Source organism: Balaenoptera ricei, chromosome 20 (genome assembly GCF_028023285.1).
Source record: "Balaenoptera ricei isolate mBalRic1 chromosome 20, mBalRic1.hap2, whole genome shotgun sequence".
Classification (NCBI taxonomy): Eukaryota; Metazoa; Chordata; class Mammalia; order Artiodactyla; family Balaenopteridae; genus Balaenoptera; species Balaenoptera ricei.
The window spans coordinates 16,018,900-16,128,286 of record NC_082658.1 but is presented as its reverse complement, the minus strand read 5'-3'; the positions used below and the strand labels follow the sequence as shown (position 1 = coordinate 16,128,286).

The window sequence follows — 109,387 nt, the reverse complement described above, 5'->3', positions numbered from 1 at the left end:
TCCATGCAGCTTCTCTGTGAAAGAGCTGGCTGGAACTCAGCTCCAACTCTGTCTGGTGTTCTTCCTTTTAAACTCTTCTCATTTGAGACATTCCAGTGTCATTTTAAGGAGTTACTTTTTTGATCATTCGCTAAAATGACAGAGCTTGCCTCACTTGCTTTTCGAGTTGTAGGGGAAGGTACTCTTGGTTCTCCTGCTCTCTTGATAGTCCTTCACCTTGCCCTTTTTCCTACCCTCCTCTGCCTGGAACTTGCTCTCCCCCTCCCCTTCAGACATTGTTATCTTTGGAAATACGTGTGTGCACAGGGCCCAACCTGGCTGTGTTCGAAGCAAGGTGACTCTTGGTTGAATGGAGTTTTTCCACAGTGCTTGAATTTGTCCAAGGCTTTGGAAGGCTGGGCAACTAACAAAAAGTAAACTGCCATCCTTTGCCCTTCCAGCAGGTCTGTGTTCCATTAATACAGGATGAATTAAGAATAAGGAAGAAAGAAAGGCAGAAACGCCACTTGAAGTACTTGCCTAGCCCCTGGAAAAGTTCAAGGCTCTTGTTCATTATCTGAATTTTTCCCAAGTGATTTGCCTGTAGTCCTTAAGTCATCTTCAGACATCTGATCAAGGCGGCATCAAAGGAAAATAAAAAGTTGGGTATCTGCGTTGAAGTCAGTGTCCTGGCTCATAGAAGTCCGTGGAGAATGTGATTTTTTCTCCGGTGCTGGGTGATCAAAATGGGAGGCTTTTTCTGTGCAGGAAGCCCTCCTAGCTGCGGGAGCTACTGCGCCCTTTCACATTTCCCATTCCTCAGCAGACACTGAGGGGCAGGCCTGTTTTCTCCGTTCTTGCCCTTACCCTCCGAGCCCCCTAAGTACCCAGGAGGGCCTTGTTTTTAATCAAAGGTTGAAATGGAACCTCCCCCCGGGGGCACCGAGAGAGTCCCTTTGGGGCAGCATCCTGGTGGGGGTGGGGACTCAGCCTTGATCCCAGAGGACCTCTTGTCCCTGGAGACGTCCTGCCAACCAGGTACGTGGAGGTGAAGCGCTGTCCGCTTTCCAAGGCGGCTTGGATTTGGGGAGTGGGAGGGTGAGTTTGGAGAGTGGCGGGGCGTGGGAGCCAGCCAACACGGGTGGGCACAGCCAACTCACTAACTGGGCGTCTCCGGGGAAGTTCGGGCGGGGTTCGCCGGCTCACGGGCTTTCTTCCTCTAAAATCCATCCTGGGCAGAGCAACCCCACTTCTCACCCAGACTCGTGGAGACCAGGGATTAGGCTGGCGCGGGGTTCGACGAGGCGGATCGGGGAAGCGCCCGGCCCCGGTGGCGAGGCCCCTCTAGCTCCGGTCCGCGACCCAGGGCGCCGGCCCAACCTCCTCGGCTGGGGCCGGTCCCGCGGGGCGAGGGCCGATTTTACGGAGGCGGCAGTGGGGGCTCCGGAGCTCCGGACCTGTCCGACCTCTCCTCGCGTCGCTGCCGGTCCGCCGGCGCCGCCCGTCCGCCCGCCCTCCCTCAGCCGCCCGGCAAGGCGGCGGCCTCCTCAGCCGGCGCGGGGTCCCCTGGTTAACCCCTGCCCGCCAGCCCGGCCGCTGATTGGAGGAGGCGGGGCGCCGGGGCAGCGGGGACCCCCCCACCTTCCTCGTCCCCTCCCCCTCCTCCCCCACTGTCGGCTCTTCCCCCACCCCCATTGGACCCCCCCCTGCCTCCCAGCCGTGCAAATCTCGCGAGGAAACACGCGGTTTCACTAGTGTGTTTACACCGATCACTACTAATCCGGACCGAACCGATCCGGATTAAGGGGCCGGAGGCGGGTCCTGGGCACCAGCGGTTCCGACCCCCCCGCCCTCCACGCCGCACCCGAGTGGCCCCTAGCCGAGTGGGCCCCCACCTCCCGGCCGGGCCTGGGCCCTTCTGTGCCTCCCTTGGCCTTTGTCCGGCGCCAGGAGACCGGTCCCGCGCCCCCCGCGGCCGCCCGGGCCCGGGCCCGCGTCGGGCGCCTGGCTCTGTACGCGAGCCCGGGGATCTGCGGCCTCCGAGGCCCCCCTCCCCCGCCCGCTCTTTCGTGGAGCCCGGCGCCGGCGGCGGCTGCCCGGGCGGGGGGTTGCGGTGCTCAGGAGAGGCCCCGGCTCCGCCCCGGGCCTGCCCAGGGGGAGAGCAGAGCGGTCCTCAGCCGGGTCGGGTCGGGGCCCCTCCCGGGAGGAGCGTGGAGCGGCGGCAGCGGCGGCGGCAGGTGAGAGGCTGAGCCCCGAGCGGGGGAGGGCGCCGGGCCTGAGGCATTAACCGTCCGGGCGACCCCCTCGGCTGAGGAGGCTGCGGCCCGGGCCCACACAGGGGCCGGCGCCGGGCCGCAGCTCCTCGGCTCTGAGGCGGGAGGGGCTTTCCGAGGGCTGCGGGTCGCTGAGGGGCCGGGCCGAAGATGGGGGAGGCCCAGGCGGCCCCGGCCTGGGAGTGGGGCCGGCGGCCGGCGGGGAGAGGGGGGCGCCCGGGCAGCTGGAGGCCCCGGCAGCTTCCCGGGCGCCCCCGAGAGCTGGCCCGCCCTCCCTCCGTGACAGGTGGGCCTGGAGTTGGGGAAAGTTTGGAGCCGGCGGGAGGCGAGGGGCGCCGGGACCAGGCCCCATCGGTCCTGCTTCCTGGCTGTGGGCTACAGGGAGGATCCCAGTCTAAGGCCCTGCTGGAATGGAACAGAGTGGATCTTTCCTTAACATGAGTTGACATTAAATGGAATAACCGCTGGGGCGTCATTTTCCGGGCCGGGCCTGAGGATGGAGGTTTAGGAAACGTGCCGAGAGACCCTGGGTCTTGAAGGGAGGTTGCAACCTCTGCCATTCCGGCCTCGATTAGGGCAGGGCGAGACGCGAGGAAGGCCACTTAGGGAAACACTCTCTCAATCTCTTTTCTTCTTCTTTTTTTCTTTCCTTTTTCTTTTTTAAGATGCCTTTGTACCCTTCCGAGAATTTCCTAATTCCCTCTGTAACCTGCACTTGCCTGTGTGGGTGAAACTTTAATTTGCCACCCTTTCATTCCCCTTTGCCCCAGGCTCTCAATCCAGGAAGGGAAATGAAACTGGAGGACTTTGTAGGGGTTGTTACTGGAAATTGTGGAGGTGTTAGATTGCAGAGGAGCATGGTTCATTCATGTTTTCAGTGAACTTTTAAATCATGCCAATCATTCCAATAACTATTTAATAATATGTTCAGAGGGGTTCTATGTAATGGTATATGCACCTCTTCTACTTCTAATATTGGGGAGGTTTCCAATGGGTTCTGCAAGAGTTGATCTCTTGCAAACGATGGAGGTATTTGCTGAGAGTAGCCTGTGCATTAATTGGTCGTGGAAGGAGTTTAAAAATGGTGTCCTCCTGCCCCTCCCTGCTTGGAAGGAGTGCTAAAAGCAGATGTCTAGAGAAACCTACTGCTCCAGGGAGTGGCAGAGAAAGATTTTGTAAAGGGATGGTTATGGAGCTATACTAATTTCCTGAGTGAATGCCGGTTGATGGTTTTACCATGGGTTCTCTATTAAATTTGAAGTAATTCCTTTTTTCATGAGCTACTATCTGCTCCTCAGAGCAAGGAGGCATATAATAGCATTATTTTAAGTTATTAGTAGCTTCTGATTCATGCTGTATTTTTTTTTTTTTTTTTTGGCTGCATTGGGTCTTCGTTGCTGCGTGTGGGCTTTCTCTAGTTGTGGTGAGCGGGGGGTTACTCACTGCGGTGGCTCATCTTGTTGCGGAGCACGGGCTCTGGGCGCGCGGGCTTCAGTAGTTGTGGCACACAGGCTCAGTAGTTGTGGCTCGCGGGCTCTAGAGTGCAGGCTCAGTAGTTGTGGCGCACGGGCTTAGTTGCTCCGCGGCATGTGGGATCTTCACGGACCAGGGCTCGAACCCGTGTCCCCTGTATTGGCAGGCGGATTCTCAACCACTGCTCAGAAGAGGACTTTTGAGCCACTTTATAATTTTAAATGTATTACTGTTTGATGCAGCACATTGTAGTTTATTACTTGTATGCCATATTTATTTGAGGTTTACCTGTACGTGACCATCCGGTGAAATAATTACTCTGAGTTTTGTTATATTTAAAAATCGGTTCCTCATGTTTTAGCTTTTATGGTCTCACAGGTACTTTTTCTTTTTCAGTAGAAATGATGGAAGAATTGCATAGCCTGGACCCCCGACGGCAGGAATTATTAGAGGCCAGGTTTACTGGAGTTGGTGTTAGTAAGGTGAGTAAAATGATGATAACAAACACTGCTTAGAGTCTAATGTAAACACATTTAAAAACTAAGAGCAATTTGGGTGGATCATACAGATACACTGAAGGGGAGACGATTTGGCTTACGATTCCAATGAACTTTTAAGTCCTACCAGTTGTTCCAGTCATTTAACAGTATGCTTGAAGGTACTCTCTATGGGAGGATATACTTCTTTTTACCCTCTAATATGGGAGAGGTTTCCCATGGGTCTGTTGCAAGGATATTAACAGGATGTGTATATAGATTCTATGCCACATTTTGTCAAAGCTCAGCCACTCAGAAAAAACTGTTAATGAAAAGGTATTGGCATAGCTTCATTACGCTGGACTTTCTGGATAGTTATATGTATGTAGAGTTTTGAAAAATCTGCCTCTGCTAAGTCTGTCAGTTCTCCAAATCTGCAGTTCAGCAGATTCCTCCTGGTTGTACCCCCAGACTGCTTTTTCTCTCCTTCTGTTTTTCCTTCTTGTTCATTCTTTATTTTGTTCCAGGAGCATAAAATAAGATCAGGCCTCATTAATGAGCGGGTGTTAAGTTAAGCAGTGTTATGGCTTCCTATGCATTCTTATATACCTGCTACCTCACCCCTCTGCTCTCATAGGATGGCTTTAGTACAAAATGTAAAACAGATTTATGATTTTAATACAATATATGAAATATATTTGTGATGTTTTATTTAAAATCTTCACCAATCCAAGATGTTGCTTCCTTGGGCTTGAGACTCGAGAATTTTTGATCTTTGACTTCATGTGATACATTCCTTCCTGTGCTTTTCAAGAAATCTTATTTCTCATGGTGACTTAGATCTTAGTCTCATGCTTTGGTCAGTAGCTTCTTAATTTTTATTTATTTATTTATTTAGGCTGTGTTGGGTCTTTGTTGCTGCACGCGGGCTTTCTCTAGTTGCCGCGAGCGAGGGTAACTCTTCATCGCGGTGCGCGGGCTTCTCATTGCAGTGGCTTCTCTTGTTGCGGAGCACGGGCTCTAGGCGTGCGGGCTGCAGTAGTTATGGCACTTGGGTTCAGTAGTTGTGGCTCGTGGGGTCTAGAGAGCAAACTCAGTAGTTGTGGCGCATGGGCTTAGTTGCTCCGTGGCATGTGGGATCTTCCCGAACCAGGGCTCGAACCCATGTCCCCTGCATTAGCAAGCGGGTTCTTAACCACTGTGCCACCAGGGAAGCCCCAGTAGCTTCTTAAAGGAGGAGGTGTTTGTCAGGGTTTAGTTGGAAAAACTGGCTGCTTTGAGGAGTCTCATAATTTTGGTGAGTTGGAATAGCCTGATAGTTTTTGTTCATTCAACAGCCAATGAGTACCTGCTGCATACTAGGCATTGTGCAGGGTGTTAGGGATGACGCCTCAGTACAGTGCTTCCAGGCCCCCCCGCAGTGTGGAGAGGGCAAGTGCTATAGACAGAGAGCTGATGCTGTGATGAGAGCTGTATTAGAGCTGTGGTGAGGTGCGGGAACACAGGATTTGTCACACATTTTGTAATTCTTGGTTTCTTGGCTTCTTTAATTAAGTAACTGACTTTTGTGGCACTTTGGAGCAGCTATACTCCTGACTGTTACTGTATATTAAAGTTACGTGTGTAAATGTAAATTCTCTGATCTAGGTGAAGTAGCTTCAACTGTAAGTGAGCAGTATATTTGAGTATTAAATTGATTTCTGATTCAATTGATTACCTAATAATAACCTTTGTTGTGTCTTTTAACTGGGGAATTCAGCAAAAGGCTCCTATCCAAATCTGTCTGTTCATATGGTCACCTACTGAGTAAAAGTGAGTTTGTATTCAAATTGTATACGGTTTAAACTCATTGGGCTTCCTTGTTAGGATGCTTTTCTTTCCTTCTGTTTTTAGGTTCATGGTAGCTGTATCCAAGCATACTTTCCATGGGGTAGAGCGTAAGTTATGGGAATGAGTAACATTGTGAATTTTGCTGCCCAGGCCCGACCTAAAATCATGTAACTAAGGTGTCAGAAAACTTTATCTGTTTAATAGGAAGTTCTCCCTTTGATACATAGAAAGAAGTTCCTTTATATCCAAAAGCTTTTATGCCATTAATTGTATGTTATTTTTGAAGTTTCCAATCATGGTAAGTATATTGATTAAAATAAATTTGTTATTCATGGACTAGCAGGAGAGTATTTTTACCCATAGCAAAGAAACTTGGGAAGAAAAAAAAAAAAAAGGCAAGTAAATTATCCTGTGTTTTGTGGAGTTAGGAAGAGGAAAAAGAAAATCTCCATTTTGCAGGACTTTTGCCTGCAAGACATTGTATCTCTCAGACCACTGATTTGAAACAGGAGTGGGGAGGTGGCCACAGTACTGGGAGAAAAGGTGCTTTTGGATAAACTCCTCCTTCTAGCTTGAAATTCCTCATTATGGGTCATAATTTCTCAATGAGGATGTCACTGTGTTGATGACAGCTTTCATTTTTGCAGAGATCATGAGCACTTTCAGCCCTTGCTCCAAATGGGAGAGCAGAGTGACTTTCCTGTGATAGTGCCATCTAGCGGGACTGGTGCAGCCTCATGGGCTGTCTCTTGAGTTTCTGCTAACTATTCATAACATTTTCAGTACTTTTTGATGTCCATAGAAGGAAGAAAGTCAGTGCCACTGTGGATTCTTTCCTAGTGGACAGGGTGTTTTAAGTAGCTGCAGTCTTTGAACTTCCTGGTTATTGTAGATATTCTGTCATGTTGCCTTGAGTGTTTTGTACCTGCAAATTGGATATACATCACAAAACTTAGGCTAAAAGAAAATGGCCAAGCCACCGCATTTATCACTTTCAGTATTTAAGTTGCTCTTTACTTATATTTAGGTTATTGGCAAATTAAAAATTTTCCTGTACATTGCATTTATATGCATTAATTTTATATAATTTTATGTATAATATTTAACTTATAATGATTGGTAAAACAAAGGCATTTGTTTTGCGCTTTGGGATGCACCATGTGGTTTTGTTTAAGAGATTGATGCTTTCTGTCATCAGTGAGTTGATAATAGAGGAAGGTAACCTGATGTGCACTAAGCTATAGCTGACTTTCCTCTAGTCTAGCTGCCACTTTTTAGGAGGACCTGTAGCCATACTCTTAGCATTTTTGAGGTGATAGATTAATTGGATTATGAACCTACTTCTTCATTTCTTGTTGACTTGACATGTGAGCTATCCTTCTTTAAGTTCTCTTCCTTTAAGTGCTAGATAATCCACTTCCAGTAATGTGAAATTGACTGCACCTTGTATTCATATGTTTTCAATGAGGACTTAATGCAGTTTATATTCCCTACTCTCTCCCCTTTTGACAACTTAAATACAGGTAGTCTTGTCTCTGTGATTCTGGAGACTGTAAAGCAGGTGGATTTCCACCCTTACATGCACTGTTAACTGTACTTAGTTGAATTTTAATGCTAAGATAGTAACAAATACTCTTATAGTACTTTCTGTGTGCCAGATACTGTCCTGAGTACAATAAAAGCAATAAGTGAATTTAGATCTTTCATAACAGGGATACTAGTCTTAATAAACATTCCTTCTCTTTTTATAAGACATACTAACTAATGCCCACTGCATTGCTCCCACCAGTTGATTTATAGACTTACCAAGGGTCACTTTATGACAACTTGCACTTGTATTGTAATTATATAGTTCAATACAAAATTGTGTTAACCATTGACATATGATTGTAAAATGAAAGAATTGTCGATTCGGTGAAAACTAAGTTAATTGCCTTGGAAGGACTGAATATAAAATGAGTCAATAAGGAGATAAGTATAAAAATTTATAAAAAAAAATTTTTTTTAATCTGGAAGAATTCTTCATTTAGATCCTTGGCAAGTATCTTTAAAGTTCTTGCTTCACTTTTAAAGAAATTGAAACTGGAAATTGTAGATGATGCATTATGGGTGTGGTTTGTGTAAGACAGTGTGAAACTATAGTCAGTGGATCTATAACTCAAAAGGCCTATATCAAAAGCTTGGCAACAGAATAAACATTTATATGTTTTAAGTTCAAAGAAAACGTTTAAGGTGTTATTTTTTAGGATTCCCCACTATCACTTATTTCTTTGATTAATGTCATTGGTTTCAGTTGTATTGAATGAAATGGATTATGCAGTGTGTTGATGGTATTGACAAGAAGAGCAAAATGAGAAGCCATGAAAAGTGGGACTATCTCTTTTGGCACAGTAAGAACCTTCACTTTATAGAGCTTGAAGCAAGATCATGTAATTATAGGTAGTACCACATAGTAGATTATTGATGTCTTCTTAAAGAAAAATGATCTCTTTTCCTATCTTTTATAAATTTGTGAGTCTGATATGTGAACATTTTAAATGATCACATTTGATTCCTGAAAAGACCTTTAACCAGCCAATACCTTTCTCCTGTCATTTAGTGAATTGCATCAATTAGAAGGTGTCAGTTATCAATATCTAGTGTTAGCTATTTCACATACCAGTGCCAGTAATTTTAAACAGTGTGTTTAGGTGTTTATATTTAGTACATAGTTAGATGGTCAGTAAGCATAAGTGTTGAAAAATAGTTTATGTTTATACCGGTTAGTTTTAAGGAACTGTTGATAAATTTATTATTATGTTTGCTTTTATGTTACCTTCTCCTTTTCATTACAGATCTTCCTCGACTTACAGTGGGGTTATGTCTTGGTAAACTCATTGTAAGTTGAAAATATCAGAAGTTGAAAATGCATTTAACATACCTAACCTACCGAACACGGTAACGTAGCCTAGCCTACCTTAAACGTGCTCAGAACACTTACATTAACCTACTATTGGGCAAAATCATCTAACACAAAGTGTATTTTATAATAAAGTATTGAATATCTCATGTCATTTATTGAATACCATACTGAAAGTGAAGAGCAGAATGATTGTCTAGGTACAGAATGGTTGTAAGTGTCTTGGTTCTTTTACCCTCGTGACTGCGTGGCTCACTGGGAGCTGTGCTGATGCCGCCGCCCAGCGTCATGAGAGAGTGTTGTGTCACGTATTACTAGCCTGGGAAAAGATCACAATTCAAAATGTGGAGTATGGTTTTAACTGAATGTATATCATTTTTGCACCATCATAAGGTTGAAAAATCATTAAGTGGAACAATTATAAGTCGGGGACCATCTGTACTTTAGTATTTATTTAATTCTACCCTCATTTCACATGTAGTCAAGTATCAACTCATTTCTCTTCTTTCTCTAGTATTTGTCTGCCCCACTGCTACTGCCTTAATCCAGACCTTCCTCATTCATAACTGTAATAGCTAGTTTCTCCTAATCCCATTCATCTTTTTGTAAACTGCCACCAGTTATATTTCTAAAAATACCAATATTATTGTTTTACTCCCTTGCTTTAAAGGCTCCACATTGTCTACTGGATAGAGTTAAAACTCCCTAGCCAAACTTTTTAACTTCATGGATCATTGTCTACTCCCCCACTGCTGGGCGCTGCTGCCTCAAACCATGACTGATCTTCTAACCTGTAATGTTAGTAAACAGGGTTATGCTGTCTCCTCTACCGTTCCTTTTTATTTGTCAAATGAACTTCCAGTTTACTTTTCAAAGCATAATCCAGATATCCCTTCTGTATAGCTTTTCCAGATAGCTGCACCATCTACTTGCATTATCTTATTAGCACCTGATAACCTACTTTTATTATAACACATTTGTTTTCCCCATTAGTCTCCTTGAGAACGTGGGTGATAACCTTTATTTCTGACTATTCAAGTGCTCAGCACATTGTATACACTGAATAAATCTTTGTTGAATTGGAAAAGAGTATTGAGAAGATGAAAATAGAGTTAATTGTCACCCATATAGGCATGTTTCTTCTTTTAATCTAGCTCCAAACTCTTGTCTAAGTTTGCATTTAAAGCAATGACATATATTTGGGCTTAAATCTTCCTTATGTTTCTTTTAAAATCTTTCTTATGCTTCTTTTACCTTCTTTTGAAATTTTTTTTTTATTTATTGAGTAATTATCTGCTATGAGAGACAAACATTCTCATACTATTTTCCCCCCTACCTTCAAATTTTTGTCAGTTATATTATTATTTATTTTTAATATTCCATTTTTCCACCTTCTAGTTTGAAAGTTATGCGCTCTTTTATTGGTTACCACAGAAATTACAATATGTATCCTTAATTTATCAAAGATTAATGTTAAATCAATACCTTTGCCCTCCTTTTTGTCAATATAAGGGCCTTGAACATTTAACTCCATTATTCCTCTCCCACCTCACATGCTGTTGTTCTGTATTTAATTGTATATGTATATATATTTAACTAGTAGGCTTTTAGAGCAGTTTTGTATTTATAGAAAATTGATCAGTTAATACAGAGAGTTGTCATATACTACCATCCCATCCCTCCAGTTTCCCCTATTATTAACATGTTGCGTAAGTGTGGTAGACTTGTTACAATTGATAAACCGGTATTGATACATTATTATTAATGAAAGTCCATAGTTTAACATTAGAATTTACTCTTCGTGTTGTACAGTTCTATGGCTTTTGGTAAATGAAAAAAAGTCATGTATTCACCATTTGTATATATATTTTTAAGAGTCCACAGATTATTATTGCATCTGTTTTATAGTTACGTTTATTTTGCCTAACCTACATGTTCACCTATGTGTTTACCACTTTCTTTGTCATTCATTCCTTTTCACATCTCTGCCCTTCTCTCTGGAATATTTTTTCTTTTGCCTGAAATATATCCTTTGGAATTTCTCTAGTGTGGGTCTACCAGTGATTGTCTCTCCATTTTGTCTGCTTTAAAATGTCTGTTTTTGGTTTTATTCTTGAATGGTGGTATTTTTGCTAGTTTTAAAATTCTAAGTTGGTTGTTATTTTCTTTCAGTACATTGTTTACTATTGTCCACTGACTTCCATTATACTCTTTATTTTTAGTCTCATTGCCATTCTGTTGAAGGTAATCTCTCTTTTCTTTGCCCATTTTCGAGATTTTCTCTTTGTCTTTGATCTTGTGCACTATAATGTAGGGATGAGAGATATGTCTAGATGGGATTACTTTTTATCTTTATTATTTTCCTGAGCTTTATTTACATCTGAATATTTTTGGGGAAGCTGAGAATACACTTAAAAGAAATAGATTTTAGTTTTTAGAGCAGTTTTAGGCTCACAGCAAAATTGAGTGGAAGGTACAGAGATTTCCCAGATACCTCCTGGCCCTGCACATTTGTTATAACTGATGAACCTATATTGACATATTATCACCCAAAGTCCATAATGTACATTAGGGTTCACGCTTGGTGTTGTACATTCTATGGGTTTGGTCAAATGTATAATGATATATATTTGTTATACTATCATACAGAGTAGTTTTACTGCCCTAAAATCCTCTGTGCTCCAGCTATTCATCCCTCCCTCCCCTAACCCTAGGCAACTACGGATCTTTTTACCGTCTCCATAGTTTTGTCTTTTCTGGCATGTCATTGTAGTTGGAATCATACCATATGTAGCCTTTTCAGATTGGCTTCTTTTTTTTTTTTTTTTTTTAATTAATTAATTAATTAATTTATTTTTGGCTGTGTTGGGTCTTCGCTTCTGTGCGAGGGCTTTCTCTAGTTGTGGCGAGCGGGGGCCACTCTTCATCGCGGTGCACGGGCCTCTCACTATCGCGGCCTCTCTCGTAGCGGAGCACAAGCTCCAGACGCGCAGGCTCAGTAGTTGTGGCTCACAGGCCCAGCTGCTCCGCGGCATGTGGGATCTTCCCAGACCAGGGCTCGAACCCGTGTCCCCTGCATTGGCAGGCAGACTCTCAACGACTGCACCACCAGGGAAGCCCAATATTTATTTATTTATTTGGCTGCACCAGGTCTTAGTTGCAGCACACAGGATCTTCATTGCCACACGCGGGATCTTCACTGCAGCATGCGGGATCTAGTTCCCTGACCAGGGATCGAACCTGGGCCCCCTGTGTTGGGCGCGTGAGTCTTAGCCACTGGACCACCAGGGAAGTCCCTGCTTCTTTTACTTAGTAATGCTCATTTAAGTTTTCTCTGTGTCTTTTCATGGGTTGTTACCTCTTTTTTTAAAATTTTTTTTTTTAAAGCACTGAATAGTATTTCATTGTCTGGATGTACCACAGTTTATTTATCTGTCCATTCACCTACTAAAGAATGTCTTGGTTTCTTCCAAGTTTTAGCAGTTATGAATAAAGCTGCTATAAACATCTGTATGCAGATTTTTATGAATGGTTGGATTATTTTGATTTATTCTGCTTGGAATTTATTGGATTTCTTAAATCTGTGGGTTGCTGGTTTTCATCAGTTCTAGAATATTCTCAGCCATTGTCTCTTCATATATTGCTTCTGCCTTCCACTCTGTCTTCTCTTTCTTGCACTCCATTTAAACATATGTTAGACCTTCTTACTGTATATTCTCTGCCTCTTACCCTATCTTCTGGATTGCTGGTCTTTATTTCCCAGGGCTGAATACTGAGTAGGTTGTTCTGAAATTTCCTTGCACTTTTGTATTTCTTCTGATACCTCCACTTCTTTATTTTCTCTTTAAATTTGTCTAATCTCCATATTTCTATCCATTGAGTTTTCATGAGGGCTGGTGTATTCCTAGGTGGCTGTTACCCTGAAAGGGTAGCCCCGTGCTCTTTGTTTAAAGTGTAGGGTAGATTTCCCAGAATCCCCTCATTGGGCAGGTCCTGGGCTTTGACTTTCTTCTTTCTCCACACACTCAGGCCTCAAAGTACAGCTAGCTCAGTTTCAAAGCTTTTTCTTTAGAATTAAACCAGCAAATGCCCTCAAATAGAAATACTATTTTTTGAGTGCTGATCTTACCTTTCTGAATTCTTGTCTTATGGATTTTGGTGCAGTAATACCTTATTTCTCTTTTTCGCAGTCAGTAATATAAAATTGGTTGACACTTAACAAAGTGTGCATGAACTCTTGTGCCACAGTGGTTAGAGAATCAATCCATAACCATATCTAGTTTTCCTCCTTGTGATTTTTACTTTTCATCTGCTTCCTTTCTTCCTGTATGTGGTCAGTATTGTCATTGCGCCTGGCTGTTAGTCATTTATGTTACTTCTTATTTTCTGTTTACTTTTAGTTAAAGATTAAATTGAAATGTTTCTTAAATTTTTTTTTTTTAAAGCAAGGAGAAGGAAAGCAAGTAAGGTATTATCAATGATTTTTTTTAACGTTTTCTGAATGCTTTTAAGCCTTTATTTTTTACTTTATTTATTTATTTATCTTTAAATTTATTTATTTATTTTTGGCTGCGCTGGGTCTTTGTTGCTGTGGGCTTTCTCTCGAGATGCCACAAGCAGGGGCTGGCTACTCTTCATTGTGGTGTGCGGGCTTCTCATTGCGGTGGCTTCTCTTGTTGCAGAGCAGGGCTCTAGGCATGTGGGTTTCAGTAGTTGTGGCACACGGGCTCAGTAGTTGTGGCTCGCAGGCTCTAGAGCGCAGGCTCAGTAGTTGTGGTACACGGGCTTAGTTGCTCCGCAGCATGGGGGATCTTCCCGGACCAGGGATCGAACCCGTGTCCCCTGCATTGGCAGGCAGATTCTTAACCACTGTGCCATCAGGGAGGTCCAATCAATGATTTCTTATTTCAAACTTGAGTCTAGAGATGGTTTGGCTTGGTTAGTCTTGTTCTTCCTCTTTACCTTGTCTGGGTCTCAAATTGCTAGGTACCTCTTTTTTTTTCAGTGCTAATGTTTATAAAGTTACATCCTAAAAATGTTTCTAATAAATAGTTTTAAACAAGATCTGTTGCGATGTTTTTGTTTTTGTTTTTGCTAGGTCTCTCTCGATGGTAGGTTTCACTTGGTCCTAACTACTACTGTGTGTAATGGGATGGATTAGTTTAGAATCTGCTTCCTAGTATGTTAGCCATGTTTAAACACTTCTTAGGCTGTTCTTTTTGACGTTTTACAGTCCAGTTTCCCTTTTTCCCTAATCCAGAAAGAGACTTGGCTTTTTCTAGTCCCAAATATACCTTGTTTAGATTTTAGGCATATTTAAAAAAAAAAAAAAATTCCTGGAGTATTTGGTGACTTTGCCCTGCAGAAGGGTTGCCCTTCCCATCTCTCTGTTCTTTTTGGTTCATTTGAGGCTAGGCTTTGACTTAGTGTGGCGCCACAAAGTTTCTATTGTAGGGTCATTTCTCCTAGCACCTGCTTGCCCCCTGGTCAGCTTTTTTTGCCCTTAGAGACTTTCATGGGGAATCTTGTTTCATAATTTGGACTGCTCTTGCTTTCTACCCAAGGAACACTCCTTTGCAGGTTAGAGCAGTCTGAAGGATCTGGAGTACTAGTAAAAGCTCTTCTCTTTTGGTTGATTAGTTTTGCCTGTTTTCCAAGGTTCTCATGACTAAGTCAGGCTCTTTGCTTTCTTCCCACTTTTCATACACTAGTTTTGTAGAATCTTATCTTTACTGTTTAACAATAGAACATAGTTATACTGTATTAGCCATCAGATACAAGCGGTATCATTCCCCTCACAGATATACCTTGTGCTGAGGAATGTTCATAGTCAAATGCTCACAGTAAGAGAATTTTGGTTGTTTTTTTGTTTGTTTTTTTACTTTTTGGCCGCACCATGCGGCATGTGGGATCTTAGTTCCCCAACCAGGGATCGAACCCTTCCCCCCTGCAGTGGAAGCAGGGAGTCTTAACCGCTGGACCACCAGGGAAGTCCCTGGTTCAGTTTTTTTTTTAAAACATGGATTTAATTTATTAATTAATTAATTTATTTTTGACTGTGTTGGGTCTTCGTTTCTGTGCGAGGGCTTTCTCTAGTTGTGGCAAGTGGGGGCCACTCTTCATCGTGGTGCGCGGGCCTCTCACTAGCACGGCTTCTCTTGTTGCGGAGCACAGGCTCCAGATGCGCAGGCTCAGTAGTTGTGGCTCACGGGCCTAGCTGCTCCGCGGCATGTGGGATCTTCCCAGACCAGGGCTCGAACCCGTGTCCCCTGCATTAGCAGGCAGATTCTCAACCACTGCGCCACCAGGGAAGCCCCTGGTTCAGTTTTTGATAATTTTAGAAACCTAATTGGTAATTTCCTGTGCAATTTGGAATACAGAGCTAAGAATGGAATTTCGTTATAGTCATATCTTACTCTTTTAACTTGACCTCCCTCTCCCCCCTTTTAACTGCATATACTGCAAAGTGTACTGGAATAGGAATAATCTAGCTTTGATTTCTAGTACCTTCTAAGAAGTTAATTAACTATATGACTTGGAAGTCAGTTCAGTTCTGGGTGGTTCCAGTTTAAGAAAATTATTTTTGATGATCTGCACCAAAAGAGGGAGCCATATTTGAGAAAGGGGAAAACAAAACTAAAAAATTCCATTTAGACGTTAATACTATCAAAGAACGAGTAGTGGCGTTAAAATACAAAACCCTCAGGAACAAAGGCTAGAAAAAAATCTTGCCAAAATTCTTCATTATGTGTATATAGACTTCTGGGAATTTGGATTGCAAATACCAAAGGAACAAAAAAAGCACTTTGTTCTGCCCATTAAGTATACTCTGAGACAGTGGCAAGGAAAACAGAGGTGGAGCGTTTTTCTAAAAGTATTCTTTAAAAAAGGGTGATGTCTGTTTCCTAATTCTAACTAGATGAGGGAGATAAAGAGGTTGGTCATCAAACTTCACTTTTTTTTTTTAAACTGAAGTATAGTTGATTTATGATGTTGTGTTAGTCTCTCGTGCACAGCAAAGTGATTCAGTTATATCTATCTATCTATCTATCTATCTATCTATGTATATTCTTTTTCATATTCTTTTCCATCGTGGTTTGTTACAGGATATTGAATATAGTTGCCTGTGCTATACAATAAGACCTTCTTTATCCGTTCTATATATAATAGTTTGCATCTATTAATCCCAGACTCCCAGTCCAACTGTCCCCTGCCTCCCCTCCCCCTTGGCAACCACAAGTCTGTGAGTCTGTTTCTTTTTCGTAGGTAAGTTTATTTGTGCCATATTTTAGATTCCATATATAAGTGATATTATATGGTATTTGTCCTTGTCTGTCTGGCTTACCTCACTTAGTATGATAATCTCCAGTTCTATCCATGTTTCTGCAACTGACATTATTTCATTCTTTTTTTATGGCTGAGTGATATTCCATTGTATATACGTACAACTTCTTTATCCATTCATCTGTTGATGGACACTTAGGTTGCTTCCATGTCTTGGCTGTTGTACATAGTGCTGCTATGAACATTAGATGCATGTATCGTTTTGAATTAGAATCTTCGTCTTTTCCGGATATATGCCCAGGAGTGGAATTGCAGGATCAAATGGCAACTCTTTAGTTTTTTGAGGAACCTCCATACTGTTATCCATAGTGGCTGCACCAATTTACATTCACACCAACAGTGTAGGAGGGTTCTCTTTTCTCCACATCCTCTCCAGCATTTGTTATTTGTAGGCTTTTTAATGATGGCCACTCTGACTGGTGTGAGTGGTACCTCATTGTAGTTTGGATTTGCATTTCTCTAATAGTTAGCGTTGTTGAGCATCTTTTCCATATGCCTGTTTGCCATCCGTATGTCTTTGGAAGAATGTCTGTTTAGGTCTTCTGCCCATTTTTTGATTGGGTTGTTTTTTTGTTATTGAGTTGTATGAGCTGTTTGTATATTTTGGCAATTAAGTCTTTGTCAGTTGCATCGTTTGCAAATATTTTCTCCCAGTCCATAGGTTTTCTTTAAGTTTTATTTATGGTTTCCTTTGCTGAACTTCACTCTTTTCAAAATTGTAGTAAATATACATGACATAAAATTTACTATTCTAAGCATTTTTGAGTGTACAGTGCATTCACTTTGTTGTACAACCATCACCACCGTCCCTCTCAAGAACTTTTTCATCTTGCAAAAATGAAACTGTACTCATTAAACAATAAATCCACATTTACGCCTCCCCTTAGTCCCTGGCAACCACCATTCTACTTTGTTTCCATGAATTTGACTACTCTAGAAATGTCATATAAGTGGACTCATACGGTGTTTGTCTTTTTGTGACTGGCTTATTTTACTTAGCATAATATTCTCAAGGTTCATCCATGTTGTAGCATGTGTCGGAATTTCCTTTCTTTTCAAGGCTGAATAATATTATATGTACCACATTTTATTTATCCATGTATCTGTCAGTGGTCACTTGGGTTGCTTCTGTGTTTTGGCTACTGTGAGTAATGCTGCTATGAACATGAGTGTACAGATATCTGTTCGAGTCCCTGCTTTCAGTTATTTTGGGTGTATATGCATAAGTGGAATGATTGGATTTTATTAAACTCACTCTTTTGTTGAAGCTTGACCTCCTCTAATCCCGTATCATTGACAAAGCGCAGTCAGAAAATGGTGATTGTTTTTCTTTAGTCCACATTTAGCAAAAGCCCTAGAAGTCTTGAAAATTTTGTTAGCATCTGCCCAACTAGTAATACTACTCAAATGGCAGTTATTTTTCCAAACGGTATTATTGGCCCAGGATGTTGACAAACTAAGTAACTTGGTGAGTTACATAGCGTTGTTGGAGCATCTTTTCACGTGCCTATTGGCCATCTGTATGTCTTCGGAGAAATGTCTATTTCAACGCCTTTTATTTTAACCAAAGCATAGTTTAGTTTTAAAATGGTAACAGTAAGTGGCTATCCAAATTTGCTATACTAGAATTTTATTTTAACCAGTACTACCTCAAGTATTAAGTCCTGTGAAGACTGTTAATGTTGCCTACATGAAGATAACAAGGTGATGGTATCTATTGTAATAGATGTGACCTGTGTGACTGATAACTTTGCTTTTATAAAGAGTATGTGACTTTTATCACATAGTCTGCTGCCAGGGTTCATGTTGATTTAATTTCTGTTTTGTCTGTCTCCAGAGGAATACTAAGGATTAATTGTGGAATTAAAATGTAATCTGAAGGACCAGCTAATCTCAGGAGATGGTGCCTCTAGTTCAGGATATATTCTGTTATATTAATTAACTTCAGCAGGCAGATTTAATGTTCAAATTTGACAGAAGCTACTAGCATCAAACCAAAACTAACTTGTCCAATCTCCATTATATTAACAATTGACTAGCTAGAATCAAGGCACAAAATATTCCATCAGCTTCTAATGAAAAGCTGTTTGACCTGCTGTGTGATAATCTGGATGAGATGAAGGAGAAGAACCATAATAGCTATATTGAAATTTTAATGCCCAAATTTTTCAGCAGTTGAGTTCTGCTAACTCTTATTGAGTCTGTACTATGTATAGGTGTTACAGAGGATTAAAAAAAAATCAACCAGATGCACTGCATACTCTTGAGGCACTTATAATCAGGCAGGCATGGACCCATATATCTATGGCACACAGCTGATGGTGGATATGGAGATGTGAAGGTATTATGAACCTAAAAGAAGGGGGCACAAGTACATATGTAAATTTACTCCCCTCCATTAAAAACAATATGGAGATGTGAAGGTATTATGAGCCTAAAAGGAGAGAGCGTAGTAATTAATTTGCTCGGGGGTCAGTTTGTGGAAGGATGAGACTTTTTGTTTCACAGTAAGATCATTATAGCTAAACAACCTAAGAAAAATTCTGATAAAATATTATTATGAATAAGTCACAGAATGATAGTGTAGAATAGCTTGGTTTTATTTTTTTTTTAATATTTATTTACTTATTTGCCTGCACCTGGTCTTAGTTGCAGCACACGGGGTCTTCGTTGCCACGTGCGGGATCTTTAGTTGCAGCACGAGAACTCTAAGTTGTGGCATGTGGGATCTAGTTCCCTGACCAGGGATCGAACCCGGGCCCCTGCATTGGGAGCGCGGAGTCTTAGCCACTGGACCACCAGGGAAGTCCCCTAGAATAGCTTGGTTTTAAAGCTTAGCAAAACTGCTTAGGGTCTAAGGCAGAGTTTTGTTTTGTTTTGTTTTGTTTTTAAGAATTAATTTTGATTAGGTGATATATTTACATAGTACCAAATGCAGAAGATCTCAAAGATACACAATGAAACGTCTCTGCTACGCTTTTCTTTTTTTTTTTTTTTTTTGGCCACACCATGCGGCATGTGGGATCTTAGTTCCCCTACCAGGGATCGAACCTGTGCCCCCTGCATTGAGAGCATGGAGTCTTGACCACTTGACTGCCAGGGAAGTCCCTGCTATGCTTTTCCTATGTCCATCTGGTTCCCTTCCCTGGAGACAACTATTAGCAGTTTCTTGTATTTTATTTATGTGTGTGTGTGTATATCATATATATCACACATGATATGTATACGTTATATATATGTGTGCGTGTGCAAATACATATGTATATTCACCCCTCCATTTTTAAAAAATACAAAGACAAGTATGTTATATACATTATTGTGTATTTTCCTTTTTGTGTTTAAAATATTTTAGAAATTGTTTTATATTAGTACACATAGAGCTTCCTTGGCTTTTTTTCCCCAAGGCTGTTTAATATTCCATTGTGCAGCTGAACCATAATTTAACCAGTTTCCTGTGGATGGACACTTAGATGGACAACACTAAGTTTTATTGACATAAGCAGTGCTATAGTGAATAGCTTTGTAATACACAGTGTCATTTCACACATGTTTACTGGATAAATCCCTAGAAGTGGAATTGCTGGATAAAAGGATATGAGCGTTTGTAATTTTGGTAGTTATAGCCATATTCCTCTCCATAGAGAAGAGGAATATAGCTGTATTCCTCCATCAATGAATGAGAACATTTGTTTCCCCATAGTTGAGTATGTTAAGGGAGTTAGTTAAGGGAGTCTGTGGACAGATGCTAGTGTTCCTGAACCTTGTAAAATGATAGGTAAAAACTTATATGTATGTATTTATGGCCGTGTCTTTTTCCGGGGGGACAGGTCCTCAGTTTTCACTACATTCTTAAAAAGTTCAGTGATTCAAAATAGGGTTAAAGGACTTCCCTGGTGACACAGTGGTTAAGAATCCGCCTGCCAATGCAGGGGACACGGGTTCGAGCCCTGGTCTGGGAAGATCCCACATGCCACGGAGCAACTAAGTCCATGCGCCACAACTACTGAGCCTGTGCGCCTAGAGCCCGTGCTCTGCAACGAAGAGTAGCCCCCACTTGCTGCAACTAGAGAAAGCCCGCGTGCAGCAACAAAGACCCAACACAGCCAAAAATAAAAAAATAAATAAAATTAAATCTTTTTTAAAAAAATAGTGTTAAAAACCACTATCTGGCAGTTAGTTGTTTCAAATTAGAACACATCGCTTTGAATCGTATTTCTCTTTTACAGAAGTATTTGAGCAGAAGCATGTAAGTAATTATTAGAGATGTTGTGTGGAAAGTTATTGTGTAGGAGAATGGACTAAATCTAATTCCCAATCTTTTATTATTCTTCCCTTCACTCCCTGGGAGGCCATGTTTTAAAAAGCCTGTTTTCTATTAAACTGAATTTATTAAGCAATACCTTATTTCCCCAGTTTTATTAATTAGAGCTTTAGAGCAGTATGAGGTGAGTTTTACTACATAGAGTTAATCCTTTCATCTATACTGAGTTGATGAAATTTTAGCTAAAGTCAAGTCAGTTTATCATTTTAAATAGGCTGTGTAGGTGAAAAATAGTTCAGGACCCCCACTGTTATCTTTAGGACTTATTAGGGATCTAAGGAACAAATCTCTATACCAGATAACCTCCAAGGCCCTTTTGAGTTCTGTGTGTCAACAGTATATATTCTGAGGTTTTGATGAGGACCCATATTAAGTTCTAATGCAAGTACTATTACAAATAAACTTTCACCATAACAGATTCCACAGGGCTTTCATATTTTGGGATAATGGAATTAATCTGTAATTACAGTATGCATATTATTGAAAGTCACAATTCTGTTAAGTCCTGGAGAAAAAAACAGGAGCTATCTAAAATGAATTAGAAAGTTAAAAGATTTAATTTATTTAGAGATAGTTGGTGGTGTTATTTAAAGCCCTCTCTTTTTTGATGCTGTATTATTATTTGCTGGCTTGTTTTGAAAGGGCATTTTTCTAGGGATGATTTAGAATATTTCATGTGGGGAAAAGTGAGGTGAATCTATATGCCATACTAGATACTGGAGCAAAAGTTAAAAGGTCTTGCCTGTTAATAGCACTCAGGACAGTTTTTTTAAAAAAATTGTTACATATTCTGGAATAGAACCTGAGGAGCTGTTTGTTGTACAGAATTATTTGTTGTAGATAACTTATTTTATCTAGTTCTCCAAAGTTTTTTTTATTTATTTCTGAATAGAAATTTAGAACAAAATTTTTGTTATGGGCTGTCCTTATAGAACTTTTTTTTTTTTTTTTTTTTTAAGAAATTCACGTTCTTTTATTTATTTATTTATGACTGTGTTGAGTCTTCGTTTCTGTGTGAGGGCTTTCTCTAGTTGCGGCAAGTGGGGACCACTCTTCATCGTGGTGCGCGGGCCTCTCACCATCGCGGCCTCTCTTGTTGCGGAGCACAGGCTCCAGACGCGCAGGCTCAGTAATTGTGGCTCACGGGCCCAGTTGCTCCGTGGCATGTGGGATCTTCCCAGACCAGGGCTCGAACCCGTGTCCCCTGCATTGGCAGGCAGATTCTCAACCACTGCGCCACCAGGGAAGCCCCTATAGAACTTTTTATAGTGACATTTGCTATAATGGGAATCTGCTTTTACTAACAAACCTTTGATTACAACGAATTTTTTTCTTTTTTTTTCTTTTTATTGGAGTATAGTTAATTTTCAATGTTGTGTTAGTTTCAGGAGTACAGCAAAGTGAATCAGTTATACATATATATATATCTACTCTTTTTTTAGATTCTTTTCCCATAGATCATTTGGAGGTTGGCTATGATAAGTTAAATATGCATACCACTAAGAAAATAACAAAACAGAGATAATAGCTAATGATCTCTTAGTGGAGATAAAATGGAATACTTGAAAAAATATGTATCTCAGTTCTAAAGAAGGATGGGGAGGAGGAAAAGAAACAAAAGATAGGAAAAAAAAAGTAACATAGTAGGTTTAAACACAGATAATTAAATAAATTTGTAAATGGTCTAGCACTCCAATTAAGAGTGTCAGGTTAGATCATTGTTATGTGATCCAACTATGTGCTGTCTACAAGAAACCCACCTTATTTTTAACCTGTATCTTTGTATTTAAAAGGATGGAAAAAGATACCGTATAAACACTAAGTATAAAAGGATTGGTGTGCCTATAGTTGCATTAGACAAAGGAGACTTCAGAACAAGGAAAATATTACAAGGGGTAATGAAGGGCATTTCATAATGAAAAAAGGATCAATCCATTGAGAAGACTCAGCAGTTGTAAATGTTATGCATCCAATAACAGAGCAAAGCAAAAACTGACAGTTGAAAGGAGCAGTAGACGAATCCACAGCTTTAGTTGGAAATTGCAGTATTCTCTCTCAATAATTGATAGAACAAGCAGGCAAAAAAATCAGCAAGGATATAAAAGATTTGGACAATACTGTCAGTGAACTGTACCTAATTGACATTTATAGAACACTATACCCACATGCTTTTCAGGCGCACATGGAACATTTACCCAAATAGACTATATCCTGGGCTATAAAACTTGTTTCAACAAATTTAAAAGGATTAAAATTATATAGAGAGTATTCTGACTACAACGAAATTAAATAAGAAATCAAAAAGAAAAAGATACCTGGAAAATCTCCAAATATTTGCAAGTTAAATAACATACTTCTAAATAAACTTTAGATCAAAGAAGAATTCACAAGGGAAATTAGAAAATATTTTGACCTGAGTGAAAATGAAACACAGTCTATCAAAATTTGTGGTATGCAGCTAAAGCAGTGCTTTAGAAGGAAACAGTTTCAAAAGAAACATCTAAAATCAATGACCCAAGCTTCCACCTTAAGAAGTTAGAAAAAGAGCAAACTAAGTAGGAGAGAAATAAAGAGTTGAAATAAATGAAATAGAAAGCAACTCTGAATAACCCTATATTAATTAAAGAAATTGGATTTGTAATTAAAAGCCTTTCCACAAAGAAAAGTCCAGGCCCACATGGCTTTATTGGTGAATTCTATCAAACATTTAAGGAAGAAATAATAACAAATTTTTCACAAATTTCAAATTTTTCAGAAAACACTTATAAGACCAGCATTACCTTGATACCAAACCAGGTAAAGACATTATGAAAAAAGAAAACCATAGCTCAGTATCCCTCATGAATATATATGCAAAAATCATTAACAAAATATTAGTAAATTGAATCTAGCTCTCTATATGTATCCTATATGTACGATAACACATCATGACCAATTGAGTTTAATCCCAATTGCAAGGTAGATTGAACATTAAAAGTCAATGTAATCTACCATATTGATAAAATAAAGGTGAAAAGCTGAATGATCTTGTAATAGATGCATAAAAAGCACTTGAACAGAGTTCAGCACTAATTTGTGATAAAAGCTCTCAGCTGGTTAGGAATAGAAGGGAACTTCCTCAATCTGATAAAAGGCATCTATTAAAAACCTGCAATGAACCTCATACTTAAATGGTGAAAGATTGAGTGCTTTCAACCTAATGTCCAGAACATGTCAAGGATATTTGTTCTCAGAGCTTCAATTCAGCATGTTCTGAAGGTCCTAGCCAGATGCATTAAGGCAAGTAAAAGGAATAAGCTTATAGATTGGAAAGGAAAAGTAAAACTATGTTTATTTTTTAGATGTCTTATATTGCTTTGGCCAGAAAGTTCCTTTGGTATTTAAGTAAAAATAAAAGACTCATTTTTCATTTTCACCAAGAACTTTGTTGAACAATGTATTCACTGTTTTGTTCTACTACCTTCTGCCATTTTTCAGGCAACTTCATAATTCCATCTTCCCAAAACTTTCTCTTCTTGAGCAAAGAACTGTTCCATGTGCATTTTACAGTCTTCCAGGGAATTGAAATTTTTTCCATTAAGAGAATTTTGTAAAGACTGAAATAAATGGAAATCCAAAGGTGCAATGTCTGGTGAATACGGCAGATGAATCAGAACCATCCAGCCAAGCTGTAACAGTTTTTGCCTGGTTATCAAAGAAACATGTGGTCTTCTTGCATTATCCTAATGGAAGATTATGCGTTTTCTGTTGACTAATTCCAGACACTTTTGGTCGAGTGCTGTTTTCAGTTGGTCTAATTGAGAGCAGTACTTGTTGGAATTAATCGTTTGGTTTTCCAGAAGGAGCTCATAATAGAGGACTCCCTTCCAATCCCACCATATACACACCATCACCTTCTTTGGATGAAGACCGGTCTTTGGTGTGGTTGGTGGTGGTTCATTTCGCCTGCCCCACAATATCTTCTGTTCCACATTATCATACAGTATCCAGTTTTCATTGCCTGTCACAATTTGTTTTAAAAACGGAACGTTTTCGTTACGTTTAAGTAGAGAATTGCATTCAGAAATATAGTCAAGAGAGTTTTTTTCACTTAGCTTATGTGGAACCGAAACATCACAGTGAATAACGTAACCAAGCTGGTGCAAATGATTTTCAGTGCTTGATTTGGATATTTTGAGTATGTCGGCTATCTCCCGCGTGGTATAACGCTGATTGTTCTCAATTAATGTCTCGATTTGATCGCTATCAACTTCAGCTGGTGTTCCCAACTGTGGAGCATCGTCCAGCGAGAAATCTCCAGCATGAAACTTCGCAAAACACTTTTGACACGTTTGATCAGTCACAGCACCTTCTCCATACACTGCACAAATCTTTTTTTGCATTTCAGTTGCATTTTTACCTTTCTTGAAATAATAAAGCATAATATGCTGAAAACATTGCTTTTTTTCCTTCCATCTTCAGTATTAAAATGGCCACACAAAAATTCACCAATTTTGATGTTTTTTTAAAATGCACACTGATATGACAGCTGTCACAATGCAGTCTAACAAAATTGTTTCGAATGAAGTTAAAGACAACTAAGTGCCACTAGAGCCATCGTAGGGAAAAAATCGAACGAACTTTTTGGCCAACCCAATAGATGACATGATTATGCATGTAGAAAGTTCTGAGTAATTGATGTAAAAAAAAAAAAGCTACTAGAATTTAAGTTTAGCTAGGCTACAAGTTCAGTTTCTGAAATACATCAATTGTATTTATGTAAACTTGCAATGTACAATTGGCAATTGAAATTTGAAAAGCAGTACGATTTACAATAGCATCAAATAGTATAAATATAAAAACATTCCCCAAGAACAGAAGAGAGAATATTTCTTAGAGTTCCCTGTAATAGAAGTTGCTTTGTATTCCCATTTCATTAATGAGGACATTGAGGTACAAAGGATTAAAGAACATCATTTGTTTATGAGCACACCTTCGTTAAATACCTGTTATATAATAGATACTGTGCTAGGGACATAATATATAGTAGTGAGTAAAAGATTATCCCTTCACTCATGGAGTTTATAATCTAGTGGAGATTGCAGGGAGAAATAGATTGAGGGTGCTGCGTTCCCAGCCTTGGTTTAGCATTTTTTATTTAGATCAGTGGTTCAAAGCCATTACCTTTTAGTTAGATCTTAAATACTGTGACTTGTTGAATAATCTGGCCTCTATGCGGGCAAACTATTTTATTGTAATATATGCCTGACAGTTTATAGAGCGGTTAAAACTGGTTGGCTTGGTTGTTTAAAGTTTCATGTTAAGGATGGTCCATGCATATCTTCCCATACTCCCATTGAGCACCAATTTTATTTCAGGCAGTATTTTACCCACCTCCCCAATATATAGTATTATTTAATCCTTGCAATATCCCTAAGGTGGGTGGTTTTTCCTTTTTTATCACAGATGAGAAGACCAGAGCTCATAGAGCTTAAGTGATTTGCCTAGTTTCATTCAGTGGTTCAGTGATTCAGTCCCACACCGACCTGACTTTAAACTGTCGGTACCAGCTATTCTCATTTTTCTATTGGTCACACCCCTGGGCCATCCCATTCTTTCCCATTCAAGAAATGCGAGTAAGTGAGATTAATTTTTATAGTGCTAAGTTTGAATCTTCCTTTTTTTTTTTTAGAGAAAAACTTTTTTTTATTTTTTTATTTTGGCCGTGTTGGGCCTTCGTTGCTGCGCTCAGACTTTCTCTAGTTGCGGTGAGCGGGGGCTACTCTTCGTTGTGGTGCACAGGCTTCTCATTGTGGTGGCTTCTCTTGTTGCGGAGCATGGGCTCTAGGTGCACGGGCTTCAGTAATTGTGGCTCGCGGGCTCTAGAGCGCAGGCTCAGTAGTTGTGGCACACGGGCTTAGTTGCTCTGCGGCATGTGGGATCTTCCCGGACCAGGGCTCGAACCCGTGTCCCCTGCATTGGCAGGCGGATTCTTAACCACTGCGCCTCCAGGGAAGCCCGAGTGCACTGATTTTTAAGTTTTATTGAGATATAATTCACACAACATACAGTTTACTCAATTAAGGTATACAATTCAATGGCTCCAAGTGTATTTATAGAAATGTGAAACCATTACCACAGTCAATTTTGGAACATTTTCCTCACCTCAAAAACCAAAACCAAAACCAAAAAACCTTACCCCTTAGCTTTCACCCTCAAAATCCCTCTCTCTCTCAGCTCTAGGCAACCATTAGTCTACTTTTTGTCTCGATAGATTTTGCCTGTTCTGAACATTTAATATAAATGGAATCATAAAATATGTGGTCCTTTGTGATTGGCTTCTTTCACTTAGCATCATGTTTATAAGGTTTGTTCCTGTATCAGAACTTCATTTCTTTTTATTGCCAAATAATATTCCCTTGTATGGATAGACCTCATTTTGTTTATTCATTCTTTCAGTTGATGGACGTTTGGGTTGTTTCCATTTTTTGGCTATTATCAATAATGTGCCATGAACATTCATGTACATGTTTTTGTGTGCACATATGTTTTCATTTCTCTTGGGTATATTCCTAGGAGTGGAATTGCTGGGTCTTATGGTTAAGAGATAGTCCATTAAAGGATGAACATAATATAAAACTAAGGATCTATTTTTTTTTAGTCATTAGTTTAACCCTTTGAGGGACTGCCAGACTGTTTCTCAAAGTGGCTGTGCCATTTACCTCTCCACCAGCAGTGTATGAGGGTTAAACTTTCTCCATAGCCTTGCCAACGTCGTATTATCTGTCTTGTTGGTTATATGTGCCAGATCTTGAGTAAATACATAGACTTCCATAGGCAGCTTGTCCAGGAGAAAAAACAAAGGATTTCTTATTCTTATTGTTGGACTTGCTTGTCTGGAAATGGATGTTAATAAGTTACATGGTTAGGATTTTGCCATTTATTTAGGACTGAAATACTACTAAAAATCATTAATATTAGTTAAGGATTTTCTTGACAGTATACTGTAATATTTTGTTTGCTTGCCAGAACACAAAGTCATTCATTTAAAATCACCCCACTGATTTGACTCTGCTATGGCGTGAAAAGGTGGTGCTAACTAATGACTAAAAAAAGTACAGAGACCCCTAGTTTTAACCCATTAGGTCTAGTCTTTAATGGAGTATCTTTTTTTTTTTTTTTTAATGGTGTATCTTTTAACTACCTCAGGTAGTTTGACTCTGTTGTCAGCTGTGCTCCTTTATACTTAAGTTTAACTTTTGTCTGCTGTTCTCAATCCCTTTTAAGATGCCAGTTTAGTTCAAGGAGGAAATAAAGACTTTAGAAACTCAGCAAATGTTGACATTTAAATTTTTACAGGAGCGAAAGATTAACCTTTGGCCCCCACTTCTACAAGGTTTTCTTAGTTCATATAGGCTTCATTCATGTGCTAAAGGCTGATTGTCAACATTCGTATTTTAACCTCAGTTTTCATAAGTTTATAACTTGTCCACAAGGTTTTCTTTAGGCTTGTTACTGAAGTATTTTTAAGCCCCCCAAAAGTGCATTTAAGTATATTAAAAGTGTGTTTTACTTTGTTTTGGGGAGCCCTGCTTTTTTTTAAAACGAGAAACTTGACTCTTGTCTATTTTTTAAACTGTCCATTTGGTGTTTTACTTAAAAAAAATCAGCAGGAGACAGGGTAATCAGCTTAAATGTTAGCGTAGAAAATAGGGCTTTTACTGAGGAGTCTTAACTTATCATACTTTGTTAAAAAAATTTTTTTTTCTTTTATCTTTATTTAAAAAAATAAACTTGTGTCAAAGGCTGACTTTCAATAGATTGAAGATTAGGAATGAATCAATCTAGAGTTGGAAAATTAGAAAACAAAGAGGAAAATGGAGGAAGTAAATGGAATATAACAAAAGTGAGGACTTAGAAAGAGAAAAAACGAAATGGATGCTGTTAGTTATGTGATTAATATGAAAATCTCAGTGAAGTAGATAATTTCACTCAAAGATAGTAGAAATTAATGTTGACAAAAATAAGATGGAAAATCAGAATAGCCTCCTATAACCAAGGAAAAATCAAGATTATAAAATTATTTCCTCCTCCTCCTCTTCCTCCTACTCCTTTGAAGCAGTGCAAAAAAATCCACTCCCTGGTTACTGGTGATCTCTCCTAACCTTTCAAGAAGTAGATAATTCTCATGTTAAATAATAACATAGGAATAATAAACTTTGATAGCAAAACCTGACAGATATGAGGAAGTAAAACTATAACCTGATTTCATTTATGAATATATAGATGTTTAAATTCAAGTAAAAATACTTGCGAATGGCTAATTATTTTATTTCAGAGAGTTTATCCGAAGAATGTTGGACAAGTTCAATATTTTAAAAATGTATTAATAGGACTTTCCTGGTGGTGTAGTGGTTAAGAATCCGCCTGTCAATGCAGGGACACGGGTTCAAGCCCTGCTCTGGGAGGATCCCACATGCCATGGAGCAACTAAGCCCTGTGCCACAACTACTGAGCCTGCGCTCTAGAGCCCGCGAGCCACAACTACGGAAGCCCGCGTGCCTAGAGCCCGTGCTCCACAGCAAGAGAAGCCACCACAATGGGAAGCCTATGGACCGCAACAAAGAGTAGTCCCCACTCGCCGCAACTAGAGAAAGCCTGCGCACAGCAACGAAGACCCAATGCAGCCTAAATAAATAAATAAATTTATTAAAAAATATTTATGTAGCAGTCACTTTAAAAAAAAGTATTAATATATGTAGAGATGACTCTATACTAATATATCTAGAGTATAGTGCTACTGAATGGCTAGTAGCACATATTTTGAAGCCAGGTAGCTTAGGTGTAGAGCCTGGCTCTGCTTCTTGCCAGCTGTGTGACGTTGGGGAGTTCACTAAGTTTCCTCATCTAATAATGAGACTACTGATAGCTATCATATAAGGTTGTCATTAGTTTGCTAGGGCTGCCATAACATAGACCGGGCGGCTTGAACGACAGAAATTTATTTTCTCACAGTTCTGGAGGCTGGAAGTTCAAGATCAGGATGTCAGTAGGATTGATTGCTTTTGAGGCTTTCTCACCTTGGCTTGCAGATGGCCACCTTCTCGCTATGTCCTCATATGGTCTTTCCTCTGTGTGTGTGCATGTCTGGTGCCTCTGTGTCCTAATTTCCACTTTGTATAAGGACATCAGTCGTATTGGATTAGGGTCTACCCTAATGACACATTTTAGCTTAGTTACCTCTTCAAAGGCCCTGTCTCCAAATACATTCTGAGGTTTTGGGGGTTAGGACTTCAACATATAAATTTGAGGAAGACACAGTTGAGCCCACATTACAGGTCGTTAGGAGGATTAAATGTGCTAATATAGAATACCTGACCGTGTAGCAAGCACTACCTAAGTATTGTTTACCATTATCATTACTTAACTATAGCAAGTAGTTATAGAATTCATATTAATAATAAATAAATAGCAAAAAGTAAAATAAATAATATATTAAAAACTTTAAAATACTTCTAGATTCAAAGGAAGTTGCAAAAAAAAAATGTACAGGGAGGTTCCATGTACCCCTTCTCTCCCAATGTGAGCACCTCATGTAATTATAGTACAATATTAAAATCAGGAAATTGACATTGGTGAAATCCACAGAACTCATTCGGATTTCATGTATACGCACATCATTTGTGTGTGTGTGTGTACATGTACTTCTGTGAAATTTTATCACTTGTGTAGCTTATTGTATCCACCACCACAATCAAGATGTAGAACTGCTCCAACAAGACTCTCTCCTGCTACTCCTTTGACAATATTGATTCTTCCAATCTAAGAACATACTATATCCTTCGTCTGTATGTCTATCTTCATGCCAGTGCCGTATGTTTTGATTACTGTAGCTTTGTAATAAGTGGAAGTGGGAGACCTCCAACTCTAACTTTTACAAGATTGTTTTGGCTCTTTGCAGTCTTATTACAGTTTTTAATGGTAAAGCACTAGAGGAGTCACCTTGAAAAAAGAAGAACAAAACAGTGTTCTTTATGGTGATTATTTTTGTTTTATTCAAAGCAGTAAAATATGAAACAAATAAGATATAAATTGTGGAAAGGAATGTATAAGCTTATTATTTATAAACGCTATGATTTATATCTAGACAACAAACTCAAGAGGAACAAACTGCGAGATGATTAGAAAGAATAACAGTTCAGTAAAGTGACTGGCTAAATGAAAATTATATAATTCCTGAATGTCAGCAGTATCAGAAAAATAGGAAAAATTGAATCCCAGTTATTTTAACTTGGGAGATGAAGACGAAGATGTCACAGTGGTGAATGGGAGTTAAACTTTGGTAACCCATAAGCTTTTATGCCTTTGGGGTTAATTTCCCCCTGGGGTTAGTAACTGAGGTCAAAGGCTTGAACTGGAACTGTATAAGGGTGGGAATTGGGAAGGGGCAAACCTGTCTATGAATTAAGACTAGTAAAACTGCCCACCAGTCCAGGACATAGGATGGAAGTGAGCTGCCTAACTTTGGATTGTGGATGTTAAAAGCCACAAGAAATGGAAACTCCAATTTTGTGTGGAAGTCCTGGGCAGGAAAGCTAATGTATAAATATGTTTGGAACTGATGAATGTTGTAGGGCACTGGCAGAGGTGACCATTAAACTTCCCTTGGGACTGACTGCTCCTTAACCCCTGAAATGTGGAGAACTCCCTCAAAGCCGAATATGAACTCATACAAAACTTATAAAGCACCTTAGTAAAAAGATGCAACAAATAGGAAAATTTACAATTGAAGGACTGATAATAATAGACTGGAACTTAATTATCTACTATATAGTCCATATTCAGTTTCTGCCTTTGTCCCAATAATGTCCTTGATTGGTTTTGCTTTGTTTTGCTATCCAGAGTCAAAGCAAGGATCATACATTGAATTTAGTCATGCCTTTTTATCCTCATCTAATTTAGTTCAGTTTTTTTCTGCCTTTTTTGTTTTTTAGTGATAGTGACATTTTTGAAAGATAACATTGTTTGCCTAAAAGCCTTTGGTTAGCTCCCTTACTAGACAGTAAGCTGTTTTAGAACAGGGAATGTATGTCATTTATCCCTGCTAATTAAATTTAATCTAATGATTTTATAATAATTTGGGATGCTGTGCATCAGAAAAGGATGGGGAAAGGGAGGATTAAGTGATTCTTAATCCTTTTTTTCTTTTCGTTAGACACACATACCTAAGGAACCACAAGGATCCTTGTGCCTCTTGCATCGATATTTCAAACACTACAATGTACACCACTGTTATGCACACTTTATAGTTTATGTCATTATCAGTAATTGCTAATAAAAAATAGGTTCTTCAGTTCTCTCTTGCCTGTATTCATCGCACTTGCCATTTCCTTGTTTTTTTTTTTATAAATTTATTTTATTTCATTTATTTTTGGCTACGTTGGGTCTTTGCTGCTGTGTGTGGGTTTTTCTCTATTTCCAGCGAGCGGTAGCTACTCCCCGCCGTGGTACACGGGCTCCTCACCGCGGTGGCTTCTCCCGTTGCGCAGCACAGGCTCCAGGTGCACAGGCTTCAGTAGTTGTGGCTCGCGGGCTCTAGAGTGCAGGCTCAGTAGCTGTGGTACACGGGCCCAGTTGCCCCGCAGCATGTGGGATCCTCCCGGACCAGGGCTCGAACCCGTGTCCCCTGCATTGGCAGGCGGACTCCTAACCACTGCGCCACCAGGGAAGCCCCGCCATTTTCTTTTGAAAATGATGGATAGTTGGTGGGTAAAGTGGATAGTTAAAATATAGTGTACAGTTTTATTACTATCCAAGGGGGGCGCGGAATACTTCATAATGGTTACAATAAAGATAATTCACAAACGGAATATTTTAAGAATTTAGGCATAGAAAGATTCAATTTAAATTATTCTAGAATTCTTATGTAAATAAAGCTCTTTTTTTTTCAGTTAAAACATCATGGAACTCTTATTATATCTTTAAAGGAATAAGTCCTTTGTTGATTTATGTCACTGGGAATACATGATTTGATTTTATTTCTTATCCCTAGTTTCACTTTATTTTTTTTATTTGCAGTTTCACAAGTATCTGTGAAGCTCTCTGGTATATTGTGTTGATTACAGTTTAAAAATAGTGCTTTAAGGACACAGTGAAAAGAAAACTTAATACACCCTTAAAGGAATGTGAATTATTTCTGACGCTAAGCCTAGTAACTGTTGTTTTTTTAACAGCCTTATTGAGATGTAATTCATATACCATACAATTCACCCATTTAAATTACACAATTCATTGGTTTTTAGTATATTCACAGATATGTACAACCATCAACACAGTTTTAGAATATTTTTATCACCTCAAAAAGAAACCCCATACCCTTTAGCTATCACCCCCATGTTCTCCAACTCCTCCCCTAAGCAACTACTGTTTACTTTCTGTTTGTCTTAGATTTCCCTATTCTGGATTTTCACATGAGTGGAGTCATTTGATATGTGGTCTGTTGTGACTGGCTTCTTTTACTCAGCAAAATGTTTTCAAGGTTTGTTTATATTGTAGTATGTATCACTGCTTGATTCCTTTCTATGGTCAAGTAATAGTCCATTGTATGAATATACCATATTTTGTGTATCCATTTATTAGTTGATGGATATCTGGATTGTTTCCACCTTTTGGCTTTTGTGAGTAATGCTGCTGTAAAGATTTGTGTCCAGGTTTGTGTGTGTACATGTTTTTATTTCTTTTCAGTGTGGACCTAGGAATAGCATTCCGGGTCATATGTAACTCTGTGTTTAATTGTTTGAGGAACTGCCCGACAGTTTTTGAAAGCACCTGCACTATTTTACATTCCTACCAGCAGTGTGTGAGGTGTGAGGGTTCCAGTTTCTCCACATGCTTGCCAGCACTTCTTGTTGTCTTTTTGAATCTAGCCATCCTAGTAGGTGTGAAGTGGTACCCCATTTTGGTTTTGATTTGTGTTTCCGCTTTGGCTAATGATGTTGAGCTTCTATGCATGTGCTTATTGGCCATTTGTATCTCATCTTTGGAGAAATATCTGTTTAGACCTTTTGCCCATTTTAAATTGGGTTATCTGTGTTTATTTCTGAATTGTAAGAGTTCTTTATACAGCATACAAGTACCTTATCAGATATGTGATTTGCAAATATCTTCTTTTGTGGGTTGTCTTTGTTGATAGTGTCTTTTCAACCATAAACGTTTTTAATTTTGAAAAAGTCCAGTTTATCTTTTTTTTAACTTTTGTTGTTGGCACTTTTAGTGTCATACCTAATAATTCTTTGCCCAGTTTGAAGTCATGAAGATTTACCCCTATTTTTTTTTTTAAGGGAACTTTTTGGCTGCATTGTATCTTCGTTGTTGCGTGGGCTTTCTTTAGTTGCGGCAAGTGGGGGCCACTTTTCATCGCGGTACACGGGCCTCTCACTATCGTGGCCTCTCTTGTTGTGGAGCACAGGCTCCAGACGCGCAGGCTCAGTAATTGTGGCTCACGGACCTAGTTGCTCCGTGGCATGTGGGATCCTCCCAGACCAGGGCTCGAACCCGTGTCCCCTGCATTGGCAGGCAGATTCTCAACCACTGCGCCACCAGGGAAGCACCCTCTACTTCTTTAGTTACTGTTTCCTTTGGTTCCGTGAACATATTTAGGATGGCTATTTTGAAATATTTTTCTATTAAATCCAGCATCTGGTCATTCTCACCGGCAGTTTCTTTTGCCTGCTTTTTTTTTTTCTTTTCCTGGTATATGGGTCATACTTGTTTGTTTCTTTGCATGCCTCATGATTTTTTGTTGGAAATTGGCCATTTTAGATGATACATTGTAGCATCTCTGGGTACTGATTTCTCATCCTGTTCTTTGGGGCCTTGTTATTGTTATTTGCTTGTTTATTTGTTTAGTGACTGGCTGGATTATTTTAGTGAAGTCTGTTTTACCACCCATCCCCCCAGAGCTAAGCCTCTGATGGTATTCCTCAGGGAGGCATGGCTTTAGGTAAGCCTGCAGGTACCCTGTGGTGACTGGTACTCAGTAGGACTCTCTTTTCCTGACCAACCCAGCTGTTAAACTACACTAATTGTCCAGATTGCTCTCTTGTTTTCAACAGTGCCCTGAGGCATACATTCCTCTGCAAACTAATCCAATCAATTTGGGGCTCCTTGGAAGGAAAAGTTTCTGAGGTCAATGTTTGCTATTTGTTCTGACCCCAGGAGGTCTCCTCCCTGGTGTCTTATTCCTTGATTCTCTCCTGCAAACTAGCTGACCTACAGTCTAGACTGTATCTTCATTACACGAATCTCTTTCTGCTGCCTTTTACCAAAACCTCCCTTAGATTTAAACTTGTCCACACTCTGTTGGGAATGAAGTCAGGTCCTTTGGGAAAAGATTTGGTACTACATGTTCCAGCTTTTCTTCCCTGGCAAAATATCTAAGGCAGGGTTCTGGGGCTGGGAGTGGGGACAGTGAGTAATACTTTTCTGTGAGTGACATTCAGGCTGTAGGAACTGAGTGCCAGGAGGTAGAATGTGGAGATGGGGCACCACAGCAGCTTGTCTCTCCTGGTGTTGAACCACTGTCTCATGAGCTGAGCGAGAGGGCTGTTGGGATCCCAGTATTCTCGGTTTACCATGCCGAAGGCAGAGCCTCTGTTCCACAAGTCGATGTTGGGCAGAAGGGAGCCTCCTGTCTTTGATGTACTTGCCTGGGACTTAGCCTCAGTAATGGGGGCTGGGGACGGGTTGAGAAGCCCGAAGTCCTGCTCCTCCCAGGAAGAAAGCCCTTGGAGTGAGAGCTGGGGGAAGAGGGGACCTTGTGCTCTTGGCTGCAGCAGTCTGGAGCCTTGCTGAGATGGGGGGTCGGGGTCGGGGGTGGGGGTGGGGGTGGGGTGGGGAGAGTGGTCTTGGTTTTAATACCACAGACTTTTCACCTTTCAGGCTGAATTTTCATAGATTTTATTGAATGGTTGTTTCTTCATTTGCTGTTTGCCCTTAGGGACCATTGTCAGAGGCTTTGAATGGTGGTTTTTAAAAATAATTTGCATCAGTTTCCCTGAGGAGTGAGCTAGCAGAGATCCTCACGCCATTAGGCTAGAAGTCAATCTCTTGTAACTGTTTTTTGAGCTTAGCCGTCATGCCTCTTTTAAAGCATGATTCGGAAAAGCGTTTCCTTCATTATGGTCTCTGACCACCTCCTCATGAGGAACCCTTGACATACCCCTTAACACCTCAACTTTCAGATATTGCCTGTGTGATACAAGAGGCCAAGAGAATTGATTTTCCCCTGCTTATTTTCCTTAAAGAATGAACTTGCTACATGTGGAAGTACTCTAGAAGGGAAAATTTGCACGAGTTCAGAGTTTATAAAGGAAATGAAAATAGTATTAGCTAGAGAATTTTAACATGAGGGCCCTGTACTATATGGTTGATTGAGTTCTTTTCAAGTTGGCTCAGAGGTGTTGCAGTTAACTCTTGGCTTCTTTGACCTGACTTAGATATCAAAATCAAATGGCTTCTCCCTCATTTTTGCTGTCATCCTTAAATAAGTTTCTTTTGATTACTTTTTTTTTTTTTCTTTTCAGGGGCCACTCAATAGTGAGTCTTCCAACCAGAGCTTGTGCAGCGTGGGGTCCTTGAGTGATAAAGAAGTAGAGGTAAGAAGCCACATCCACTGCAAGACTTCTCATATTGCCACACTTTTGGTCTGGGTTAAACCATAGCACTGCAAACTCTGGGGTCCTGTTAGGGTCTGTGTGAATGACTCCCCTTTGAGTTGTTTGCTCGTTGTACAGTTGTGATGTGGCCTTGATGGGTTTTTATTATGATAATCATAATTATCAATAAAGGGTAGAGATTTGCAGTTGTAGCTGAATTAGCCTAGGTGCCCTTGAATTTTAGCACTTTTCAGTACTTCAACAGAGTGGGTTAGTGTGGCCCGACAGACTTTAGTAAGAAAATTTGCAGTTTTTTTTTTTTTAAAGGCACACAACCTAGCTGCATAGATAGGTAACCGCTTACTTTGCACTTAGATAAAACTTTCAATAAATTAGTCAGTTGATTATGTATATCTTTCCTTTTTGGAAAAAAGGATTAGATTTAAGCTCTTTTAAAGTAGAAATATTGTGGGAATTCCCTGGTGGTCCAGTGGTTAAGACACGGCGCTTTCAGTGCCAGGCCTGGGTTCAATCCCTGGTTGGGGAAATAAGATCCCGCAAGCCAAGTGACATGGCCAAAAAAAAAAAAAAAAAAGTAGAAATATTGTAACAGCTGCTGTCTGAGAGCCTACTATATGCTAGATGCTTGTACTACATTTGTGCTTTGTAAAATAGCTCATTTAATCTTTGCAGCAACCCTGATTTACAGATAAGTAAATTGAAGCTCTGATATTTTGAGCAGTTTGCCAAAAATTGTATAGGTGGCTTGGTTCCAGATCCTGTACTCTTTCCATGACCCTGCCCTAAGAGTAGGACACTCATTTAGGACTTGTCTGAGCCAGTTAAATCTCCTTATAAATTTGATATTTTGTACATACTCTCTAATTTTCATAATGTGAAAAATTTAACAAAATGCTAATTGTGATGTATATGGTATTTAACAGACTCCTGAGAAAAAACAGAATGACCAGCGAAACCGGAAAAGAAAAGCTGAACCATATGAAACTAGCCAAGGTAGTAATAATTTCACACCAGTAAAAATACTAGATTCTTATGTACTTAGATAGAAAATTTCCAGCTCACACTAAGTAATTAGTTTGTGCACAGGGATTCCTAACAATGGAGATTTGTATTCCTTAAGGGAATATCAGGCTGTTTATTATAGACTTGCCATTTGATACACACTTGAGGAAACAGTGTTAGTTCTTTGGGGACTCTGGTTTTTCCCTGTTGTAAGTTAACGATCTTCTCACCATGGGTATGTCTTCAGACTAAGCATTTATTGTACAGAAAAGAGGTTACATTGGAGTTTTAACTATGTCTTACACTAGATCAGTGATTTGTTAATAAATAGGCAAGCAGAAATGGTTTCAGTCACATGGCTGTCCTTTTACCTACCCTTCTTCCATGTCAATTATTTAGTTGTACATTGGTGCCCAGTGGAATAAATCTGTAAATATGATGGTAATAATGCCAAATTTCTGTAAATAATTAAAGAAAAAATAAATGAATGGCAGGGCTTCCAAGAAATGGACACCCTAGTCTTTTTTTTTTTTTTTTCCATATTCTTTTAATCTGCAAATCATTTTTTACTTTTTTGGGAGAAAATTTTCCCAAAGTGACAAGGTCACATAAAGTTTTTTGTGAAATAGAATAAACCCTTTTGTTCTGATGAATTTGTTTTGAATTTTTTATCCTCTTAGTTGGGGGTGTAGTTTATAGTTTAGTTTTATTTTGATGCACAGTTGTGGCATGAGTTTTGTTAGTGTACTTGTAAAAGAAAGATTAGTGAATCTTAAAGGAAAGCGAGCTGTGAAAAAGTCTTTCTTTCACTGCTTATTTCAGTCTTTTAATTTTGTGGAGGAAACTGTCTTCTATTTTGTGGAGGAAACTGTCTTCTGTTCTTATGATACAGGTATTTTGGCTCATTTGTTAAAAGTAAGCTTGACATTTGAATTGATAACAATATAGGCAGTTATTGAATACATAGTACACTTTAGTGAATGATGGTTTACTTGTGTTACTGGAAAAACTATACTTACTTTGGTTTTATTTTCAGGGAAAGGCACTCCTAGGGGACATAAAATTAGTGATTACTTTGAGGTAAGTTAAATTTTTGGAAAAAGAAATCTATAGTGAGTTTTTAAAAAACCTAAATCCCTTTGTTCATTTAAGGCTTTAGAGAGGAATATATTGCCTTTACTGTGCTCTCCTCCCCTTCCTCCCCATCTTCATCAACCCTATGCTGCCCCATCTCTATAAGAGGAAACGGCTGCTGACTTCCTAAATTTAAATTTGTTTATGATGTGTCTTTTCTGTGATGATATAAAAATTCACAAATGAGGTGATTTTTCTCTTGGCCAGACTAGGTTTCGTGTCTTACAAAGATTGAAGTGAAATGACTTGGACTCTTGTTTTGTCCTCTTCCCTTTAGTCCATTGGAACCTGTAGTAAGCTCACTGACCCATCCTTAGTGGTTACTGAAGAAGACACTAACATCCACTGTACCACTATATTCCTGCTTCATGTATTTTGAGACAAGAAGGGAAAACATTCTTCTCTTATGTCCTTTCAAAACCATGTGTACCTTCAGCTTTCTAGCCATGTTTTCTTTATATCTTGGTACATTTCTGCTGGAGCTCCTCCTTAAAATCTCGTTGAAAAGATAGCAGAATTTGACTTATATGGCATTTTCTCTCTAGAATAAGATGTATTGACTTAAAGGGGCCGTATATAATTAAGACCTGTTTGTGTATTAATCTTTTACTCTCCTTATCTGAAGCCTAGTACTGTTGTGAATTATTCATATCCATTTTTCCCTGTTGGCCAGTTTGCTGGGGGAAGCGGGCCAGGAACCAGCCCTGGCAGAAGTGTTCCACCAGTTGCACGATCCTCACCGCAACATTCCTTATCCAATCCCTTACCGGTAAGCATTCACCTGGAGAAATTTGACACCTGTTGTAGGAGACAAGAAGCCCAGGAACACTGGAGCAAAGTTTCTCTTCCATTAATTACCCAAGGGGAGTGAGGCATTAAGGAGAAACGTTCATAGCATTACCTATGAATCACTTAACTTAGATTCAAATCTGTATCTGTAAATTTACATTTTATAAGAGCCGACCCTTTTCTCCCAGTATAATAAATTACTTCTAGGCCTGCAGCTCATTGTTCTGTCAAGGAAGTGATTTCCAATCCAAACATTAGATTTTTATCCTTGCCAGACTTAAATGTTCCTATAACTAAATTCCTTTAAAAAAAATTTGGTCAGCTCCTGGCATTTGAATTATTTTTAAGGCTTACTCGGTGATGTAGTAGAGAAGCTAAAGCTACACAAATTTGGGATAGGTTTGTTTTCTGCCTATAAGTGAGATCTGAAACTCTTAAAAACATTATAGCCAAGTTAGTGGTTCTCAACCGGAGGTAGTTTGTCCCCTCAGGGGACATTTGGCAGTGTTGGAGTAATTATTGGTCAGAAATAGAGGGTGAGTGGAAGGATGCCATAGGCGTTTACTGGGCGGAGGCCAGGGATGCTCTTAAACATCCTACAGTGCACAGGGCAGGCGCCACATCAAAGAACAATCCAGTCCAAAATGACACTAGTGCCAAGGTTGAGAATCCCTGAGCTAGCTAATGTAGGGTTTTGTGTTAATTTGCTCAAGTGCCTTTGGATAATTTGTTGATACCAGTAAGAACTCTGTACTTAAGAGTGTATTATGTCTACTGATGCCTCAGGTATTGCTGTGGGATCCAAGGGAAAAGGGAGATCAGGAGTTTTCATCCTAGGTCTCTGTTTAGGAAAGTTGCTTTTCTCTGCCTTAGCAGAGTTGATTAATACTACTTTTTTCCTAAATGATTTAGTCTTCTGTATTGTTAAAGTATTTTAAAATATCCTTCCCCTCTTCTCTCTCATGAAAACATGCATTCATTAGGGTGATTATTAAAGCACTTAGGAAAATGTATTCAACTTGAAATTTTTGCTATTATTTTGTCATCCTTGTCATATTTAAAAATGTTAGAAATGTTTGATGTGTAGATCTGTTTGGTTAGGTTGAGGTTTGTTAGATAACTTTCGAGGAGGCCTATATCTATATTTTTATTAAGTTTTAAACCGGTTAAAGTTTTAAAATGTTAAATGAGATTGCAGAATTATCTATTTGGGACGAATATGATTTGTAGAATTTTGTTGTCTTATTACTCTTTTCTTCCTGAAAAAGATTTTTTTTTCATTTGGTTTTTAGTAGTGTGACCACCCATCTATCATGTGTCCATTTAAGTCAGGTCTTACCTGAAAACAAAAGAGATGATTCAATGATCTGTAGACATTTCTGCCACCTCTATGAATGGTGCTGGGGCCTCATCATTATTATGCAAATCTAAGTATATCTTGGGTGTTAAAATAGGAACCAAGCCTTAATTTCCTTTTTCCATTGCACTGAGAAGCTCTTTATCCTTCTAACTTAGATTCTGTGTTTCATTGTTATAATTACTGATTTGTGTATACCCTTCAGCTCCCTTTCCCCACTCTCTCTCCATCATACTTGCCTGAAAAAACTCAACCCTGGTTATCTAATTTTCCACCTTTTCCTTGTCTAAGCAGCTCAGCATGGTTAGAGGAAAACACATATACCCATGCTGACTGATCTCACTTTAAGTTCATGACCACCAACCTCCTGAACCCCCTAGTTGCTGCCAGTCCTATTATATTTCCATAGTTAGTTCCCTTTCCTAGATGAATATTTCATATTTTTGTCATTTCCTGCAAGCCTCCAGCAACGCTTCCTCCTCCTCTACTATTTCAACTGATGGCTTTACTTTTTTATTTTCCTGAGAAAGCAGAAGCAATCAGAAGAGAACTTTCACATGCACCTATGCCAAATCTACCAAGTTACTTGTATCATTATCCATATCTGCCTTTTAGGATGAAAGAACTTGCCAGCCCTTTACTTGGGCACTGGTTTCCCTGAAAATTACGTATACAACTCTACTTGACATTTCCACTTACATAACTAAATGGACAGCTTAAAAACGTCCACAGAGGAACTCTTGCTCACTAGCAAAACAACAACAACAAACTGCTCTTCTTGCAGTCTGCCCTGTCCTGGTAAATGACAGTTTACTCTGTCCAGTTTTTCAGATCATAACTTCATGCCCCATATCTAACCTGTCAATAAGTCCTGTTTTCTTTTAAAAAATACCCAAATCCCAACCTCTTTTCTATTCTTTTGGTTCTCTGCATTAAATCTCCAAAGTGGTCTCCCTGTTTCTGCCTGTGTCTCACCTATTTTCAGTATAGTAGCCAGAATGATTCGTGAAAAAATTAAGACAGATCCTGCTCAAAACTGTCCAGGGACTAGTCCAGACTGTTCTGGGCTTACATGGCCTAGAAGCTCCTACATGATCTTTGCTCCCCCCATCCGCCTGACTCCATCTGCTCCCCCCTCACCCTCATACCACTGCGGCCATGCTGGCCTCCTTGAAGTTCCTTGAACACTGTGAAGCACTCTTTTGCTTCACGGCCTTTGTACCTGCTATTCCCTCTTTCAGGAATAGCATGATTAGCAATCTCTTCATCAGGCTGTTGCTCAAAAATGACCTTATCAGAGAGGTCTCTCCTGGCCAACTTCTTTAAATATCAGTCCCTCTCATCTTGTAACTCTGTCCCTAATCCTGCTTTAATTCTTAGTTATTACTACCTGACATATGTATTTAAATTTTGATATATATGTAAATTTTTTCATTGATTCATATTTATACATATAGAAGTGTATACATGTAAGTCTACAGCTTAATGAAGTTTCACAAACTGTGTACCAGTACAAGAAACAAAATACCAGGCCCTCCAGAAACCCCCTTATGCTCCCTTCCAGTCGTTAGCCCCCTCCCTGCCACTGGGGATAGCCACTATCCTGACTTCTCACAGTACAGGTGGGTTTTTTTGTTTTTGTACTTTGTATAAAAGGAATCATACAGTATATACTCTTGTGTCTGGCTTCTTTCGTTCAACATTACTTTTGTGAGATTCATCCATACTGTGTGTTGTTGTAGATCATTCATTGTCGTTGTGTGGTATAATTTTAATATTTTTATTTAATAATTTAAATATCTTAATTTTTAACTATACAATTAATCTATTGCCCAGCTTCTCCCACCAGAATGTTAATCCTAAGAGAGCAGGGATTTTGTTTTATTTACTGCTGTTTCCATCTCTTACAGTGTTTATTACATAAACATGTAATCATTTTAACTATCCCCCCCACCCCCCACCCCCGTTCACATGGAATAGATATCTTGTTCAATTTTTAGTCTCTAACACCCAAAACAGTGTTGGGTACACAGTGGGGGCTCAAGACTATTTGTCGGGGCTTCCCTGGTGGCGCAGTGGTTGAGAATCTGCCTGCTAATGCAGGGGACACGGGTTCGAGCCCTGGTCTGGGAAGATCCCACATGCCACGGAGCAGCTGGGCCCGTGAGCCACAACTACTGAGCCTGCGCGTCTGGAGCCTGTGCCCCGCAACGGGAGGGGCCGCGATAGTGAAAGGCCCGCGCACCGCGATGAAGAGTGGTCCCCGCACCGCGATGAAGAGTGGCCCCCGCTTGCCGCAACTAGAGAAAGCCCTCGCACGAACCGAAGACCCAACACAGTCAAAAATAAAATAAAATAAATAAATATAATTTAAAAAAAAAAAAAAAAAAAAGACTATTTGTCAAAAGGGAAGAATGGATAAAGAATTACTTTAGCATTTTTCCACCTAAGTGATTCTTTTATATTTTTTGTTAAATACAAGAAAGTACATAAACCGTGAGCCTTCTAATGCAGGAGTTGGTAAACTACAGCCCACAGTAGCAAGCTAAGAATGATTTTTAGATTTTTTGAGTTGTATAGACAAAGAAGAATATATGCCACAGAGATGATATGTTGCCTGAAAAGCCTAACGTATTTCTGTCTGACCCTTCACAAAAAATGTTTCCAGGAAATCATTATGAGGTTAACTCCATGTAATCATCACTTAGGTCAGAAAGTAAAATATTTCCAGCACCCTGGAAACCTTCCTTGATCACAACCCCCTCCCAATACCCTAGAAACAACCACTGTTCTAATTTTTGTGATTATCATTTGCTTTTCCTTATAGTGTGACCACATATGCATCCCTAAACAAAATAGTTTAGTTTTGTCATTACGATAATTTTGTTAAACATGGCATTTAATCACAGTGTTTAGATCTTCTGTATTCTGACTTTTGGCTGTTTGTTCTGTCAGTTACTAAGAGAGGTATATTTATGACTCTCTTGATTGTGGGAGTAGTTTGTTTCTTCCTGTATATATATTTTTGCTTTATGTATTACTAAGTGATTCTCTTCATTTTTTCTGATACTTTTTGCTCTAAATGCAGTATATCTGATATTTAGTATATCCAAACCACTGTATGGTGTAAATACTTCCATTTTTATACTATCAACTTTTCATTATTTTGTTTTCAGTGTATCTGACAAATATCATATAGTTGAAATTTTTTTCTTTATTCAGTCTAAAATCTTTTTTAGGGAATTCCCTGGCGGTCTAGTGGTTAGGACTTGGCACTTTTACTGCTGGGGCCCGGGTTCGATTGCTGGTTGGGGAACTAAGATCCTGCAAGCTGCACGGCACGGCCAAAAAAAAAAAATCTTTTTTAAACTTCAGTATTTATCCTATTTACATTTAATAAACTTATCATTATATTGGTTTTAAATATACCAGCTTCTAATGTATTTTCTGTTTATCTTGCCTGTTCTATGTTACTTTTTCTTTCATTCCTTGTTTTCATTTGGATTAAAAAAAACTATTTCATATTTTTCTCCTCCACTAGTATGTAGGTCCTATGTGGTGTTTCTCTTAGAAGTTACCACAGGTATCTTTAATATGCCAAAGTTTGATGTTAATAGTATCTTTGCCCTCCTCACAAATATATGATAACCTTGATTCCATTTATGTGCTACTGCTTTGGTGGTGGTGGTGTAGGTTTATATTTTGCCATTTTTTTTAGTCTCATAAAACATCATTATTATACTGTCAGTATTCATTTAGATTTATCTATATACTTACCTCTTTCTTTGTACTTCTTCCTGTTTTACATATTACACCTTCCACTCTAGGGTCACTTCCTTCTGCCTTCAGTGGTCCTTTAGTATTCTTTTAGTACAGTGTTTATCTGCTGGGGGTTAACTCTCTAGGTTTTTGTTTGCTGAGATAACTTTCTTTTGCCCTTATTCTTGAAAGATGTTTATGCTTGTATATTTCTAGATTGGCATTTTTTATCTTTTCACACAATTGAGTATATCATTACTATCTTCTAGTTCCCATTGTTACTACTGAGAAAACACTTTTCATTTACTTGTTATTTCTTTGAAAGTATCTGCTCTGCTTCCCCCCATCCCCAGCTGCTTTTAACATTTTTATATGTGGTGTTCTGCAGTTTTACTGTGATGCATCCTTTTATTTTTTTTTTTTAATTCGTTGGGCTTCTGGTATTTGTGGGTTGGTGTCTTGTACCATTTCTGAATAATTATTTGCCATTGTCTTCAGATATTATCTTGGCCCTGTTTCTTTTTCCTCCACCTATAAAATTTCAATTAACCGTATGTTAGACTGTCTCACTTTATCACCATGGCCCTTAACTTCTTTTTTCTATTTTCTTTTGGTCTCTGTATGCTCCATTCTGGATAGTTCTTGCCTTTCAGTTCCCAAATTCTCTGTTTTAGTGTATCTAATTTGCCCCATTGAATTCTTAGTTTTTGTTATTTTATGTTCCCTGCAGATATATTCAAACTTGTCTTTTATTTTTTTAATCTAGTAGACATAGTTGTTTTATAACCTGTCTGTTAATTCTTGTATTTGAAGTTTTTTTGAATCTGTTTCTGCTGTCTCTTCTTTTTCCTAGTTGTTACTCAGGGCTTTATTTCTTTTATGCTTTTGGTTTTTTGTCTTTGTGCTGCTCATTGTTCTTGAAAAATTATTTGTGAAATTTCTTTGAGATCAAGAATAAGATATGTTCCTCCAGGGAGAATTTTTATTTGCTTCTTTCAAGTGCCTAGAGATTCTACCCATCTCTACAAACTACTGAATTCATGGCTTGCATTTTGTCTGTTTGGTTTGCTTATTTTGTTTCTTTCTTTCAACCACCCAGGCATTATTGATTCGGATTATGTTAACATTTCTCAGGGGAGCCTCCACCTGCTGCATGGCCAAGGCAACTTCATTGCAGCTCCCTGAGGGCAGGGGAAATATTTCTTCTGGCTTACATTTTCCCTGAGGCTGTAATAACCCTTTGGAAGTGTAGCTTAAAGTGGGAAGGGTTTCATAATGAACCCCCTACTATGGGTGGGCTTTGGCCTGTGACTCTCCAGTTGGCAACATGGTGCCCTGGAAATGGAAATTCAAGATCTGCAGGTACTCTTAGGGCAAATGTGACTTTGTTTCCCTTAGGTTTTGCCATGACAGACCCCTGCTATTTTATCAACTTTTCATTGCTTTTAATATCTTTTTTTAATATTTTGTCTTGTCTTTACAGTTGTTTTCTAAGGGGAGGTTGGTACAAACATCCCAGCCTGCGATATTTCCAGAGATACTTAAAGATCTTTCAGCCCTTGGCAAATATTTATTGAATGTATATAACAGAATGGTTTGTTTTAATATTGCAGCTTCAATGATACAGTCTCCCAAGTAGTGAGAATATTGTGAATGAGTATTACAGGTATTCTGGAGCCTGAATTTAAACCGTTTTATTGGTTAGGGCAGGAGTGTTATTTTTAAGGTGGTAGATTCTACTCATAGATTTTTTGAAAAATAAATTTTTTGTCAGGATCATTTTGATTAGTCTATTTTACTTTTATTTTCTAAAATGAAAGTGTTAGTTTTCCCTGATAAAGGGATACATGCTGATTATGAAAGTCCAACCGTTGAGAAGTGGTAAAATATAAAGTCCTTTCCACAAGAACTATTATTAAAGAGTTTAGAGGGCATATATGTGTATACATGTGTGTTCATGTAGTAGATTTCCTCATTTTCATTGTATTTATTTAATCAATAGCCTTAAACATTTTGTGTTCTGTAAGTAATGCTGTAATGAATGTCCTTGTATATACATCTGTACTTATGCATTTTTTTCCTTTGGATATATTTCCAATGTATAGCTGCCAAATCAAAGAATGTGCTCACTTTAAAATGTCATCACATGAATGATAAAGAAGATGTGTGTGTGTATACAGTCACACACACACACACACACACACACACACACACACACACACAGACACAATGGAATATTACTCAGCCATAAAAAGAATGAAATATTGCCATTTGCAGCAACATGGATGGACCTAGAGTTTATCATACTAAGTGAAGTAAGCCAGACGGAGAAAGACAAATATCATATGATATGGCTTATATGTGGAATCTAAAAAAAAAATGTTACAAATGAACTTATTTACAAAACAGAAATAGACCCACAGACATAGAAAACAAACTTATGGTTACAAAAGGGGAAAGGGTGGGTGGATAAATTAGGGGTTTGGGATTAACATACAACACACTACTGTATATAAAAAAGATAACCAACAAGGACCTACTGTATAGGACAGGGAACTGTACTCAATATTTTGTAATAACCTAAAAGGGAATCTGAGAAAGAATATATATATATATGAATATATATATATATATATATATTCAGTTATATATATATATAACTGAATCATTTTGCTGTACACCTGAAACTAACACAACATTGTAAATCAACTATGTGTCAATTTAAAATAAAATAAATGTCACCACATAATTGCTAGCAGGCTATCAGCAGTTTGAGAGCCCCAATTTCTGCCTACCCTTCTAATACTGAATTTTATCATTATAATCTTTGCCAGTGAGAAAATACCTTGTTTTAACTTGCATTTCTTCATCAGTGATATTAAACATCTTTCCATATGATTAATGGCCTTTTGGATTTCTCTTTTAATGCTTATTCAGTTCCTTTGCCTATTTATTTATTAGTGTATTGTCTTACTGATGGGTAGGAGCATGTTATTGATTAAGATTGTTAACTCATTGTCATTTATATTGTAAATATTTTTTGCCTGTTTGTAATTTATTTTTTAACTTTGTTTATGTTGACTTTTACCATTCAGAAGTCAAAAAATTTGAAGTAGTCAAATTTATCAGTGTTTTTCCTTCATGACTTACTGGTTTTGTCTTATTCTTAGATGTTTCTATATGGTTTGTATTTTTACTGTCATGTTTAAAAAGTCCTTCACCACTAGAAAGTCATAAAAGCATTTGTTTATATTTTCTTATAAATTTTATGTATGCTATAAGGAAACAATCTACTTTTCCTTTTTTCTAATATCTACACACATATCCTATCATCTTTGTAATAAATTCCCACTAATTAAAAATGCACTATAATCACAAATTATACATCCATTTTATATGGGTTCGTTTCTGAATTTTCTGTGCCACTGATCAATCTGTCTGTTCCTGTACCAGTGTTATGCTCATTTGGTTAATGTTGCTTTGCAGTAAGTTTTAATAGCTGGTCAGGTTCCCTGATACCCTTTATCAAAAATTATGTGGCTAATTTTGATTATCTTTCCAAGTGGACCTCAAAATTAACTCGTGAAAATCCACAAAACAATCCCGCAAAAGAGCAAGAGAGAAGCTAGATGATCTCTATACTACCACAACACCTTCTCTTACAAAAACAGAAGCAAAAATACACAAAAAGCCCTAAGTATTGGCTTTTAGAGAAATTTGACATGTGTAAAATTTTAACTCAGGAGCATGGTATTGCCGTTTAATTTAGGTCATCTTTTATATTTGTCCGTGAAGCTGTGGGGGTTTTTTTAATGTGTAATCTGCATATTTCTTAAGTTTCCTTTTAAGTATTTCACAGATATTTTGAATCTGCTTTTTCTTCTATTACTGCTTGTTCAGATTATAATCAGTTGTGATATGTGGGGAAGCTATTGATTTTTGTGTATTTATTTTATATTTGGCCATCTTACTGAACCCTTATTTGTTGTTTTTCAGTTGATTTGTTTGGTTTCCTTTGTGAATAGTTATATCATCCAAAAGTGACACTTTTTAATGTTTAATATTTTCTAATATTCACACCTCATATTGTTTTCCTTATCACTTTGGCTAAAAATTCTATGATAATGGTGAATGATTATATTAGTGTATTAACCCCTGTCTAGTTCCCAATTTTAATGAAAGTGCCTCGAGTATAGCACCATTAATTATATTTATGTTTATTTCTGAAAAAATACTCTTTGTTGTGTTAAACATGGATACTTCTAGTTTTTGTGGGTTTTTTTTAAAGCATTGCCCAACAATGTGCCAATCTTGTTTGGTGTCTAAAGGAAAGAATTTTGATTCTCTGCCCACCCCCACCCCCTACATTAATGTAATGAATTACATCAGTAGAGAGAATACTGAACTATCCTTACGTTCCTGGAATAAACCGTACATAATTGTGGTATATTGTTCTTTTGTTTGTATTTATTTTATATTTTTGCATATAGGTATAGTAGGGTGAGAATAGAATAGAGTGAAATGAGTTCTACCTGTAGAGTAGGGGACAAATGCCTTAATCTTTATTAATCTAGAGGAGAGAAATAGCATTTCCTTTGTAGAATTGAGGGTATTATGAAGTTGTTTGTTGAACTCTACAAAGTATCCTGCAAATTCAGAGTTATGTAAATATAGAACCATTAAAATGTAATTTTATGGAATTTGAGTAAGATACTAACTCAGGTTTTTAGATAGGTCATAATCCAGTGATAATGTTATTATGCTTTCCTTATTTGTTTGCAGAGCTGTTTTTTAAAAAAAATCCTTCTTATATCTGATAACCGTGTTTTAATCTGTTGCATGTTTTGGCAGTATCAGATTTTCTTTCTCATGTAATTTGTGTGTTTTCTTTAATGTTTTCCAGCGGCGAGTAGAACAGCCCCTCTATGGTTTAGATGGCAGCGCTGCAAAGGAGGTGTCAGAGGAGCAGTCTGCCCTGCCAACCCTGATGTCAGTGATGCTGGCAAAACCTCGGCTCGACACAGAGCAGCTGGCCCAGAGGGGAGCTGGCCTCTGCTTCACTTTTGTTTCAGTGAGTACCAAGGCTAAGTTTATGCAGATCCTTGTTTTCCTGGAGCGCCGAGATGAAGTCTGAGAAATTATTTTGGTAGACGGATGATGATTTCTAACTCTGTGTTACTTCTGAAGGTATGTGTTTGTACTCAGTCCCGCTTGGTTCAAGGGGCTGAGAGAGACTGCTCTGTCAAAGTCTGAGTGTACCATGGGAAGGAAAACACAATCTTAGGTTGACAAAGAAGAAAAGAAAATAATTGTAATAATGGAATCAAATTCCATTAGAATTAAAAATAAAATCTCCAAACTCCAGCCATCACTTAAAGTAATATTCAAGTTAATAAAGTCTTAGTGTGGGGACAGGCATGCTTACCAGTCATTTCCCCCTGGTGGTACTTGGGCAACCTACATGCTTGCCTTCTCTCACTTCTTCAGAGTGTTAGCACAGTTACTTTCTCCAAGAAGATTTGGCTACCTGCCTGCTCCTTTCCGCTTGCTTCTTTCTTCTTCCTTGAAGAACAAGAATTTGATTATTATAAATGTTTGACCCCCATTTTTTATTTGCCAAATTATAATGCAGTTTGGCTTAAAAATTGTTGCTTTTCTTGGCTTCTTTGCCCTACCAAGTACCTGTTTGTTGCCAAGGATGGTATAAAGCAAGAGAAAGCTCCATTGCCCTATTCCTCCATTTTTAGGGGCATCATTCAGAGCTGATGTCACCATTGATCAAAATTTCTTTCCCTCTTACTGGTTCATTTTCTCCAGTAATAATCTGTTTCCTCTTTATTTGCTCTGTGGATTCTGAGCAAATAAATTTCTAATCTCTGGGATTAACCCACATGCGATTGTATTAAGAAACGCCATGGAATGGTGGGTGTCTTAGGGAAAGGAGATAAAAATAATAACATAATTAGATAGGGATCATTGTGTATTATGTGGATCTATTCCTTCCTCCCTCCCCTCCCTCCCTCCCTCCCTCCCTCCCTCCCTTCCTCCCTCCCTTCCTTCCTTCCTCCCTCAGCTTAAAACAGCACCCATTTATTACCTCACAGTTCTGTAAGTTTGGGGGTAATTTGTTGCAGAGCAATAGAGGACTAATACACATGGCTTTATCCTTAATGCCCGTGTTTCCTCACATTCTACATCTAATCCATCAGAAAATATACTTATATCCAGAATCTGACCATCTCTTACCGTCTCCACTGCCACCACAATGGCCCGCCATCTCTCTACTTTGGAATACTTTCTGGTAGTTATTACTGCTTTCCCTCAAGAAAGAGGTAATAGCTTTTTAAAAATGTACAATTTTTTTTGTTGTTGTTTAACATCAAAAGAATGGAGAAACTTCCTGTGTGAAGACAGTATAATTTTGTGCTTCAGTGGCAAAGGAGACACAACGTAAAATGGGAGAATTGACCAGTATAATATTTTGAGTGGGCCTGACAGTAGTATGGAATAGTTTGTATGAGAATGCAGTAGTGTTGTTTTAGAGAATGTTTGTCTCTCTATGTATGTATATATTTCATCGTGTGACAGGCACATAGTCAAATACACAGGATTTTGATTAGCAAGAACTCGTTCCCCTGATGCGAGCCTTCCGTCAGAGGTATGGGCATGCAGGCTGGGGGCGGGTACACGTGAAGGACAACCACCTGCTCAGTCCTGTCACCTACTACTCAGGCTGTCAGAGGAGTTGCACATGCTACAGCCAGATTGCTCTCATGTGGAAGAGAGATGACAGAGGAGTAAGAAAATAATCATGTCTGAAGAAGGAACATGGAAACAGTATAAAAACCAAAGGCCTAGAAGCTTTGGTATAGTTCTGTTTCTCTCTCTCTTTTTTCTTTTTTTTAAAAATAAATATATTTATTTATTTTTGGCTGCATTAGGTCTTTCTTGCTGCATGCGGGCTTTCTCTAGTTGCGGAGAGCAGGGGCTACTCATTGTTGTGGTGCGTGGGCTTCTCATTGTGGTGGCTTGTCTTGTTGCAGAGCACGGGCTCTAGGTGCGCAGGCTTTAGTAGTTGTACCACGCAGGCTCAGTAGTTGTGGCACGCAGGCTCAGTAGTTGTGGCTCGCGGGCTCTAAAGCGCAGGCTCAGTAGTTGTGACGCATGGGCTTAGTTGCTCTGCAGCACGTAGGATCTTCTTGGACCAGGGCTCGAACCCTTGTCCCCGCATTGGCAGGCAGATTCTTAACCACTGCGCCCCCAGGGAAGTCCAGTTCTGTTTCTCTTTGCTTCTCTGCAGTTCCAGCCGGGATGTAAACTTAGTGATATAAAAAAGGAAAAAAGCAAAAGAGTTAACATTAATATATAACAAATGTTAATTAATAGATAGAGACAAGCAGTTTCCTTTAAAAAAAAAAAGGCAAAGACTGTGAACAGGCAGTCTTACAGGAGGAAGAAAAGACAAATGACTAATAACAAGAAAAAATGCTTAACTGCAGCCATAGAGAAATACAAGATAAAATAACTCTTTTGAATTATCAAGTTGACAAGGATTAATAAATTTGATAATTCCTAGTGCAGGTAATAGTTTAGATACACATGCAGTTTTATACTGACTATAAATTGGTACAGTCATTTGGACAAGTTGGTAATGTATCTCAGTGTTAAGTTTACATATCCTTGGGTCCAGAAATTCCATTCCCATAAAACTACACAAAGATGTTTATTGTATTGTTTATAAATTGCAAAAATCTGGAAGCAGTGTCCCTCCCCAGTGTTTCAGATGAACTTAGAACAAGGATACCTGTGACCTCCATGTTGCTAAATCCAGCAATCAGTTCTCAGAACTTATTCAGTATAATTCATTAGCCACAGTTGATCAGTCCCTTCTTCTCCAAGCACATGGTCTTCTCTTGGCCTCTGCTCTTTTGGTTCTTCCTCATTTCCAGGATCTCCAAACACTGGAGTGCCCCAGGGCTCAGTCTTCAGACCTCTTGTCTACCTTCATTCTGTAATGAGAATCTCATTTAGTTTCTTTGTTTCAGTTATCACCTATATGCAGAGGACTTCCAAATTTATATCTCCTGCCCAGAGCCGTGCCCTGAATTCTGGACCTATGTAGTCAGTTGCGTTTTTATGTCTAATAGGCATATCAGATTTAACATGACTGAAACTGAATTCTTCATCTTGTTCCCCCACTCCAGACCCCCATTTCTTCCACATCTCAGTAATTGTCAACTCTCTTCTTCTAATTGTTTAAAAATCTTGGAGTCATTCTAGTCTTATCTCTTTGTTTTATACCCCAATTCCAAATCCATCAGCAAGTCTTACTGATTTTACCTTCAAAATATGTTCAGAATCCTGCCACTTCCACCCCCTTTAATGACTACCACTCAAATCTAATCTCCCACTGAGATTATGGTGGCAGCCTCCTAACTGGACTGTTTGCTTCTGCCTTTGTTCTCAACAGATCAGAGTGATCCCATTGAAACATAAGTCCAGTCATGCCACTGCCCTGCTCACAAGTGTTTAAAATGGCACATAACGCTTTGTATGGCCTCTTTCCCACCACTTTGACATCTGTTACTACTATCTCCCTTCCTCACCAAGTTCCATCCACACTGCCTACGTTTCTGCCTCAAATAATACCTGACATGCTCTCACCTCAGAGCCTTTGCGCTTGCTGTTGCCTTTGCCTTAACATTCTTCCTCTAGATATCAGCATGCCTTGCTCCCTCCGTTCTCTCTGGTCTCTGCTTAAATTTACAGCCTATCAGAGAGGCTGCACTGTATAAAATAGCACCACTTCCTGCCCACCCCACACATTGTGTTGCTCCTGTGCCCTATTTTTTCTTCTTGGTCTTATCACCAACTGACCTGCTATAATTTACTTCTTTGTCTCACTCCGCACTCCCACACTACTTCCCCTCCACTGGATTGTAAGCTCCATCAGGTCAGGGACTTTGCGTTGTTCACTTCTGTATCTCCAGTGCTGGAACTGGATCTGCTCTCATAGACACTCAGTGTAATTATATGTTATATGAATTAATGAGAGCATCTTTCATATAAGGACTAGTAAAATAAAATATAATACATATATACAGTGGAATGCTCTACAGTTGATCAAAGAAGTGAGATAGATATATATGTGCTAACAATGTAAGATCTATAGATAGATATTGATAAATAAAAATAGGGGGCAGCATATTATGAGTTTGAGCCTTTAAATGTTTAAAATCGTTACATAATTTTATATATTTCAACATAGGAAGTTAATTTTTAAAATTATAAGCATATAATTTTCTAAATTGTAAAAATAGTACATGCACATGGCCCACAAAAAATTGAAGTGATGGAGAAGAGTAAAATTCTTTCCTTTATGTTCCTCAGACAGACAACCACTCTTTAAGAGTTTGTGTTTTAGATTTTTCTACTGAATACCATTTTAACGTCAAATTATCTCTTGTGTAATCAACTTTATTTTTTTTTAATATTTATTTATATTTTTTGGCTGCGTCGGGTCTTAGTTGTGGCACGTGGGATCTTTCGTTGTGGCGCGTGTGCTTGTGGGATCTTAGTTCCCCGACCAGGGATCAAACCCGTGTCCCCTGCATTGGAAGGCAGATTCTTTTTTTTTTTAACATCTTTATTGGAGTACAATTGCTTTACGATGGTGTGTTAGTTTCTGCTTTATGACAAAGTGAATCAGCTATACATATACATTTATCCCCATATCCCCTCCCTCTTGCATCTCCCTCCCACCCCCGCATCCCACCACTCTAGGTTGTCACAAAGCACTGAGCTGATCTCCCTGTGCTATGTGGCTGCTTCCCAATAGCTATCTGTTTTACATTTGGTAGTGTATATATGTCCATGCCACTCTCTCACTTCGTCCCAGCTTACCCTTCCCCCTCCCCGTGTCCTCAAGTTCATTTTCTATGTCTGCGTCTTTATTCCTGTCCTGCCCCTAGGTTCATCAGAACCTTTTTTTTTTTTTTAGATTCCATATATATGTGGTAGCATATGGTATTTGTTTTTCTCTTTCTGACTTACTTCACTCTGTATGACAGACCCTAGGTCCATCCACCTCGCTACAAATAACTCAATTTCGTTTCTTTTTATGGCTGAGTAATATTCCATTGTATATATGTGCCACATCTTCTTTATCCATTCATCCTATGATGGACCCTTAGGTTGCTTCCATGTCCTGACTATTGTAAATAGAGCTGCAATGAACATTGTGGTATATGACTCTTTCTGAATTACGGTTTTCTCAAGGTATATGCCCAGTAGTGGGATTGCTGGGTTGTATGGTAGTTCTATTTTTAGTTTTTTAAGGAACCTCCATACTGTTCTCCATAGTAGCTGTATCAATTTACATTCCCACCAACAGTGCAAGAGGGTTCCCTTTTCTTCACGCCCTCTCCAGCATTTATTGTTTGTAGATTTTTTGATGATGGCCATTCTGACTGGTGTGAGGTGATACCTCATTGTAGGTTTTTTTTTTTTTTTTTTTTCAAGTGGTGATTTTCATCCTTTCTTTTCACCCTCTTTTTTTTTTTTTAAGAAGGAATCCTTTTTTTTTTTTTTAAACCCGATTTTATATTTTTTATTCAAATCACATTTATTTTAAATTTATTTATTTATTTATTTATGGCTGTGTTGGGTCTTCGTTTCTGTGCGAGGGCTTTCTCCAGTTGCGGCAAGCGGGGGCCACTCTTCATCGCGATGCGTGGGCCTCTCACTATCGCGGCCTCTCTTGTTGCGGAGCACAGGCTCCAGATGCACGGGCTCAGTAATTGTGGCTCACAGGCCTAGTTGCTTCGCGGCATGTGGGATCTTCCCAGACCAGGGGCTCAAACCTGTGTCCCCTGCATTGGCAGGCAGATTCTCAACCACTGCGCCACCAGGGAAGCCCCTCTTTTCACCCTCTTATGGCAAGTATTAGTTGAAAAGCAAAAAACAAATTTTGAAAATTTCTTGGTATTCTTTTTGTTTTTTAATCAGTCATCAATTTTATACACATCACTGTATACATGTCAATCCCAATCGCCCAATTCAGCACACCACCATCCCCACCCCTCCGCAGTTTTCCCCCCTTGGTGTCCGTACGTTTGTTCTCTACATCTGTGTCTCAACTTCTGCCCTGCAAACCGGTTCATCTGTACCATTTTTCTAGGTTCCACATACATGCGTTAATATACGATATTTGTTTTTCTCTTTCTGACTTACTTTACTCTGTATAACAGTCTCTAGATCCATCCATGTCTCAACAAATGACTCAATTTCGTTCCTTTTTATGGCTGAGTAATATTCCATTGTATATGTGTACCACATCTTCTTTATCCATTCGTCTGTCGATGGGCATTTAGGTTGCTTCCATGACCTGGCTATTGTAAATAGTGCTGCAATGAACATTGGGGTGCATGTGTCTTTTTGAATTACAGTTTTCTCTGGGTATATGCCCAGTAGTGGGATTGCTGGGTCATATGGTAATTCTATTTTTAGTTTTTTAAGGAACCTCCATACTGTTCTCCATAGTGGTTGTATCAATTTACACTCCCCCCAGTAGTGCAAGAGGGTTCCTTTTTCTCCACACTCTCTCCAGAATTTTTTTTTTTAACTTTCTTAGCATCTTTATTGGAGTATAATTGCTCTGCAGTGGTGTGTTAGTTTCTGCTTTATAACAAAGTTCCAGCATTTGTTGTTTGTAGATTTTCTGATGATGCCCATTCTAACTGGTGTGAGGTGATACCTCATTGTAGTTTTGATTTGCATTTCTGTAATGATTAGTGATGTTGAGCATCCTTTCATGTGTTTGTTGGCAATCTGTGTATCTTCTTTGGAGGAATGTCTATTTAGGTCTTCTGGGAAGGCAGATTCTTAACCCCTGGACCACCAGGGAAGTCCCTCTGGTGTAATCAACTTTAAACAAGGTCTGTTTACTCCCCATTATAAGAGATGAGTTTAACCATACTATCACCCAGCTTCCTTTTTCATCTTTCACTTTTTTAGTTATTGTTACATTGTGTGTGGTATTTTGTTTGTTATTTTAACTATAATTGAGTTGTTTCTGCTTTATAAATTATTCTAAAACTTGAAAACACTTAAGGAGCACCTACAATATTATGGTTGTTTCATTATTGGGCAGTGTAAAACCAAATGATTTTATTGGATTCACTGAGAAGAAGAAGACAGTCCTAGTCATTGAATTAGTTTTGGTTGAATGAGACAGTTTAGTTGTCAAGGTCTAACTGATCTTTTTTTTTTTTTTTAAATACATGGTCTGTTATTTCCTTGAAAGCTACATCTTTTAACATTATACAAGATATTCTTAAAACCCTTAATTTTAAAAAATGTAGTTTGTAGATTGTTTTGGCTGTGGGATCCCTTGCATTTCCATATGAATTTTAGGATCAGCTTTTCAGTTTCTGTAAACAGACCAGATGGAATTTATAGCAATTGTGCTGACTCTGTAAGTTAATTTGGGGAGCATTGCCTTCACAAAAATATTGTCTTCCAATCCATGAATATGAGATATCTTTCCATTTATTTAGGTATCTTTCATTTCTTTTTAATAAGGTTTGGAGTTTTTGGTGTGTAGATTCTGCCCTTGTTTTCTTTTTATTTCAAATTATTGAAAGAATATATTTATTTCTAAGAATTTATTCTTTTTCATGCTATTGCAAATGTTTTTCAGAGGCAGCCTCTTTCAGGATTGAAAAAGTTCCCTTCTGTTCTGAGTTTGCTGAGTTTATCATGAAAGGGTGTTGGATGCTTTTTCTACATCTATTGAGATGATCAGATGGTATCTTTTTGTTCTTGAGGTCCATCCACTATTTGCCTTTTCCTCCATTAATGTTGCTTGTCATATCGTAGGCTTTTTCAGTCTTAAAACTTACCTTTTAACCTCAGAGAAACTTTGTTTTACTGTTCTTTGGTTATATCTTTCCCTCTGTTCTTTTCCTCCTAAAAGCCTGTTAGATAGTTTTGGAACCTCTTGCTGTTCATGTTTCTTAACTTTTCTTTCCTGCTCTGTTTGACTTTCTGTTTTATCTTCTGGGAGATTTTCTTGACATTGTTTTCCAGATATTCTGTGTTCAACTGTGTCCATTTTGTTACTTAGCTCATCTATTCAGTTTTTAAAATTTTGGTAATCTTATTTTATCAAGTTTATTTTTCATGTTCTTTGCTGCTTTTTCATTTTTATAGATGTAGTATGCTTTTGATCCTCTCTGAACATACTTTATTTTTAAAGTTGTTTTTATTGAATTCTCTGTTTTCTTTTGGATCAGGTTTTGTTTTTTCATGTTGGATCTTCCCTTTTGTGCTGTTTGTTTCCTTGAAAATGTATATATAGCTTTAGTTGAATGCAGTACTATTAGGGTGATTAGCATAGGTTGTTGGCATGGATTTTTCCCTTCAGTGGCATAATACTGCTTCGCAAATAGCCCACCATTCCGGGGGTTGGGGGGCGGTGACTGTTATCCCTGTGTAAGCATCTCACAAACTCTAGGCAGAAAGACCAGCTCCTTTACAAACATGGAAATAAGGAGGGCATTGTTTTGATAGGTAACTATTTCACTCTTAGTGGTGTATTCCATTTCTTCCTCCATTGTGTCAGTTGTGGAGGGCAGGGGTACTGTACTTATAGCAGGAGCCCTCCCCTGGACCCACTTATTTTCCATTTTTAAATATTTACATGTTTGTTTTTTATTTAAGAGACCAATTCTTGTGCTTTACCCTTGGGTCAGAAGCAGTAGTATCCAGGACCCTCATTATGCAAGGAAGAGATCAAGAGAGGACCCTATTGGACAGTATAGGTTTTATTTATGTATTTATTTATTTACAAATAAATAAATAGGTTATTTATTTGTTTATTTATTTATGGTTGCATTGGGTCTTCATTGCTGCGCACGGGGGCTACTCTTCGTTGTGGTGTGCAGGCTTCTCATTGCGGTGGCTTCTCTTGTTGCGGAGCACGGGCTCGAGGTGCGCGGGCTTCAGTAGCTGTGGCTCATGGGCTCTAGAGCATAGGCTTCAGTAGTTGTGGCGCATGGGCTTGGTTGCTCCATGGCATGTGGGATCTTCCTGGACCAGGACTCGACCCCGTGTCTCCTTCATTGGCAGGCAGATTCTTTTTTTTTTTAAATTTTATTTATTTATTTTTATTTATGGCTGTGTTGGGTGTTCATTTCTGTGTGAGGGCTTTCTCTAGTTGCAGCAAGTGGGGGCCACTCTTCATCACGGTACGCGGGCCTCTCACTATCGCGGCCTCTCTTGTTGCGGAGCACAGGCTCCAGACGCGCAGACTCAGTAGTTGTGGCTCATGGGTCTAGTTGCTCCGTGGCATGTGGGATCTTCCCAGACCAGGGCTCGAACCCGTGTCCCCTGCATTGGCAGGCAGATTCTCAACCACTGCGCCACCAGGGAAGCCCGGCAGGCAGATTCTTAACCGCTGCACTACCAGGGAAGCCCCGTATAGGTTTTAAATGTCTGATAATTGTCCCATGGGTCGCTCCTGGTTTTTTTAAAGGTAAATCTCATTGTGAGGCTTTGGAGGAGCTCTCTTGAAAAGACCCAGCCTGTTTTACTGCTGATGTTTTCAGCTGTGAATTTCTTTATTTCACTTTCTCTATCAGTCTGATATCAACTGCTTTTGAATGTTTCTTAAAATTTAAAGTTTTAAAAAATTTGTGATTCTCAACTCTCCCTTGTTTCTTAGTGCTATTATGATTTTATTTTTTAAAAATCTCTGAATATCAGTAGGACTTTGGGAGATCCAGCCTGTAATCATGGATTAGAAGCTAATATTACTTTTATAATAGGAACAAAGAATATGGAAGTCTGGGGAGAATGTTTTGCAAAGTAGGGGTTGGACTAAATTTACAACTACAGTGGCCCGCTTAGCAAGGCCATCGACTTCTGTTCTCATTTCTCGAGGACATGATTCCGTAATCGTGGACTTGTTGGGAGACTGTAAGCTCTCTTTGTTTTCCAGTGTTGCACTTCTAGTGTTTAACACAGGACCAGGCACAGAGGTTCATAATTAATATCTAATGAATGATCAGAATTAGAGCATTTTTTTCTACCATGGATTCACTTGTCACAGTAGGTCCTTATATTTTTGTAGTTCTTTTACCTTTTGAAAGTATTATTTTCATTTTCATGAGGATTTGCTACCTCCTGACTTCTGTCCCACTTCCTCAGTTAACTTTCTACATTTTTACTTCTTATCATGGGGCTATTTATATGTACATTTTTACAGAGAGCTTTAATTTGGAAACATCCCCTTGAATCACATTCTAGCAATCTTGGTTTGCTGAAAGAAAACTTAGAAATGAGCACATGTTAAAAAAGCATTTTAACAAAGCCCATATACCAAAATCTAGAAGTTCATAGAAGGGCCTTTTTAGCCGGTCATGTGATTCTTATTGGCTTTTATTATAAAAGCTGCTCAAACAGTCATGTTTGTTTAGGGACATATTTTAAAAGGAGAGGGTTGTAAGAGCAACCTAATGATAACTGAAGGAGATAATGCTTGTATCATAGTGCAGTGTAATATGTGAGTTTATTTTTTTTTTTATAAATTTATTTTATTAATTTATTATTTTTGGTTGCGATGGGTCCTCGTTGCTGCTCACGGGCTTTCTCTAATTGCAGCGAGCGGGGGCTACTCTTCGTTGCGGTGCGCGGGATTCTCATTGAGGTCGCTTCTCTTGTTGTGGAGCATGGGCTCTAGAGCGCAGGCTCAGTAGTTGTGGCGCACAGGCTTAGTTGCTCCGGGGCATGTGGGATCTTCCCGAACCAGGGCTTGAACCCGTGTCCCCTGCACTGGCAGGTGGATTCTTAACCACTGCGCCACCAGGGAAACCCAATATGTGAGTTTTATAATGATGGCCCTTCATCAGTAAGACAAGGTTAGATTTGCCACATTGTAGAAAGAGTGGGGAACATTTTCAGTTATTTAGACTATCCTAGACCTGGCTCTAATCGCTGCTCTGACTTACAGGCTGTGCGCATTGTTTAACCTCTTTGAGACTGACCTCTCAGTTTTTACTTCTTTGATCCCCACATCATTCTTCTCTCTTCCCCTAAGGTTCTTGTATGGAATGTGAGAACCTGGAATGACCCCATCATCTCCTTTCTTTGATTGCTTATTTCCTTCAAATCTTAACCCTGATATTACTTTCTCAAGGAATTCATCCCCAACTCATTAAGTTAGGTTATGTACACTGTTGTGTACTCTTATAGCACGTATCGTAATTGCAATTTTGCATTTATTATATGATTGTTTATTTAACAATTTCTTTCAACAGGTATTTATCGAGTACTTAATACATCTTCTCTTGGATTGTAAGCGTTATAAGTCAGAGTAATGACTGGGTCTGTGGGTTTTGTTTCTGTTTTTCTTGGCCACTGTGTCCCTAGCACCTAACACAGTGCTTAGACGTAGGGTGTTCTCAGTGAGTACTTGTTGAATGAATAAATAAAAATGGAGATGATAATACTGCCTACCTTACAAGGCTGTTGTGAGCCCTCAGTGTAATTATGTGTATGAAGTGCTTAGCTTGCTTGTGGCCTGCTCACAACAGTACCTGTAACTGTTGACGTGAGGTAGTCAGTGTACCGTGGTCATAGAGATCGGTTATTATGGATGCAGATAGCCCTCTATTCTTGTTCCCCCACTAACTAGCTTTGTGACCGCATGTAGGTGCTTAATATCTCGGGTTTGCATTTTCTTTATGTATAAGTGGAAATAATAACTACCTTATAGCGTTTTGTAAGGACTGTGTGTGATCATGGTGATAATTGCTCAATAGGTGGTGGTTATACATTGTTTTAATGTTCATGAATAAGAAAATAATTAAAGGAATATATAGGAAGTATCAAAAAATTTACATATGTGGAAACACTGTATTCTCTGATGAGATGATAATACTGTATTGCCATTAGCCCATAATCCCCAGAATATCCAATATTTTCTAATTATGTCTATGATGGGTTGTACTGTGTTGGGTGCAATTTTGTTTTTAAAAGGACTTTCTGAAGTACAGGTCTTCCTTGACTTACGATGGGAATTAGGTCCTGATAAATACATCATAAGTTGAAAATATCATTCGTAAGTCAAAATGTGTTTAATACACCAAACCTACCGAACATACTGTAGCTTAACCTTGCTTACCTTAAATGTGCTCAGAACACTTACATTAGCCTACAGTTGGGCAAAGTCACCCAACACAAAACCTGTTTTATAATACAGTGTTGAATCTCATGTAATTTATTGAATACTGTAGTGAAAGCAAAACCCAGTATGACTGTCTGGTACAGAATGGTTGTAAGTGTGTTGGGTTGTTTACCCTCATGATTGTGTGGCTGACTGGGAGCTGTGGCTCGCTGCCGCTGCCTAGCATCATGAAAGAGTATTGTGCCATATGTTGCTAACCCAGGGAAAGATCCAAATTCAAAATTTGAAATACCATTTCTACTGAATGTGTATTGCTTTCACACCATCTTAAAGTTGAAAAATCGTTAAGTGGAACCATTGTTAAGTCGGGGACCATCTGTATAATGATTGCATATTCTTGAACAGTTGAATTATATTAAGTCCTAAACCTTATAAATTTGAAAATGCCTTAGAATGCCCCATCGTTTATGTGTAAAAGTCACAGTAAGCAAGTGACAGTGTTGGAAATCAGCCGGGATTTTTTGGACCACTGCATGTTCATGGATAATGTTTGAGGATTTAGGATGCTATTCTGAATAGTAGTTCACAGTCCTTTCTGCCTGGAGTCACAGGCATCCCCTGTGCTTTGGATGCTTCACCAGCCTTTCCTGCAAAAGCATATTAAAACACAGTTGACCCTTGGACAACATGGGTTTGGACTGATTGCTCAGGTCCACTTATATGTGGATTGTTTTTCAACAAATCCATTCTACGGTACTACACCATCTGAGATTGGCTGAATCTGCAGATGCAGAACCATGGGTACGGAGGGCCACCTGTAAAGTTAGATACGTGGATTTTCACTGCACTGCGGGCAGCGGGGTGGGTGGGGTGGTCGGCACCCTTAACCCATGCATTGTTCAGGTATCAACTGTACAAGTGAAAAGGGCATTTACATATTTGATAATTTACATATTTAAAAAATTCATTTATAAGCATTTGATACTTTTAACTATTTACAGTAACGTAGTCTAAGCTACCATGTCTAGCCCTTAGTTTTCGTTTGAATTGTTTATACTTTCATCTTGGCTACATGGCCCTGACTTTTGACTTTCATCAGCAAGTGTTTGTTTTATATAGAGTTAATCATTTGCATTCATACAAATGTTTGTGGAGAAAGATGCAAAACTTTCTTGTGATTGGTGATGGACCTTTATTACAGGCTCAGCAAAACAGTCCCTCATCTACGGGATCTGGCAACACAGAGCATTCCTGCAGCTCCCAAAAACAGATCTCCATCCAGCACAGACAGACCCAGGTAGGTCAGTGATTGTTAAACAGAAGAGGAAAAGAAGGGTCTAGGAATAAATACTAATAACTACATATAAAATCTAGGTCCTCCCTTTGTTGTCCCTTTATTTCTCTGACTTCACCTCATGATTTGTGTGCGTCGTATTCAGAACTTGCATTATGAATATTTAGAGTCTTTTGGAAGGTGCTTTTAATTTAACTTTTTGAGGTGTTTGTTTACCTTTCTGGTGTATTGCAGCAGAAATGATTATACTGCAGCATGATGTTAAGGAAAAGACCTCTAGGCCTAGATTCAAACTCTAGCTCTGCAACTTATACCTTATCGTTTTGGGCCTTAGTTTTCTTCAGTTCAAATCATCTATAAAACTGTGGTTGATTATCATTATCTTAGTGTATACAAAACGCTTGTTGGCACAATGTTTATGGTAGGCTTCAGTGAATCTTAATTCCCTACTTTGTGAAAGTACTTAATTTATTCCGTGTACATACTCATTTAGCAAGACCTAGCTAAACTTCTTTTTTTAGAAATTTTTATTGAAGTATAGTTGATTTTACAATATTGTGTTAATTTCAGGTGTACAGCAGAGTGATTCGGTTATACATATATATGTATATGTCTATATTCTTTTTTTCCAATTCTTTTCCATTATAGTTTATTACAAGATATTGAATATAGTTCCCTATGCTATACAGTAAATTCTTGTTTTAAACTTCTTTAACATGTGGCACACCAACATAATTTCTCCTTAAACAGTCTTCAGAAACTCCTTAATTTAGGGAATGTTGTGAACGTTCAAAGATAATATCTGAAAAGGATAGTGGATATATCCTCCATTTTGTGGTATTGAGCTAGCCAAATATTATACCTGGTTTTCTTGAAGCCCGTTGACACTGTGTTGCCTTCAAGACAGGATGCTTGGCAATCTAGGAGAATTTCTTAAGATGCAAGAGCTAAACAACCCTCAGGAGCAGATTTTCAATTTTATTTGAATTAAGCTTTTGAATAGTTGAACAGACTTATTAGATAGTTGCATGTTCATCTCTCCCTTCTGGTTACTCTTTGTTTCCACTAGGTGGCATGTTTGTCGTTTAGAGATTTGGGTCCTGTCTCTGATGGCCTTTTCTATTCAAAGTTAGTTTCATTTCTAGAGTAGTATGTTTCTGTACTGTTCAGTGTACAGCAGTTTGAAAATTTATATATTTGATTCCAGAGCTAATATATTTTTGAAGGGCAGGCATAGCAGAACATAATGCTTAAAGAATGGGATGAGGAAAGCAGATTTAAATTCTTGAGCCATGCGATTCCAGGCTAGTTGTGTTGTCAAGTGCTTTTTTTTTTCCAGAAAAGTAATGAGAAAAATGTGATGACATGTAGTATTTTGAGACTAATCCTAAATTTGTTTTCTCTTTATAGTCTGACCTCACAATAGAAAAAATATCTGCACTAGAAAACAGTAAGAATTCTGACTTAGAGAAGAAGGAAGGAAGAATAGATGATTTGTTAAGAGTAAGTATTAAAATGTCATAAGAGATTTTATAACAAGCACTAATTGATTTTATATATATTTGAATTATGTACATATCATAGAGATAATTACCATAGCCAAATAATAAAGTTAAAAAGTAAACATTTGGATATTTTCCTTTAATCTGAGGGAATCTGAGTAGGGAACGAGGATCAAACCTATATTCTAAACTCTGTCTTTAAATTGGACATCTCAATTATAGAATTTTAATATTTAAATATATACTAGAGGAATATATGTGTGGAGTATTGTATTTCATTTGGAACTGTGAGAATAGGTATAAAATGTTTTCCCATTTCAGGAAAATTGTTTTTTTTAATGTCCTTGAATTTTAAAAACTATTTCACAAGTACTTTTCAGCCCTGGTTTTGCATTTTGTATCTTTTATAACCTATTCATGTAAAGTTTTTTGTGCTTACAAGAGAAACTTCAAAAATAATTAATGTGGAATTAAAAATATACCTCTAGAAAATATACAGTGGTTTTTTTAAATTTTAATTTTATTGGAGTATAGTTGATTTTCAGTGTTGTGTTAGTTTCAGGTGTATAGCAAAGTAATTCAGTTATACATATACATATATTCATTCTTTTTTAGATTCTTTTCTCATATTGGTTATCACAGAATATTGAGTAGAGTTCCCTGTGCTATACAGTAATACCATGATATTTTTTGAAATATATATATATATTTTTAATAAATTTGTTTATTTTATTTATTTATTTTTGGCTGTGTTGGGTCTTCGTTGCTGCGCGTGGGCTTTCTCTAGTTGCGGTGAGCAGGGGCTACTCTTCATTGCAGTGCGTGGGCTTCTCATTGCAGTGGCTTCTCTCGTTGCAGAGCACGGGCTCTAGGTGCATGGGCTTCAGTAGTTGTGGCACGCAGGCTCAGTAGTTGTGACTCACGGGTTCTAGAGCACAGGCTCAGTAGTTGTGGCGCACGGGCTTAGTTGCTCCGCGGCATGTGGGATCTTCCCGGACCAGGGCTCTAACTCATGTCCCCTGCATTGGCAGGCAGATTCTCAACCACTGTGCCACCAGGGAAGCCCTTGAAATGATTTTTTAATATACAGTTTGGCATATTGACTGACCCATTCTTTACAAAATTTTTTTAAGGTTTATTGTTTTCGTATTGTAAAAGCAATACATGCTCTTTATAATAAATTTAGAGAATAGTAAAAAAAATATGACACCCATAATTCCATTACTGAGGTAAAACATTTGGTACATTTACTTCAGTAATTTTTTGAGCTATTTGTTGCATATATATAAATTTTAAAATTTTATTTATTTATTTATTTTTATTTTTTGGCCATGCCACACGGCATGTGGGATCTTAGTTCCCTGACCGGGGATTGAACCTGTGCCCCCTGCAGTGGAAGCACGGAGTCTTGATCACCAGACTGCCAGGGAAGTCCCTGTAGCATATATAAATGCATCTATACATAAATACTACCAATTTATAAATAAAGTTGGCTAACATTTTAATCTTCTCCAGTGTTTTTATTGTTCTCAAGCTGATGTTCCCTTTCCTATTCAGAAATATTTTTCCTTAGGCCTGTTTCTTTTGTTTGTTTGCTTTTCTCCATCTTTCAATGAGGAGAGCCATGTTTGGACTCAGTATCTATTTTCCATCTTTCATTGTTAGCATCCATACTTGCTTGGGGTTGCTCTTATTCCTGTTTTTGTACACTTGGGTGCTCGTTGAATTACCAAGATTTATAATTAGATACTGTGGGTTTAAAAAGTTCCTAACCTAGTTGCAGTATTGGCAGGTTTTTGTCCAGGGTAGCTCTGCTGGACTGAAAAAGGATCATGGGCTTGTCTTCTTCCTTCATCACCTGACTTTCTTAAGATTGAGAAGATGAAGTAAAAAACTGATCCTAACTTAGGACTCTTTTTTGGGGGGTTTAAAAAAAATGTCTGGTTTAATTTTCCAGGAAGTGGTATGTTCCTCTTTACTCACCGCTACCCTCTTTCTACTGCCTTGTTTTCTGAAGGTTGTAGGCTTTCTTTGGGTATAGAGCAGTGCCAGTGGAATGGATATGTCAAAAAAGAAGATACAAAAGGACAGCTGCCACTTTTTCAAGTTGATGAGAGCTTGTGTTTCTGATTTGGAGGGACAGGGGGAATGACCACTGCTCTTTATATCTCCTTTCAGGCAGGCATGGACCATTCATTGAGCTTTTCCATTTTAGTTAGATGTTTGGGTAAGGCTGCATCAGGAGCTGCTAGCCAGGTGCTATTTTAAACCTGAACACAAAATTGTTAGTGTTAGAAACCATAGAAATTGAGTTCTTAAAAGTTTAAGTAAGCTGCCAGAGATTGATTGATGCCATAAATTTGATTACAGATTTCAATGCTCACCTTCCAAAAGTAGATTGAATTTCATATAAACATTACATGATCTTTGTTTTTGTTGTTTTTTTAAATGTTTGTTTGTTTGTTTATTTATTTATTTATTTATTTATTTATCTATCTGGCTGCGCCGGGTCTTAGCTGTGGCACACTGTATGTGGGATCTTTGTTGTGGCATGCGGACTCTTAGTTGCAGCATGCGGGCTCTTAGTTGCAGCATGCGGGCTCTTAGTTGCGGCATGCATGCGGGATCTAGTTCCCTGACCAGAGATCGAACCCGGGGCCCCCTGCATTGGGAGTGCAGGATCCCAACCACTGGATCACCAGGGAAGTCCCAACATTACATGATCTTTGGCTTGTAGATTTTTAAGTATGAATTAGTCACATTTACCCAAATGTACTTGTACTTAGCCTTTGGTAACGTGGTCCATAGAACTCTAGGGGTCTGTTAGAAGAACTAATAAGAAGAAATTATGTTTATGAGGAGAGTAGAAATTTGGAGATGGAAGCTGTTGTACAGTGGTCACTTTAAAAATGAAGCTGAAAAGTCTCAAAAATTGAGTGTGCTATAGTATCTTCCATTTGTGCTTTTTACTGTTTCAGAAACACTTATATCATTTGATTGGGAAATGCTGTATTTTTTTTCATAATTCAAGCAAGTTATTATAAAGTATCATTTATTTGCCAAAAGAGTAGATATCTTTTGTTTAACGCAAGAATAAATTCAGGAGTTGCAAGTCAAAGTTGACCTTGGGTTAGTGGTTCTTCCCTTCTCTGTTATTGTAGGAGGCTTGAATTTTTCAAAGTATTTAGCCCTTCTGACCACAGCTAAAGTAACATTCTGGTGTTCTTGAACCAAGATGCTGTATTCAACTTCTTTGTTAGTTCTGTCTTAGACGGGCATGGGTGTGCCTGGCTTCTCTGGTAAGGAACATTTATATAAATCCATGTCTCTTCTTCTTTGGAAACAAGAACAGAAAAACAAAGAACAATTGAACATAAAGAACATTATGTAGTTTTTTTTAAAAAAATTCTGTAATTTTTTGGTAGTGCTTAATCACCCTTTGGAAGTATTTAATCTGTAAGTGCTAAAAACTGCTCTTTATATGAATTTTAAACATCTCATTCATTGTTTTTTCTTTTATTTTGTGACAATTTAAGTATGTGTGATGTACTAGATTTATCTGTAACTGGCTTTGGGGAGGAATAAAATATGATCAGTAGAAAAACATGCCCACTTCTAGTAACAGAATTCATCTTTAATAAATGATAAGTTTATTAAAAGAGAATCAAGGAACGAAGTACTTACCTTCTTTTTTAAAAAGACATAGTTACTCTTACCTCTTTGAACCTTAATTTTGCTTATAATTTAACAACAAATGATTTTCAGACTCCCTAGAAACTGCTTTTGTATTAATCTATCTTCCTTGGAGCTAATTAAAAAAATTTTTTTTCCATTGAAGGCCAACTGTGATTTGAGACGGCAGATTGATGAACAGCAAAAGATGCTAGAGAAATACAAAGAACGATTAAATCGATGTGTGACAATGAGCAAGAAACTCCTTATAGAAAAGGTAAGTGATTAGTGGTGGCCTGAACTCTGTACCCCAAGATGCTTAGTGTGTGTCATTATTGTGGCTTCTTACTCTTTACCTGAAATGAAAGTATTTCAGAGTAGGGCTTCTTGGGAAAAGACTTCTCATGATTTGACAGTTAGAATTCTTTCTTGTGTGGACACTGAACCAAGTATCCAGAGTGATAATTTGGGATATTTTTTCTGATTGTGCTTTGCTTTGAGTATGGTGTTGGTTGGACAGGGGCAGCTTGTCCTAGTTGAGTTTATTCGGGGTATTGCTCTCCAAAATTCTTATATTCGTCCTATTAATTAAAGCGTGTATCCTGTTACTATTACAAACATTTAGCAAAGTTTTATGTCTATTTCAGATATGGTATTTGGAGTAACTTATGTATATAATGTGATAATTCAGTGCTTTGTGCTTTAAAAAACTAAGTTGGCATTTACTTGTATATGATACTTTAATTGGCTGATGTCTCCTTTATTATAGTAACTGATTAGTTGCAACTTGCCTTTAATAGATATAAGTAACTATTTCTTGAAAATTTTAAAAATATTACATCTCCAGTACTTATTTATCTTATAGTGGAAGTTTTAAGATGATAATACTTCCTAATGAAATTATTACAAGCTAGAGGTTTGAGACAGACGAGTGGTTTTTTTTCTTTTTTTTTCTTTTTTTAAATTTGTATTTATTTATTTTGGCTGCTCTGGGTCTTCGTTGTTGCGGCTTGTTGCGGTATGTGGGATCTTAGTTGTGGCATTTGGGATCTTAGTTCCCCGACAAGGGATCAAACCTGGACCCCCTGCATTGGGAGCCTGGAGGCTTAACCACTGGACCGCCAGGGAAGTCCCAGACTAGCGGTTATTTTTGCTGAAGTCTTTGAAATGCTGTTAAAAAGACAGGGAACACTGATAAAAGTGAAGTGAATTATTTTATTGATGTCAGAGATACTGCGGAGAACTTTGCTTCATCTCTTAATCCATTAATTTTATAGAAAGGAAATCACTTTTTTCCACATTTATAAGAGAAATAACAAGGTATATGTTAACATAGAACATTTATGGGTTATATAGAACGTTTATAGCTTTAGGGTACTTCCTGAAGTCAGTGTAGATTTAGCCAGTTGTCCTAAACTTTGAGCAGTATAGTACAAAAAAATAAACATAATGCTGTATATGAGTTCTCATAGGAAAATAAAATTATTTTCTATTTGTCGTTTTCCCCTAAGTCAAAACAAGAGAAGATGGCATGTAGAGATAAAAGCATGCAAGATCGCTTGAGATTGGGTCACTTTACCACTGTCCGACATGGGGCCTCGTTCACTGAACAGTGGACAGACGGTTATGCTTTCCAGAACCTTATCAAGTAAGTGAATTGTGATGATTAAGTCGAGAACTGAAAAGTTGGTTTGGACTTAAAAATTTTTTTGTAATTGTAGTCATTAATATCTTAGTAGTGACAGTCATCATTTCATTCAGTTTTTGTCACCACATGTGTTAAGAAATGTAGGGAATGAGATAAAGTCCTGGAAAAAAAATGACAAATAATCAGATGAATAAAAAATAAGTTCTACATTAAAGCTTAAAAGAATCAGAATCAACAAAGCTAAGAAAGAAAAATCTGGGACCTGACTTGATATCCTTTTAATTATGTAATTGATTTTCATGAGGAGTACACCCACAGTCAGCATTTATTCTGGGTCCACAGGAAAATGAAATAGGCAAAGACCCAAGGAAGGATTTCCTGAGTTAGGTATAAAACAAAATAAAGCTTTGGAAGAACTTACAGGACATGTCCCTGGGGCCCTTTAAGGGGAGAGTATCCAGTCAGCAGAGATAATCACCTCCTTGGAGGCAAGGACTGAGCCATGGGTCAGGCTGGTGACCAGCCCCACTGCCTGTGCCTCTCAGCAACTTGGAATCTTGAGCATTCCTTCACTTTATTATAACTTTGGTTTGAAACACTCAAGTATTTATTCCAAGGAGGGCGTTAACGTTTAAAATCCTAGAATTCCAACTGTGTAATATTAGCTCAGGACTTAAAAACCTTCAAGTTGTAGTACCTTTTATTGTATCTTATTTATTTATTTTGATTTGATCATTTCCATTTGAGACTGGGTTGCGGGGGGCAGGGGTGGCACATTGTATTTTTAATCATGGGCTCTCAAACCTCTGATCTGTAGATCACCGCAAGTTGAAGGGTTCCATAGACTGCCTTTCCTACCTTTTTTTTCTTGCTGAAATAACTTATTGAGCATCGATTGGAGAGGGTAGAACTACTTTTGAATAGTAATGAAACATAAATAAATAAATTTATGTCTGAAAGAAAAGTACAGATACTGATATTATTAATAATATTTTGTTAATGCGAATTCCCTGGTGGTCCAGTGGTTAGGACTTGGCACTTTCACTGCCAGGGCCCAGGTTTGATCCCTGGTCAGGGAACTAAGATCCCACACGCCACACTGCACGGCCAAATTAAAAAAAAAAAAAAAAAAAAAAGCTTTGTTAATACCAACCTCTGGATTACATATTAGTAGTCAGTGCTTTATATGTGATTCATTAATCTCCAACTTGGTTTAGGTGTGTTTTTGCCTCACAAGTGCACCTCATGTATGTACATTTGGGTGTGATAAGAGGCTGTCAGTCAGATATAATACTGTGGAAGAAAACAGGCTTTTGAATTAGGCTAGATGCCAGAGGCTCAGAGTGGCATCCACTCTGAGCTCTATGCATAGATGATAGCAGAGTTGCACTAGGGCAGTGTAAATGGCTGCTGCAGGGAGGCATGATATCTATTCCTTAACACCCCGACTGTGATGTGCAAATTGCCCTGGAAGGGGCACACCATCCAATTTCGTTAGAATGGGACAGAAGATAAAACTTATATCCCCCATTATTGACCAGAGCCTACCTAATGTTCACACTGAATTCCAGATGTGATAATGACTCCTACCAGCCCATGACAATGGTTACTCCTCAGATGGCAGTTTTGTTTTTTATTTATTTATTTATTTATTTATTTATGGCTGTGTTGGGTCTTCGTTTCTGTGCGAGGGCTTTCTCTAGTTGCGGCAAGCGGGGGTCACTCTTCATCGCGGTGCGCGGGCCTCTCACTATCGCGGCCTCTCTTGTTGCGGAGCACAGGCTCCAGACGCGCAGGCTCAGTAATTGTGGTTCACGGGCCTAGTTGCTCCGCGGCATGTGGGATCTTCCCAGACCAGGGCTCGAACCCATGTCCCCTGCATTGGCAGGCAGATTCTCAACCACTGTGCCACCAGGGAAGCCCAGGTGGCAGTTTTTAAAATGTCTAAAGACTTAAACTCAAAAGGTTAGTGGATTTGTATAGAGATGTAAAATGTAATTACTTTTAAGAAGTGATTACAATTTTTGCTGATAGTAGCAGGTGTTTTATCTTTTTACTCTATAAGCAACCTGACGCCCAGAAGGTTCTGGAAATCTTATGTAGTTAGAGGACAAAACAATGACTTTGCTGTAGAGCCATCGGACCAGAGAAACTGGGACTATCTAAATGAGATTCCTAACCAGATTTGCTTCTCCTAAGTAGATAGCATTTTTTCATGGTTTTAAGTCACATAAATTGCAGACTATCCATCTGTTCTCTTGGGAAGCTATTTCTGGCTGATAACTTTTTTTGATTGTTTTTATTTTGGCACGCCACACGGCTTGCAGGATCTTAGTTCTCGGACCGGGGATTGAACCCGGACCCCAGCAGTGAAAGGGCCATGTCCTAACCACTGGGCCACCAGGGAAGTCCCCTGGCTGATACTTACTAATTATAAGTATTTTATTTTTTAAAGTTGTGCTTTAATAAATTAATTCCCTTTCTTAATTTTAATGCAGAATTGAAGTTCTTTAGTTGTAAAAGGCTGTAGCTGATGTCCTCACAAATGATAATTTTCTGTGTATGAGAAACTCCATGACACATAATTTGGTGGGCAAGGTACCTGAACACAAGGCAGGAGTACTAGGTTTTATAGGAAGAGGCAAACCTCAAGACATTAAAAATTTAATCACACAATCAAATATAGTCTCAGTAGGAGCCTCAACACAGTTCTTTTGTTTTCACTTTGTTCCTTGGCTCTGTTTTGAATGATCTTTATTAAGATCCTGAAACAGAGGATTTACTGTCTAATAGGAAGATCATAACAGATTTGTAATGTTTTTTGACTATGCTAGTAATTTTTCCTAAAAATATGTTTGAATCTATTGAAAAAGTAGCTTATTTTATAGTTCTGAGAAAGTAGTTATATTAAATACTATTGTTATTCAGGACACAATTTTTTATTTAAACAAGTCTTAAAGTCTCAAATAATCAATGGCAAGGCAATAAAAACTTTTTATTAAGATTTTCTTTATATTAAAGTAAAGCACATTAAAGTAATGGAATTTGACCTGTATACAAAATCGTGGTTGTTTAAGATGTGGATTATCAGAGGGAGTAAATGAAACTTTATAGCACTGTTACGCTAGTCCACATATTTATTCTGGTGTGTAAGGAATCATAGAATCCCATTTTAAAGTGATTTCTCCTGAACCATCTGATTCTTGGTCACAGGATCCATAGAGAGACAATTCGTTTGTTTTAATTTTAATTTTTTTATTGAAGTATAGTTGATTTACAATATTTTAGGTGTGCAGCAAAGTGATTCAGTTATACATATATATATGTATTCTTTTTCAGATTCTTTTCCATTATAGGTTATTGCAAGATATTGAATATAGCTCCCTCCGCTATACTGTAGGTCCTTGTTGTTTATTTTATGTATAGTAATGTGTATCTGTTCATCTCAAATTCCAAATTTATCCCCCTGTCCTTCCCCTCTGGTAACCTAAGTTTGCATCCTGTGTCTGTGAGTCTATTTCTGTTTTGTAAATAAGTTCATTTGTATCATTTTTTTTAGATTCCACATATAAGTGATATCATATGATATTTGGAGAGACAACTCTTTTTGTTGATTTTATAAATGCCAGATTTTCCTTGGGTAGTATATACCATTTTACAGTCTCTAGTACACACAGAACATATGAAATCCTGGGAATCTTTAAAAATTCTTATCTTGGATATTTAGACGCTATCTGTAGATCACCACTAAAATTATTTTGGTTAAAATAATGTCTGAAAGTATGTGCATTTGTTTTTTAATACCTCTCCTACTAGTTGTGATACAGTTGTGCTATTGAAGTTGCCTTTAATCGTTTCCTAGGGCTACTGTCACTAAATATCATAAACTGGGTGGTCGGAAACAACATAAATTTATTTTCTCACAGTTGAGGAGGCCAGAAACCTTGAAATCAAGATGTTGGCAGGACCATGCTCCCTCTGAGGCCGCTAGGGAGGCTCCTTCTTTGGTGTTCCGTGGCTTGTGGCAGCATAGCTTCAGTTGCCTCCATCTTCACATGTTGTTCCCCTATGTGTCTCTGTGTCTTCTCTCCTTTTCTTATGAGGATACCAGTCATATTGGATTAAGGGCCCACCCTACTCCAGTATAACCTTATTTTAACTAATTAAATCTTCAATGACCCTGTTTCCAAAGGTCATAATCTGAGGTTAGGACTTTAACATATCTTTTTGGGTGACACAGTTCAGCTGATAATGGTACCTAAAGCTGATGGTCTTCTTATCGTTTACAAATAATGGCTTTTAAATAGAGTTATTTAGATTTGAATGAGATAAATTTATCAGGTCATCAATACTTTTGTAAAAGATAGTGGAGGTGCTTCCCTGGTGGCGCGGTGGTTGGGAATCTGCCTGCTAGTGCAGGGGACATGGGTTCGAGCCCTGGTCTGGGAGGATCCCAAATGCCATGGAGCAGCTAGGCCTGTGAGCCACAACTGCTGAGCCTGCGCGTCTGGAGCCTGTGCTCTGCAGCAAGAGAGGCCGCGATGGTGAGAGGCCCGCGCACCGCGATGAAGAGTGGCCCCCGCTTGCTGCAACTGGAGAAAGCCCTCGCACAGAAACGAAGACCCAACACAACCAAAAATAAATAAATTAATAAATTACAAATGTGGCTTACAATTGGGATTCATATAATATTAAAAAAAAAAAAAGAAGATAGTGGAACTGGGACTTCCCTCGTGGCACAGTGGTTAAGAATCCACCTGCCAATGCAGGGGACACAGGTTCTATCCCTGGTCCAGGAAGATCCCACATGCTGCAGAGCAACTAAGCCCATGCGCCATAACTACTGAGCTCGCACTCTAGAGCCCACGCGCCACAACTACTGAAGCCTGTGCGCCGTAGAGCCCACACCTCAACTGCTGAAGCCCGCGTGCCACAAGTACTGAAGCCTGCGTGCCTAGAGCCCGTGCTCCACAACAAGAGAAGCCACCGCAGTGAGAAGCCTGCGCAACCCAACAAAGGGTAGCCCCTGCTCCCCGCAACTAGAGAAAGCCTGTGTGCAGCAATGAAGACCCAATGCAGCCATAAATAAATAAATAAATAAATTTAAAAAAAAATGTGTGGGGCTTCCCTGGTGGCGCAGTGGTTGAGAGTCTGCCTGCCAATGCAGGGGACATGGGTTTGAGCCCTGGTCTGGGAAGATCCCACATGCTGCAGAGCAGTTGGGCCCGTGAGCCACAACTACTGAGCCTGCGCGTCTGGAGCTTGTGCTCCGCAACAAGAGAGGCCACGACAGTGAGAGGCCCACGCACCGCGATGAAGAGCCCCTGCTTGCCACAACTGGAGAAGGCCCTCGCACAGAAACGAAGACCCAACACAGCCAAAAATAAATAAATAAATTAATTAATTAATTTTTAAAAATGTGTGGATTTTCCCTGAAAACATTAGGAAATTAGTTTTATTTTATATTTAATAAGGGTAATTGCTAAAATCTCAATCTTCCAAAGCAGTTAGTCTTCAGAGACAAAATGTTGTGGCACTCCACTAGTACACTGTGGTTTATAGTTAAACTATATATTGTATGGTTATCTTCAGAGAGTTCAGAGTGTCTTGAACTCAGTGAGGCCCCTGAAAGGGTAGAAATGAGCTTAAAGATATTTTACCAATTTTTTTAATTGGGAAACTCATATTCAGAGAAGATAAATGTTTTCCTCAAGGACATTCATTAAGTGAGAAGGAAGATTGTGATTTTACCTAAGAATTCTGTGTCTTAATCCAGAATTCTTTCAAGCCATGAATTATTCATATACATATATTTTGGAGGGAAAGGCATATCTCTAATAGTTAAAAGATTTTCTTACAGAAGCAGACAACACTTGAATTAAAATTTCTGCTCTGCTGTTAAATTGACATCTAATCAATAACCCAGCTCATCTTGAAGCCAAGAGAATCGTAATATCAAGTGAATGGATATTTATTTGCGGTACTCTGTCTGATCAGGTTAACCTTGCTTATGGTGTTGCCATTTTAGATGTGGCAGGGTAAATTGTACTATGGGCATCTGCTCTGGGGTATATAGTCTTGTTTTTCTGGTTGCCGTTCTTCCAAGAAAGATATACTGAATCTGGAAAAGGTCTAAAGACCGACTGCTATAGTGTTCAGGGAAGAGGGTCGAGTAGAGTTCATTTTAGAATATAGGTTTAAAAAATTAGATTGTATCATTTTGCGAAAGTGAAGTTGGATTGAGAAAAGGAGATGGATAAAAGCATGGTAGAAAGAGAAGGTGAAGGAAGCTAGCATTTGACTGTCAGGTCAACTATGATGGGTGATTTAAAGACTTTAGTCTGTTAAGTCTTGGTATACTTTTATATGCCAAGTCTATAAACCTTAGTGTCTTTCAGGTAGCAGGATACGTGAGAGAAAGTGGATTACTTATATTGGTATTTTTATTGACTCCTAGTTTGTAAACTAGTTATTATTAAAAAATTAGACATCTTATTAGGAAATACTCTAACGGAAATGGTGTTAAATATCTTAAGAGTCTTTATATATGTTTTTTATTAATTCATTTTGCATACTATTTCCTAAGGAGTTTTTACTAGTTGAAAGGCTTCATTTTGCTTTCTCTAAGTGTACATCCTTGTTCTTAAAAAACTTAGTTTAGGTTTCACCGTATTAGTGACTGGGAAAGACTTGGCTGTGGTAATGCCTCACTTAGACTGAATAAATGATAGGTCTAGAAGGAAAATCTTTTTTACTTTGTTTAGCATCCTTCAAATTTGGTATCTTTCTAGATAGAATTTGAGGAAACTATAATCCAATAAAAAAAATAAAAAGGCACTTGGAACCTTTTGCACTTTCTTTCTTATGTAAATACAGTTCTCTACTTTACTGGGTTCATTACCAGGAGTTGTTTTCTTTTTTTTTAAACTTTGGGTTTGTTTGTTTGTTTGTTTGTTTATTTATGGCTGTGTTGGGTCTTCGTTTCTGTGGGAGGGCTTTCTCTAGTTGTGGCAAGTGGGGGCCTCTCATTATCGTGGCCCAGGAGTTGTTTTCTTAACTGTTAAAAAGCAATCAGAAAATTTTTCCTTTTGAGTTAGAAAGTAAGGTCACAATAGAAATTTGATATTGTTTCTTCCTGCCCACTTTCCTACTCTGAGAATTACCATAATTAGTGTCTTAAAAGTACAGATTCATTCCGAAAAACAGTTCTATCACCAAATATTTGGCTTTTCCAACCTGAAGTTAAAGTCAAATCTCTACTTAAAGGGGTTTATTTTTTCTGGAGTCTATCGAATATGCAGGTAACAAATATATTTATGTTTATTCCACAGCCATGTTCAAAAAATTTTGACCTTCTTCCTCTGTGCAACATCTTTTGTATCTCTAGGCAACAGGAAAGGATAAATTCACAGAGGGAAGAGATAGAAAGACAACGAAAAATGTTAGCAAAGCGGAAACCTCCTGCCATGGGACAGGCCCCTCCAGCAACCAATGAGCAGAAACAGCGGAAAAGCAAAACCAACGGAGCTGAGAATGAAACGTATGTTCTTTATTAATGTGAACTGAGATACCATATTCTCCCCTGAGATACAAACCTCCTATTGAGTGGCACTGGAAAAAGTGATAGATTGTGGAGATTTCTAGAGCTTAAATTTTCTTTTTAGTTACATTAATGGATTTGCTCAACTCATATAAAAGCCATCTAAAATTAACTCATTTTCTTAGTCATGATCTTATATAAGGAGTTTCAAATGAGAGGGAGAAAAAAATGTCATTTAACTTGATGTCATGATCTTTGGCCACTCTTATAACAAATGTGAAGTCATTAGGTATTCAAATGATATAACTGCTTACATGTGGTTCCAGGTTATGGTATGTTGGCTTCATCTTATGGGGATTACCTGACTCTATTTCAGACTGAAGAATGCACAACTGAAGAATGCTATTTAGTAGTCTAAAGAACACTAGTTAACACTCACAAATTTAGGTGTAACCTAAGAAAAAATAGGTATTATTTTAGGAAAAGGACATTTTCCCAGTAAACCAAATCTTGACATTCCCAGTACTTTTACCTGTTCTGGCAACCTAAGGAAAACACCAGTATCTTCAATTGCAGTGTAGCCATCTATTTCACTGCCAGTCAACAATTATTCCATAGCTATCATGAATATGAGGAGTAGAATATTCAGAGTACAAATGCCTTCCTTTTTCACTCCAGCCCCATGTCAGATTTTCCTAATTGATTTTTGAATTCTTGACCACTAAGAGAATCTTCCTCTAGGACAGGAGTTGGCAAGCTTTTTCTCTAATGGGCCAGATGATAAACACTTTAGGCTTTGCGCACTAGAGGGTCTCTGTTGCAGCTACTCAACTCTACTGTTACAGCTTGAAAGCAGCCATAGACAGTACATAAGTGAATGGATGTGGCTGTGTTCCAGTAAAAGTTTATTTCTAGAAATAGACTGTGAGCTGAATGGCCCACAGGTTGTAGTTTGCCAACTAGGCAGGACTGCTAAACAGTTAGAATTGGTACGGGAAATAAAACCTATATATTACTTACCTGTTTAAAATATTTCTTATGCATACCCTAAAGACATTTAAACCATCGCCTCTGTCTTCAAGAGGCTTTCCAATTAAAAAGGAAAAAAAGATCTACAAATAATGATGTAGAAAATCTCTACAGAATTGATGGTAGCCATGAAGTCATTTTCTGAATTGGATATTTGAATGTTTGAAATTTAAAATATGTTTTTTCATAGAAACAGTCGTTGGTATTGTAATCAGTATTTCCATAGTGGCTACATTGGTTTTTCAAGGGAAAAAGAAATTTTGTAAAGCTGTCATTGTGGGATTTAAAGATAGCTACAAATAAGAGATAATGATATTATGTAATTTATTGACTAATATGTCTTTTGCCATTAATGTTTTCATATTAGTTCACAAAAACATATTAACCCATAATCCACCTCAAGTATAATAATACTTATATTACACCATTGTTAAAAGTTCATGACATCCCAGAAATGTATCTTTCTTCATTCCAGTGAGAAAGATGGCTTAACACCAGTCCTCACCCCATACATACCTGATGTGTTGGGGAGCCTTTTCCTTGACATTCATTTAGTAAGTCTGTGTTAAATGCTTATTATATATTCAGCCCTGTTCTGGACACTCGGGTACAGAGCTGAAGGATACAGCCCAGTCTTACGAGCTCACAGTTTATTTAGGGGAAATGAACAGATGAATAAACTAATAATTACTTTAAGTGTTGTGATAAAGGTATACACAGTGAATAAGTTTGGAAAACATCTTCACTTCACAAATATTTTAAAACTAGATTCTAAGTAAAAAATATTTCCTTTCAAAAAGTCCAAGTAGGAGCCCAGATTTGAAGAATTCTTCAGGCAAATGTTGTACACTTTAATCTGATTATTGTCTTCTTTCATGACTCCTATATTTATTGTGTAGGGACTCTCCTTCCAGTGTTACTTGAAAATTATTTCATGCTAGTGCATAAAACCATTGACTTAGGAGTAATAAAGTAGGCATAGGTTGTTTTTTTGCCATAGAATAATAATTAGAATTCAGTCTAGGCCAGTAGTGTGTCAGTAAGCAGTTGCCATCTGGAGTCCTGTGTAAAATCCAAGCTGGAAGGCCTTTGGTCTAGTCTTTAATAATTAGAGTATCTGTGACTTGGCTCATTCCTTTGGCCAGAAGCCGAAAACAGTCCTCTGGAGTCTTGGAGTGGGTTACATTGTCCTTTCCTGGTATTGAACCTATTTCAGGCAGAGAGAATTCTAAGCTCTGATTTTCCATTCCTCCCTTTTTTACTGGTGTGATATGGAGTAATAGATGTAAGTTTTTCTGCAGCTGTGCAATGATAGGTGTAACAGCCCTAATGGGTGTATTTTTTTTTGCTCTTTTTATCTTCTTTTAGTCAGACCTCAGAGACACTATTTTGTAGCCCTTCCTGGTTGATAGGATAGCTGTTTCTTCTTTCTCCTGCTATTTAGAATATATCTAAACAGTGACACCTAAAACTTTGAAGTATATGTGTGTGCTTCTAGAATGTGAAGAGGGTGAAGATGGAGGAGTAAGATATCACTTCTTACATGCTCATTCTTGAGATATGAGGATGCGATCAGGGTAGGTGGAACATGAAATGAGTGATTACCCATCAAGTAAGCCCTTTGAGAACTGTGTTAAATAGCATTTTACAAATTATAGATTCCTTTCATATTCTCATTTTAATAGCCACAACAGCTTTTTTAGATAGGTATCATTACTTGCTGCATTTTTAGGAAATGGAGGTTAAAGTTTCTTGCCCAAGTTCACATGGCCCGAGTTGTGCTTTGAACCCTAGTCCTCAGACTCCAGATCCTGGACTTTGTCCTCTAGGTTCTTCTCCTTGTATCAAAGTCCAAGAGTTATCAAAAATAATCAAATACGTTGGCTTATTAACATGCCCTTTATAAAAACTTTTAGACATATAATTTGGCTACCTCTCTTAATGGATTTTCATCTGAGTATGGTATGGGACAAAACTCATTTCATAAGTAATGTGAAAATTTAGCTCATTTATTTTTCTCATTTTTTAAATAAATTAGACTTCTGGCTTTGAAGTCCTTCCTTCACATCACATCTGATAAATCACAGAAGTTTTCTCTTGTCAAAGGGCTGCAAGATAATCTATCTTTTGGTCATTTTAACTAAGAGACTTAACATACGGTATAGCATGCGTTGGCATTTCTCTTTAAATAGGCACACTATGATTTCAAACAATTTCCTGAAATTTTTATCATTATTTTCCAGGTTAACATTAGCAGAATACCATGAACAAGAAGAAATCTTCAAACTCAGATTAGGTCATCTTAAAAAGGTAAGTGTAATGAGAAAATCTGTCTGGAGAAATGCAATTTTTAGTTTACATTTGGTGTTGAAGCTCTTTGGTCATTTGGGCAAATTAATAGCTTTACATACCTGTGGAAATCTTCAGTAGTTGCTCTGTCACACCTGTATTCTAATGGTGGAGTTCATATCTTTCAACTTGCAAGTCAACTCCAGCCACCCGGTGAGAGTGCCTTTTCCATCAATGATGTACCAGTACTTAGTTCTGTATGCCTCATTCGGCTCCACAAGTGATTATGTTTTTAGTAAAAATTAAATATAAAATAAGAGCAGATGGTTCTAAAATTGATATTTAAATTATTTTGATGTTTTTTTTAAAATTTTTTTATTTATTATTTATTTATTATTTTTATTTTTGGCTGTGTTGGGTCTTCGTTTCTGTGCGAGGGCTTTCTCCAGTTGCGGCGAGTGGGGGCCACTCTTCATCGCGGTGCGCGGGCCTCTCACTATCGCGGCCTCTCTTGTTGCGGAGCAGAGGCTCCAGACGCTCAGGCTCAGTAGTTGTGGCTCACGGGCCCAGTTGCTCCACGGCATGTGGGATCTTCCCAGACCAGGGCTCGAACCCGTGTCCCCTGCATTGGCAGGCAGATTCTCAACCACTGCGCCACCAGGGAAGCCCCTATTTTGATGTTTTAAATCACATAGCAGCTCTTATCTCTTGTAAACTGGCTAAGAAGAGAAGGTCTTGCACCAACCATATTGAAACACAAAGGCAGCTACATAGAATTTGTTATTGACAGTGTTCATGGAGGTATCTTAGATGTAGGTCACTCATCTCTTAAATTCAGCAGCCTGTACTTTTTTGGTGGCTTTTTTGGTGGATGCTGCTTATTCTGAAGATGACCAATAAGTGTCTAATAAATTGCTATTGGTGTATGTTTGTCGTCTCCTCCTCCCCTTTCTCAGATCCTGTTAAATCAGTGGAACTTAAGGCACCAAGTATAATCCCTCCTTACAGAACAGAACCAGATAGAGAACGTGATTTTTGTTTTTTAAAAAAGATTGCATGCCTATATGTATACACACAAAATATTTCTGGAAACTTACACAAGAAACTCAACAGTGATTATATCTGGGGAGTGGGCATGGAGGTGGACAGAAGACTTTCACTTTTCCTGATGTACTTCTATGATTTGAATTTTATTTACTGTTTTGCTGTGGGCTCGTTTTTATGATTAAAATTCTAGTTCTTAAAAATATCTTTTTCAATGCAAAACATCTTAGCTTTTCATAAGAGAAATGTCTGCTTTTGTTTTTGAAATGAGATTCTGAAACGGTAAAGTTTCCTGTGTTCCGAGCTGTTTCTTTCTTTTTCACTTTAGGAGGAAGCAGAGATCCAGGCAGAGCTGGAAAGGCTAGAAAGGGTTAGAAATCTACATATCAGGGAACTAAAAAGGATACATAATGAAGATAATTCACAGTAAGCAACTTGGGAGTATGTTGGGTTGGAGATTGCTGAGCACTTTCTGACATGAATGGTCTAGAATGATATTTTTGCTTAATGTAAATTTGGTAAACCATTCCACTGTGTATTTAGCTCTGTTGTAGGTGTAATAACAGTTTCATGAATAAAATTTTGATTTGCGTTAGTTTAAATATGTATAAATATATTAGGTTTATATATTAAGTATACATCTATACATATATTATAGCATTTTTACACAAGTAGAGGTCACTAAAACAATACACTGTGTATTCAGATTTACCCTCAGAGCCTTACTAAAGGGAAGCATGGGATGACAGTGTGGTGTTGTGGAAAGATTACTGGGTTGAGATGACACTCGGTTTCTGAATGACCTTTATGGGCCATTTAAGTGTTGAGATTTTTAAGAAAGACTCTCTTTAAGTTGAGCACATTAATTATAGATAAATGCCCATCTTTGTAAGTCATTTAAGGAACTGAAACTGAAAAGTAGATTACAAGTGGGAAATGGCTTCTAACCATAATCCTTTCTTTTCCCACATTTTTCTGACTCTGAAACATGGGGGTTTTGGCATGGCTGCAGCTTGTGTATTTTTGTTTGACCAGAGTGAGCCATGGACTTTGCTTTCTGTAAAGTGGCAAGCAACAGCAGCTGCCATTACTGCACACTCTCTGTGTCAGGCAGAGTGCTAAGTGTCCCTGTGTTCTATCACTTAATTGTCACAATAGCCTGGTGAGGTAGGTCATCTTCAATACATAGATCTGGAAACTGGCTTAGACAAATTAAGTTAATTTGTCCAGGGAGTAGTGTGACCAAACAAAGAGTTGAAATGTGGATCTGACTCCACAGCTAACTCCCATGCAGTAATATCACCTCTCTCCACAGGCATGCCACTGTCTCAAAATCAAAATAATTTCAGGAATATTAGTGGGGCTGATGAGGAACAGGTAGAAATACTCTAAAAGTTATTTTTGCCAGAATCTCTCATTTCTTTGTCTTATTGTTAGAAGTGGAATTCTATATGGGGAAAACAGTTATATCATGAAGACTTAAAGAGAGAAAATGAATGCACATAGAACATGTGACTCACTTTATAATGAAATCTGTTTTTAAGGCCGTGTAAACTATCTTGGAATTTTATTGTATGTAGTTGTGGAATGGTGGGAACGAGTGGTTCTTGAGTGGTTTGGAGGACCCGAGTAGCACAGTTTGAAAATCCCTGATCTAGTGTATCTCCTTCCCCGCCGCACCCCCCCCCCCCCCCGCCCACCTTTACAGCAGGGCAGAAAGGGAGGGAAGTCAACAAAGGTCACTAGTCTAATTGTGGCTGTGCTGAGACTGGCACCTGTGTCTCATGACTCCACAGCTAATGCTGTTCATTGTAATTATGCTGTCTCTTTGAACTATAGAACTTACTTCAGGCTCAGAATTAGCTATATTGTGATGATTGCCAAACTGTTGGCAGCATCTGTAATCATGTGTATAACATGTTAGATATTCTGGAAATTTTGCAAACATGGAAAATTGTGTAGTCCTTGACCTCAGGATGTTGTTGTATATCCGCTGTTTCCACAGATTTAAAGATCATCCAACGCTAAATGACAGATATTTGTTGTTACATCTTTTGGGTAGAGGAGGTTTCAGTGAAGTTTACAAGGTAAGTATGAGGAACTGCGTACAGGGACTGAAGGTTAAATTATTGGTTATTACAAACTTGGAGATCATTTAGAATAGTGATATAACTCTGGGTTGATATCTATTGGTTGAAATTCCAAAACTTTTAAGAACCTGTATCTTTGGGAGAACTACTTCCAGTAAACTTGTTGACTAAAGCAGGATTCAATATTTTACCCTGTTTTCAAGTTTGAAAAGTAAATAATTACAGATTTAAAAAAAAAAAAAACAGGAAGGGAAAACAGCACTCATTTCTGGATAATGGAATCTTTCTGCCTCATCTGTATTTGTTAGAGATGAGTGTTACTTTTATTCTTATAAGTTTTTGTTTTATTTTTACAAAATGGATGTGTTAAAAAGTTAATTCTTTGAAAACCTGTTTTTTGCTTTTAAAATGTTCTCATCTTCTAAGTCAGGGTGTTTAGTAGCACTGGTGTTCTGAAGGATTGTCCTGGCTTAGAGTACTTCAGTTGGGCCAGCAAAGAACAGGCTACTAATACTAAGCCTCCAGTTGATTTTCCCTAAATGGGGAATTCAGCCTGTTTTAAATATAGTTGTAGATATATAACATGTTCACCAGCCACAGCCTCCTTAAATTTCTCTAGATGTTTCTGGCACCTGGCTTTTAAATGCTGAATTGGTTTATTAAGTGGTCTTTACTGCATGTCCCTGGTAATTCTCTCTTTTCTAAGGTGTAGCCTTCACTGTTAATGATTTATATTATGCCCATATGACTTTTTATATAGGAAATCTTTTGAGTAAAATAATTAGTTTTTATTTCAGATAAAAACTAGTTCTACTGTTTTCTCTTTTTTTTAATGTTAATTTTTTCTTGTGATGATGTATACACAAAATTTGCCATTTTAACCATTTTTAAGTGTACGATTCAGTGGCATTAAGTACATTCACAATGTTGTGAAACATCATCACTTTCCATTTCCAGAACTATAATAACATTTCTAGTGTACTGCTGGGTTTGATTTTCTGATATTTTGCTCATATTTTTAATCTGTGATCATAAATGGGACTGGCTTATAGTTGTCTTTTATGTGCAATCAGCATTGTGTCTAGCTTTGATGTCATAGTTATCCTAGAATGAGTTGTGAAATTTCTCTTTTCCCATGTTCTGGAATGCTTTGCATTACATGTTGGCTACTTGAAAGTTTGTTAGAGCTAAGTCATAAAATCACCTGGGTAGGTGTCATTTTAGAGGAAAACTATTTGACAACCTTTTCAATTCCTTCTACAAATACCGAGCTATTCAGATTTTTTCCCCCTCCTTAAGTCGGTTTTGGTAATTCATTTTTTCTGAAAAATCATCCTATTTCATCTTGATTTAAAAATATCATGCATACCTTAGTTATTTCTCTTCTCTAGTGAAATGTTTATTTTTGTATCTCTTGACTGATAGGCCAGAGATTAGTCAATGTTTCTTTTTTCCTCTGGAGATTAACTTTTTTTTTTTTTTTTTTAATTTTATTTATTTATTTATTTATGGCTGTGTTGGGTCTTCGTTTCTGTGCAAGGGCTTTCTCTAGTTGCGGCAAGCGGGGGCCACTCTTCATCGCGGTGCGCGGGCCTCTCACTGTCACGGCCTCTCTTGTTGTGGAGCACAGGCTCCAGACGCGCAGGCTCAGTAGTTGTGGTTCGCGGGCCCAGCTGCTCCGCAGCATGTGGGATCCTCCCAGACCAGGGCTCGAACCCGTGTCCCCTGCATTGGCAGGCGGATTCTCAACCACTGCGCCACCAGGGAAGCCCCTGGAGATTAACTTTTTATTTTTGTTGATTGGATCTACTATTTGATTTGTTGTCTATTTCATTAACTTCTGTTTTCAAACCTTCCTTCTTTCTTTCTGCTTTCTTTGTTTTCATTCTTGAGTCATATACTTAGTTTATTTTTTATTTTTGGTAACTTTTTTGATTGTGATAAAAAACACATAGCATAAAATTTACCAATTTAACTTTTTTTAAGTGTACAGTTCAGTAGTGTTAGGTATATTCATGTTGTTGTGAAACAGATCTCCAGAACTTTTTCATCTTGCAGAACTGAAGTTCTACCCACTAATCAACAGCTCTCCTTTTCCTTCTCTCCCCAGCCGCCGGTAACCACAATTCTGCTTTCTGTTTTTATTAATTTGATTACTTTTAGTTAACTCATATGAGTGGAATCACACAGTGTCTGTCTTTTTGTGACTGGTTTATTTCACTTAGCATAATGTTCTCAAAGTTCATCCATGTTGAAGCATGTGACAAGATTTTCTTCTTTTTAAGGCTGAATAACCCTCAAGTGTATGTATATACTTCATTTTCTTTATCCATTCATCTGTCAGTGGACGTTTGGGTTGCTTCCTCCTCTGGTCTGTTGTGAAGAGTGCTGCTTTGAACATGCATGTGCAAATATCTCTTTGAGACCCTGCTTTCAGTTCTTTTGGCTATATTCCCAGAAGTGGGACTATTCCTTTTTTAAAATCATCAAAAAATTGGTTCTTGGGGCTTCCCAGTTACTTGTTAGTGATTTCTTCATATTTTTTCCTGATGTATTCTTCAAACATTTTAACACTTCTGAAATCTAAATCCTTCTTACAACGATGTGTTCATTAATGTAGTTATTCTTTTGCTGTTCTCCACTCTCCAAAAGCCCTTCTTAGATTAGTGGTGGATCACAGTGTCTTGGATTCAGAAATAGGGTTTGGTAATTGGAGAAAATGACACTTGTAGTTCATTTGTGCTCTTACAGATTAGGTGGTATTTAATCTGGCTTTTAATAGCTTGAAATGATTCTCTCTTATAGCCATGATGGATACATGCATACAGGTGGACTTCATTCAGACTCTGTAAGAAAAATAGAGTTCAAAAGTTTCCGTTTGTGTGAAATAAGATATTCTGTTTGAATTGAATGGTTTTTATATTTAAAAAATACTGGTTTATGTAATATAATTAGTAAATTTTTACTGATTGCCAAAAAAATAATAAAATTAAAATAGGCTACTTGGGAAAAAAAAATACTGGTTTAAATTTGGTATAAATTAGAAGTTTCTTTTATAATCAGGCCTCTCTTGTATCCTGTGCTTTCTTAGAGGTAGCTTACATCTTAAAAGATCTGTAGAACAGTAATCACCGCTATTCATGGACTGTATATCCTGTGCCTGTTGCCTTCATCTGTTCAAACATTTGTGGAAACTGGCAGATAGGTGGTAATAGTGTTGAAACTGGAGTAGTAAGTTTTTAATCTGAACTTTAAAACCTAGGAAGAACTATTCATTCTAAAAGAGTTCCTCAGTAAATTCTTTTGTATTGGGGAAATCTACTGTAAAATGCTACTTACTTTTTCAAATTGTGATTTACACCAGGCATCTTCAAAAATCTGTTACCTTTTTTCACCCCATAATATAGCACTACCTAGCTGATGTGGAACTTGCCAGCAGTGGTGGTCTTTGGGGAAAGCATGTCCCTTTCTTTGGACAGCGCTGGAGAAGCGATTTGGTGTGACTAACTTCAGACATTGTTGCGATCCAAAATTGCTTTTTATTTATTCAATATGTAGGGGTGGGATTAAGCAAATTTAGCAAAGAGGTGTATCCTGGGGGATTCTTTCTCAAGGAGGCAGATAGTCTATGTCCCTAGCATTTCAAAAGTGGCAGGACCTCTGAACCTAAAACTGCTCTAAAAATAAAGCCTATTAAAAAATCTTAAAAAAAAAAAAAAAAGTGGCAGGACTTACTGTTGAAGAATGGCAGGTCCCATTGTCAGCTGAGGGAAGAGAGCCAGCGTAGGGAAGAAAGGTCCCAAATAGGGTAGATGATGTCCAGAAAGAGAATTGTTTAGAAGTGACCGTTAAGGCATGGGCTGTCTTTCTGTTTGTGGTGTACGCTTGGTTTTATTTTCTAAACCCCTTGGTGCCAGCGCGTCTGGAGACTTCTAAATTATCTGATCACAGGTTTCAAGAAAGATGATTGCAACTCTGAAACAAGTGTGTGTTGTGTTGTCCACTGCTGTTGTTATTTAATAATGCATTTTGGACTTTGAGTATGTTGGTCTGTTAAACAGAAGCTTCAAGTCGGTTGCCTGTAATTCTTATTAGCATTATCCAGAATATAATTTATTCCTTTTCTTTATAGGCATTTGATCTAACAGAACAAAGATATGTAGCTGTGAAAATTCACCAGTTAAATAAAAACTGGAGAGATGAGAAAAAGGAGAATTACCACAAGTAAGTGATATTAGAGTGTCTCATTTTTCAAAATTTAGTAATAATAGCTGTAGTTTGAGCACTGTGTTAAGAGCTTTACATGCATTGCTGTTGTTGTTTCATTTAATCCTCCTAACTGTCCTAGGAGAGTGAATAAATTTTCCATCTTACTGCTAAGGAAACTGATACTTAAAGAATTTGAGTAACAGTTAAGAAATGGCTGAGCTGGTATTTAAATCTAGACTTCCCTTAATCCAAAGCCAGTGGGTTTAACCATCCCCTTCCATTGCGCATCTAAAATTAGCTATAATAAACAAGTAAAGCCTCAGAAATTATTGTTGCTTGTCTGTAGAAACCAGATGTGAGAGTGTTCTTCAGTGGTCTAGGGACCCTGGGGAGCTTCGGGTGGGGTTTGTCTGCTGCTTCAGTCACCTCGTCGTAAAGGAGACAATGCGGGGCACCTGGTGTGCCTCGGTGGTACTTGTTTGACTTGTTCAGTCCCTCAGTGCTGAGCTCACCTTCCCCGTCATAGTTTGCCCGTCTCAAAGTTCTTGGTCTTCAGCGTCCAGCTTGCTGTGCTTTCCCCTCTTCAGAATGCCACTCATGGTGGCCCTCATCTGTGCTTGGGGTACGGGGTGAGAGGGTGACTCTTTAGAATGAATAGTTATTACATGAGCGGGTGTGAATGTCTTTGTTCCACTGATGTCAGGCCTTGCCTGTCTCTCCCCTGAGCTTCGGAACATTGGCGTTCATAGCTCACTTGCTTTGGAGGCCATGCAGACTTAATTTGCTGTTAGGATCCCCACTGGGTTTAATATTGTTTCCTTGTTGTAGGTACAAGTACTACATTAGACATGTCCTACCCCTGAAAGGAGGAAACAGCCCCTTTTGATATAAGGCAGTCTACCTCCTTTCTATAAAAACAGTTTGTTTTTTTTCCTATAAATAGTACTTTGGAGGGAAAAAAGCAGTGGACTTTAGCCAACTTTTAGTTAGCTTCTAAGTCTCAATGGAAAAATAAAACATTTCTACATCATCAACCCATTCTTCAGGCATGGAGCAAGGCAACTCCTGCTCTATACCTGCTGTTCATCAGGGACCCGGGAACTCTTGCTGTTCCATGTAGATTGGCAGTGGTGCTCAGCACTGGGGGAGAGAAGGTTCCTGTGGCATTAAGAGAAATAGGGCTTAGCAGAGGTAGGAAAAAGGATGATGTGTGCTCTGTGCATGGCACCCCTCACGCGTCCCTTATGTGAGAGGCAGCTGCAGTCCAGATGCTTCTGAGGAGCAGTTACATTATCATAAGTACATTCCAGGCATTTGACATGCAGGGACGAATAGCACGCGGCAGCGAATGCCAGGGAGCACTTGAGAGAAGGAAACCACATGTTATTCTGACCAGTTAGAAAAACGGTGAGAAATGTCCTCATTATATTGAGACTCGGAGTACCTAAGGGTATAGGAACAGTTCCTGCGCCTCTTTCAAAATACCCTGCAGCTATCCTCAGAGGCTGTTCTGCAGCTTGTGTGCACGGCCCACTCCAAACCAGCTGACTCTACAAGGGGACAACCTTGGTCAACCTTGAGGACATAGTTCCTGTGCAGAGACTTATACAGATTTTACCTAGTCGCAGTATCCAGCTTTCAGGCTGATCTTAAAGAGAACGCTGGTGTCGAATACTGTAGTGGCTGCGTGTGGGGGTGCTCACTGTAGCCTTTTGAAGCAGTGCGGGATCGAAGTCAGGACCATGTCCCTCCTTGACACACTTGGCAAGCTGTTTTGAGTCCTGACGGATGTAGATTGGTTCTCTTTTCACATTTGTCTACCAGATGGAGTCACAGAGCAAGTGAAGGGGGCAGTCTCGTTTTTCTGAGTTCTGTACCGGTTCAGCTGTGGTTCGCAGTGGTACCCTCCTATTCTTTGTTTCCTCACCAAGGCGGGAATCATGACTCCTGAGCACCTTCTGTGGAGCCGTCTGGGCAGGAGCCGTTTCCCAGTTGACAGACACACTGGGGAGGGGGTGTGCAAAGTTTTTGTGACCTCTGTTCATCCTTGAGGGGAAATTCTTAAAGCACTTCCACCTTTCTTTGAAAGATTTTGCTTGCTAATTGATATGAAATCATACTGATGACTTTCAGGCTACAAAAAATAGTGAATTAGCAAAATGTTATTAACTCCCTTGAACTTAAATTAAGGAGGCTTATATCAGGCACCAAACAGATTTTAGAGAGTGCTTCAAAAATTCAGTGTTAAACTGAAAAGTAGTACACTTCAGTGTTGTGGTAACATTATAAAATATGAAAGTGCTACTGTTACCCTGCATAGTAAGGTCTTTTGATTGCTTTTCCCTTTGTGGGGATGACTTCCGAGCCCCATCTGGAATCAGAACATTTATTTGGGTAAAAAAGAAGGAAAAATTCAAAGAAAATAAAAGGTTGTTGTATTGTTTATTTCTGAGTTCTGTTCTATACCCCCTTTCCTCTCCTCTCCCCACAAACAGAAAGTAAACTGATTGTTTTACTTTTGCATTATTAAAGCATTAATAGGTATTACTCGATTTCTTTAACTCCCCAAAATAGCATATTAAGAACTTTATGGTAGGAAAAACTTCATATAAAGCTATCCACAGAAATAATTGTATCTGAAGTAGTTAGTATACTCTTTTTTTTTTTTTTTTTGGCTGCGTTGCTACGCGCGGGCTCTCTCTACTTGCGGCGAGCAGGGGCTACTCCTTGTTGCAGTGTGCAGGCTTCTCATTGCAGTGGCTCCTCTTGTGGGGGAGTGTGGGCTCTAGGCGCGCGGGCTTCAGTAGTTGTGGCACGTGGGCTCAGTAGTTGTGGCTCGCGGGCTTAGTTGCTCCGTGGCATGTGGGATCTTCCCGGACCAGGGCTTGAACCCGTGTCCCCTGCGTTGGCAGGCGGATTCTCAACCACTGCACCACCAGGGAGGTCCAAAGTAGTTAGTATACTCTTGTATGATACTCTTTTCTAATTTTCTAGGATAAAATTATTGAAAGTCTAAATATAGATCCACTTAGAGTAAAAGACTAACACTTTAGTGGATAAGTTTCTTCCAGCCTCCTATTTAAGTTTCTGTATTTTATAGTACATTAATCCCTTGGATGCTTAGTTGAAAGTTGAACATATAAAGGACATGGCAGAGCCTCTGCCTTGCCTGCTGAACCGTAAGGAATGGCCTTAGAGCCTGACGTGACGTTGAGAGAGTGCTTTCAGTGACACACAGAAAGTTTTCTTAGTTGGCGAGGACTTTGCCATTTTCTTTGATTCATAATTTTTGCCAATGGAGAAATTGGTCTCTACTCTGAAATGCACAAAATCAAGAAGTTAAAAGGGCAGAGGACTATAGATTTATAGTGTGTGAGAGTAAGAAATGACTTAACGGTAATCTGTTTAGACCATAGGTTTCTAACTTTGTTTTTTTTTTTAGAAACAGCATCACCCTTATTTTACCAAATGAAATATTACATGGAATCTTTTTTTTTTTTTTTTTTTTTTTTTGGCTGCACTGTGTGGCATGTGAGATCTTAGTTTCCCAACCAGGGATCACACCTGTGCCCCCTGCATTGGAAGCATGGAGTCTTAAGCACTGGACTGTCCCGTGGAATATATATATATATTTATATTTATATTTATTTGTTTGTTTATTTATTTATTTATTTATTTAGGCTGCGTTGGGTCTTCGTTGCTGTGCGTGGGCTTTCACTAGTTGCAGCAAGCAGGGGCTGCTCTTCGTTGTGGTGCACGGGCTTCTCACTGCGGTGGCTTCTCTTGTTAGAGAGCATGGGCTCTAGGCACCCAGGCTTCGGTAGTTGCAGCACACAGGCTCTAGAGCGCAGGCTCAGTAGTTGTGGGTGCATGGGCTTAGTTGTTCCACAGCATGTGGGATCCTCCTGGACCAGGGCTTGAACCTGTGTCCCCTGCATTGGCAGGCAGATTCTTAATCACTGCACCACCCGTGGAATCTTGATATATGAAAAAGGACAGTGTGGAGCTGCTTTGGTGGGATGGGGGGTTGGGTCAAAGCTACATTTGCTTAGCTTCTCTTTGGAGGCGTCCAAATCTAGGGAGCTCCCTTTAAAACTTCTAGTCTGCTGCCATGGTGGTGCAGGCCCACAAGGCCAGAGAGGGGGCATCATGGAGCTCAGACTCAAAGCCAGGCTTCTTGATCCCAGTGCCTCCTGCGTTCTAACACTGCTCTGCCTCAGTGCTGGAAAGTTTTTTCTTTTCAGAAAGACATAAAGATGCTGATGAAATTAAGCATCAGAAGAAGCAAAAACTGCCAAAAATGGCCACTTGAAAAATAAGCCTAATCAAACAAATTTCCATTGGGGAAGAATATTTAATTACTTTTAGATTCCTATCCTTCCCCTCCCTCTTCCCCTAGTTGTTCCTCAGCTTTTCTTTGGTTGAGTACTTTCTGTGTATTTTTGACATGCTAGAGTACATTTCAGAAAATAACACACTTTTTTTTTTTTTTTATCATACTATGGAAAGTTTCCCTTTTCTGACTCTTGTCTTATAACAAAATGCCCCAAACTAATACTCTCTTTGTAAGTAAGAACTAAATGTTATTCTTTTAAAATTCAGTATATGAATTTGCCAGATTATATCGTACATTTTTGTTCCTAGTCTTACTAAATAATTTTAAATTGGAAAAGTACTAAAGAAGAAAGATGTTAATACATACATACATACATATATATATATATATATATTCTTGTTATAAGAAAACTAGGGTTTCCATAATTTCAAAGTTTTTATCAAATTAGCATTTTCTTAAAGTAAAGCTGATAGTCTTTAAAATTTTTTTTTGTAAGGAGTAGGATTTAAAAACAAACAAATACACAAAGCATTGCTAATTGCCTTATCTAACAGGTAATCCTTTTACCCAGTGAATTTACATGCTAAAATTGATCCCCTTGATGTAACCCCAGGATATATAACATTTATAGATAGAAAATATCAGCTTTAGAGGAAAGAAAAAAATGCTGTCTTTATAATTTTTAAAGTTCTGATATTTGGGTATAAATATAAAAGAGATGAGATTACCGTAGAATGAACTCGAAAGGGATAAAAGGTTAGCACCTACTATTTTCTCAACAGCTTGGTAGATACTGGTAGAGAAAATAGGACGAAGAAAGATCAGGGGACTAGATCGACCTGAATGGAATGAATGTTCGGGAACAATGGAGAAGTGAAAGAATAAATTAGGAGTATCCTGGAAGAGTTCTAAGAGACAGGCCAAAATACAAAATGTTAATTTTCCGTTTTGTTTACAGGCATGCATGTAGGGAGTACCGGATTCACAAAGAACTGGATCATCCCAGAATAGTTAAACTGTATGATTACTTTTCACTGGACACTGACTCGTAAGTGCTATGCCATTTTAGCTTAGCAGATAATATTATTTTCTTGCAGTGTGTTGACTACTCATGGAATAGAGTTTAAATCTGGGTCCAGGAAATGCTCTCTGAGGGGACCACATATACTTATGGGCAAATGATCATATTTGAATTCAGATTTGGGCCAGCAAGACGTCTCTTGGCCACAAGATGTGTGTTGTGTGCTGGTAAATGTTTAACAACCAGCTTGGTGGGGAGAGGCATAGGGCTGATTTGTACTGTTTGCCAATTTCTGTGGTATAAATACTCTGAACATGTCCAATTTAAAAAAAAAAAGAACAGCTTTATCGATATATGTTTACATACATACAGTTCACCCATTTAAAAGTATACAGTTCAGTGGTTTTTAGTATATTCACAGATACGTACGTTGCAGCCATCACCATAGTCAATTTTAGAACATTTTCACCACCTCAAAAAGAAACCCTGAACCTTATGCTATGGTCCCCCTATTCTTCCACCCCCACTCCCTGCTGTAAGCAACCGCTAATCTACTTTTTGTGCCTATAGATTTGCTATTCTGGACTTTCATATGAATGGATCATATAGTATGTGAACTTTTGTGACTGGCTTCTTTCACTTAGCATGGTGTTTTTTCAAGGTTCTTCTTGTGTCATGTATCAGTACTTCATTCCTTTTTATGACTGAATATATTCCATTGTATGGATACACTACTTTTTGTTTATCCATTCATCCTACCAGTGGCTTAAAAGCCAGCTCACAAAAGTCCTGAAAATTTATCAGCTCTCAGAAACTGGCACAAATTGGTGCCAGCATACCACCGAGAAGCACCAGTCAAGAGAGTCTCTGCCCCATCCTGGAGACTCTGATGAGCACTGATGGGCCTTTTAAAGAAGTGCCAGCAATGTGACTTTATCACAGAATGAGAATGAATGTGGCGTAGCCCAATGCTGCATCCTAAAATATAAGTTGGTTCAGAGGCTTATAGGGATTTCAGTCCAGCAATCTCATTTTGTAGGTGGAGATTTGAGGACCAGGGAAGTTAAATGACTTGTCTGAGATCTTTAATAATCGTAGGCATTGTATTTCATTACTTGGTATAGGTAAGCTCTAGACCTCTCGGTTTATCCAGGAGTTTAGAAATATTTCAGCATTTGGAAACATTTTCTCTGTTGGAGTCTGAAATAAATCAGGAGAACATACCTAGGTCTGGCCCACAAGTGTTTCCCTCCGCCTCTCAGGCTGTTCAGCCTGTTCCAGACAGCAACTGTCTCAGAGGTTGCTGCACAGAGAGCCGGCCCACATTTAGAAGTGGCCCCAAAGGGAGACCATAATTCCCTTTGGAAACATCCACTCAGGGATTTCCCCTTTCCAGTCGGGTGCACCCAGCACAGTCATGCGTGTAGCATGGAGTGGGGTTCAGAAAACCCCACTCTAGTTAGAGAGCAGGTTTCCACAGGGTGGCTTACTGTTTTGCTTTCAGTAAGTTCCTTGAATACTAGGAAGGACACACACCACCCCCCCAAATGTAAGTACAAAAATCGTTTCAAAAATAAATATAATGACTCGGATTATCTGCTGTTTTTAATTGTATACACACTTTTAACTAATCTGAGAAATTGAGTTGATTCTGTGCTATTGTTAAGTTGTTTACTTTGTTCTTCCTGTTGTGTGTATGGTGAATTTTTATCAAAAGTAAGTCAGACCATTGTTTTAGAAAGTCTTCTGAGAGTTGTTTGGGTATTAAAAGTGAGATTTTATTTTCAGCTTGCATTGGGTCCAGAATAAATTCACTAAGCATGAGAGTCTATGCCTCAGATTTCAGCATATCAGATCAGAGAATCTATAAATTTTAGGCATATTTTCTCAAATAGGGTGCTAGCATGCTAGGACATGCTATGTTTCATAAGAAGCATAAGCTGTTGTTCAGTCTGGGGATCCCTCAGGGCTGTGTGTGTCCACATTTTGTTGCTGTGCTTTGTGAGGGCCTCAAATTGCCCAGAGCCCCATAGTGCTAGTCCTGCGCCTGTTTAATCTGAGGTGAGTTGGCCCTTGCAGGTTGTATTTACCAGGCTCCTTTGTCAGTTGTTATTCAGTGGGGTTCAGCCAATGGGGAGATAGGTGGGGGTGGGTGGAGACCCCTCCGCCCAGCTGTGGTTGCAGTTTCCCTTGGTGACTCTGGTTCTGGTTGCACCACCTCCTCCCTTTGGCCCTCTGGCCTTAGGGTGCTAATGCCTTCCTGCTCTAGATGATTTCTGGGGTGCTCACTGGCCACTTTGTCTTCTCAGCTCTTCCATCATTTCTGGGATTAGTTCCCTGAATTAAAGCCCCTCTGTTTTACTGGTTTTTATTTCCCAGATAGACCCTGAGTGATTTACCCAGATTGTCACAGCTTAGAATACTTTAAAAGGTATTCATCTCTCAGGAAGCCTTTCTTTAGCTTATAACTGCCTTGGAAGATAGACACATGACCCTTAATGGCACGAATGGTATGTAGTTTTAAATTTGGGTCTGTATGATATATATGTGATGGAATATTACTCAGCCATAAAAAGAAACAAAAGTGAGTTATTTGTAGTGAGGTGGATGGACCTAGAGACTGTCATACAGAGTGAAGTAAGTCAGAAAGAGAAAAATAAATACCGTATGCTAACATATATATATGGAATCTAAAAAAAAAAAAAATGGTTCTGAAGAACCTAGGGGCAGGGCAGGAATAAAGATGCAGAGGTAGAGAATGGACTTGAGGACACGGGGAGGGGGAAGAGTAAGCTGGGACGAAGTGAGAGAGTGGCATGGACATATATACACTATCAAATGTAAAATAGATAGCTATTGGGAAGCAGCCGCATAGCACAGGGAGATCAGCTCAGTGCTTTGTGACCACCTAGAGGCGTGGGATAGGGAGGGTGGGAGGGAGATGCAAGAGGGAGGAGATATGGGGATATATGTATATGTATAGCTGATTCACTTTGTTATAAAGCAGAAACTAACACACCATTGTAAAGCAATTATACTCCAGTAAAGATGTTAAAAAAAAAATTGGGGTCTGTATGATATACTGATACAAGTGAAAGAAAAAAACTCATACTGTGTAATAATACATTTGTTAGAACCATCAATACTTTAAAAAGCTCTTTTATACCTTGTGTGTTTAGCAAAGAGAAATCATAGTATATGCCAATCTGGCAGGAGAGGTAGTATGCAACCAGCCCTTGCGACCTAGGCAAACCCTAGATTCTTCCTCACTGTCAGCACTTGAGGTCATATAAAATGTTTGCAGTGACAATTGTGTATTTGATCATAAGGTACTTGTTTAGAAATGGAGCATTGTGTAGATAGTAAAAGAGGTATCTAGCTTAAATACATTACGGTTCCTGTCAGTATTGTTATAGTCTTGATTCAATAAGAGGTATGCCCTGGGTGAACTTTAGCACAGCAGGTTCCAACAGGAAGGGTGCAGACGCTGTTCACCGAAAGAGTAAGCAGTTTTCTTCCAGTAAACCACTCAGTTAGCTAATACTGAATAAAGAATAGAAGAATATTTTAAGGAGTGAAGAAGAAAGAAGTGAGAAGCTAATAACCTGACGTTTTCAGTGGGGCTGGTTTAGACTTAATCTGCTTGCTCTTTTCCCACGGTCAAATGTTGGTTTACTTGTGTTTAGGTTTTGTACAGTATTGGAATACTGTGAAGGAAATGATCTGGATTTCTACCTGAAACAGCACAAATTAATGTCGGAGAAAGAGGCCCGATCCATTATCATGCAGATTGTGAATGCTTTAAAGTACTTAAATGAAATAAAACCTCCCATCATACACTATGACCTCAAACCAGGTATGTCTAATTTTTAGGAGACAGTATTGGTAGTATTTCTTTGGTCTTATAAGTGACTTTTAATTTTATAAAGTTAGGGGACTTGGCTGGGGACCAAGAAGGCCTAATAACATCTGACTTTAAATTGCCTGGGTAGTGGGAATAAGAGAGTCCCGGCCACACAGCACTGGGTTTAGGAGGGTGGGTCGTATTAAATGCTCTGGAGAAACAATGCCCTTGTCTTAGAGCCAGGGCAGTTCATGATGTCAGTCCGATTAAGAAAGAACTGCTCTGGCAAGCTCGGTTATGTTTTTTCCCATTACTCACACTGCATAGCAGTTCCTCTACTCCAAGTCTCTCTGATAAGTGCCCCCACATTAACAAATTAGTTTACACATATGCCTCCCATTTCATTAAATTCCGAGTGGAATTTTCCATCTTTTCTCATGGTTACTATCTAACATTGATAGTCACCAGTCGAGTAGAGAGCAGTTAGACTTCTTACTTCTGTCTGTTGTTGTCATTCTGAGCTGTTGCTTAGAAGTCTGCCTATGTTGTCTGTAGACAGCTCTAACCAGCTGAGCTTAGGTGTTGGGAAGATTCCCATTTACCTCCTGGTGGGCACAGTTGTTAACTTTGCTTTCCTCTTCTGATAGCTACATGTTAAATCTCACTATTCACTATTCTTTAATGTTCTAGTATAATTCAAATGACTAAAAAATTCATCACAATGAAGTGATTTTTTTAAAAGATGGCTGTTGTGTGATTGGGTTTTCTGTCACTGAATCCATTACATTTTCCTGCCCCAGGAGCTGTAGGTGGCACTGTGGTACTAGCTTAGATTCCCTTGTATGTTTTCTTTGATTTTTTTTCCCCCCCCTGAAACTACTGTCCTAAACAGGGTGGTTAAGAGATCCTTACTGAAAGTTCGGATGTAACTTTCCCACTATTTTTGACCAACCATAGAAGTGATACTTTACTTTGGCTAGTTAATTATTTTTTTCCACTGCTCATAGTGGTGGTTTTGGCACATTAAGCAGGTGATTCTTGGAAAAGAGAAATTTGCCGCCAGACACTTACAACTCTCCCCTAGCATCTAGAGTCCAGATCGTTTTATTCCAGAGATTTAAATGTTTGTTGTTATATGTAAGAGTTTCAGTTCAGTTGTCCTCTTCTTGCCTGTTATTACCTTGGTTTATTTTAATTAGTAAGTCTTTTTTATTCATGAAGATTTTTATCTTTTTAGGTAATATTCTTTTAGTAAATGGTACAGCATGTGGAGAGATAAAAATCACAGATTTTGGTCTTTCCAAGATCATGGATGACGATAGCTACAATTCAGTGGATGGCATGGAGCTAACATCACAAGGTGCTGGTACTTACTGGTAGGTACCTGGGAGATATGTCAAGTTGGCTGATGGAGATGTGGCTGTGCTATACTGAAGTGTTGGTAATTATTAATTAAACTACATCCTGTCTGCTTAGGCAAAAATGCTGTATACCATAGTAGACTTTCCAAATATTTGCTGTCTTTTCAACAGTTTGACTCTTTGTATTTACATGAATTTGTCTTAATTTGTCTTTCTGTTCTTGAAAAACCATTGAGAAAGAGATTATGTGTGGCCAGGTGTTTGAGTTGTTTGTTTCCTCCATAGGTTTGCCCCTACTGAGTAGATAGAGAATGAGGTTGCTCATGTGTATGTACAGAATGGCCTTAAATTCTTTCCAGAATTTCAAATGCAGGTCTCTCTCTTCATGAGTTAATGGGATGAGGGATTTGTTTGTAGAGTTGCCTGAGGATGGTGGACTCTCAAGAACTAAGGAGTTGTGAAGATTAGGATGTAAAATAACCATAGCATCCCTTGAAATCTAAACAGGAAAACACGAGCATGGTTTACCAAGAAATTTATCCATTTCTGGCAGCCATGTTCTAAAAGGTTTTGAGCCACATATCTTCCCATCTGTTGTCACTCATCTACCCTCAGCCACCCCACCCCAGCTAGCTCTGCCTGCCTGTTCTATGCCCTATCCTACTCTGCCTAGTATTACTTTTGACAGTGAGAACCATAAAAGATACCTGCAGCTCAGGCATTTGACTTTGTGATTGTAAAGGCATGTTACCAGAGCTTTCTTTTCACTTCTGTGGTGGTGACACAAAGCCATACATTGGATGTGTAATTCTGAACATGGAAAAGCCTCCAGTAGCACTAAGGGAGGGGGAATATATACTGTTAAACCCCAGGGTCAGTTGGCCAAATCACTTATGTTTGAGACTGAAGGGCCCTGGCCCTTAGCAGATTAGTGACTCTCGGAATGAGGCTGTTGATCTGAAACAGACAGAGAAGAGGGGGACGTCAGTCCTGGTCTTACCACTCCCATCATATTAAAGAAAGACTCAATCATATCCTGCTAGAAACACCATGTACACAAAATTTCAACTTTCCCTTGCTCCGTATTGTTTGTGGAGATGGTACCTATAGTGAAAATCAGTCCCTAAATTAAAACTTTGAGATTCTAGGTTTAAAATAGAAGCTACATTTACAGTGTTTATTCACTTGGTGGTTGTTGTGGGTTCCTGTCAGTAAATGATACAAAAATATCTGTTGTTGGAAATTCTGGAAGAAGGTCTATACCTCTGTTATATAAATTCACCAGAACTTGGATTTTAGCTTTTCATTTGATAGCTGTTCTTTTTTAAAGGTAAAGATTTTTCATGTTTAAATTAATTATCTCATTGCTGCCTATTGCTCTATTTGCTAAGCTATAAAATTCAGTGGTTGGAATTTAAATAAAAATATATAATGTTTGGGATTTGCTTCAAAGTAATCTGGGGGAGGTGGAGAGGGGTGTATATGAACAAAGATTTGCCGCATGTTGACAATTATTGAAGCTGGATGATGTTTACTTGGGGTTCATTTTACGATTCTTTCTACTTTAGATCATATTTGAAGATTTTTTTTTTCATGATAAAGAGTAAAGTAGAGAGGGAGCTACTGAGAAAATTAATTTTATGGGTTTCTATGAAGGTTTAAAAAGTCTCCATATTGGAGACTTTAATCACCATCCTCAATGTTTCATCCTCGTATTATGTCCCAGACACATACAGATAGAATGGGAGGACATAACAGATTTTAAGTGATTGTTTGTGGCATTTGGTTGTTCCAGAATTCTTCTACATGGAATACTACTTTTAAATAAGTAATCCCTAGACTAGGCCTTGAGAATCATTTTTCTCTATGAGGATTTTATCATGATGGCATATGCAACCATGTTTGTCTTTTAAACACAATTTAGTGTAGTATCTTAGAACTGTCTTCTACTCTCCCTCCCAGAGTCCTTGATAGGGACTTAGAATGCTTATTATTTGGGTGAAGAACTAGTGTATTTCTTCATTTATAGATGGGGAAACTGAGTCCTAGAAAGTGATATGCCAGACTTGTACTATTAAGGGACAGTGTCTACTTGGCCAAATTATTGCTCTGCATTTGGATAAGTCCAACAACCTCTGTTCTTCCTCACCACAAACAGGAACTTACTTCTTCCCCACTACTTCCACCAAAAAGTTATAAGTACATTAAAAAAATCATTTTAGAATCAAGGTTCTATTTGTTATTTATCCAAGATCATATTTAAGTTATGTATATTAAAGAATCAAGAACCATGAAAACTTAATGGTTCAGGGAGGTTTTAGTGGCATTTGGAAGAGCTGTTCTTTTTATGGATTCTTTTGTCTATATTTTTATTTCTTCGCCTTTCTCTCTCCCCCACCCCCCTTTGTGAGTTCTCTGTCTATATTTTCACTTTTCAATGTGTGTTTTGGCTAAAAGCTTTCGTTGTGAAATAATAATCTAGGTCAGTGGTCTTAATCATTTAAAAATGACTGTTAAAAATAAAAAGGAACAACGTGAAACTAAACTTCTTTTAAAAAAAAAAAGAAAGAAAAAAAAGCCCATCATCTGAACATTTTCTGCCTCTCAACTCTTGTGATTCCCTTCCAGCTATACATTTAGATTTCTATACCAGAAGCACAGCGGGGTTTATAATAGTTTTTCACAGAATTGATTTTGCCAGCATGAAATCTGCAGAAATCAGTCTGTTATCTTCAGAATTCTGCCTTCCAGCTGGGCTATGGTGAAGACTCCAGGCAGTGAGGAGAAACATATTTATTTGGTTTCCTAAATGCTAAGAGGCACTTACCTTCCACACCATACAATTTGGTGTGGTTGGCTGTCCAGCTAGTCTTTTTAGAGGCCAGGGGTGGGTGGGGAAGGAAGGAATTCAGATGAGGATTGAGTTGGGCTAATAACTAGTAGTTTGTTTGGCTTTTTGTAAACTATTTGTTAGTCTTCCATAAGCCCCTGATCACCCTTAAAGTAGGGAATGTAAAATATCCTTTCATAATATGAACTTTAATGTCACCATTGACTATAATTGTAGTTATTTTTAGTCTAGATTTCCAAAAGAGGCTACCTTAAGAAGACAGAATAGCCACTCCCCTCAGAGATTTGTACTGGGTCCTGAATTCATTTGGACTTTTAAAATAGTAATTTATTTTGGAGACATCTTCTTCTGCCAGCCTGAAAGGAAATCACACCACTTCTAGTTGCATTTTAATGTTTGTTGCTGCAGCTGTCATAAAAGGGAGTGCACTTCTTTTGTGCTCCCCCTCCTTTTAAAAACTTGTTGAATGACACCTTATATTAGGCACAGCACTGGGAAAGGAGGCTGGGGTGGGTAAAGTAGGAACTAGGGAGAATATTCACCTCTCTCCGTAAATAAGAAACATGTATTTTAAGGCTTTATAATAGGACATTGCTGCCTCCTTAAGTTAGAGTGTCTTCTCATCTACTTTATCCAGCTGGGTCTAAGCTGGCTTTTCAACTGTTAAGATTCAGATATTTTTATTTCTAACAGGGTCTTTATTTTGCCTTTTTGTAAATGTCTTAGATTTATACAGTCTTTTTCCTAAGAATTTTTATTTCCCTTTTGTCCCAGGTATTTACCACCAGAGTGTTTTGTGGTTGGGAAAGAACCACCAAAGATCTCAAATAAAGTTGACGTCTGGTCAGTGGGTGTGATCTTCTACCAGTGTCTTTATGGAAGGAAGGTAATGAAGACGGTTGGATGTGGTGGCTTCTGTCTTAGGTGGTGCATGTACACAGTGGCATTGTGTGGATTATTCTCTTGTCGTTAATCATTGGGTTATACAGAATGGAATCCTGAAAGTTGTGGTTTGAAGAAAATACAGACTTTGATTATAAAAGCTTTATGCATAAGCAGAAATTTTCAGTCCCAGGGCACCTAATGAATTCTGCGGGGCTGTTGAAGACATGCATTTTTTGCTGTTCTCAGATCCAGTCTATGTTTTGATTCTGATAATATGTACAGGGAAATATATGAAATAGTTTACTAAAGTATACAGTCTTCCCAAGAGCCATTCTTAAGGGTCCCAAGAATTGAAACTTGAAAAATCTGCAAGGCTTCTTATTGCCAACCACCCCATTAGTTAGAGCTTTTATTAATAAAAGCATGCTTTGTATTTCTGTACCGGGAGGTGACGTCAGAAAGTACTCATTGTCTGTTACTTCTGGTAAAGGTGATATATTATTTGCGTAAGTAAAAATGTAGATGGTAAACTACATCTAATGAATTGTCACATTTGTGTTTTCCTTGTGAGCATAATATATTGTATAAATGTATATATTGGGATCCAGTTGTATATTTATATTCTTATTTCTGCTACCAGTGTGTTTGTGTGTTTTAGCGTTTCCCATTGGGCTGTGGGTTTAAGCCATTTGGGAGTTCTGCAACTTCCTTAGACTCCTAATATTTTGATTACAATCTCCAGACCAAACTCTTAATTCAGATCTCAGCTTCCTCTTTAACTTCTCCTTGGGCTTTGTTTCTTTATTGTACCTATCTAACATGGGGAAACTATTCAGAACTAATAGGGGTTAATTATTATTTATACTCTGATATTGTGGAAGTGCTGCTGATAATGGTGGTAGAGGTTATCTAGAAAGAATCGTGATCTCAGTAGAAACACTGTAGAGATGACACTAGGTGTGAACTTATTTTTTTTAGGAGTTTATTAGAAGATAGTAATTTGTGGCACAGATGAAGCCACTCACTGAGTAGCCCCGACTCTGTTTTTTTCCCACTTGGTCGGTACCCGTCTCCTCTTTCACTTCCTTTCCATTTCTTCATCTGTGTCTCGGGTCTGTCAGTGGCACACATATATATTGCTAAAGCCCACAGGTATCACTCAGGGCAAAAGAGGTTGCTGGGTCCTGCTCTGAATCTTCTTTATCTTTGCTGTAAGCAAAGCTTAGCAGAGGTGTTGTGATATTGCAGATGCTGCTTCTGGTCCCAGCTCTGCCTTAACCTAGATGTTGGAATTTGAGCAAGTTACTTAAGCTCTGAGCCTTTCCATCCATTATCTATAAAATGAGAGAATTAGAGGAGATCATCTCCAAAGTTCCTTCTAGCAGTTCTTGTTGAGATGTGTCTTCTCCTTTCCTTTCTCTTTGGTTTTGAATTGTGTTCTCTCTCTCTCTCTCAATTAATTAATTAATTAATTAATTAATTTATAGCTGTGTCGGGTCTTCGTTGCTGCATGCGGGCTTTTCTCTAGTTGTGGCGAGCAGGGGCTACTCTTGGTTGTGGTGTGTGAGCTTCTCATTGCGGTGGCTTCTCTTGTTGCGGAGCACAGGCTCTAGGCGTGCAGGCTTCAGTAGTTGTGGCATGTGGGCTCAGTAGTTGTGGCTTGTGGGCTCTAGAGCGCAGCCTCAGTAGTTGTGGCGCACAGGCTTAGTTGCTCCGCAGCCTGTGGGATCTTCCCGGACCAGGGCTCAAACCCGTGTCCCTTGCATTGGCAGGCGGATTCCTAACCACTGTGCCACCTGGGAAGTCTGTGTTCTGTCTAATTTTAACCAGAGGCCTACCTTTGTTTGTTTTGTTTTTATATGATAGCCTTTTGGCCATAACCAGTCCCAGCAAGACATTCTACAAGAAAATACTATCCTCAAAGCTACTGAAGTGCAGTTCCCGCCAAAGCCAGTAGTAACACCTGAAGCAAAGGTAAGTTTCGACCCATCGGCCAGCAGAAATGTCTGCTTTGCTTTCTCTATTATTTCTCTGGGTAATTTGTCCAACCCCTACCTTCTTCTCCCCCTCTCTTCCCACAACAAACATTTATTGGGTGCCTGTTAAGTACTAGACACTGTTCTAGGTAGTGGAAGGAGCTGTGACTGTGTGGCAGTGAACTACACAGACAAGGTCCCTATACTTACGGAGTTTATATTTTACTAGGTGAGACGAACGATAACTAAAAATGAATACATTTCAGGTGGTGATAAATGTTTTGAAGAAAACAAATCGGAGTAAGGGAGTAGAGAGGGGGGAACCCCCTTTTTTGATGGCATGGTCGGGGAAGGCCTCAGTGATGAAGTGACTTTTTTGAACCGTCTTGACTGATGTGAAGGCGGGAGCCATGTATAGATTTGGGAGAAGAATATTCTGAGCAGAGAGAAGTGAATAACACTCATATGTGAGTGTGAGCTTAGCAGGTCCACAGAGCAGGCCGAGCAGAGGGGAGAGTAGTAGGAGAGGCAGCAGGATAGATTGTAAACTAATGGAAGGCAGTTGAAGGTTTTAATCAGGGCAACTTTGTGATCTGATTGCTGTTTCAAAAGCCTGCCCTGGCAGCTGTGTAGAGGGAAAGTTCAAGGCAAAAGGAGTTTATTTGATTGGTGCCCATCCCAAGAAAACCTTCCAGCTCCAGGTATCTCACTAAGAAAGCTTAATTTTTAAAGGCCAAAGGATCCTTATGTTCATTTCTGTGAATTTGTTATTTTCCAAATGCTTTAATAAAGCAACTATGTGTAGGTGTCTTTGCTTTTGAAAAACCAGGAATTTTATTAATTAAACATGAAAAAAATAGAAAATCAGTAGTTCATTTTATGTTTTAGATATATTAAAATAGACTTTACTTTTCAGAGCAGTTTTAGATTCACAGCAAAACTGAGTGGAAAATAAAGCATTGCCATATACTCCCTGCTGACGCAGCCACCCCTCCGCGGATGCACAGCCTTGCCCCCGTCAGCATCCTGCACCAGAGTGGTACATCTGCTACCATCAGTGGACCTACATCCAGGCATCATTACCACCCGAATGTAAAGGATGGACCTTGGATGATAATATTTTAGATTTTTAAAAATTGGTTCAATTTAAAATAATTATATTGTAAGGCTGTGATTAAATAGAACTGGCTGGTTAAGAAATGGGAGAAGACAGATAATCTATGTAAGGGCCTTTGTGTTTACAATTGTAGAAGCTGAGGCTACATAGCTCTTCGTACCTAGCACAAAGGAAACCTCCATGTTGGTAGTGAATTAGGATTCCGAATCAGTAAGTTTTTATGTCTGCAGGACTCTTGAGGAGACAAGTCCTGTTCAGGTTTTCCTTTACTACTTAGATGTAGTAGTGCCTGAGCATTTGCCTGATGATCTTTCAGGGAAAAATAAGATACACCGAGAAAGCATTTACCCATCTGTGACACACTGTAGTGTTGGTCAGTGTTGGTCTCCTCACCCTGCACGTGGTGATAGTTTGTCACTACAATTTCCACTTCCTCAGGAAGTTCACACGAGACCGTGGTTTGTAGATGCAGAACTATGAAGTTAGACTGTGCCCATGCACATCAGCCAAGGCAGAGAGAGGGAGTTTTGCGTTGGTCTTTGTGCTTTGGGGACAGAGATCTTTAGAGGTCATGCCCCGTGCCCCCTCGGGAATGGCTCAGCCATCTTCGCTGGGGAAGGAGCCAGCGGCCACAGAGAGATGCTGCGTCTGGCATGTCTCTCCTGGGTCTGCCTGGTAGTTTCCGGGCAAGGCCCTAAAGCCCCTTCTCTTTAGGAGACGTTTGCTCTGGGCCCTGGCAGCTGCTACAGAACCTCCTGGGTCCCCTCTTGGGGTGCCAGGATTATCTGCTTCAGGCTTCTTCAAGAAACTTTCCTTTCAGGCGTTTATTCGACGATGCTTGGCCTACCGAAAGGAGGACCGCATCGACGTCCAGCAGTTGGCCTGTGACCCCTACTTGCTTCCTCACATCCGAAAGTCGGTCTCCACAAGTAGCCCTGCTGGAGCTGCTATTGCATCAACCTCTGGGGCGTCCAATAACAGTTCTTCGAATTGAGACCCACTCCTAGCCACAAACTGTTCAACACACACAAAGTGGACTAATGGCATTCAGCAGCGGGTTTGGAACATAGCGAATCCAAATGGATCTCATGAAACCTGTACCAGGTGCTTTTATTTTCTTGCTTTTTTCCCATCCATAGAGCATGACAGCATCGATTCTCATTGAGGAGAAACCTTGGGCAGCTCTGGCCAGGCCTCGTAGGAAAAGGCCCCGCCCAAGGTTCCAGCGTCAACGGCCACTGCGTGTGGCTGCTCTGAGTGAGGAAAAAATTAAAAAGAAAAACTGGTTCCATGTACTGTGAACTTGAAAACATGCAGACTCAGGGGGGGGTCCCTGATGCAGTGCTTCAGATGAAGAATGTGGACTTGAAAATACAAGACTGGGCTAGTCCAGTGTCTATATTTAAACTTGTTCTTTTCTTTTAATAAAGTTTAGGTAACATCTCCTGAAAAGCTTGTAGCACAAAGGCTCGGCTGGGGATGGTGTTTGACTTCGGAGGAAAAAAGTTGCTATTGCCCGTTAAAGGCACTAGAGTTAGTGTTTTATCCCTAAATAATTTCAGTTTTTAAAAACATGCAGCTTCCCTCCCCCCTTTTTTATTTTTGAAAGAATACATTTGGTCATAAAGTGAAACCCGTATTAGCAAGTACGTGGCAATGTTCATTCCAGTCAGATACAGCTTTCTCCTCCGTCTGGTCTCCTGTTTGCAATTGCTTCCCTCATCTCAGTAGGGAAAAAATTGAGTGGGAGTACTGAGATGTGTGGGTTTTTGCCATTGGACAAAGAATGAGGTTAGAACTCTGCAGCTTGGAGTCTCTCTAGGTTTTCAACTATTTCTTCACAATTTGAACACTTGACGGTTGCCCCTTTTAATTTATTTGAAGTGCTATTTTTTTAAATAAAGGTTCATCTGTCCATGCAGTCCTCTTGGATTCTCTGAATGTAGTAACTATTGAAACTGTTCCAAAGGTAGGCAAAAAATGGGCTGGGGAGCCAAATGCTCCAGGGATCAGGAGTCCTACCCACAGTCTCGTGTGTGCTTGCTAAATGGTGTACATTTCTTGTTAGCCATGATATTAAAACTTGATCAGCACATAAGCTTTCCTCTGTTAGATCTTTTGGCAGGAAACAACCTCCAAACCCCTAAATTTTGTGGGTGTGTGCTGGTGTGTGTGTCTGTGTGTGCGTGTGCACGCACACACTTTGTCTAACTCGCTTTAATAGATTCATTGAAGTTAAATAATCTCAAAGGAAATAGGTATTTCAAATATGAACATTCTCTTGGAACTAATTTTTTTTAAATTTGGTTGTTTCTGAGATGTATGATCAACTGAAGATGGAGCTGAAATGGGAGCCGCATGGCCCCACCGTGCCCTTGAAACAGCAGAGCACTCGACAGTAGAGGGGGAAGGAGGCCAGAGTCTGAACATGTGGTAGCCAGCTTGGAATGTTACTGACATATGTGGCAAAAGGGCTCAGCCAGAAATATTTAAAGATGCAGCATTCAGGCATGCGAGTTCCCTAGGCAGGGGGGAGGGCAGTCAGGAAGGGTAGAGAGCTCTCAAATGACTCATGACTAGTATTTCTTTTACATGTGAAAAATGCCAGTAGTGACACATTTTCTAGGACCTTTGTTTGTTTTGTGGACTTGCCCCACTCTCTCCAGTGTCAGGAGATCTTAAGGGAAGATGGAGTGTTCCAAATTGGAGAGAGGTTCGTGGGTGTATTGTCGTGTGGAACTCTGAAGGGAAGGAAGTCAGCTCCAGAGTCCTTGTTGCCCCTAGCTTTCCAAAGCGATTTTGTTGCAATATACATATTTATACACATGTATGTATCGTACCTTTTTTTTAAACCATTACTTTCACGCTGCTAAGCAGAGTACCCATGGGGTCTCAAAGGTTGAGCACAACACCGAAAGGATGGTGTCTGTATACGTGAAGAGATGGATGAAGTTGAGACCATGTTTAAACTTACTCAAGATAATTAAGTTCTGTTCCTCTTTTCTTCCCTCTCATTCAATGATCTTGAAGTGTTTGTTTAATTTTTAACTTTCTTTTAAGGATGAAGGAATGCTGCATCTTTAAGACTTCCCTCTAACTTCCTGCCTCCTTTCCCCCAAGTTCTTATGAGTGAAGCTGTAGGACTTTATTTGGTGATCTACTTTTTCTACCCTCATTTTGAAGAAGGGATGCCCTCTCTTCTTGCTTTTATTGGGTCTAGGGCTTGGTTGGAGCTGATTGGGCTTGGTTGAGTCTGGCCAAGGCCTCTTTCCACTGCATGGATAAGCCCCAGGGAACATGCAGAATGTTGACCTTTTCTAGACTTGTAAGTAACCAGTGAAATCACTAAGTGGAGTTCTTCCATGACATATTTTGTTAATATGGGTTTCACTTTTTCCAAGGATAATCCCTCATTGCCACAATGTTGATTTACTTTAAACAATGACAAAAAAATGTGTACTAATTTGTAATTAAATCCAGCCAGACTGTTTTGGCTTTTCCCAATTTGGGGGGTGGGGAAAATATTAAAATAAGTTTTAAGAAGTGAATTTCCCAGCCTCTTGATTTTACTCTAGTTCTCCAGCTTCAAACGGGGGCCCTTAACCACCTAGAGTATAGCTAGAGGAATCCTGGCAGCTGGCAGAATCCCAGTGGACGTTGCAGGCATGATGGGAATGTGTGGATTCATGCAACATCTTTTATACCCCCGATGTGCCAACAGCTAGGCTTGTGGGTGGGAATACTGCAATGAACAGAATGGGGAAGGCCCAGCCATGACCATGAGCTCACCATTCAGGGGTAAAGGCACTGGGCCCCAGGAAGGGATGGAATACAGGGGTCGAGGAGGAGGACTTGGGCTCTGAATCGTCCATCATGACATGGGCAGCTGTAAATAGAGAATCGCCAGTCAGAGCCGTACGCACCCCACTCTGTGGCTGACCTGGACACATCTGCTGTCCTTTTTAGAGGGTTTGTTTCTTGCCTGCTTTCTAGTCCAGGAAGGACAGGTTTTCCTCCAGCTGAGAAGATGAGCAGTCAAGGAGCTCTTGTGTTTCTTAATTTAGAAAATAACTCTCCTTAAACATAGTTATCTCCTCGAATCCTAGAGCTAGAAGCAAGCTTTGGGTCCAGTTCCTTGCTCCTAAGAAGGCGAAGTTTACAACTAACTCGACCCACCTTTGGCAATCTTTTGCTGTCTG

At 38.9% G+C, this 109,387-nt stretch overlaps 1 protein-coding gene and 1 non-coding gene across 3 annotated transcripts; both read left to right on the top strand.

Moving 5' to 3' along the window:
• Window positions 1-1,887: 1,887 nt before the first annotated feature.
• TLK2 (tousled like kinase 2) lies at window positions 1,888-108,731 on the top strand. 2 transcript variants are annotated; one of them, XM_059907330.1, is made up of 22 exons: window positions 1,888-2,216; window positions 4,125-4,207; window positions 36,159-36,230; window positions 37,175-37,244; window positions 38,290-38,333; window positions 39,061-39,156; window positions 49,196-49,363; window positions 62,682-62,777; window positions 64,185-64,277; window positions 68,115-68,225; window positions 69,460-69,596; window positions 76,984-77,136; window positions 80,409-80,475; window positions 81,827-81,924; window positions 83,504-83,585; window positions 87,721-87,812; window positions 93,092-93,181; window positions 96,841-97,010; window positions 98,236-98,374; window positions 101,985-102,096; window positions 103,962-104,069; window positions 106,009-108,731. In XM_059907330.1, exons 2-22 carry the CDS (start codon window positions 4,127-4,129, stop codon window positions 106,180-106,182), a joined length of 2,253 nt encoding a protein of 750 aa, XP_059763313.1. In that variant the 5' UTR covers window positions 1,888-2,216; window positions 4,125-4,126; the 3' UTR covers window positions 106,183-108,731. The 2 variants fall into 2 exon arrangements, with proteins under 2 accessions (XP_059763313.1, XP_059763312.1); XM_059907329.1 differs by having other exon boundaries at window positions 4,122-4,207.
• On the top strand, window positions 70,604-70,675 carry TRNAE-UUC (transfer RNA glutamic acid (anticodon UUC)). The gene has a single exon. It is a non-coding gene; the product is annotated as a tRNA-Glu (tRNA).
• Window positions 108,732-109,387: the final 656 nt, after the last annotated feature.

What these genes read in the sequence shown, in the direction of transcription:
- TLK2 (XM_059907330.1), top strand. Translation starts at nt 4,127, where the DNA reads ATGATGGAAGAATTGCATAGCCTGGACCCCCGACGGCAGGAATTATTA. An exon ending in TGAGTGATAAAGAAGTAGAG is followed by an intron (nt 36,231 to 37,174) that starts GTAAGAAGCCAC and finishes GGTATTTAACAG; the next exon opens with ACTCCTGAGAAAAAACAGAA. An exon ending in CAAGGTGCTGGTACTTACTG is followed by an intron (nt 98,375 to 101,984) that starts GTAGGTACCTGG and finishes CTTTTGTCCCAG; the next exon opens with GTATTTACCACCAGAGTGTT.